The sequence below is a fragment of the Streptopelia decaocto genome (genome assembly GCF_964273445.1).
Source record: "Streptopelia decaocto genome assembly, chromosome: 14".
In the NCBI taxonomy this organism is placed as follows: Eukaryota; Metazoa; Chordata; class Aves; order Columbiformes; family Columbidae; genus Streptopelia; species Streptopelia decaocto.
In genome coordinates this window covers 11,028,320-11,169,887 of record NC_138669.1, presented here as the reverse complement: position 1 = coordinate 11,169,887, position 141,568 = coordinate 11,028,320, and the positions used below count along the sequence as shown (strand labels likewise).

At 41.4% G+C, this 141,568-nt stretch overlaps 7 protein-coding genes across 13 annotated transcripts; 5 read left to right on the top strand and 2 right to left on the bottom strand.

Moving 5' to 3' along the window:
- Positions 1-24,318: 24,318 nt before the first annotated feature.
- On the top strand, positions 24,319-25,396 carry MC3R (melanocortin 3 receptor; the record flags this gene model as incomplete). The annotated part of the gene is made up of 1 exon (XM_082065298.1): positions 24,319-25,396. The coding sequence occupies exon 1, from the start codon at positions 24,419-24,421 to the stop codon at positions 25,394-25,396; it is 978 nt and encodes a 325-aa protein (XP_081921424.1). The 5' UTR covers positions 24,319-24,418.
- Positions 25,397-60,004: 34,608 nt separating this feature from the next.
- FAM210B (family with sequence similarity 210 member B) lies at positions 60,005-67,386 on the top strand. Its single transcript, XM_082065463.1, has 3 exons — positions 60,005-60,159; positions 62,617-62,789; positions 64,194-67,386. Exons 1-3 carry the CDS (start codon positions 60,034-60,036, stop codon positions 64,408-64,410), a joined length of 516 nt encoding a protein of 171 aa, XP_081921589.1. The 5' UTR covers positions 60,005-60,033; the 3' UTR covers positions 64,411-67,386.
- A 489-nt stretch (positions 67,387-67,875) lies between these two features.
- AURKA (aurora kinase A) lies at positions 67,876-74,645 on the bottom strand. Of its 2 annotated transcripts, none has more exons than XM_082065461.1 (9): positions 74,597-74,645; positions 74,252-74,329; positions 72,870-73,152; positions 72,205-72,283; positions 71,316-71,507; positions 70,544-70,682; positions 70,015-70,163; positions 69,182-69,356; positions 67,876-68,571 (listed from the first exon to the last, which is right to left on the bottom strand). In XM_082065461.1, exons 2-9 carry the CDS (start codon positions 74,303-74,305, stop codon positions 68,386-68,388), a joined length of 1,257 nt encoding a protein of 418 aa, XP_081921587.1. In that variant the 5' UTR covers positions 74,306-74,329; positions 74,597-74,645; the 3' UTR covers positions 67,876-68,385. The 2 variants fall into 2 exon arrangements, with proteins under 2 accessions (XP_081921587.1, XP_081921588.1); XM_082065462.1 differs by lacking the exon at positions 74,597-74,645 and adding an exon at positions 74,492-74,515.
- Positions 74,646-74,892: 247 nt separating this feature from the next.
- On the top strand, positions 74,893-83,502 carry CSTF1 (cleavage stimulation factor subunit 1). Its single transcript, XM_082065192.1, has 7 exons — positions 74,893-75,924; positions 76,451-76,618; positions 77,220-77,415; positions 78,861-79,138; positions 79,939-80,136; positions 80,714-81,104; positions 82,311-83,502. Exons 1-7 carry the CDS (start codon positions 75,805-75,807, stop codon positions 82,568-82,570), a joined length of 1,611 nt encoding a protein of 536 aa, XP_081921318.1. The 5' UTR covers positions 74,893-75,804; the 3' UTR covers positions 82,571-83,502.
- A 1,805-nt stretch (positions 83,503-85,307) lies between these two features.
- CASS4 (Cas scaffold protein family member 4) lies at positions 85,308-105,349 on the top strand. Of its 3 annotated transcripts, XM_082065176.1 has the most exons (7): positions 85,308-85,363; positions 85,469-85,634; positions 95,973-96,392; positions 98,551-98,655; positions 99,322-99,471; positions 100,969-102,303; positions 103,672-105,349. In XM_082065176.1, exons 2-7 carry the CDS (start codon positions 85,599-85,601, stop codon positions 104,083-104,085), a joined length of 2,460 nt encoding a protein of 819 aa, XP_081921302.1. In that variant the 5' UTR covers positions 85,308-85,363; positions 85,469-85,598; the 3' UTR covers positions 104,086-105,349. The 3 variants fall into 3 exon arrangements, with proteins under 3 accessions (XP_081921302.1, XP_081921301.1, XP_081921303.1); XM_082065175.1 differs by having other exon boundaries at positions 85,327-85,634; XM_082065177.1 differs by lacking the exons at positions 85,308-85,363; positions 85,469-85,634 and adding an exon at positions 87,863-88,811.
- A 1,137-nt stretch (positions 105,350-106,486) lies between these two features.
- Positions 106,487-131,481, top strand: RTF2 (replication termination factor 2). Of its 2 annotated transcripts, none has more exons than XM_082065521.1 (9): positions 106,487-106,614; positions 107,691-107,785; positions 107,877-107,970; positions 108,166-108,305; positions 108,925-109,003; positions 126,133-126,246; positions 127,461-127,515; positions 127,600-127,683; positions 128,963-131,481. In XM_082065521.1, the coding sequence occupies exons 1-9, from the start codon at positions 106,546-106,548 to the stop codon at positions 129,142-129,144; spliced, it is 912 nt and encodes a 303-aa protein (XP_081921647.1). In that variant the 5' UTR covers positions 106,487-106,545; the 3' UTR covers positions 129,145-131,481. The 2 variants fall into 2 exon arrangements, with proteins under 2 accessions (XP_081921647.1, XP_081921646.1); XM_082065520.1 differs by having other exon boundaries at positions 128,960-131,481.
- On the bottom strand, positions 113,651-122,236 carry LOC309446124 (beta-1,3-galactosyl-O-glycosyl-glycoprotein beta-1,6-N-acetylglucosaminyltransferase 7-like). 3 transcript variants are annotated; one of them, XM_082065557.1, is made up of 5 exons: positions 121,806-122,236; positions 119,243-119,370; positions 117,035-118,062; positions 116,465-116,560; positions 113,651-115,729 (listed from the first exon to the last, which is right to left on the bottom strand). In XM_082065557.1, exons 3-5 carry the CDS (start codon positions 118,008-118,010, stop codon positions 115,503-115,505), a joined length of 1,299 nt encoding a protein of 432 aa, XP_081921683.1. In that variant the 5' UTR covers positions 118,011-118,062; positions 119,243-119,370; positions 121,806-122,236; the 3' UTR covers positions 113,651-115,502. The 3 variants fall into 3 exon arrangements, with proteins under 3 accessions (XP_081921683.1, XP_081921684.1, XP_081921685.1); XM_082065559.1 differs by having other exon boundaries at positions 115,498-115,769; XM_082065558.1 differs by lacking the exon at positions 119,243-119,370.
- Positions 131,482-141,568: the final 10,087 nt, after the last annotated feature.

Sequence of the window (141,568 nt, the reverse complement as noted above, 5' to 3'; positions counted from 1 at the left end):
TGACCTCCGCATTCTGTATTTGAATTTTAAATGGCCATATATTTACACCATACATACACCATATACGATTAGATCTTAACAAGATAATTCCTCACTGAACAGGCTCTGTGTAACAAAACAAGAATACAGATATATTTGAACTGAAAAATATAGTTTTCTTAAGGCTAAGCTCTGCTAGTTTTAAAGTGCGAGATCCTATTTATACAGGAGAGCAATTCCTGATAGAAGTTGGATAGTATTTTTACAACTGTTAGGCCCTTTTGTATGGAGAATAGTTCAAAGACTTTGCAGCAGGATGACAAAGATAACATCACAGCCTCATGTCGAAGGCAGAGTCTGATTAACATAAACCAGAGAAGTATTTATTTCCTTTGCTTCAGTACACAAATAATTCAATGAACAAGCGCAGTTCTCATTTGCATCTCACAATGTTGTCCAACTGCACAATATATCGTGCACATCTGCAGGGATTTTCCCAGGATAAAGGTGATTTGGGTCACCACCCCTGTTCTCGTACAAGCAGGCTCCACACTCTGCAGTGCCCCAAGCAGTGGCTATTTTAAGGTCTGTCTTTCTGGCCAAATATTCTACCTAGGACCAAGAAAACTTGCTACAACATCTCTGCCAAAAACAAGATATTTTCCTGTAATTCACTGTGTTACTCTATTTCATTGCTGAAAATTTTCAAAAGTTCTTATTTTTACCTTTTACAAAAATTGCAGAAGTGAATGCATTTTGACTCTATGAAGTATTCAGCTCTTCATTCTGCTTACCTTCACCAAAGTCTCCCTTAGACTGGAATGAAATTCTGCCCAAGACATGAAAGCAACAAGGAACATCTCTTAATTTGCTTAATAATGTATAGAGAAGTATATTTGAAAAAGAGAAGTGAATCATTTTGTGCATTGCAAACTCAGGAAGGTTAGTTACTAAGTTAGACTGCTGACAGTTAATACATTCCCCAGAGAGTCCAAAAAAGACAGTGCTTGGTACAGGTTATTTTTAACAGCACCCTGTTGTTTTAATGTCTTTGTTAAGTCTCTCTCTGTACATATGTAAAGCAGGAGGGAAACATTTCAAAAGAGAGGCAAAAAGGTGCTTTTCAGCTTATGAGAATTGTCAAAATTATTTGTCATAAGTGTGTCTGCCTCGCTTAGGTTTTTGACAGCCACACGTTAGCGTGGTATTTTTACTTGCAAACAAGACCTGAGTAACAGATCCTGACCTTTACCATTTTATATCTGTGAGGCTTTTCTCTCAGCATGTCACAATTTTTGTAATGCTTATTCTTGTGTTTGATTTGGTTACATGTTTTTCTTAAAAAGAAACCGTTTTTGTCATATTATCCACCAAAATGCCACTAAGTCAGATTGTGCTATATTACCTAATAGAAGGTGACTGGTGCAACCAAACAGAATGTTTTTATGCAAGCTTGGGTAGCAAAACTTATTAAAAAATTAAATGCCTCTATTATAAAGCATGCACATTAAGGAAATACATGAGATTGCCTGAATAATGCATTCATTTACCTGTCAGGTTAAAAAAAAAAAAAAAAACAGATTAAGTTTTCATCACCCACCCAAAACTCAATATAGTCATGTAAGTGATTTGAAAGAAAACTCAACACTCACAATTGAAGGAAGAGTGCAGGACTCCAGGCATCCTCCATACATCCCTTATTGTGCAGGGTGAGGTTTTTATATTTTTGGTCTAGATGTGGTAAAAAATGTGTTTAGTGGTGAGATTTGAGATTTCTAGCTTATTCGTGGGCAGCTGCCCATGCAGTGCTCTACATGACCCCTCCAGGGCTTTGTGCTGCTCTCCGTTTACCCAGCACAGTCTCACAGGGGCCCTAAGAGTTATGGAAGCTTTTGCATGTGGTCTCCACACTGTAGAAATATTACTTTCATTACTCCAAAAAGGCCCCCAGACCTTCAGAGCATCTCCCAAGAAAGAGGGGTTAAAGCCACTTCATCTGAGTCATTTACAGTTGATAGAGCAAAGCAGTGGAAGGCATGCAGAACACAGGTAATTGTTCAAGGATAAGACAGGTTAACGTCTTCCTATGTCTCTTCTTTCTGACTCTCATCTTCTAATACACACCAGGTCACGTTCCCCAATCAACCACTGGGTTGCCGTGACTCCTGTACAAGCAATGGAGACACCTGGACTTCTCTAGGTGACCATTCACCATGTGTAAGACCTATCTTATTATCTGACAATTCTTTCTCTCCATAACCTAGAGAGAAATTCAAGCTATGTAGCTTTTGCTCAGCTTATTCTTATTCTGTGGACCATCCTACCTGAATCATAATAATATGACAGCAATCTAATGCAAAAAGAATCCTGGAATGTGTGCACATACACCCATGGAGACGTAAAGCAAGAAATCTAGCTGTCAGTCAGCTATACATATGATTTCAATTATTACAAATGCTGGCACAATTCAGCGAGACATTATTTCAAGTTTACTTAGGTGAAGACCATAGCTAATATGCACTGAGCTCTATCATTTCCTGTGACAACAAAACCAAGTCGAGCAGAAATCCTGCTCCCCCTACAAATGAGCAGAAAATTTCATTCAGGTCTAGTCAAGCTTTTCACTGTTAAGCATTCCTTACACTTGTCCTTATTAAACATTAACAGTGTTAAACATTCTCATCTCCTTGCTGCAAGGTGTAAGTGACAAAGCAGCTCCTGGCTGCCAGGGGACCCAGAAGAGAAGGCTGGACCAAGAGGGCAGCTGCTTCCTTCTCTGTGCTCCACAGCAGCATCTCCCCCTCAGCACGATGGGATCGATGCTTCAGGGCCAAGAGGGCTCAAGCCAAGAGGGAAAAGCCAAATAGTGGCTGCAAATTGCTTTACAGATATCTCCTGACTTTCCAGGCATAAATCTGACTGAATGTTCTCATTGTCCACACAAAAATAAATATGCTGGTTTAACTTACATGCCTGGCATTTTTTACCCAGCACAGGGTCATATTGTCATTCATTTTGGAGTCCAGTTTTTTAGATTCAGTTTCTAAGCATAGAAGATTTTATTTTCTGTCCAGAACAGCAGGATAAAGCAACTTTGAGGTAAAGCCTTCTGGGGATTTTCTGTTGACTCAGTGCCTTCCAGCTACAGTGCACAACACATTCTGCAAAGCAAGAGCAGTGTAGAAGCTTAAAAATAAGTGCCAGGATATAATGCAGTGATTGACCTGTGATGGAAAAGGAAGTTGCTGCTTGAAATTTCAGTCTGTTCTTTTAAAGAAAACATGTTTTTCCTTTTTTTTTTTTTCTTTAAATCAAAGGCACTAGTATAGTTTACTATGGATATTTGTCTTCCTCACAATATTACGCAGAACTGCAATCTGCCTGCATGTTGAACATGTCACGTAAGTGACTTTAAATGTAGTCAACACAATCTGGGTTGCCTTAAGAGTTCCAGTCTGGTGTTGTCAACTTTCACCTCCTAATGTATTCCCTTTTACCAGGTATGAACTTGGCCCAAAGTGTACTGAGTGCTCCCATATATTTACAGGGGAGTGGCTGTCTTTATGATTGGGGTATCTGAAAAGCCTTCACTTCTAATTTACATGAAATAGCAATATAGATGACTGATGTGATATTTTTATGTGGCAATACCCTCTTTTGTAGCCAGTCATAGAGATAGACCAATATTATTTGTCAAATAGAGCTGCTATTCATCAAATAAATTATCCATCTGTAATAATGTTTTGCATTATTTGTTGAGATCTATATCTGGCTGAATAATATCTGTCAACATTTATTCAAAGAAGAAGGTATTCATCAAACAGTAGCTTGATTTCCTGGAAAACACTGGAAATTCTGCCACTTTCAATAGGAGCTGAAGGAGCCTGAAAATATCTTTTTTTTTTTTTTTTTTTTTTTTGGTATAAAGGTATACAGTGATTGAGTACAACAAAAAAGATCTCAAAGAGCGCAATAGTCTCAAAAATATTTCAGAATCTAAAATATAAACTGGTGCCTCATGAGATACATATAATACAGCATACAATACAAACTAGTCTACCTACTTCCAGGTTTGAAAACATCACCATACTGAGGAACCTCAATGCCTAAATATTTCTTAAAGTTCCCTTTGAAAAATGGATTATTTGTCTGTCTCACATGAAGCACAGGAATGGAGAGGCCCTCAGCTGTGCAGAGCCAAGCCTACGGTGCTTTGGTTCTTCAATACTGAAGGAGATCAAACATAATCAAGCACATTGATCAAGAAGCCTCCAAATAGTATTATTATGAGTTTTCCACTCAAATTTCCTTTATATCTCAGTCCAGTTGCTTATAAGTGAGAACTTTGGTTATCTAAAAGCATGATGTATTCACACTTAAGTGTGAATTTACCTAGTCATTTCTTCTTGTATTGAGGTATAACTTAAATGCTATCCTATAAAATGGACTGAAGTAGAATAAAGAATTTGGTTCATATAGAAGTATTTCAGTTTGTTACTAAAAAAATTAAATGTTCTATGCCTTTAGCTACAGTAATTAAAATAATCCACAGTAATAAGGACTATCGAGGATTATCATATTTGCTTATTAATGTGATAGTCCAATTCATCTTGCAAAGAAATAAAGATTACCAGACTATTTAACAGTGACATCTAATTATTCTGGAGAAAATCATGCATCTTTCTGTTCACAGGCTTACAATCTCATCTTGTGCCTTGTAGAGGAAAGATACATACCAGGCAAGAATTGGGTTGTTAAAATTATTAAATGCTGAACATGACTCATTTAATTATACTTGGGGTTTATTAGATCACATTAGTTAGCACCTGCTAAGCAAAAAGTATGAAGCACAATATAGAGAACGCAACACTGATTTCATGGATGTTTAACTGAGAATCCAGGGTCTCCATGAATTCTGCATTAATTTGCTGGAACATTTAATGAACAAACTCTTCATTATGTTCTAATCAAAACACAGTCTGAGAGCTTAAGGAAAAACCCCAGTGAGCATCCATCTGCTGATGTACCATTTCTGACCTGGCTTTTTTATCCTCCAGGATTCTGGTTTGTTAGTAAATCACCGTAGCAAAATATTTAGGTAAAAAGGAGCTGTTTCTCCTTGCCACTCTCCTCCTAAACTCTGACAGATTTAGCATAATATAATCCCTGTCTGTGTAAATGTTTTTGCTACATTCTTAATACTTCCCTACAAAACTACACTACATTTTCTAAACAGGGTCAGCTTCCTCAGGATCAGTTAGTTGGACATCTAACTAGTCTGGGTCTTTAAGTCCTTCCTTAAACTAGGGAAATCATTTCCCTTCAAAAAGAGGTTCGTCAATATTCATTGTACTCCCAGCTTCAGGAACTTGGACAGTATTGAGAATGAAACAAGACAGATGAGCTCCAAATGGCTCAGTAGCAGGAAATTCAACTGCAGGATTTCACCTTTGTCTGGATAATAAGGAAGAAATATCTCAGGTTGTACTTCATCCCTGTCCCACAGGTGTTTCTTTGTTTAATGGGCTACTGCCCACTAAGTAGCAAACATAAGAAAATCCAGTGCAGCCTCCCTGGGCTTTTCAATCTTTTACACAAAAAAACACATTCCCGAATTTTGAGGTTTTTTCAGATAGATTAAGGTGCATTCTGATTCCCACACAGACTGTTTCCATATTGATGCTATAGTCTGCCTACAGGTGATTTTGGCTTCAAGCGTAGGAGCAGACTTAAAGTAACATGCACGGATCCAACACATCTCACCCCACAGTTCTGCAGAACCCACAAACACCCAGGTGCAGAACACCAGGAGGACCGAGGAAGCTGAACCATCTCACAGGTCCCCTGCACTGGGTGATATTTAATGTTAACTGCAGCAGCAGATTGATCTGAATCCACATCCATGCTGGACTGACCACCCGATGTGTATAATCAAGTCATTAGAAGCAGAACATGAGATTTCCAATTTGTAGTCTGACAACAATAGCCCATCTTGGAGGCTACAAGAGCTGCTCCTTAGGCTGGGTACAGGTTCATGAATATACACATCAGAAGATATGGAATCATTTGGCCTTATTTAAATGGAATTGACCCCTTTAAGCTGCCTTGGAAAAGAACACAGGTAAAAACAAAAAAAATCACCTAAGAGAGGTAAAAATTAAAATGAGAAGCCTAATGAAAATTGTATGGGAAAGCCATGGGGATAAAGTACTTTAAAGTCATTGATTAAAGTAAAACAGGGTGGAAAATAAAGAGGGCCAACAACCATTCCACCTTGCACCATGATCTTATCAGCTCTCCGAAGACTTAGATGAAAAGCTTCGGGAAAACATACATGCAAGTTTTAAAAGGAGTTCACAAAAAGTTTAAAACACACTTTTCTGAGGTGTAATTTAGCTTTGCAAGTATTTTGGTGATCTTACAACACAAGCTTTGTGCATATGTTTTATTGCAGGCCTTGGGGAGTGAAAGAAAGGGAAAAGTGGCACCATCTGGTTACAGTTTCCTGTCTTCTGATTCTCATTCACTCAAGCCCTTCTTGGCAGCAAACATTTGGTTATTTCACATCTGTGCTGCCCCTGACCCTCCCAGCAGTACCTGAAGAAATAAGAGCAGTGATTCATAAGCTGCAACTCAGGCCTGTGCGTCAGTGCCAAGCAATAAACACATGAGCTGTAGACAGAAAAAGGGAAAACATTTCCAGACTGGATTTGTGCCTTTTCAACATCACCATCATCAACAACTTCTCCAAATAGACCCCAGCACCTCGGCATGTTGTTATACTGAATACTGCCAGATGGGACCTGCAGGGATTTTTTTATACTTCAGGTGATGCAAAAAGTATTTCTCAAGCTAAATGACTGTCTTTGCATCACCTGTTACACTGCCCTCCACAAAATCTTCAAAGGCCAAGCAGGCTGATGTTGTATGGAAGTAACCAAAGGCAGCGATTTGTCTAGTGCCCTTTTTCCTCTTTGGCAAAACAAAGAGCGACAAGAAGGTTTCACCCTGGTTTATGAAATCGCTCAGGGTTTGTCTAGAGCCTCGCCTAGAAAAGTCTTTACAACTAACATCTTGTACTTCTCAGTGAAAAAGGGGAATCAAGCAAATGGGGCTGGATTCTGCCCAAAACATGCAGCAATCACAAGCCGAGCCACCCCCGGTACCTGCCCAGGGCTCACTCGGACCACTCCACCCAGCCGACATGTAACACAACCGTTCCTTCTCCTCATTGCTCCTTAACTCCAGGTCACACACCAGGGGATCTCCACCAATACACACTATCAGCAACTCTAGTTAGAAGGGAGTTTTCCAGTGCTTAATTCTCCAGATAACAGACTTCCAAACATGCAAGTATTAAAACAAGCAGAGTGCTACAACTATATATCTGACAGGCACTCTCGGACAAATTCAATAGCACTGCAAGCTGATGTATATTCAATTCTAGCATATCAATCACTTCAAATTCCAGTATGTTTATCAAAAGACTGTATTTTCCTGTAATATGAACTACTTTTTTTTCCACTCCAATTACCTTATGGAAATTTTTAGCACAGATAATATATAATATTAATAAATCTTCTCTAACATGGCATTAGAAAGACTAATTTTTCTCTCTTTGTCCCTTTTTTGTATCAGAAAAACCTCATACATTTCAACGTTCTTAAGAATAAAGCACAGAAAATATTGTTTCATATACATCGTCTGCAAACACTTTCTGATATATTAGACCAGTCTGAGCTCATATCACATAAAAATCAATTACATTAAACAATCTACTGCAAATTCCTTGACAATAAAATACGAAGTCGTTTTCAGTTTCTGATACACCATCTCTTCAATTACACACAACAAATAGCATTTTCACACAAGCCATAACAGTTTCTGCCTTTACCTGTGAAAAAGTGTCTTGTGTTCTTGTATTATCCATGTTGGTGAAAATTCTATTTGTTTCATCAGTATCCCATAGGGTTGCAAACTAGAGTTTATTCATGAATCACACTTGCTTTTCCACAGCACAGTTCTCATTCTTTCTCTCTGCTTCTCTCTCTCTTATGAAATCTTGCAGCCAATGGCTTTTATTAAGTGTTACTTCCTTTTATGCTGAGAACTGAAAGAAACAATAATGATGCTTTGCTTCCTTACGGCAGCTCTGTGAAAAGACAAAAAAAATGTAGAAGTTGTTTTCTTGCTTTTCCTGAACTGATATTTATATTCTAGTGACTTCCTCCAATCACTGAGCCATGAATGTTGAAATTATCATTTATTACTGTGCATTGGATCTATCTGAACACCCAAGATGTTAGTTACCAAAACAAATTTCATATTAAACATAACAAAGTTTCCCTGAGGAATTGCAACTTCAATGCACAATTTTCTCAGCAATATTTTATGCGCAGCAGCAATCATTAACATACGTCTTCAAACTCCAGCATGAATAGGTGCGTATTGGAATGAAAGAACAAAAGCACCTGCAGGTCCATGTACAAGATTCCTATGAAGATAAACAGCATTTTAAACTCGGTCCTGTATTGGAGGAAAGAGACAAGTGATTAGAAGGAGGAATTAACAGTAAAGGCATTCCTGAAATCTAACCCTGACTGACAAAAGTTGTTCAGCAGCTAAATATACCTCAGTTTCTCCACCTTTATATGGAAACATCTCTTATGACACAAAAACATATCAAAATTAGTTTGGAGATCAAAAGTTTTAAATAGAAGTGACTGGAAGGTAGACTCTTCATATTTTGAAATTTCTTCTCCTCCAAATAGAGACAAAACAGAAGATCAAGAGATATTAAGCATCTCATGGAAAGCAATTTTTTTTTAAAGTGACAGGAATTGAAACATTTTGTTTTGATGACAGGTCTCCTTCCTCTACTAGAGTAGAAGCAATTTCTTTTAAGAGAAGCAAGGTATGGAGAGGAAGTTGAGATGTTCAATGCAGAAAAGGTGTCGATGGACCACTCTGGGCACAAGGACACAGCCCCAGGCCCAGCCCCACGTATCCATGTGCATAAAACCCACCTGCTCTTCAAGCTGTTGTAGTTAAGGAGCTTTTGCTGAGGAGCTCAGCTGATTTATCTGCCAGAGCTCAGCAAAAACACAGCACTGCAAAAGTAAGAGGCAAGTGCAGGCAGCCCCAATTCAGGCTGGACAGCAGAGAGAAGCTGCGGAGAGCAGCGCGATGCAGTTGCAGGTCTGCAACACACCCGGAACCAGTGCCTAAGAGCAGGTTCTGACAGCCACACAGGACCCACCAGCTACACAGCCAAGAGCCTTTAAGCTCACACTTGCAAAACATTGTAGATGGACACAAGAGAGACCATAACAGCAAATGTGTGAGAGGGAAAGGGCTAGGAATGGATTCTCCCAAGATTACTTAAGGCAATGCAAATTAAGAAGTTAAATATATGTTACTATAAACAGTTTTTAAATCATTTGAACTGATTAAAGAGTCCTATTCTCTGAAAGAACATTAGCTTAACAAAGGCAAATAATACAAAGAAATATTTAATAAAATATTGTCTTTCTTTCAATGCTCTCAATTCTGACTATTCTATATCCAGCATGACAAGATGGAAATTTCTTCACTGAAGTGGAAAAAAAAAAAAAAAAAATCATTAAAAACTTGTTTTCTTTGGCAGCCATATTAAGTCATTTGTTTAAAATAAAATAGCAACTAATTCACTCAGAATCAAATTTCTAGTATTGACCTGTTCTCCCCTTCAGAGTCCTCAGCCCTTGAGGAACTATGATTTTCTTTTTAAATTAAAGAATCCCAAGCAACTTCTTTTTATAATTTGATTCTAGCACCACAGAACACTTCAGAATGGGAAAATGACAGGTTTCTTTTAGAAAGGCTCTGCAGAGATGTTAGGCATTTTTTCCCCTTCAGTGCCTGCTGAACAGCACGTTCTGCAAGGTTACGAAGTCTGTGAGAAAGCAGTTAATCAGAATGGAGCTCAGTTGCTACTTATAGAGCAAACATTTTCAATTAATTTGAAGTCATTAATTACACCTTCCCTTAATAAAGTCTCTGGCATAATTTTCTCTTTTTCTTCTCGGTTAATCGATTCAAACATAGGCCAGAATCCTGTGCTGAAGCAAACACATGGGAAAAGTTGGCATCTAAATATACTCTTGAGTGAAGACTGAATGAATGGGGAAAAGGGGTTTGAACCAACATGGAAGAACAAGAACATTTCGTGTACTGTCTGACTGATGCACGAGGTGAATATGTTGTACCAGCAATGTGTATTTTACTTCAGAATAACATAAACCTTGTTCACCAGGACCCTCTCAGCCCTGGGAGTGACTTCATGTGCCAGGAATCAGAAATTTCCCTACCTGCTTTTTAAAATGCTAAATCCCACGGGGTTTTCCAACAGCATATCATGGATAACCCCGTGTGAACTCATTATCTTGTTTCTCTTTGTGGAAGTTAAAAAAATGCTATGGCAGTATGTTTTTAATCAACCTGAAATATTTGTTTAGTAGGCAAAAGTCCAAAATGTGTTTGTGTGTCCCTTTTTCATTGTATTAAAAAATTTCTTACACATCTTCATACCCAAAGACATCATGAAATAAGTCACTTCAGATTAAAAAATGAGAGTTTGAATGAAATTATACTTTTTTAAAAAAATAAATACATAAAAGTATTAACTTCCTAGAAACATTTTTGCCTCTCATTCAAGCACAAACGTTTCAGCAGAGATGGAATGCCCTCACAGAGTTGAAAAACAAAGCCTTTTACTGGAAACTTGTTTCACCTCAAAATTACTGCCCAAACCTGTTTTACAAATGAGTTCTTTCTTTTTTCTGTGGAACGGTGCTGGAGAAGAGAGGAAGCCAGAGCTCCTAATGACTCCATCTTGTAACGTGGGGTTTTGACCTAACACGACAGCAAGCACACCAAGGGTGTTCATCAGCAGAAAGTGGTGTGGGTAGACATGCTAAAAGTAGACCAAGAAAAAAGGATTGAGGAGAAAAAAAAAGATGAGTAGCTGAAGAGAGAACAGTTCATTTTTCTAATGGAAAGAGGAAGAAAAGAAGAAAAGGTTGAAAGGACCAGAAAGGGTAGAGTATCTACTCCAAAGGGAACACACTGCAATTTTAAGTGTCACTTCTTGGACTAGGTTAATGGGTACATCAAGGAACTAACAGAGATACTGGATAAAAAACATCCTGACATTAAGGGTTGGCACAATAAAGGGTTCACATGTGCTGCTCAGTGCCCACAGGAGAGACGGTGCCTTGAACTGCAAACATGAAAGAGAAAAATGGTGCCTTCAGCACAGCCTGGATCTCCATGGTGAGAGGAGAGAGGGCAGGTTGAGAGGCACTCCTGGGCACAGAGGAGACCAGCAGAAAAATAACCAACCTGTAGGATGCTGGGCTTGCGCTTTACATTAAATTGTTGTGGCTGAGCACTGGCATTCGGGCATCTGTCCGTCCGTCCTTCCTTCCTCCCATGCACTTGCTCACTCCTCCTGCCACAAAAATTTCATGGTTTGGGGGCTTTCAATAATGAGCTGCCCTGCCAGGGTGCTCCAGACCCTCAGCCAGATCCTCCTTTGAATCCAGTGACACCAAAAAGCAGAGCTGAGAATCACCAATGGGACAGGGGATGAGGGAGGAGTGGTTATCCAGGTCCTTCTCACACCTGAAAGTGATAATTGCCTTACATGCACCTTTATTTTTAAAGAGACAGAGGACATTTGGATTCTTTATATTTTCAGGATGAATAGAGCCTTTTCTTCCCCTCTCCCCTAAATAACTGCTGAGAACAGCAGGCCACTGGAAATATTTTGAGGTGTAAGGTTCTACAGATATCATACACCTTTATAGCTCAAAAAAGAAAGTAAAGAAGGGCTTCTTAACGCCTGGCATTTATGAACAACTTGTTCTTCCTCACTCCACTTTCAAGGTCTGGGTCTGCAGCAGGAGCTCTGGGGCTGTCCTGGCAGCCAGAGCAGTGACACAAACAGGGTTACAAACAGCAGCAGCGCTCAGTCGTGTAAGAGAACGTTGGACTGGATACAAGGAAATAAAGGTATTTAACAAAAGGCAAACAAGAACTTACAAGAAACAGAGGAAGTGCAGGGAGGAGATTTCTTTTTTCTGCCTCCACAGGTGATGCAGGTGAATGAAACAAGCTGAAGCTGCCATTTCCCTCAATGTTCTTTGAATTCATTTAAGAAAGAAGTCAAGAAGTATCAAAATAGAAACCCTTTGCAATTCAAAAGAGAACATTATTAAATTAATTCACACAAATGTCACCTCTACTTTTTAATATAAGCAAAAAAACCCAATATTTTGAAGCAAATGAGATCTTTGGGGCTGACATAGACACCCTCCACTTCATTTCACATGATGGATGGCACGACTGTCCCTACAAGTTCTGAACAAAACCAGAAAACTAACCAAACGTGTTAGAAGGAAACCCTGTTTCAGGGGTTTTGCCTTTTCTGTTTCCCCAGTGAATATCTAGCACAGAAACTGATGGTATTGCAAACTTTAGGTATTTCTATTTGACCTAATTTTGATCCTGGTTTTAAGCAAGAAAAATATTTATGCACAATAGGTTATGCTACACCAAACTGGAAGATCCCCTGTGCATTAAATGCAAGGAAAAAAATAAAAGGAGGGGGGTTTGAAGAGAAGATGAATTTAAAATTAAAACTTCTGTCAAGTGATTCAGTCTGTGAAACTAAATTCAGGTCAAGAGTGACATCTAGTGATGCTTGATACATGATTTCTGCACAGTTTTTTCAATATTCTTACCCAGAAATCCTTCCCAAGGCACACAGCTTTGTGCTGCTTAGCTTCTTTAATGTGTCTGTAAATTTCCTCTTAAACTGTAAGAAGAGAATATATTTCAATATGAAAAATGAACAGTTTATGTTCAACTATTCCTGCTGAAATCAGACTCTCATATCCAAAACCCAGTCCAGCCTTTCCTGGCAGGGTCAAGAGAAGGCACGCTTCAGATCAATTTCTTATTTTTATTGTTTAGCTCATAGCTGTGATTTTGAAATAAAGCCCAAGGGAGAAAGGAGAGAGCTGGGAGGGAGAAAGTGGCTGGGACAGGACTCCAGCATGGCTGGATGTCAAACCCAACAGGACACCCCGCTCCCCAGGGACCGTCACAGCGCAGTGGCAGCCCGTGCCAGCTACACTGGCTGAACACACGGCAAACTTAAATGTTTTCCTTGTGTTTCACCAGAAATACTGTAAAAGCCTTATTTTCCCGTGAAACGTGGGAGTTAATTTTTTTCAGGTAATTTGGCTCTAATTTTGTAATTAATTCAATGTGCACATTTTGAATGAATAGTGGAACAATCTAGAAAATTAAAACCAAAAAAACTTAGGAATTAGAAGATAGAGATAATATATCTATTCATTCAAATGAAGAGGCAGGTGCACGGTGCCTAATTGATGGAGGTGTCATTTTTTGGCTTCTTTTATAAAAGCAAATACTCTTATTCTTCTTCATGCAATACATTCTGCAATGTAGAGTGGCAGCTTGATACATAAATAAAGCAAATCAGTAATTAGCAACAGAGCTATTAGTTGTTCCTTTGTGAATTGGTAATGCACAAACTACTTAGTTGCTGAATTTGAACAACAGGATGTTTCCAGCAGTCTTCTGCCTTTTATAGTGGCTCATTGTCACCATCCAGAAAAGAAAAGAAACAACCTACATGTTTCTAAAAATAACGGTTCTTCATCTACTTGAACAATTTCCTTTGAGCTTTCCACTGTGTGCAACAGCCATTAATAAAGGCACCATCAGAGCAGTGCTGCCCATGCATCCCAGGTCATTCTGCAGGTTCTGCTCAGCAGGGACAAGGGACCTGACATCCCAGCTGGCTGCTCAATTCACATTTTAACTCATTTTTTCAAATGCCTACAATATATTTCATGCAAAATTCTAGACCTCTGAACGTCACCAACGATCTCGCCTTGTTGATGCTTATGCTGCACACAGTGATGCACCCTAAAGCTAAGTTGAAAAAAACACATTATTACAAGAAATGACAGCTCTATATATTTACTCCTCTGTGACACAAGATGGCATCAGACACTACCTTAATTTAAGGCTACCAGGAAAGTGGAACATCAAAGCACTTTAAAATTGAAGAACCATATATACAGCTTTAAATGGGATGAGTCAGGATACGATGGACTCTCAAGTGTGTCCAGGGTGTCCACCAGCTCATGGGAATGGCTGAGAAACAACAGGGGCAAGTGGTAAAAGCTGAAGGGTTTGAAAAAGCATCAAACTGACTGTGGGATCAGAGAACTAAAGCAATCCTGGCTCTTGAAAGCTTCCGAGGGCAACAATGGGATCAGTCTTTGAAAGGTGTGAAACACAGCTGCTCCCCCAACTTTAATGGGGTGCAGAGGGGGTAGAGAAGTCAGGGTGCTCTGTACTCTGGAATGGCCTTTTCATCCTGGAAAGAGATCTATGACAAGAGGATGCCTCTTCTCCTGCAACCTCCTTTTGAAACTCTGGACCTTTCATCAATTTAAAAAGATATTTTGTTTTTGACAAAGGCAAATATTTAAAAAATATATATATATAATAATAAAATAAAATGACTGGAGATTGCAGCTCCCTCCCTCCCATTTCATTCTGGCCACTGCTGCACCATGTACCAGGACATCTCTAATGCAGTCACCTCCCCTGTTTTTGGTCTTGGTCAACAAATGACAGGGTAAAAATAAAGCAAAATAAAGCAAATGGCTTCCACACACAACTTCTATGTCCAGCATAAGTTATATTGTTGGCTGAAGCTACACATGCAGCTCTCCAATCTGTGCTGTACACACAGTTAAACCCATTGCAGGCTTTAGACAGGAGTGCTACAAACCAGGCATTCACTAAAATCCTCACCCTTCTTTACATGCAAAGTGGTATAATTTTTATCTCAAGCAAGGCAGAAATTTTAACAAGTATATTTGCAAGCCCAGCTTTTCTGATGAGGGGGCTATTACATGTCACTAAACTCAGCCAGATTCCTAGATGCTGGCTTAAAAAAAAGTATTGACAAAATTGGTGTTCAAATTTGGAATGTTACTGAAATAAAACCCGCCTTTGGGCAGGCTCTTTCAGCACAGTCTCTGAAAGAGCATCCCAAGAAAACAGGCCGCAGGCAGGGTCTTGGGCAGCAGCAACAGAACACTGAAACAGGCTAAATCAAGCCCCTGCCCTGCCAATTTTCCCTCCAGGGAGTATTCATCATTATCCTCTATTTTACAATGCAGGGAGCATTCAGCTTCACTCTCTTCTGTACTTTTAGCCATAGTTGTTATTTAGAAACCTCAGCTACCGGTGTTTGCCAGTGGCAGGTTATTACTAAGAGCTTTTTGAAATTCCAGCCTTGATGTCACCGAGTTATTCATCATCAGGCTATTTGTTGGGCAATGGAAAGAGGAAAGGGAAGTCTGCAGAGCTTGGCCATATTCAGTTATTGTTTCTCACTTGATATGGAAAATGAAAAAAAAGATTTCAAGGAAAATACCTGCCCAGCTACAGAGGAGAAAACATGAAGCTCAGGGTCACAGACTGAATGAGCTCACTTCTCTGCTTTACTCAGTGAGAGGGAAAGGAGAACTACACCTAGGGAGAAAAAAATATTGTGGTTAAGCTGGCATTAAATCTCATATCTCCACCATGAAACAGTAAAAGCAGTATTTTATTCCCCTCCCTGATCTGACATATAATTAGCCAGTGCAGGAGCAATAACCCACCAGGCAGGGGGTGTATTTATAGCAGTGCCACATCTCTGGACACCCTGAGCACACGGTCACTCCAGGCAGTCCACACCAGCCTCTCAAGCTGGCATTGCCTGGAGGAGGAAGGGCAGCATTGGCTCGTACATAGAAAATTCTTCATAATATTATGCCTATATATTGTTAATATATTGTATTTAGACACATTTTAATGTGTATGTGTATATATATATGAACTAATTAACACCAGCCAGTCCAGAAGACAAAGGGAATAATAGAGCACAGACTCAAAGTTGGGGAAGCAGGAGGGTTTTGAAGGTTCGCTCTGTCCCTCTGCAAAAGTTTGTTGGGCAGTGACACAATAACCTTCAGATAACTATGAAAAGGGACCTCCTGAGCTCAGGCTTCGTTGGTTTAGGGTTCCTGCACCTGCACCCTCTGAGGCGCTGGCCTAGAAGATCAAGGTTACAAAACATTTTGAGAAGCTTCTAAGCAGTCAACAAAAGTGGTTCTGGTGAGTTCAGCTGAAATGTAATTATTTCTGTCATCAGAAGTTGTGTAAGATGAGCAATCCATGTAACCTTTTCATGACAACACCTTTTCTTGCCAAGACAATACTCCATACAAACAACAACATAAACATCAGCTTGTTTTCTCGTGTTAAATGGGAAAATGTGCTATTCAGAAACACTTAACCATGGATTATTATTAAATACAAAGAAAGATGCGTAAATAACCTTGTGCATTTGAACTGGAAAAAAAAAAAAAAAAAAAAACAAACCAAAAAGTAACAAGAAATCCTATGAAACTAGCTAGTTGTCACTTCTGTTTTCCTTTATAAACAGGTACAAGGTCTCATGAACAATATTGGCTTTCCAAATCAAGAAGATTCTGTTTCTAACAGAAAATATTCCACATTCATACTCTGTAGTTTGACATTACTCAAAAAACCCAAACCCGGCTCATATCACAAATTCCAGAACCCAGAAAAGTTAATCTCAACACTGAAGATCATTTAAGTCCCATTTTACTGCCAAAGGGCAACATCTCCAAGGGCAGCAGTTTGACTGCACATGTGCAGTTGGTTTAATATATAGACACAGACCTTTGCTATTCCCAGTTACCCCTAAACCATAAGAAACAAAAAAAGATTGCCTCGCTCTGTTCTAGAAGTCATTGGCAAAAAGCAACGCAGATTAAAGCACTGAAACCGGATTTTTTTGCAACCCTAGGACAGTATTTTCCAAACACAAAAAGAGTAGAACAGGAAATCTTTGGACCAAATTAACAAGGTAAAAATTAGATCTGACTGGTAATTAAAGACTAGGTTCTAATAGTTCTTATCACAATCTTAGTGAGAAAAGCTTACAGGATCCCTCTTCCAAAGCTGGAAAGGAAACCACCCATCCCATGGCCTTTCCCACTGATTTCAGGGAAGTCCCAAACTCTGAAATGTGAATGTACAACCAAGTAAACACCAGTGGGACTTTTCCCCTCCACCCTCCCTTTATTTTTCCTCCTTTTTTTTTTTTTTTAATTGATTGTTTTGTTTTGTTGTTGTTGCAATATGGCAAGGATGTTTCTTTTGGAGTCTTCACATGGGACCACACACAGGAGGTACACAAGCAGACATCATTTTAAACAGCTGCAACCAGTACTTCTGCAGGTCTAACACAGTCCATCTCTAGCATGTAAGGAGTGGTAGCATCAGGGGAAATAAAAAGCTTCAGCTTTTTGGTGGTAAGGGTATTTTTCTGTCCTTGTATATGTTGTCTGCAAGTAAACACTGGACTCCAAGCACAGCAACAAATTGAGGCGCCCTAAGCATCAGCAGAAAAATTTCTCCCAAAATCCACCCACCCACAGCATCTGACAGCTCCATCAAATCATCTTTAAAGCTTGCTGGCCTCCAAAGTCTCAGTCATCTATAACACCAGGAACAAGGTCAGTCAGCAGCATTAGGTTATTAGGCTTTAAAAGGCCAAATGCACCCACTACTCAGCACCACAGGGCAATGACATTCATGAAGAAAAGGGCTTCCAGGGAGATGAGGAAGATATTCCAGGGATTCTTGCCACTGATGAAGCTGAATAGCAGAATGCAGCTGGCTCAATCACGTCTGCTTGTCTTTCACTCTGTAAACAAGAGGACAAAACTGATACTGAGCATTATTAATCTAAAGCACTTAAAATCCCTTGAATATGGCAAAGCACCTGCAGGTGCTGGTAAGTGTTTTGCAATCAGGTCTGCTTTGTCTCCTTTTACCCTTGGATGAGAAGGAAAATTGCATATAATGTCCAAAAGCCAAGTCTGTTTAAATTAACCTGTTAACTGGCTGAAATTATAAAAACACTCACCTGAAAGCCATCTCACCACAATCACTATTACACATTTCCTTTCCTCACTAATCACATAGGCTGGCTGGCACCTCTTCATCTGCAATACTGGTGCTTTTTGCTCCAGCCAGGGTGGAAAGAAAAGTCAGTGTGTCTGATCCTAAATGATGCAAACCGCTAGTGCTCTGCTTCAACAGGGTTTCAGCTGGTTGTATCAGGTGAGGATCTACTCTTCTAATTTGAAAATCTCCTCTATTAGTCTGGTAGATACATATGCAACTTCTGCTGATCTCAGCTGATGCCAGATTCATTCTTGCCACAGATCACAGCAAGCCTCAAACTGTAAAATAACATTATTAGCTATGGACGTGACTGTGAAGTGTATGAACTACAAGTTCTTGGAAGAATGCAAATGAAATCTTTCCAATATTGCATCTGATAGCTAAGATTGCAAGTGGTTCTGCAATTTGTGCATCTGACAGGACTAAAAGTGCTCTTAGAAACCTAATACTAAGGCATTCATGAAAATCACAGCATTATAGTAGACAGAGCTTGATCATCTGAGTGTTCAAAGTGGTGTAATTGTACATCCTCTTTGCCAGATCCTTGTGAGGCTCCTACTTCCAGTTTTGTTGGAGTTTAATAACCTTCAAGTGAAAAACAGCCCAAACCACATTCCCACTATTCATTATAACTAGTGACACCTTCATAATTCCAATGAAAAATACCAAACAAGTTTTTTTTCTGCAACCAAGTCAATACTCAAGAGGTTAATGATCTACGAGTCATTTGGTGAATAAGATCTGAAGTTTAATTCAATGCATTTGTCAAGTATTCTATTATCAAAAACTAAAACTCTACCAAGGCAGCTCTTCAGGACAAATAACTCTGTATGTCAGTAGAACACTCAGTAGCCATCGAGTGCCCAGATGATGATTTCAAGCACATGTTTATGAATATTTGCAAATCAAAGCCTGTAAAGTAATGGGCACTCCAGAAACGTGTACAGAATTCAAAAACTGTGTCCTTTGCTTTTGCTTTGCTAAGATAAAATATTTTATCCGCTAAGTGCTTTCCTATCAAGGATAAAATTGAGGAGAGGTCTTCAAGAGTATTTCACTCACTATTTTGGCTACTTGGAACCACAGGAGAGTAGCAATTACCTGTTGCATGGGAGCAGCTGTCTGATATCCTCTAAATTCCTTTAAAATTTCCAATTTCAACTGACACAAACTATTGTTGAAAAAGAGTGAAAACAAAGCAAAATTATATGCATTTATCAGCCATTTTTAGCTTGAATCTCATGCCAAGTGTTAAACAAGGTTCTTTCATTCAACAACCTCACAAGGGAATTCTCTCTAGAAAACTCCATTATTCACACTTACTTTATCTTTCCCTGAAGACCAAGTAGATTATACCTAGTGAAGAAACAACTGAGTAATAACAACATATCAAAAAAAAAAAAAAAAAAAAAACAACAAAAAAAGAAACCTTACAATAGTAACTGCTTTGTAAAACATGACTGAGGTGTTTACCAGAGAAAAAGGTTTATTTCTGCTGGTAGTTAAAACAGCTAAAGCTTTTTCTTCAACTTTATCATAGCCAATATTTCATTAATCATGCTGTCTTTACCTTATTTACAGCTTTTTTTCTTGGAAAGGGAATAATTTTAGGGTCAAATGATGAGATGAAGACATGAATGAAAGCCCCTTCAGTAGCAGACATCCTGATAGACCTAAATTCCACATTTTACCCACTTCATCTTTGTGTGCTTTGAGTAGGTTGCCCTGACATTTTAGGCTACTCATGATCCTTCTAAGCATCCATCTGCTTGAAATGAAGCATACCTAATATTCATTATCAACACTACCGATTCATGGATTAGGTAATAATTTCAAGCTTGGAAGCTCCAGATACTGCAGGAAGGCCCTGACACTGGCAGATAAGATGATGGCAGATGGGTATTAGAGGATACCATTAAATAAATGGTTTGTTAGTTTGCAGAGCTCTATGCTGCCCTGGGAGTATAGAGCAAAGCCCTGACAAATCAAGGCTTATGCTGGTGATATGTGAAAACGTGAACCTAAAGATAAATCATCTCATCTTTTCAGGTAAAGGGATAGAAATTACATCTTGCAGATAGTGGACAGGAGCTCTAATCAGTAGCTCAGAAAACAAAACAGCAAAGATACATTTTCCTCTGAACCCCTTCTAACAGAAGGAGGTGGGCACTGCTAAATATAAATAAAATATAAAGAAATCTTGTCACAGGTAGAGACTACCCAGGGGTGTCCAATCTGCTGCTCACAGACCCTGGTCAGGCTTAGGCATGGGAGCTGCTCAGCCAAACCTGAGCCACACACAGGCTGAGACACAGAAATCTTTGGTGTCCAGAAACATTCAGGGTCAAAATGCTGGTGCTGAGTTCAAATAGCTCCAGAGTTAGGCAGAGATTTTCATAATGAAATTTAACATTCATTTTTACAATCTGGGCTTCAAGCTGCTAGAACTTCATTTGTATGTGGTTTTAAATTATTGTTTATAGAAGCACAGAAGGGTGTTTCCCTCCATAAAAACTGTCTTAGGTCACACTTGTTTAAAGAACTGGTTTGAACTGTAGCAGTCAACACAAGTGCTGGTATTTGTACACAGAATCAATATAAAATTTGAACTCTCGGTGCATTTTGCAAAATTTCTATTGCTCTGCTAAGTGACACCACCAGTAAATCACTTTGGAGGCTGAAAAGCAACATTGTTCAGAATCAGGGTATAGGAGGCTAAGTCCTCATAGTAAAACAAGCATAAAAATCACCCCTTGCCTCTATCAACTTATGTGCATGAAAATATATTAACAAAAAATCAGAAAAGGAGATGAGTAATTCTGGAGGCTAAAACCACAGAGATTTCTTACCACCTATTTGATCATTACAGATAGGATAGTCTAATTGAATCCAAGTCATGCCAAATTGATGAAACACAGGAATTCCTCTAAACCTACAAGAAACAATACAGTTCTGGGATTTGCAGCTGGAGTTTAAAATAAACTATGAGAAGGAGGTGATACAATTATCAATGATAACTGATACAGAAGGGGACTGAGCTTAATGCTGCAAGAGATGCTTTCCCTTCCTGTGCACCTATTGTCCTCTGACCTATGGCCCCAGCTGCTGACTTAAACACCGCATCATGAACTACACAGAGAGTAGGTGACAGTTGCATAGCAACTACAGGGACACAAACCAAGGATTTCTCTCCTTCAGCACACCAGGAGATTAAAAAAAAAAAAAAAAGTCCATAATTTCAACAGCAAGTTTTTTTTCAAGTCAGGGAATAAACAAGAACACAGCAGAAAGACACCACCATTCCCTGGGTGTGAAATAAATGTGCTCTCACAACACCTGGAGAAGGCTTTGTAATGTAACACTAATCATGGACTGCAGAGCCCAAGACGAGAGGTGAGAAGAGTATTTTACTCACTGATTTAAAATAGGAGATGTCACTTTCTGGACATTAACAGAGTCACAATGAAACATTCAGATGTGCCATGAGCTTACTGACTCACCATGACCCAGCAAAATCCAAACATTCAAAACCTTGACTGGTCCCACTCAACTTCCACCATGGATCTTCTCTGAAAGACAGCCCTGAGCCCATCTCAGGCACCAGTTTAAGGATTTACCTTGAGGCCTTGGGTATAAGAGGTAGAAACAGCTATACACACGGCAAAACTTATGGACTACACACAGATGTCTCATACTCCTAACTTTCCAATCTTCACCAGTTTTTGGTTGAGGAAGAATGTAAACCAATTATTGTTTCATTTTATATGCCCTGGGTTGCAACAATTGCCATGGCTCCGCTCCCCTACCCAAGACAAGTGGACTTCACTCTCTAGGAGATTGAGGATCTGAATGTCTGCCGTCATTTTAGTACACTTTAATAAGCTGCCATTCCTCAGATGTAACGGAGCAGTTGCCAGGACCCAAATCCACTGCACCACTGTCAGCTTTGCACTGCAATGGACATTATCACTGGCTGCTTCTCTGGACATGAAGCAGGAACTGACAGCTGAGGGGCAGCAACTTTTTAAAATATGTTATCACAAAATATATTGCAAAACTTCAGATCATGTAACTTTTCCAATGCTGAGCAAAGAAATCCCCTTACACCTTCTGAAAAAAGGCCTAACATCTCGCTGTCTTTTGCGCAAACAAAGCTTCTCCCCATTTTTGCAAAGGCCTTAGAGTCAGTTTGAGCTTGCAATCAGATACATACAGCTCTAGTCCACTATTTTTAGCACTTAATGGCAAAGCTAATAGTGCCATTAATCCACTTTGGTATATAACATTCAATTTCTACTTCAAATTGCACCTCAGTGCAAATGGTAGCATGACTCCTGCTGTCAGATACATCCAGAATCTCACAATGAAACATATTTAATGACTTGTTATTCTCAGATTCAGCTGAAAGGTGGGGAAATCTGTAGCGGTCTTTTGAAATAGTGTGGCAACAAGGGACGGAGCACTCTGGAGTTCATATTACAGGACTTCAGCAATAGATGCTGAAACTAATCAGATGAGGAAACAGGACTGGAAATTAAACAGCAATGCACTCCCATGAACTGATTTACATGTGAGTGCCTAAAACAGAAGTGCTGCTCCATCAGCAGGGAATCCGGAGCCAAGACCAGAAGGATGCTGCTCTTCCATGAATGAGCTCTCCCAAGAATGGGAGACAGACTGTCCTGTCTGCACCCTGGGAGCACACAACCTCCATTCACCACTTCACAAGACAGTACCCAAGGACAGAGCCGGCAGGAAGGGACATCTCTCCAGCCTTGTAAAGATGGGATCCTCCTCAGTTAGAAAGACAAGATTTGCAAGGCCAGTGATAGTCATGATGCCTTGAAATCACTATCTTGAGTGAACTTCATCATCTCAAGAAAGCTGACAAGAAGCAACAGGGGCTCACTGCACAAAAGTTTCATCAGGGGAGGTTTAGATTGGATTTTAGGAAAAGGTTCTTCATGGAAAGTGTTGTCAGGCATTGGATAAGGTTGCCCAGGGCAGTGGTGGAGTCACCATCCCACATGGTGTTTTAAAGGCATTTAGATGAGGTGCTCAGGGACCTGGTTTAGTGCTAGAGTGAGGTTAGGTTACGGTTGGACCATATGATCCTGAAGGTCTCTTCCAACTGAAACAATTCTATGATTCTACGAAAATAAAGATAGCTGCTGTAGGCATAAATCTATAAGTGCTTCACTTGAACGGAGGAATAGCTTTTCCCTGCCATGAGATTAGAGGTATGGGAGAGACAGCTTAAAACAAACAGTCTGCTTTGAAATACATCACCGTGAATTTTGGGAGAGACTTTGAGACACCAATTAAGATCTTTAAAACATTAACTGGATAATGTAGTAGGCAAGTCTCTGGCTATTTTTTCAGATTAAAATTACTGCATTGGATATTGTCCTTGTAAAGGTATAATCTGGAGTTTGAATTTGAGATTTCTTGCCTCTTGGTATTGAATTATGGGTGCGTGATGATAATTCTGTGGCCTCAAAATGAATCTGGAAAATATTTGTAACATTTTGAGCTAACAAACCTGTAATAGAAACCCCACATATCAGTGTATGTGACATTGTATTGCTTTGATTCTGAAGTTCTGCCCCTGGTCGCTCCCACGGGCAGACCCGGCTGACAAGACCAGTCAAAATTTTGCTGGGTGAAAAATCTCACTTTTCAGGTGAATGTTAAGGCAAATCGGTCCTAATCGCTGTCTGCAGAGGGCGGCATTGTTTCCATGTGCCGGGGAGCAGCGCGGATGCGGGGCTGTCAGTCACCGGGCTGCTCGCTCTCAGTGGCCGCGGCTCCGCTCGGGGGATGAAGTAGGAGTTGTTTGTTCTTTCATGCATGTATAAATCCCTCCGTTCTCTTTTCCTTTCTTGCCACTGAAATAGCAAGAGAGACTCCACCGAGCCTGCAACATACTGGCAGCAAACCTGCACTGGCCCCAGCTGACAAGAGCAGATGGGACAAGTCCCTGCTTTTCAGCATCAGGAGAGCTAGAAACAGCTGCTGATTTTTCCTTTCAGAGAAAACTGTTTGATACCTGCGAGGTTTGCAGCTCACTTTCTTATAAAGGAGAAGAGCAGCCCACGACTGACACAAAACTCACTGTAAATGCAAATTTTGCTTCTACTTGTAAAAGCAACTAAAGAAAAGTCCTGCTTGATTCCATCCCATGTGCACAGGAACAGCTTGGAAGGACTTCTTTTCCTTTTTCCTCCCTTTTTATTTTTTTTTTTTAACCTGTGCTCTATCAGGTCTGTAATCACTTGTGAATTTGAGTCTTTTGCTGACTATGAATACCACACACTTTGCATTTTCATTTCAGCCTGTGCTGCTCAATGTCACCGAAGACTTCAATGACTCAGTTCTGAGCAACAGGAGCAGCAATGGATTCTGTGAACAGGTCTTCATAAAAGCTGAGGTCTTCTTGACTTTAGGGATCATCAGCCTGCTGGAAAACATCCTTGTCATTCTTGCAGTGCTGAAGAATGGAAACCTACATTCTCCCATGTACTTCTTCCTTTGTAGCTTGGCTGTGGCAGATATGCTGGTGAGCATGTCAAATGCCTTGGAGACTGTCATGATTGCAATCCTGAGCAACGGCTACTTGATCATTGATGACCACTTTATTCAGCATATGGACAACGTTTTTGACTCAATGATTTGTATTTCTTTAGTAGCCTCAATTTGCAACCTCTTGATTATAGCCATTGACAGGTACATAACTATTTTCTATGCTCTTCGTTACCACAGCATCATGACTGTGAAGAAAGCTTTAACTCTGATTGTGGTCATTTGGATTGCTTGTATCATCTGTGGCATCATATTCATTGCCTACTCAGAAAGCAAAACTGTCATTGTCTGTCTCATCACCATGTTCTTTACCATGCTCTTTCTCATGGCCTCCCTTTATGTCCACATGTTCTTGTTTGCACGCCTGCACGTCAAGCGGATCGCAGCCCTGCCCGTGGACGGGGTGCCCTACCAGCGCACCTGCATGAAGGGAGCCGTCACCATCACTATTTTACTTGGTGTCTTCATTGTCTGCTGGGCACCTTTCTTCCTTCACCTCATTCTCATCATTTCTTGCCCGATGAATCCGTACTGTGTCTGCTACACCTCACACTTTAACACCTATCTGGTTTTGATAATGTGCAACTCAGTAATTGATCCACTCATTTATGCTTTCCGGAGCCTGGAGATGAGAAAGACCTTCAAAGAAATAGTGTGTTGCTGCTACGGCATAAATGTGGGACAGTGCATGCTGTAAACCTCAGCCTTTGTACTGAGAATAAAGAGGATACATATGACAGGTGTACAAATATACACATGTGTCTGGATACATAGGAACTCCTCTTTAAAAGCAGAGCTTGGAGGAATAGCACAGGAATGAAAAAGTAACCTTGTCCTTGATATCTTGGTTTATATTTTTCAAAATGAAAACCAGATTCAACTAAATAATATGAAGTTATTTAAATACTTGTCACAGAAGGAAATCCAGAGTGGCTTACAAAATAGCTTAAGAAATTTACTTGAAAAATGAATTATGAAGGTGAATGCTACCTTATAGAGACTGAAACAACATTGTTTCTACCATTCATTTGTACCTGTTGCTTTATCTCTGTGCCACTACCAACTAGTCAGTGTTTTCAAAAAGATTTCTTTAGTTACACCTATGGAAAGATAATCACTTGCAAAACAAATCAAACACCAACAGGTAACAGCGTTGCTCTACCCTTACTCTCATGCCTCCACCTTTTATTAAAAGAATAGATTAACATTTGTGCTCCTTGCTATAAAGCAACCCAATCTTTGAAGGGTGAAGGTAAACATTGCTCTTGCACTGAACTATTCTCTCAGTAGAAATCAGTTAAGTGAAAAGGAACAATTACTGTATCAGTAATAGTGTGTGTTAAACAGCTGTCTGATAGAACTGACTAATTTGAAGACATTTACATTCCCTATTGTGATATATGAGCATCACGTCCTCAAACTATTTTACGTTAAACTGAAATGCACTGATTTATGTAGTATTTAGTATGTTAACAAAACAAATCACAGAAATCTCCTTTTGATAAATTGTCACCAGTGAGATCCATCCCTAGAGAATTTTGAAGTCTACACTGAGCTGTACATAAGGAACAGCTAAAATGCAAAATGATTTGAATTTAGCTTTTTGTTAATGTTACTTGGAGTCTTTGGAGATATCCATTTGGCTAAGTTAGGCACCTGAAAGCAATAGGATGTATATGGCAGATATGACTTCTATGCATCGAGAATTTTATGTCACAAGTCGGTCTCTTTTTACTTAAAGAGCTTTACACTGAGTTCAGTGGGTGGACACACCTGCATTAGGAGCAAGAAAACAATGTGCTGTTTGCAATCATTTTCAAACTCTGTGTGCAAGTTCATGGCATGTAAACATGCAACTCCAGCTACAATAACTTAGTCTTTGTCTCTGCTTTTTATAGGAATAAACCATGTAAGTGGCCTTCAAATAGCATATTGTAACTGAGCAAAGGCTGATGTGATTTGTACGTAATACAGTGTACAGGCAGTATCACAGACAGTGCCAGGCTGAGAAAACTCTAAGCCATTCTAAAGTCTATTTAGCACCTTTCTGGTATCTCACTTTTAGTAAGAGCAGTAACCTGGAACTCTCAGGGCAGAGGGGGACCAAATACTGTCTAATGCCTTCAAATGTCTAGAAGATCTCATTTGACTTATGAGTTCTCTTTTCTTCCCACAATTTCATCCTCCCGCATCCCCAATATTCTCACTGTTTCACCACTTACCTAATCTCATAAACCTTAATTTAAAAAGCTAAACTAAAAAATCACCAAGGTCCTTTGGGCACCGTAGGGCATGTAGCAGAACAGACACAGATGAAACTTCTCCCACATTTCAGGTAGGGACCAGAGAAAAGCCCCAATAACCAGCAAGAAAGTTAAACTGAATGCTTTCAGCCTTCTCTGTGTCTCACGAATTACATTTCACCAGTACAAGGATCATACAGTTAGCTCAGCCTTACTTCTGCAGCATCTGATGTGCACATTAAGACCAATTAGCATAAGAAACCACACAACCAGCCTTTTGTGGTGTGGAAAGACTGTACCTACTTGTCGCAAAAAACTCTGCTTGTCGTCAGTGTTATGTACCTTTATACTCTGATGCACTGTTTGCCATGATATTCTGCCTCAGGTTATTGTGTATTTAGCTTTTCTTCTACCTGATGTCCTATTTACCTGATGTCTTTTAAAAAGTGTTTTTTTAGATGAGACTGATTCATACTGTGCTTTGCCTTTAAGCAAAAAATATGCCTGTTGAATAAAACAGTCTGAAGACTTCACTTTGAATCTTGTTTGCTTCTGTCAGAGCAGCACATCACATTAAACCACGGTCCTGGTGGTCTGGTTCAGAAAACTAGAAATAGAGTCTAACAACGGGAAAAAACCTTGTAAGTCTGCCTGCTGTCTACAGATCTACACAGACATGAGCAAAAAAGCCAGACTTCTCCAACCCACATGCAAACATGATGGAAAGAAAATCCACAAAATTCCTCAAATATCTCTCCCACTTTCTGGCACCAGCCAGGGAAGGGGCAGCTCCTGCCCACAGGTTGTCCATGGAGATGGGTGGTGGGTTTGTCAAGCCCCAGTTTCAGATTCCCAGCTCTCTAACTGATACTTTGGAAACCCACGGTGCAGCCTTCTGCATGGAGCCAGGATGAGAACCATCACAAATCTGTCTGTGATGGGAACAGAGAGAAACTGCCTCCGTGGGACTGAACCCCACAATAGGAGATAGTCAATGGGTACAAACAGCTCCAGGGGCAAAACAGAAGGGAAGAACAGGACTGCAGTCTAAGGAAACCTCACTGCAATCAGCTGCTGTGCACCAGACCTTGAGGTTTAGCCAAGACTGGAGGCCCAGAACTGGCATTCAGCCATTCCCAGCCCTCAGGAACAGAGCCCAGGCTCAGGTCAGGACCCATCTAAGTGACACACAAGGACTGGAACATCAGCAGCACCTCCTTCCCCACCCCAAACAGTATCATCTTCCAGCAGTGCACCCTATAGATGTATACATATGGCAGAACAAAGACATCACAGCAACACATGCTAGTACAGGGCAGCAGTCTTTAAATATGCTAATAACCAGAGCCACATTTCTATCCACTGAGAATCTGCCCCCATTTGTAATTGCAATGAAACGTGAACACTGCCCGAGTTGTAACTACTAAGCTCAAAGTATGGTCTGTTTGCAATGTTTCTTCCTTGGTAAGAGTGCTGGGCTGAACAAGATATATGCAGTTTCCCCCTAGATAGTATGAGAAATGTCAGACTGAGATAATATCTTTTTTGTCTAAAGATGCTGTTTATATGAATTTATTGATTTGTTTTTTCTGCAAGAAAAAGCAGGCAGTACATGAGCACTGTGGGATTACCGTTTGCTCAAAGACTTGTTAGAAAACCCACATCTATTCAGACAAATATTTGAATTTGCAGGAGCAGAAGTTATCCCAAGTCAAGCCAACACAGTATATTCTGCAAATTACAGCCAGATTTGCTTCTTCCATATAAAATTCAGGACTACACAATGCAGTTTTCCCATCAATGAGTGTCTAAATATTTTATAATTGAAAGCATTTGTCCTAATAGATACACAACAACACCAGGCACAGAATTCTGCAGTCCACCAAGGTCATCAGTAGGGCCATCAGTACAAATACCTTAATTACCTCTTCACCAAAATAAGATGCTCCTATTTGTTGATGCCTAGGTTGGGACCAGGGCTAGCTGTTTGGTTTGGTAGCTATACCTACACCATTGAAGTGATTTTGAAGCTCTTCCACAAAGGAATACTGCTTCACAACTTGCACTGGAAACACCTTTGCTGGGCAATCCAGTCCAATCTCAGTTCCACAGCTATAAGACAGTATGAGAGAAACCAGGTAACCTGGGCACTGAGACACTCATCACAGGTACAGCAGATGCAACAGTTCCAGAACAGCTTGTTCCTTCCCATCTCCACCATCCGAGAGCAAAGGACAGCTAAACTCAGAACAACTAATACAAGATGATCCCTTCTGAATAAGGCATAGAAATTTGGAGAGCGTTCAGTGAGTACAGGGCAGGAGTTCTCACATAGCTTGTATAACAATCCAAATGTCACTGTAAATGTTGTTACCAAGTCACAACAGGGCTCTCTGGTGTTCCCTCTGCAGAAGAGCTCTGGGAACAGGCATGGGTCTGGGTCTTTATCACAACAACATAGAGAGCGTTTTCAATAGGCTTTCAAGGTGGAAGGCAGAGGAAAGAAACAGCTTTTAAAGAACATCACAAAGAATAATAAAAATTTCTGCCTTCCCTCTAAAGAACATTCAGATGGTTCTGTTCTGCTCAGTTTTGAAGGTTAAAACTTAAAAGGTTAAAATACAGCCTTGTTTTCAAGTGGTTCAATTAATACAGTACATGAAGCAGACAGAGGCATTGAGGAAGGAAGAGAAAGCAGATTCTTGATGCCAGAGCTACAGGTGAAGCCCATTTGCACAGGGAAGCTCAGTGCCCTGGGAGCAGCACAGCTGCACATCTCATTGTGCTCTTTTCTGGGCTGCCACCTAATGGGGTCACAGCTCAGGTCAGGCTTGACAGGGAAGAATGAAAATAAGCTCTATCAGATTCATTCCAAAGAGAAAAAGATAGTTTCTGACACTTTAAATCTGCTAGGAAAACAAGCATTTTTTATTATTCTTGTTTCAAATTAATTTTTCCAGAAATAAGAAGCACAGGGAAGTTTGCTCCAAATCCACTTTTCATAACTATGGACCACCTTAACATCATCACAGATGTTATCTATTTCATAAGCATTTTTATTGTAGCACAGGACTACACTCATTCATCACTCTCATAATAGACACGTGTCAGCCTAAAATCACTGGATAAGGTTCCAACACAACCCTTTCTACTGACACCAATTCTGATTTGAGCAAAAGGTATATTCCCATCACACTCACTGATTCAGTGCTGTGCAAATTAACCCTAAATCTGACTGGTACAAGGAGGCTTGTATACCATAGGCAAGTTAGAGATGTCTCTGAAACACAACCTGGAACAACTGGAATACAACACATTTGTTTTTTGTGCAATGTTGTATTGGTCAATGCAGCAGAAGTCCAGAGGTATATACTTTATCAGGAAGACTTGAACCAACACTTCAACAGTTTTCATTTATTTGTTTATGAAAAAACATACAGGTTTTATTTGAGACTATTCCTCTCTTGCAATTACAAAGCACTGCTGAAGTGAGATTTATTTAGAAAATCCATAAACCTATGATTCTACCTCTCAAACTGTCTCCATTGGTAATAAACACAGTCAGTACCCACCTTCAAGCCTAACTGATGTGGATTTGGGTTGTTCTGTACCTATTACTCATTCAAGGTCAGAAATAAACATTCTAGAAAAAAATAAAAGACAACAGAGCAGTCCTCATTCACCGTAATGGGTATAATAGGCAGCAAGACACTTTCAACACATTACTGATATAATCACTGCATTTGTAAGGACGCACATTGGGGGTAAGCTGCAAAGGAGCTATAAAGCCAGACACCAAACATGATGGACTTGAGACTATTCTGCATTCACACACAAATATTATAACCAGGTATTAACTGATGTGGCAATTAACATAGTTTAAATTAACAGGATGAAATCTTGGGTTTTTTTGAAATAAACACCCATGCCCTGAATCAGAAACACTTCCAGCTATTCAAATCCACTAACTTAATATTTAAGCACAGGTAAACCTGCAGACAACCTGAGAAATAAACATTTTTCTAGACTTACATACTCACAGAGGTACAAGAAACTGTAGGTGAGGCAGAACAACTACAGACCTCCTGTCTGTGCACACCTGTTATTTCACACATTCCCATTTGAGTTTGCTCACTCAACACAGTCCCACTCTATACAAGCACTGGGTAGCAATTACAGCATCTCTTCACCTCCCAAAAGCTGCACTGCAGAAACAACCTGCCCCAAAGGGGCCATTATACCGAGTGAGCAGTATCAAAGCAGTGAAAAGGTGCAGCTGGGAGAATCACTCTAAACACTTATTTCCTGTGATGAGAAAAGGCAGTGAGGGCCTATTAGCACTCACTTCATTAGGTGTTCATATTACACCTTAACGGAGCTTTGCATGAGTGCTGGTGTGTGTGACTTAAAGCTGTTTGAGTGCACACTGAGAAAGGCATCCACGTGTGATTCAGAATAAATGCATTAAGAAACAGAGCGCTTGCTCTGCTCTTAGCACACAGCTGTGAGGGTCATCTCAGGACTTCTTCAGCCCTAAGTGTATTTAACTCTTTTTCTCTTTTTATAATACCTTGTTGAATGGTGGTGAGTTTTCCCAAAGGCTAACGTTGCAAGTAAGGAGGCTCCTGAAGGGAATGAGACTCTTATTCACTGTCTAGAAAAGTCAAATAAGCGACTGCTTCACCAGATCTGTGCCAGGAACACCTTTCTTCTTCAGCTACAGAGGGAGTTGATAGGGACTGCTAAAACTTAGCATGCTAAATGTTTTTATGTAATTGCTAGTTCTGTCAAGGTAAGTGGTCGCACAAAATTCTAAATTCAGGAAAAAACAGAGAAGGAGAGTGATTTTTTTGAAATAACTTGCTTGTGGAACTAAGGAGCCTTTTTGTCTCTACCTCAGTGAAAGATGGTGAATTTCTATCCGACCTTGCAGACCATGACCTTCCCAAATTCAAAATGAAACAGAGAACAATTTACAAAGTTGCATTTTTATGAAATGTGTGTACGATGGAAAGGGACAGGCAGAGGTATCACTATCGCTTCCAGTTATGCCATCACCTCCAAGATCACAGAGAAAATATGATTGTGAGATTGTCCAAATGCTGGGGGACCTGGAGCTATAGCACTGCCAGCAGGCAGGAGTCCCAACATGCAAGGAGCTAATTCCACGAGTCATCGCAATTCAGATCATCACCACCTCCAAGAAAATATCAGGCAAAAAAGGAGAGGCAAGAGACAGCTGGATGGGAAATTAAACTCTGAACAGCTGTGCAAACCAGCTACTAGAGGCACATAGTGACATTCGAGACATGGGAGAGGGAAGATGTGAGAGTGGATATCTTTGGTGCCCATCAGCAGATAATATCCATTAACTGTGAAATCAAGAGCCTGCAGCTAATTAGTGCAGATTTTGTGTGTATCATTGTTACTGTCTTATTTCACAAAGCCTACATGCTGCTCCTGTCCTCAGCCTTTAAGAACAAAGCGCCTTTTCACAAACACTTTTCTCTCAAAATAAAGCCAAAGTTATTCTTCATTTTGGCAAAACACCAGACCAATACTTGCAGCCTTTTATTGCCTGCCTCTTCATTGCACTCAACTACGTGATGCCTGTGAAGAGATTTGCCTTCAGTAATCTTTAAAAAGCACAGCATGTACTTGGAAATGTACTCTAAATCAAGGACTCGTAATTTAAAGTTCCTAAGTGGTATATGGACAGGAAATAAAGATAATCTTTTGTTTTCAGATTTCTCGGCATGAAAGCAATTTAGGTAGACTTGAGAATTCAAAACTTTGGGAAAAACAAATCAGGAGACAGGACCAAACATGAGGCATGCAGTAAACTTTTCTTCATACATAAGAAAGCAATTTATGGGTTTGCAGAGATAACTCGATGTACAAAAATTAAACCAAATATTGTACAACTGTCATAATAACATTTTTATGTTTATATAATAGGCAATGTATTTAATCAGAAAGGCACATTGTATAACACAAAGGTTGTTCTTTAACTTTAAAAGATGCTCCTACACTTAAAAGAAAAGGTTGTTATTTAAAATCTGTTACTATATTTCCAGGTTTGCAGGCAGGTATGAGGTGGGGGAACTTCTTGCCTTTGTGACTGTAGAGCTTTTCGTTTCCTTCTGAGTCAAGAATGTGTAATCAGTAGCTGTGATCACGAACTCCACAAAAGCCATCACAGGCACCATTAACCACCTTCACATCCCTTCTTTGAGAAACCAGCGATCACAACTCTAGTACAATTCCACTAATGAAAAGCATTTGCATAGAGTTATGAAAGTCTAATGTTAAAGAAGCTTGAAAGGGTATTAATCATCCACTTTTTTTCCTAAGAGATAACAAGTGAAGTAAATCAAAATATGATTTAATTTATGATGATGACCCACGTGAATTGCATAAAGTTGCGGAGGGTGCAAACAGGAAAAATTGGGTAGGTTTGGCAAAAGCTTTTGAATGTCCAAACAGATTTGGTATATGTAATAAACGAACCGGCCTGGGGAGATCTGCGTTTGGGTTTTTTTGGTGGTGGTTAGTTTTATTTTGATTCACAAGTGAAAACTGTTTAGCTAAGGAAAATACTGGGGTTTTAAGAAAAAGGTGTTCCCTGACCAGGTTGGTCCTGACATTTTTCATTCATAGAAAGTCTTGACACAGAAGGCAGAGGTCTTACCATCTTAAACGAATATCCATGAGCCCATCCTGTTTCTTCTGAAAGACACAAGTGTCTTTCTCAGTATCAAAATCGTGAAAGCAGGTGCTACTTAAAAGCACAAAACAAAGCAGAACGCCAGCTCCTGCATTGTGCGATGACCTGAACATTCAGTTCCGGGGGAGCAAATAGCAAAGCAGGGCAGAGCATCCATCGGCAGACACCAAAGCGGTCTTAAAACAGATTTTTTTTTTAAGCAGAATCAACTAAAATTCTTTAATATTGACTCTTCTCTCTCAGGTTTGTTTAAGATTATGGGGACACCACACTGCTCCGTGTGGCATCTATGGCAGCAGTCACAAACAACATCTGGCCACAAGATGCGCTTCTGTATGATAACACAAGTATGGTGAAAATCAATGCTTTCTCTGTTGATGAGACAGGGTAATCAAAATGGAACTAATTGTTCAGATATGCTGGATTTTAAATACCATTTTTTGACCTAGATGCAGCTCCTTACCAGAATCTAAAAGCAGTGAAAATATTGACAGTTCGAATGTACGAGAAATACTCAAAATGAGCTCAATTATTATCTGAAAAGGTGAAGAGGCATTGAATATTGTACTGGACACTTTTGATTTGCTTTGCTTAAGGAAAACTAGAGTATGAGGTCTGGCTTAATTGCTGCCCTGGGCAGGAACATCTTTTGTGCACTTCCCTACTGTTGCCTTCTCCTAAATGAACAAGATTTCTTATTTATCCACTAAAATATGCTGCTTATAAGTTTTCACTTTTGAAGGTTCTGTAAAGTTCAGGGAAGAGACTGGAAAAGACATAGTTGACCGCTTCTTAATTCACGTCAAATACTGAAGCCAGCAAATTTGGCATTTATTTCAGAGAAGGGTATTTTTCAGATTGTAACAGGCAATAGACAGCTCAGGGAACAGAATTTTCTGGGATAGATGGAGCTATGTGACAGTTTTGTGTTTTGTTTTCTTAAATGCTGTCCCTTTGGTAGTTCTCCTTAATTAAAGATTATTCTGATATACTGAGGTAATACTTTACTTCTAATGTGACAGTTACTCCCAATTTGTCGTATAATTGCTAATCAGGAAAGGAAATAGCTTCCCAGGCATATGCACAAATATTGCTATTTAGAAAATTAATTTACTGATACACTACCCACTTTTTTAGTTTTATTGGAAGCTGGTAAGAACAGAACATGCAACACAAGGTTTTAACATCACTTTTCCTGGAGAGAGAAGTACATTAAGACAGCTTTGTAAATGGTGAGTGAACGCTCTCCACGATCAAAACCAGCACATCAAAGAACTCTGAGCAATCAGATTTGCTGAATAAAGGAAAAGATGGAATTAACTAAGAATACAGTTCCCACATTGATACAGCAATGAATACAAGGTCATTAAGCCATCTGCATAAGGAGTGAGCATGTGTTAAAAGCAAAAGTAATTTCTGTAGGGGAGGAAAAGTCTAGAAACAAGCCACATCTTAATGAGAAATTGTCATTACAAAACATGAGGTTGTTTTAAAAATAATGTTTCGCATGGTCATGTTAATGTTGTAATAAATTAATTGTCAACAATATTTTTGCGTACATTGTGAATCCAATAGCACCTTGCCCATAGTGTCAGCACCTCTGTGATCAGACCCACACTGGCTGTATATTCATGGTGTCTCAGTAGCTCAAATGTGTAATTTCACATCCTATAATTAGTTGCCCACAGTAAAAAAATAGCAGTTTGTTAAGAACTTCCTCATCGTCATGAGTTATATATTTACATACACATCTGTGCATTTAAACATGTATATGCACAAGCCATATATTCACTTTCCTGATGAAGGCACATTTTGAATCAGTCACTGACAATTCATTGAAAATCTGGAATTAACCGTTTTTGCAAATGGCATTTGTTCTTCACATGTATGAAAGTGTTGTGTTCTTTTAGTAGGAATCCAAGCGTCCTCTGTTCTGCTGCCTGTCTTACATCCAGCTAGTTTGAATTCAAATGTGAAAAACAAATTAGATCTGCAGATTTACAGTGGTCATTTTAAGACAAATTGGCACAAAGCAACCTATAATTCACTTAAAAAGAATAACACTACCCATGTCTTGTGGGAAGCTAAAATCTCCAAATTCTCTTCTAGACCCACTGTCAACTCAATCTAACTGCTGCTTCGATTTTTAGCATCTTGTTTTGTGGAACTACATAATACAACTTTTCTAATGGAGAAATTAAAAATCAAAAGCAGTTTTATTTTTTGTTTTTAATTTTTCTCCCTTTTAGTTCCTCTGTGTATTTAAAGACACGCTGGGGCCAAATTTCTTCAGATGGCTGGGAACACTGAGTTCTGGAAGAGTACGGGATCTTGACCATAAGCACCACAAAATGTGAACTGCTGAGTGTCCGCTGTGCAAACCCAGCTGAAGTTTCATGGCAAATCTACCTCAGCAGCTCAGCATTTTTGAAGAGCTCAATATCGTGTTTTGCAATAACAACAAAAAGCCACAAAGCTTTGGAGCAGCTTGGTGCTGCTCCACAGCACAGCACAGCACAGCACAAACCTGCAGTTTAGCTCAGCGGGGCGACTTGTGCAAGTCAGGGAAGGATGATGTGGCTTGTGGTGCACGCTGCGTGTGCAGAAGGTTTGCACACCTTGTCCCCACGTTGTCACGAACCACGGACGGGTTGATGCCACGAGCATGGGCAGGACCAGCGGAATGCAGCAAAAGCGCGATCTTGCAGGAGTGCCCGAATTCAAATGGATCTGATCACCCATGCAGACAGGGCTGCCTTCTCCACCTGGCCAGAAGTGTTTATAGACAAAAAAAACCAGCATGCTAGTGTTTCCCTGGCATTTGTGATAATAAACTGTGGACGGAAATCAGCATTAGGAAGCAAACCAACATATAATTGCCATAGACAAGTACTGCAAAACAGCCAATTTGTCTGTGATTCAAATGAAAAATTACTATTACTGTGCCTTCATGGCCTTCTTCTGTATCAGAACCTGTTATTAATCATATTCCCAGTCCAGACTCCAGAAATAATACAGTTAAATGCCCAGCAGAAAGTGGGTATGTTGACACAATAACCAAAGTGTATGTATTTTGGTTGAATAATTACTTTATTTCAAGGGAGGAAGGTTATGAAATCCAGATTTGACAAAAAACTCAGTTTTAAACAGAGTTAGACATCACCATGGGAAGAGTAAATCAGGTGTAATGAGATAATTATTGGATGCAGTAATGTACATTAAATGACAATTACAGAAGTTTCTTATTAAAAAAAAAAAAAAAGACAAATTACATATCAATTACCTCTTACTGTCAAGCACATGCAAATTAAGGCTTTCTTGACACCATAGTGTGAGACACCAGCAGGGGTTTTTTTCTATTCTGTATAAGCAAATGCTTCAAGCCCTGACTCATTACACTGGCCAGATTCAGACATCCGAATAACCTTCAACAACAGTAGCAAAAATTCTTGAGAACGTCACCTAATCCCAGTAGGGTGAATTATTACTGAAGGGGAAAATCCTAATGATCAAAAATCCTCTGTGGGAAATTCCCGTGGTCAGTGCGCTTGTATCTCGCTGTCAGGAGCCTCTCCATCCCATTGCCAAAGAACATGGTTCAACAAGGTATTTCCAAAAATTCGATCTGTGGCTGCTCCTTTGCCGGAATTTGAGGCCGAACAGCAGGGCTGGGGAGCAGGGCAGGCAGCTGCCGGCCTTCTGACACAGCAAGTGCCATGAGGAAGGGAAACTGCCCCTACAAATTGGTTCAGCTCCCGTGGTGACATGGACTCACATCATTTAACCACCTACGACCATCAGACTCTGAGAGAGGAAAAGGCAGAAGCAAAAGCTTAGAGAGAGACACATAAAACTAAAGTGCCACAACTCAAACCTCTATTCTGCCCTGATGACACCACATCTGGAATATTGTGTCCTGTTGTGGCCCCTCAGTTCCAGCAGGACAGGGAACTGCTAGAGAGAGTCCAGCACAGCCATGAAGATGCTGAAGGGAGTGGAGCATCTCCCGTGTGAGGAAAGGCTGAGGGAGCTGGGGCTCTGGAGCTGGAGGAGACTGAGGGGTGACTCATTCATGGTTATAAATATACAAAGGGTGAGTGTCAGGAGGATGGAGCCAGGCTCTTCTCAGTGACAACCAATGATAGGACAAGGGGCAATGGGTGCAAACTGGAACACAAGAGGTTCCACTTAAATTTGAGAAGAAACTTATTCCCAGTAAGGGTGGCAGAGCCTGGCCCAGGCTGCCCAGGGGGGTTGTGGAGTCTCCTCTGCAGACATTCCAACCCGCCTGGACACCTTCCTGTGTAACCTCATCTGGGTGTTCCTGCTCCATGGGGGGATTGCACGGGATGAGCTTTCCAGGGCCCTTCCAATCCCTGACATCCTGTGATTCTGTGATTCTACAGTATCAGGAGTCTTGCCATTTAGAGTTTGCTGAGCCAGATTTTTCACAAGAGTTCAGCTCCTATCTAAGCATCTCAACAGCAAGTTCACTACAGAAAATGTCACCGCTCCCAAAAAACTGCCAGTGTGCTTTCCAGAGGGCTCGGTCTGCTGGCTGCTTCTGGAAGCCTCACTGGCAGAAGAGACCACCAGAAACACTGAGCAGCGGGAGAGGAACCAACTAGAAGGCACAACAGCAGAACAGGTGGCCCATTTCCTTGTGGACTCTTCTGAATTTGGCTGATAAAATCATAGTATCATAGTATCATTTTGGTTGGAAGAGACCCTTGAGATCGAGTCCAGCCATAACCTCACTCTGGCACTGAACCATGTCCCTAAGAACCTCGTCTATGCGCCTTTTAAACCCCTCCAGGGATGGTGACTCCGCCACTGCCCTGGGCAGCCTGTTTCAGTGCTTCACAACACTTTCCGTGAGGAATTTTTTCCTAATATCCAATGTAAGTATCTACAACTACTTTCTTAGAATAAAAGTAAACTGCCTGCAGTTAATTGCCAAGTTTGTTGAAGGAAGTGTCCACAAAGAATGAGAACAAAGAAACTTTCAGTGCATCAGTACTTCTTATACTCATCAGTAATTTGTTTTCAGGCAGCTTTTACTCTCTTGGTTGATACCAATTGTACCTTTCCTGTACTTTCTTCAGGAAGCAAAGATTTGTGAATCAGTTGTCTCCTGGCTGCTCTCATTTATAACGTGCTGTCATAATTCCAAATTCATGCTTCTAATTCTACCGTTCTTGTTAGAAAAGGTGTTACTTTTTGACAATAGATGATCATCTTCTCTCTGGGGTGTTCCTGCAAAGCAAAAAAACAGATGCTGTGAAGCTCGCAGTTTTGTTTCTGAACAACAGCAAGAGGTCATCCAAGCTTGGTCCAATTTATTCAGACTGTGCCAACCTGATAACACACTCATCTCAGCGATGCCATAATGTACTTGAAAGGGATTTTTTTTCTCCAGATAATTAAATGAAGAAAGAATGGAAAGACACTGCCATTTCTGTAGACAAAAGCAGACTAAGTACACCGTTTCCCAAAATGTATGACACTTTTTAAAATAAACAACACAAGAGGATTTTTTTGATCACTGCTACCAATCGGTAAGTCTGAGTCAGTGTAAAATGGGGAGACCAGCAGAATTGTGAAGTGGATGTGAAGGATCTGCCCTTCAGGATTCTGGTAATTTAAAAGAGGCAGGTGTGTATTATAAATAGTGAATATGTCATGCTGAATTCATTCTGAGAGACCTGTTTTCCTCAATATCTTGCTCTAACTTTGATTGCAGAACAAAGGCAAGAGCTACAATGCAACAGGGCCCTCAAGCCCCATCAGAAACTGAAGAATTAACCCTTTAACCACCCCTTCCCAAGGCTTTTGATTATCTTTGACATCATGAACTTCCACCCTGACAGCTGTGTTTCCAATGGGTTATGTCCTATTTGGAAAGCACGACTGTTCCCAGTCCACCACGGATGGCGCAGCTCATGTCTAAGTTCATGTCATGCCACGATGCAGCTCACATTAAGGACCAGCAGTTTCATATCAGGACCAGATACAGTTATAATACACGTAAGAACAGCTGGAGGCCACAGATCATGAGTGAGCATGAAAAGCACATACACTTTCCTGTAGCAGACTTCTTAATGCTTCCCTTTCTTCTCAATGTTTCCCTCTCCCAGGAGTTAAATTCATGTTTTATCAAGTTACTTCTGTGCTATGGGGATAAGGACATAGCTACAGAGTAGAAGAGTGAGAAGAGGCCAAAAATTCAAAGAACCATGAAGACTTGGTTTCCTTCTCTTCTGGGATTTACTGAAGCAAAATCCTGGCTTGTATGTTTGATTTTAACACCTCTACTATCAGTGGCAAAGTTCTTTCTCCCAGCAGTTTCAGCAGTGGGAGGTAATTGAAGGACATCATATACCACAGAGTTTTCAAGGAAAGCTTGTTTTCAGATACCTGCTGAGCACCATAAATACATTCATTCCAGTTATGCTGACACAGTCAGTCAAACACAGACCTCCAGCTGAGACTGCTCTGCTCACTGACAGGTGCTGATGAGTCTTCTGTCATCTTTGTGTATAACCCACTAGCAAACACTTCTGGTTTGCTGCAGTCCCAGAAGAACTTGGTTTGGAGTGTCCATCTGGTGCCAGATTACATAATTCATTACTATCTTGTAGGAAACACAAACAAACAAAGAAAAAAGCATTTGTGTAGATTGTTTTGCTTTATGGTTAAAACATGATTCTTCATGGCAGCTCCAAGTCAAGCGCTACCTCAATAATCATGGGAAAACTAAAGATGGGTAAATATTCGCAGCCATTTAGTTCTGTCGCAACACAAGTAATCAGTCTCCACAACAAGAAAATCAGGTGGGTACTCGCAATGTCAGGTGCAACTAAAATGTATTGAAGACAATCCAGCCTGAGCAAGTCTGGATGACCTCGTTCATCCTGCACCAGAACTTGGTTTTGGGGGAGCTTTGGAATGTGTCTGGACCTATTTTGCAGACTGCATTTAGGTAGTATGGGTGCCATTCTTTACCAAAGTAAAGGAGAGGTGTCTACATGTTTCCTATTGCTCTGGAAACCTTCCAGCTTATCTTGCATCAGCAGAGGCCTCAAGAAAAAAAAAGCTTTGTGATCTTGTCACTTTTGTGAGTCCCTTCTTCTGAGGTCCTAGGGAGGGAACAGGGAAGAGTCCTTGTCCTTGTTCTTTTCCAGTGACAAGCCCCCTCACCATACAGTGACACTGAAGCACATGACTTTACTGTATCAAGACATGGTACACAAAACATTAGCCACCAAAGCTGAGTGATTTCTGTTATTTTCCTCAGGGTTTTTACTCACTAATCTACAATCCTTAAGTACAGCCTACAGTCTTTCGGAATCATAAATACATTCTAAGAAAATCTCCCTCTAGAGCTGAAGAATTTTTCACGTAAAATTAAAGTGCTAGGCCTTCCCAATGTCTTTTAGATTAATGGAAACATTCCAGACAATAACACTTCTTGTTTCCTGTGCAGATGACGTAGATGTTATGGCAGACTGCAATCTCTGCCACTCGCAGTAACCATTTAGTGCTTTAATTTTTTCCATTATATGTAATTTGGGACTCCTAGGCAGGGAAATGGGGAGTGCATGGACAACCAACATAGCTAAAAGCTTTGCAATTAGCCCAGTACGTAGTTCATTGCCATTAACATTAGAATGAGTTTGGATTTATAGTTCTTTTAAGCCAGCTTCTGAAACAGCATGTACTACTTCACTTTTAAAATACTTTAAGCATACAGTAGTCTCAAAATTCCCATTGCAATGGGAAACTCTGAAGTAGGTTTCTTTCCAATAGCATCAGTGCAGTTATAGTTGCCCTGATGCTGCCACAGCAAGTGTGGGGAGAAGAATCTGAACCTTTGATTTCCTGTCTATTTGAAACCAAGGTCAAGTTATGAGGCCCTTTCTTCCTCTAAAAGCCTCAGGGAATCAGGAAGTTTCACAAGAGAAGTGAAGTAATAAAATGAAGACTTGTTAATCCTCTGACCTGCTACTTGGTGCCACACACGGAGACAAAAGTCTTAAGAAGAAAAGAGGTTAATAGGTGCCAAATGGAACCTATGTACACATCTTCTGGGCATTCCTACTTGAGGTTTCCTTCATGATGTCTCTGCATCCAGGATGCTTGGCCACTGCTGGCAAGATAAAAAAGCTCCTTGTACAACTGGTGGGAAAATTAGATCCCTAAACAGAACCGTAAATTCTTCTACAGGAGCCCTGCAGATTCTATGCTCACATAGAAACGATCAGACCATCCTTTTTCTCTTTCTGAGGCTAACCGGTCCTGCTAAAAGCAACAAAAGTTACCAGCAAAGACTCTAAAAGCAACACTAGACACTGTTTAAATATTTTGCATTATTAATAAGGAAAAAAACAATAACATTTCATCAAATGTCACAGCCCAGTTAGAAAAACGAAGCAATACACAAAGATAAAACACTCACACTGCCTGCTGCAATAGCTCATAAAAAAATGTGCTGTGTCCTGATTCTGAGCACAACATGGGATCCATGTGAGTTTGTATAAACTGCCATTTTGTTAACTTGTCACAGTATCCTTTATTATTTTTCAGTACAGTTGATCACTTAGCTGCAGCTGATGTTCTGTTTTCATGTGCTGTTCCCTGGCCACCGCAGCCTTCTCTTTTCCCTACAGAGCATCCTTAATTAAATTACTCTACTTTGTATCCAAACTGCAAAAGGATGGGGAGTTAGAGCTCATGCACAGATTGCACCCAAGCAAGGAGGAAGCCTGAAACAACAAACTGGCTTGTCTGGAGAATGGTGCAAGCCCTGTGCAGCTGCCATGGGTATTCCTGTTGGAGAAGACAGCCTACAGCCACAGAGCACCTGCCTACCCCGTTTCCCCAAAAACAAGACCTACCCCGAAAATAAGCCCTAGCATGATTTTTCAGGATTTTTGAGGATGCTCAAAGTGTAAGCCCTACACTAGAAATAAGCACTAGTTACAGTTTGTTTAAAAAAAGTCAATTTAAATAGTGTCCAGGCAGCTATACATGTAAAAAAGTAATAAGTTTTGGAGCAAAAATTAAAATCAGACCCTGTCTTATTTTTGGAGAAACAGGGTATAACTAGCCTGGGGGCAGGACTAGGCTCCAGATATCTAGCCAAAACCAAAAAACTCTTTGCTTACCTGATGTTTTTTTTTTTTTTTCATGTACAGGCAATGAAGTATTTAGTCCATTTCTTGGTTTATTTAACATGTTATTGTTGCTGGTAGTTAACCCTTAAGCTAGCAGTTCGCTGAGAATGAAGGAGTTAATTGCTAAACATAATTCCCTTCCTTTTTTCCTACTTCATGTGCAAAAGTCAGACATGGAGTGTGGAAGGAAAAGCCAGTGTAGCTGTGTCACTTTTCTGTGGTACGTTGGTAGTCAGTGCTCTGGATATCATGACCAGAAAGCAGAGAGCTCCAGCAAAGCTCAGCAATCAGTGTTTGAAGCACTTTGGGTGTGGAAATGAAGAGCTGAGTTAAATAAGACAAACACACTATGTGTTGGAGAGTCTTCTCACACTCAGCTTTGTTCTTTGCTCCCCACCAACCACATGGAGCCCTTATTAATGTGACGGGAAGAGGATAAGGACCAGCAGAAGTGCCTTGTCAACCTCGCGGCTTCTGCAGCAAGAGCCCACCACTCAGAGCTCTAGTCAGTCCTGAAAGAACTTGTGCAATCTTTCCCATTATTTAGGAAACAGCCTCATGAATATGTCACATGTCTCCTTCAGGAAAGGCAGCAGTTACCAACGAGCAGAACATCCGTCTCAGGAAATGGCACACATAATGGAAAATAAAAACCCTTGGAAAATAATCCTTCCAGACTTGGTAAGGACCTGCTGTAAAAACAAAAGAGGCAGCTAATCAGGCTGACTGTTAGCACAAAAAAGTTCAAGTTCGCTAGTTCAACCCATTTATTTGGCTTCTGCAGGCAAAGATGAACAGATTTGCATTGATTTGTATTAACATAAACTTCTCCAGTAATTCCCAAATTCAGTCAGGAAGTTCAGTCCTATGACTTAAAATATCCTTTCCCATTCTCTTCCTGCTCCCAGTTTCCAATGACTCTGCTTTCATGAAGAACAGCGCTGTATTGCTTGAAGTTCAGTGGGAGCCTCCTCAGAGTGGGACAGCTATGCAGATTTAAAAGGTTTCTGAATTAAATCAATCAGAATGAAGGAGATAAATGGAGATAAATGAGAATGAACTCATCAGCTTAATCAAAATAATAATTTAGCCACATTACAATTCAGACAGAAATAACGCCCAATATGTGAAGCACTATATAATTAGACCTACTTTCAAGTAATATTGATGTCTCTAACAGTCTGGTTAACCTAACTGCTTAGTCACTGATGTATGTAAATTTAATGGTTCTATTCTCATTAATGAATTTTGAGAGGAAACGACAAAATATGCTAAAATTCATTATATACAAGGTAAAATACATGGCATTGATTGCACTTTTACCAGCCTAAGTCAGAGCAGACACACAGATTCAAGCAACATCAGTCAGCTCTTGCACATCTCAGCAATAGGGTTTTAGGACTCTTGCCTAACCCAGGAATAAGGATGGGCTTTGGCCTCTTTTGCACTGAGTGGATTCCAAACTCCACTTAATGGCTGAAGATTCCTGCGGAATCCTGAATAGGGTCAGGATTTCACATCAAATACCCGTTGCTGGTTTGCAGGGAAGATAGGATTCGATCTACAGAATATGATGTTTACAAAGGGTCTTCTAAAAGCAATACAAGAAATCCTGCATGTTTTTAAAGAGCACGGGAGGACACAGGAGAAATAAATTAATCAGACTGGAGATTAATTTACCATACATGTAAAATAAATTTCACTATTTCAAAAAAGAGCCTCAAAAATAATTAAGCCAATGCACATATCGGCTTCTGAATCAAGCAATTTTGCTGGACTAAGCCTAGAATTGAAATTATCTTGTCTGTGTATGACTAAATGTTACTCATCTCACAATTCAAATGGAAAAATGTATTCATCAAAAACATATCTATTAGCTTCACAATAGTAAGCACTCTGTGAATCCAAAGAAGTTTCTTAGGAATAGGTAATATTGAAGGCTTACCCAGAAATGAGATAGCTGCCAATTTTCTGAAACAATTACTCAATTTGCTAGCAAACATTTCTTCCTTCATTGCTTTGGAAAGAGAGGCTTGGTTGTACTCACACACTATTATCTATGTTCGTGGCTCTGTATACTTAGGTATTTTTAATTTTCTGGTAATGTGTCTTGATATAATTTTAAAGATTCTATTAAATATTTTATATAGCATCCCATTTTAAGTCAATCTCCAACATAATGTAATATTATTTCCTATACATCTTTTTCTCTAGCTCAAAAGCATTTCAATAAAGCTCTAAAAGCACTGGCAATGATATTACACTGTGTTGTGCATCACCATGGTAATGCTTCAGAAAATAGCTTTGATTTGGGGTCAGACAGATCAAACATTATAATAGATTGAAAGTACAGAGTTCATCTTGATACAACCTAAAACTATCATGCTCTAACTATCATGTTCTCAGTTTTTGGGATTTGCACAGAAGGCAGCATTCAGAAGGAGTGCTGATAGATGCTAAAGGGATTCACACCTTCGGCAAAGAGGACACATTCACAAAGTCTGCCAGTAGGGTTTATGTCCAGCTTCCCAGAGCCGGGCTTTCAAATTTTAAGCCTACCTATATCAGAAGGCAGGATTATACTTCAAAAAAAGAACTTCTTATGGATCATCCGTTACTTCACCAGCTTCATGCGGTGTTTTAGCCCATAAGCCTTGGCCCTGGGCTAGGGTAGCTGGATTAGCCAGCATTCAGGTACCTTCATGTCCTTCCAGCTCAGAAGAGCCTGGTGCAAATCCTAGAATGATCCTGCAGCAGCAGCTGGAGAGTTAATATAACCAGAGAAACCTCATGTCCATCTGCTCCTGCCAACATTGATGTGTCTTCAGTCCAGCATCCAGAATCCCACACTTGGACATGCAGAATCGCTTTGGGACTGGATGTTCTGTAGGGCTGCCCTGCTCAACACCCCATCTCAAGAACAAAGCCAAGCCCTTCATTACCCCTTTACTTCGGTAAGCCTCCAGCCCCCACCTGGCCTACCACACAATGTGGTAAAGTTTTCAAAGGACGTTCTTTCCATGGGTACAAGCTCTGCCCCCAATTTAAATGGCAAATGCAAATAGTGTACTGTCACCTAATTAAGGGACAGTGTACTGTCACCTAATTAAAGAACAAATTTTGAGAAAGTGCTCATGATACATGTTTTCACTCACTGTAAATCCATGCAGGATTATGATTTATTTTGTCATTTTTTCTGTGCTGGCATTTCTGGTCTCATTAGCTGTAACTCAAAATTGGATGATTCACTGTCTTTACTACAAATCTACAGGGTATCTCAAGAAAGCTGCTTAGCCTTTATTTGCTTCTCCATCTATAAAAGAGGGTTAAAGATTTTACCCATCTTCAAAAAGTACTTTCAGAATTCTAGATGGGAAAGGCTATTAAGTGTTGGTACTAAGCGATGTTACTTTGGGAGATGGCTGTGAAACGGTGCTTGCTTTGGATGCGAAAGTCACCTTCCTCCCTTAGAAAATAACATGTTATATTTGGCATTCTTGTTGGTTAGTTCTTTTTTCTTGAAAAAAAAGATATATAGGCACATCTGGGTTCACATTAAAACAGAAGGTTTCTTGGTCAGGAACAGTCTTGTTTTGCAGTGTGCTGTGCTCTGTCACACTGGTGAGCTTCTTCCCCTGGTGGCACAGAAGACAGTGACAAGTACATCTGGCTGCACAGGACAGTTGGGCTTTTTATTTCTAACATCCGAGACTGGGCAGCGAACAATTACCCCATTATTATCTTAAGTTGATTATCCGGCCACCTTCCAGATTGATTGAGGGAAAAATAACATAAAAGACTACTGCGTCTTGCAGACCTTAACACTGAGGAATTGAGTCTTGCTGACAATTAGCTATGCAATTTAGTGTTAATACATCATATCATTAGAGGACTGCTGAGTTATTTGGATGACTGAAATGACATGATGCCCAATGTCCTGTGTGTTTCCTGACTGCAGCACTGAGTCATTTAGCAGCTGTTTTCTTTCTCTTCACCCACTTTAATCACCTCTGGGTTCAGAGGTGGTTTCTGGTCCCTTGGGTGCACCCTCCTGAGCAAATTCCCATCCAAATGCTTCTGTAATTCAGCGCTCCAAAATCCCAGCCTGACACAGATCTCCCTGAAGTTAAGCTCAGCCCTAGAAAGGCGTAACAGCAGAAAGTGCTTTAGTAGAGGGGGTTAGTTGAGAAGTTTTGTATGTTGTTTTGTCACAGGTTGTTTGCCTTTTTTTTCTTTTTAAAATCACAGATACTTTCTAAAAAAGGAAAGTTAAATAATTTTTTAAAAAGCCCTGTTGGAGGGGTTAGGGTGGGTGGGAAAATCCAGAGATTACTTCTTCATTCTTTCTTCTTCATCTCTTAAAATAACTTCACCCTTGATTCAAAGAAACATTCATCACTTCAGGTTTATCATGCTTTCTCCCTCCATGACCATGGACTGCTCTCTCGTCATGGGAAGGATCCTTCTTCTGATTCTTCTGTGTTGTGTCCAGAGCACCGAACCCCAGTGTCCCTCAGCATTGAGAGGCTGTTGTTCTGTGCAGATATCCTTGAAAATCCAGAAATCAAGGAGCTGCTGGCACAAGTTCCTCTCTAGTCAGTCACACAAGTGATTTTAAGTGCTTTTTCAGAACTGGCAACCTGCTGAGGTCAGTTTTGTCATCACAGGGTACAAAAATACAGGCAGCACGGCAAATGGAAGAAGGGTACAAAAAAATGGATGTGGAGGAGGAGGGAGTCATCATTCGACAGTTATATCCCACTTGTGTGTTCTTTTCTGGCTGCTTAAATTAAAAAACAGCAAAGGTGTGAAGTGAGAAGAATCTTCTGTTTATGTTACCTTGGTACTGGGGCAGCACCCTTAGAGAGCTAGTGCAACTTTTCATCTGTGCAAGATGAAAATCAAACACAACAGACACAGAAACAAATGATCTACAAGTGATACATGGGAGAATTCATCAGTGATATTTAACTTCAGATCAAGAGTGATTCAGATCTAGACCACATAAAAGTGAGATGTCAAGCTCCTGGAAAAAAAGCATTTCATTAAAATAATCACTGGTTCTTCCAAAAGCTTATAAAGTTTCTCATTAGTGTATTTCCTTATAAATACAAGAATAATTAAGATTATAAGAATTACCTTCTTCAGTATGTAAATATAGGAAGCAGAAGTAGTTTTAAGACCACTTTCCAGGCTACATTTTCATCCAGATACAGCGAGACATGAAACTTCTCATCCGTTATTGTCAGCTCTGTAAGATGAAGAGACGATTTATTTATTAATACATTGTAAAACTATGACTTCTCCATAGAAAACCTGAGACTTAATATGAGCTTTGCTTGAAGACAGTTGCAGCATCAGACACTCAATTTGTTTCCTCCCTCAAGATATTTTAGGTGCACAGAATATCAATACACGAACCACTTCTTCGTCTTACTTATTCCATTACAAATGAGAGGCTGTTCGTCTTATTTCTGACAGGATGGGAAAGCTGACAAATCAATTAAATGAAACACTTGTATGTAAAGCCAAAAGAGAATGAAAGAAAAACTTTATTAATGAGAAATCCTTGAAAATAAATGTCCAAAGCCACGTAAAGTCTAGTTATTTCCAATTAAAGCTGTTGCACTGGTCCACGGATTTTGCTAAATGCCCTCAGCACTCAGTTACTACCTCTCTCTCTGCTTCTTAGTTTATTGACTGTTAAAACCCAAGAGATTTCACAGAAATGAAGCCCTAACATCGAACATCACAAGACGGTCCACGTCATTTTAATCGGGATACAAGTGATGAAACAGAAACAAAACTTTAAATCAGTAGATGTCAAGCCATGTTAGGTGAGCAGCTGCTCATTTTAAACATGAAAACAAGTACAAGAAATTTCCATTCCATAATTATAATTTTTCAAGGGAAAAAACAAGCAAAAGATATGTTCAAACTAACAGCCAGGTACACCAGCCTCAACCTGCCACTTTGCACTGTTAAGAAAGAAGCTGGAAAGCCCATCTAAATGCAAGGTAAATCAGATTTCCTTCTGCTTTGTTTCCACTGAGCAGCCCAAAACAGCCAGATCTTTTTAAAGGCTGGAAGTGTTCCATTAACTCAAAATACATGGCCCATTCCTAGGCAGAGATCTCTCTGTTCTAGGAAATATTTTTTTGTCTTCAACTCACTGTATTTAAATGATTTCAGCTAAACAATCTGATAACGGATTAATCACCCCTAGGTCACTAGCAACTGTATCTCCTAAAGCTTGAACTGAACTCCAAGTGAATTTTAAAGGAAATAATGTTGTTGTTCTCCTTCACCTTCTGGGTCTGCTGGTAACAAGAGTGTACTAAGCCAGGACCTCAACTGATAGAACAGCGTGAAAGTGGCAGCTGCCTTCCATGGAGTCTTAAGCCAAAAGCCTGAAGGTGCAGCCAGGCTTCTGAGGATCAGCCATTACCAGATAATTCGTCTTTCATTAAAGTTCAGGCTCTGCATATTGAATTAATTCTCTGGAGCAACCGGCCAGCAAGAAACTGTCCCACATCCCCACATTAAAGCAGCAAGTTGAAAGCAGCTCAGCACTATAAACAGCCCAGAGTGCACGTTGTAAAGCAAACTTTTTTTTTTTTTTTTAAATAAGAATAAAATTTCATATGAATGAGGAAGCAACTAAGTTCAAAATATTTTATAACAGTGGAAAAGTATTTTTTTTTTTTTTTTCTTTTTTTTTTTACAGAACACACTGATATCATGTATGTGCTCACCCATATAATTGTTTTTAATCTCATGTGCTTTAAGAAACAGATATATAAAAGGTGAGTGTCAGGAGGATGGAGCCAGGCTCTTCTCGGTGACAACCAGTGACAGGACAAGGGGCAATGGGTACAAACTGGAACACAAAAGGTTCCACTTAAATTTGAGAAGAAACTTATTCCCAGTGAGGGTGGCAGAGCCTGGCCCAGGCTGCCCAGGGAGGTTGTGGAGTCTCCTTCTGTGCAGACATTCCAACCCGCCTGGACACCTTCCTGTGTAACCTCAGCTGGGTGTTCCTGCTCCATGGGGGGATTGCACTGGATGAGCTTTCCAGGGCCCTTCCAACCCCTGACATTCTGGGATTCTGTGAAATATGCAAAAAGCCACCAAATTCTTCCAAGGCGCAATGAAACATCAGCCTGAGAGCACACGGTAGTCTTAAAGTAGCCTTTAGGAAACAAAGTGAAGAAGGAATCTGCGTCCTTTTGAAATCAGAAGACGACAAACCTGTTAATCAGAGTTTTTCCCATATTCACACGTAAATAAAAACACCACCCAGTATTCATTACAGGCTACTCATTTAGCTTTGTTTTCTAGTTGCCAAGGATCTTAACCTCTGAGCATGGCAATGTGCATCCTTCAGGTCCTTTCGTAATAAGCAGCTATGCGGATGGTAACATCACAAATTCTGTAATATTTATTAAATGTATAATTATATGTTTAGAACAGAAAAATATTTGGCAGTGTTCCATGACCTTCAACAAATTTCCAGAAAGTTGAATATCTTCCCTGTTGGACCTTCTTGTGTGTTACTAATATCCAAATAATCCAACTGCAGAAGGAAAATACAAAGTTGGTGCCTGGTAGTTTACAGCAGGAAATTAGCTGGACAAGGGTTTTTTTTCATTATCATTAAGTATCTTCCCTAATAACAAAGTTTCCGTCCTTCATTTGGAGAATTTCTAACTACAAAAATAAAAGCATGCAATAAAGGTCCCAATTTGTGACCACATATGGTTGCTTCCTCAAAAATGCAATTCAGACCTTGATAACAAGTTAAACATAAAGCAGGTTCTGGAGGAAATCATTGCAATTTTTATCATCAGTTACATTTGGAAGATTTCAGGTAATGATTTTTAAGCTTTTTTTAACCTCTAGTGGCTTATGCAAGAGCTCCTATTGTTAATCTAGATGGAAACCATTTTTCTAGTTAGCATTTTACACCATTAAAAGAAAAAATCTACTGCCGAGCATGAATATACAGCTTAGAATTTCAATTTGACTGGCATTGTCCACCGAAATACATCCTGCGAACTGATTATCTCCTCATTCCTCTAAAGAAAGACCTGAAATGTCCCAAGGTTTTTTAAGCATCTCCTGCAGCACATGCTGAGTTTGCCACAAGGTCAGGCCCTAATTGCCCTGTTTGGTAACCTGTACCGAGGCGAATGTCAGCGTGTGCTTCAAGGGTCACATTTTCGTATCTGTTCCATATTTTCCAGCCCGATGGTGGTGCTGAGCGGTTCGAAGGAGCGGGCAGGAGGTGGCTGGGTGCCTGGGAGCTGGACACAGCCAGAGCTGCATCTCCACAGGGACAGTCCTGGACCTGCACCCTCGGGTGCCCCGGGAGAACATCCTATTCCAAGGGAAAGAGCTGTAAGAGAAGGGGGTGTCATAAACTCAGGACTATTTCTTTCCAATCTCACATGTGTAAATTTGCTTGTAGGTGGCTCAGAAAATGTATTAGGTAAGTTATTGATCTGGGGTCCATCAGCTCCTAGAAAGCAGTGTCTGCCGATGGCGTGTGAGAGGCTGTTCGGGTATCGCAGCTGGGTGATACTGTCGCTAACAGTAAACGACAGCTGACCTGGTTCATAATTAACATACCTGGTTTCTATTAGTTTTATCACATCCAGCACTGAAGATGATACTGTGCTGGAGCAACAGTGACCCATTTCAAAATGACACTGACAAGGCATTTTTCACACCTTGTTGAAATGATAATTTACATTTTCTGTTAGCCACTGTTCCCTGGCAGCTTGTAATGAGATTCTGCTTCTCGAATCAATTCTGTCCCCAGTTCCCATTCTCTTCTTTCCCGTCCTTGCACCCCGTGGTTACCCACTGTAAAAGCAGCGTTACCCAGGACCACACAGGCTGGTTTTCCCCCTTTTTGCTCACTGTCAGTTTACATGCTGGTTTGTTATTCTAGGGTGTTTGTGAGTGCTGAATGCCCCGGTTTGTTACTCCTGCGCCATCTTCTCAATTTCAAAAAAGGCCGACGAGTTTATATTTCTTTTCCTATTGAATTCCTGACTTTATTCTGGCAACAAAAAAGAAGGAAATAATCTGAACTAAGTCCGAGCTCTTTCCATTCACTGAGAATTAAATACTAATATTAAATATTGGCTTAGGAAAGACTGCAGCATTCATTGGTACAGTTTCTCTGCTTATAAAGTGAATTAAACAGAATAATAAATGTTCATATATCTTCTGTCTGCACAGTGTTCACCTGTCACAAGTACTTATAAATACTTCACCCATAACAAAAGCAGAATTAGGTAATCTGTGTGAACTGCTTCACTCTGGCTTTTAGCATCAATTATTTTGGCATAAAAATCTATGAAAGATGTGTTCATTTTTCTTTCATTCTCAAATAGCTTTTAATTCTATTCCCATGGAAACTGCTTACAACCACATGCCTAATGTTTGTGTGCTCAAGCATTACCCAGAAACAACTCCAAACCCCAAAGGCTGCATCCAAAAGGTGAATTCATGTGGACCGCTCCCAGCGATTGATAAACTCTGATGTCTATTTGCTTCATGAGTCAGTACAAAACACAACTGCTTAACTTAGTGATGCTTTGGGCAGGCAATGTACATTGTTTTCAATTTTTTAGCCCTCCTTTCTGATTTCCCATTTAAATTCATGTTGCTATATTTCCTTGTTTTTCTCTCCCATTTTACAAACTCTGGGTTTACAACAGTGTCATTAAGAATTTGCCCTTGTGAGCCCAAGTGAGAAGTAGACTATAATAAACAGATAAACTTGTTAAATCCATTCATAATAAGTGAATTCTCATGTACTATCCCCATAGGATAACAAATAATGAAGAATGTCTTGTTAATTATTAATAAGAAATAATGAATAATAGGAAGTAATACAATGGAGTGGTTTTCCTCCCTCTTTCCCTCGTGCTGAGGGTTCCTTCTGAGCCTTCCTTCCTCCAGACTTGTTACTGCAGCAGATTTTATACAGAAGATCTTGAAAGCATATTTTAGCAACTGGATGCACATCTGAAGAACAATTAAAGAACCTTCTGCAGCAGTAAAAAAACATGCAGCAATTTGTCCAATATCTGTCAGTATTCCCAGCAGTTATGCTCATATTTTGGTTTTATTAGAAGCCAGGTAACCACACTAGCACGGCATCGGGCCTGGGATCATACAGCTTTTTCTCAGCAGAGCTCATTAGCTCAGCACAGCACAGAAGTTACAGTATTTCTGGTTATCTCAGAGCACAAGCAATTTGAGCTCCTAGCAGTAAAATGTGCTGTAGGACTTCTCAATTAAACCAAAGCCAAAACCAACCAAACAAAAAAACCCACACACTGTGTTTTCTGTACCTACACAGGACAAGGCACAGGAAGGCTTTTCCTAATAAGAACTAGGGAGTGACGGGTGAGGACTGGCTGGAGACCCAGGTACATTTCTTTAATAGAGCAACTCAATGGCCCACAACATCTAGTCCCTCTGTGCTCCAGGGCAGCTGGCTGCATGACTACTGTTGACGTAACCGCTTTGCAATAGCAAGTTTTCAGACTCAGTTTAAACTGAACAATGAGTCAGCTCCCCAGACTAGCCCAGCTGTGAAAAGTCAGCAGTGCCATCCATTGACTGAACTTTGTAAGGCATGTGCTTGGCAGGGGAGAAACATCAGTGAACAAGCAACCTCCCTCCATTCTGCCTTCTCGCTTTGCAGATCATGTGCTAAAGAAAAGTCTTTATACATGGGATTCTGGTCCCAAACCAGTTCCTACAATGCCTGCTCTTAAGTAACAGCTGCTAGACTTGTTAAAAGACTTCACTCATGCAGGCAGAATACCTGCGTTCACACTTGTTGACAGGCGATGGATGGGTGCTTGTGTCAGCTAACCAGTGTCACAAGAACATGAAAAGTCACAAGGTGACCACATGTCCGAGCCAAAGAACAGGCTCTTTGTGGGAAAGCAAGATGTGGGAAACAAGACGTGTGGTTCCAGCCACGTGGATGATAAAGGAAGATCAATACTAACATGACCATCCGGACAGTCAAAGAAATTACAAGATAATTAGATCACAGCAATTAGTCAAAATATAAAGGGCCTGGGAGTGTGAATGAGTGGGCCGGAACGCTGCTCACAAGATATGCATGGGAACATGACTGAAAACAGTCACGAGTGTCGTGTGTTTGGGATAATATTTTTTTTTTAAAAACATCCTGTCTAACCTCTTGGTCCAGGTTTGTATCTGTAAACCTATAAATTGAGAACTGTTAATAAAAGCTCAGTTCTGCCTGGCTCTGCTCTCGCTGCTAACAAGAACTCCGTGCCTGTGCATCTCTGTCTGCGTCTGTATGAATTGTTCCTCATCGTCGCAGCTCTTTTCTCCTACTGAGAACGTATAACAAACACCACCATAATGCAAGATCAGGACCAGGTACAGTAACATGACACAGTAATACAGCCAGTAACAAGATTATCGCATGTCCAGAGTCCATGAAGAGGCTCCTTATCTTGTAAGATCTCAAAGCTGGCAACCCTACACAGAATTACTGTATTTATCGTGGTCCTACTTTACCAAATCACACTTGAAAATATGACCTAAACCTTTTATAAGTGATAGGCTAGATGCTTTAAAAGAATATTCCCCATCGTTAGGGATTATTAGAAAGAAAAGGCTGCTTATACCTGAGGTTTGTAATCTACAATGCTCCCTAGCTATAGGCCCATATTGTAAGCCACTCCCGTCTATTAAATGATTGTACTAATGCAAGTAATAATGTTATCATTTAAGGTTTGGTCATTCAAAGCAGTTACAATGTTGGGTGTATCTCAAATTCTGGCTGAAAACAAAGAGGCAGAGAAGACCCCAAATAAAGGCACGTTCTCCTCCTGCACCCGCTCCTCTTCTGGTCTCAGGAAACTTATTGGTGCAATTCTTCTGATGCAAGAACAGAGATCAGGCACAAGCACAGGGACCTGCAAAAGGCTCTTTTGTCACACTGCTCCTGCGGGCTGCCTCTGGAGCTAAGACCCATGCTTCTAAGGAACTTCACGGGAGGTTTCTTCCCTTATGGCCAGTAACAACAGAACCTCTTCAGCAAACTAAAGACGTATATTCAGAAGCTGCAATGTAAACTCACTTGCACGCATTGAGTCCAGCCTGGCTGCGCCACGTGTCCCAGCGCAGCAGCACAACCAGCTGAAAGATGCGGGAACAATTTCCAGTCACCTCATACAAACAGGGGCTAATGACTGTGTTTAGCAATTCACATCAGCCTTTTCCGAGTGCACTGCAGGTTGAATATTGCACTGCGCTGAGTTGTTTGGCCAGAATCTCATTACACCATTATGAGGTGAGAGGTGGAAAAGAGGGAATCTGGCCTTGACTGTTACTTGTTTTGTCTAAATAGGCTGACAATTTGCTTTATAGCAATGTTGGGATGGAGCAAAGGGCAGGAAAATCTGCACTTGAGAATCTGAGTCATGGGCTGCTACAACAGCCTGTTATCAACTATTCACATAGCTTTTAAGCCTGAAGGGGAAGAGGACAACTGCTTTTTTTATTTGTGAAAACAATTTGAAATTGCTGCACATTTAGAAAAACATACACAAAAACACATTTCTCGTCTAATTTTTCCTAAGTTCTCATGAAGCTAAATTATGACCAGTACTGCAGTGAGACAAATCAAAAAAATAAATCTGAAGGAGTCTGTGCAGATTTGAATGCCCATAGGAACCAGAAGAGGTGTTAAACAGCTTGAGAAGGCAAAGCAGGTTAAACATTCAGCTTCCAAACTTGGCCTCACAATTTTTCACTTCACAAAACACCACTTTACCCATTTTAATAGTGGCAGACACCAACTAAAAATCAGTAAACAGGATCATTTTGCATCCCTGTCTGTGTTACATTAATCGGCACAAGACACTGCACTTTTGATGGGCTAGCTGACTTCATCCAGTTTAAAAGTTGGATAGTCCTTTTGTTCTTTTTTCTCCAGAGGGACAGGTCTAAAGCCGGCTCCTCAGAGTGGGTTGCACTGAATGACAAATTAAATAGCCAGCTGAAATCTTATCCAAATGCCAAGCCTCAGGTACCTGAATGAAATGTTTGCACTTCACTGCAAAATAAATATCAGTCTAAGGGTAGAAGATGGTAACTTCTTCACAGACATGAGGAATGGAAACTTTGCTGGATACCAAAAAAGGTGACTTAAGTTAAATGTTAAAGCCTGTCTTTCAAACTGTGAATGGGTACATGATAACATGTCTCAAGGTACTAGTGATGGACTAGTTTATAAACTGCATATGGATTCCTCAAATAATAAACAGTCACTGTGTTATTCATTGCACATAGTTTTTAATTTCAAGGAAATAAACTTTCCTGATATTCTTTTCCTGATATTTTAATTCATGTTCGTCTTATCAACTACCCATATCTCACCTTCTTAATTTAAGCAGACTTGGAACATGATGTGAAAAAGCCAATGTACTAAATAACTGGGTCACTTAAAACTCTCGTTCACATGTCATGCCCTTAATTTACTATAATATAAAAAAATTACCTTAGCTGCTTTTGTGAATGAGGTTCATGATCAGTTCCCAGCTTCTCTCATTATATTTATGTACATGGCATTACTACATTTGTTATAATACTAAGTGATACAGCTTCCATCACGCATAGGCAATTGCCTCCCACTCTCACACAGGAACCAATTCCTACTTGTCCATTAGAAGTCATTATATTTTGGAACTATCACACTCACGATCCCCAAATTATTTGTAGATTAAATTATTTGAAAAACGTGTAGTGAATTTGCTCTCATGCAATTTTTAAAACTTAGAAGACTTCTAAGATTTCTTCATGATCAAAACATCATTGCAGTGTGACTAAGACATTATTAAAAGTAAACTGTTACTGCATTCCTAATCAGATTTATCCTTACAAATGAACTTAACTCTTGAACTAGCTCTTCGCAGGTTCCCACAAGCATCAAGGGCAATGTTGGTAAACCACAGATTGAACAATTCTGCAATATGAATTTCTAGTTACAAAAACTGCATTTTATAGCATACTATGATTCTGTCACTGTTCCTACAGCACTGCAAAACCAAGAAATATTTTTACTTTAAAGGGTCAAATTATGGAAGAGAAAGCGTTATGTAAGAAAAAATGTCAAAATTGTAGTGTGCTACAATTAGAGCATTGCCGTGTTAATGTCATCTGTCTACTCAGGTGGTGCTGGTGTATAAATAGTTACAGAAAACACACTAGTAAATCGCTTTGGAGCAGTAATAAACATAATAAATACACAAACATAATAAATACAGGAAACTGTGTTCTGAGAAACACTTCTTCTACAAAGCATTCAGAGAGAGGTAAGAACTAAAGGAAGTGTAAAACCCTAGAACTGGCAGCGCTGTTTGTTATGCCCAGAACAGACTCTGTTTTAATGAATGCAAAGCTCTCTCCCTCTTTTCCTCCAAGATGCTCCTTGAAACCCATCTGTTCTGTGGCACATGGCACTTCACAGGAGCCACCCAGCGTGCTGTCCCAGCACTGTACCAGCGTTGTCCTCTGCAGCTCCAGCTTGTGCTCCTCCACTGCAAGCTCTTCCGGAGGGAAAACCTCCTGTTGATCGGACACAGTTCTCCTATTGTCCTCAGCCCTGTCCATTTACATCACTGTAAAAACAACATGCCTGAAGAGGAAAAGGCTTAGCAACTAGGAAAAGATAAGTATTTTATTGCCAGAGCTTAGTGTTCAGATGCATTCTTTCAGTACATTGATACAGTTATGCAATATTTACCCTCCCTTTACAGGGAGCAGCCTTGTTGGCGATGGCAAGGAGCCACCAATTTGGAAAACTGCAGCGACCGCAGTTACGAAAAGCCTCGGCATTGTGCAGGGCAGCGATCAGCCTGCAGATATTAAACCGTGTTCAGCAGCATTAACGTTGAGCGGTTGAAATCACCACGGTTATGCATTGATCCTGAAAATTACCCGATGTGGACAGATCTTTCCCATCAACCAAAGCCTTACTGGTTGAAACGGAGCTGCCCAGGGCACTGGGATTCACCTGCCAGGAATACCCTTCCCAACATCCACAATTCTCCCACAGCAGTGTTATACTTTAATGGTATTTTTAATTCTTACTTTTCCTGTCACAGTTCTAATATAGAAACAAGGTTACAAATGCAAGACCTTTGCCGTGTTTGTTGGAAGGCTTCTTGTGGTCTCAGAGGTGCTTTAAACCCTTTGGGAACTGAAAAAGCTCTCTGTTGGCATTCTGCCGTGTACCATGAACTCTTGGCAAATTACCAGAGCTCTTCGAGATAAAGTCAGTAATTAAATAAAGTGCCAGCAGCGTGACCCCATGCAGAACTGCAGCAGTGCTCCACTTTGATGTGCATGGAGACCTGGGGAGTACCCTGAAAAACTATAGGCACTGCCTCCCCTCCACATTCACAAGCATAAATAAAGTCGAGGGCACTGAAAAGGCAGTTCTCCTCCTTAGGGAGCTACCTGGAAAGCCACACCAAAAAGCTGCTGGGGTCACGTTCCCACAGCTCCCCCTAGAAGGGCGCTGGATGGTTTTCTGTAATAATAACCATCCAGTTATTGCTGCTGGTCCAACTGCATCATGTGAGGAGAATCTTCAGAGATACAAACAAAGCTCTTTAGCAGCCAAGTGAAGAAACCTGTAATTTTACAATCAGGAAGCCACATTGATAGTGATCATCAAGTACATCAACACCCTGGCTCGTGTCAGCAATAGTGTGGCAAGCAGGACTCGGGCAGTGACCATCCCCCTGTACGTGGTTCTGGTGAGGTCACACCTCAAATCTTGGGGTCATTTTGGGCCGCTCATGACAAGAAAGACCTTGAGATGCTGGAGAGAGTTCAGAGAAGGGTGATGAGGCTGGTGAGGGAGCTGGAGCACAAGTGTGAAGGGAGCGGCTGAGGGATCTGGGGAGTTCAGCCTGGAGGAGGCTGAGGGGAGACCTTCTGATCTCTGCAACCACCTGAAAGGAGGCTGTAGCATGGAGGGTGTTGTTCTCTTCTCCCATGTAGCAAGCAACAGGATGAAAGGAAATGGCCTCAAAATGCGCCAGGGAAGGCTCAAAGGGGATATTAGGAAACATTTCTTCACAGAAAGGGTTGTGAAGCAGTGGAACAGGCTGCTCAGGGAAATGGTGGAGTCACCATCCCTGGAGGGGTTTAAAAGATGTAGAGACGAAGCTCTTAGGGACATGGTTCAGTGCCAGATGTAGGTTATGGCTGGACTCTATGATCTGAAGTGTCTCATCCAACCAAAATGATGATATGATTTTATCACTACTGCCATTACCTTTCAGACATGTTGAGATTCTAAGCCTTTAGTAAATACTCCAGCTTTTGCAACATCTTTTATAGCACTTAACGTTGTATGTCCCTGTTTCATAAACGGAGCAACTCAAAAGCATCCTGAGAGCAAAGTAAATCACAGAATCACAAAATGTCAGGGATTGGAAGGTCCCTGGAAAGCTCATCCAGGTCAATCCCCCCATGGAGCAGGAACACCCAGATGAGGTTACACAGGAAGGTGTCCAGGCAGGTTGGAATGTCTGCAGAGAAGGAGACTCCACAACCCCCCTGGGCAGCCTGGGCCAGGCTCTGCCACCCTCACTGGGAACAAGTTTCTTCTCAAATTTAAGTGGAACCTCCTGTGTTCCAGTTTGCACCCATTGCCCCTTGTCCTACCATTGGTTGTCACTGAGAAGTGCCTGGCTCCATCCTCCTGACACTCACCCTTTATATATTTATAACCATGAATGAGTCCCCCCTCAGTCTCCTCCAGCTCCAGAGCCCCAGCTCCCTCAGCCTTTCCTCACACGGGAGATGCTCCACTCCCTTCAGCATCTTGGTGGCTGCGCTGGACTCTCTCCAGCAGTTCCCTGTCCTGCTGGAACTGAGGGGCCACAACTGGACACAATATTCCAGATGTAAATAAATGTGAGATAGCTAACACATTTTTTTCAAAACGCAAGATAGATAAACACAGCTTTAAAGTTTTCACAGCAAGGAAGAGGCGTCTTGCCATAAACATAATTCAGAATTGACCCCGCCCGGCGGGGTGGGTGTTCGGCTCGTCAGGCCTGGCCGCCCGCCCCGCTCGGCGCGCAGCGCTGTTGCCGTTGCTATGTACGGGCTGGTGCGGCTGCGCCCGCCCGCGCTGCTCCGCGCCTGGGGCGGCGGTTCCCGCCTCGCCCTCCGCCCGCCGCTGCCCCCGGTAACGCTGCGATCCGCCGCCGGCAGCTCCGCCAAGGTAGGTGAGCGGGGGAGAGGGGGCCTGGGCGCCCCGCTCTGAGTGCTGCGCTGTGTGAGGGGAAGCGCGGCCGCAGGGCCCGGCTCTGCAGGGAGATCGCAGAGTCATTTCGGTTGGAAGAGACCCTCAGGGTAATAGAGCCCAGCCATAACTTAACTCTAGCACTGAACCATGTCCCTAAGAACCTCGTCTACGCGCCTTTTAAAATGCTTTCTCAACAAAATCTGCTCCTCGGGGCTGGGGGTAGGAGCAGACAAGCAGCTAAGGCAGTTGTGCAAATGGCAAAGAATTCATGGCACAAAGCAGCTCATTTGAATGCATTTGGAGCTCTGCTTTTCTCTTTTCGCTCTGGCAAATCCTATTTTGAAACACATATTTAGAATCATAGAATCACTTCAGTTGGAAGAGACCCTCAGGATCGAGTCCAACCATAACCTCATAACCATGTCCCTAAGAACCTGGTCTACACGCCTTTTAAACCCCTCCAGGGACGGTGACTCCTCCACTGCCCTGAGCATCCTGTTCCAGTGCGTGACAGCCCTTTCCATGAAGAATTTTTTCCTGATAATCTCTTATCCTGTCACTTGCTACTCAGGAGAAAAGCCCAACACCCTCCATGCTCCAACCTCCTTTCAGACAGCTGGGGAGCGGATTGTAGGTTAAAGCACAAGTTATCCTGGCCTGGGAGTGTTTTCCACCTTTTGGGGGTGTTTTCACACCCTGTGGTGTGTGTGTTTGGGGGGGGGGGGTTTCTCTATGGGCTGCGGGATTTAGCACTTCAGGTGAGTCAGGAATACAAAAAGGGGTTTTAGGGATTCACACAGACACAGACAGAGGATCCCGGGTGGGTATTGCAGGGAGCAGCGCCCGGCCCGGCTCTGGGCGAGATAAAATACCAACATGCCCCCGGTTAATTGTGTGTGTCCCTGTGCTTTCAACGTTCTGTTCATATTTTGGAGTTGGGAAGGAAAAATTTTTGTGAAGTATCATTCCTTGTTTTTTTGTTTTTAATTTGAATTGGCTCGGGAAAAAGCAAATGAAGGCTTTATACCCAACTGGTTTTTGCACTGCAGTACATGAGCAAATCATCCATGTGCTGGGTTTCTGCAGGAGACGGGGACCTGCTTTACACCCGTGTGTGCCGCGATGTTGAATGAGGGCTTTCCATACAAAGCCTCATTTGCAGTTTAATTTCTATAGCTTATTTTTCAGGTTAATTTCTTTAACCTCTTTACAGAGCACAACATGTTTCAGATTTGGTTTCATGCCTTAGTTCATCCAGAAGCTGAATCTTCACATAAATGATGTGAATAAAATTTGCTTTCTAGCAGAAATATTGTAGCAGAATTATATGGAAAATGAGTACTTTTCTTTGCCAAGTTGTATGTTATTCTGGATGTGATTGTACTGGGTAGTCTACATAATGTCTGCTGAAGTGGTACTTTGTTAACATCTTGCTTCTATACCATTCAGAAATTGCCTGACGTGTGCCTGAGAGTGTGAGTGAATGGAGTTGTGCTTGGAAAACGCAAACAAGGTGGTTTTCAGTCCTTATCTTGCAAGTGTGGCTGAAGAGCCAGAGTTCTTCTGAGGCTTATGTGTCCCTGTGGATCATCAGCTCCTGTTTTCCTGGCAGCCGTCTGAAGAAAATCGTCATGTTTGCTCCTTAAATAGACAATGATCATTTTTGTTTGGATGAAAAATTCACTATAAGCTTTAAATCTTAATGCACCTTTTTTACCTTCATTGCACTATCAGATTGCTCTGGAGTATATTTTAGTATGAAGTTCTGCACTTTGAATTTACCCAGATATAAAACCTGTCAGTAAATTTTACTGTGACAAATATTTTCAGCGAAGTTGGGCTATTTCCGCCAGCACTGGTGTATCTGTGTAGCTGCTGTCTACACCATGACAACAGCAGCAATTCCCCGGTTCTTCCTTTCTACAGGGGGTGATTTATAGGAACTGAAATGTTGGACCTATTCTGTGAGTAAGTTGTTAGTAAGCCAGCATCAGTCTGGTATCATGTAGGCTTCCAGTGCCATCAGCTGCTTAATCTTGAACAAAAAGCTGTTACAAGAATTCACTGTGTAAAGCTGAGCAGTGGGTGTTAGCAAAGATCTGTGTGGCATCTCAGTCTCATCTCTCAAGCAACGGTGTGGGTGTGCCTTGGCACACATTTGGATCAAATGGAAGACTGGGACTACGATACCTCTTTTGAATTATGAAACTTGCATTGTGTAAGAACTTGCACCGAGTTCATGGGAAAGGGGAGCTGGCATGGGCTCTGCCACAGGCATCTGATGTAAAAGAGCAAAAGCATGTTACTGTCTTTCCCAAAGCATTCAAAACAGCACTGTGTACAAGCCACTTCTTTGATTATTTCACGTTGGTTCAACTGACTAGAATATGATATGTGCTTAATGCTAATAAATACATTTATTTTCTCTTTTAGGATGCAGGTGTATCACCCAAAAAGGCAGCCACAGATCCCAATGGTGAAAACAAGAAACTCAACAAAACCCAGCAGCTGAAACAAGTTTTTAAAGAATATGGTGCTGTAGGGGTTTCATTCCATGTTGGAATTTCATTAGTATCTCTAGGAATCTTCTACCTGGTTGTGTCAAGGTGAGGTTTGTACAGTTGTCTGTAGCCTCTAGTTAATGGTTTAGCCAAGAAAAATATTTTACCATTATGCTTATTTCTGGAAGAATATGTACTCTATGCCTGCTTGATCTATACACAGTAATCTTTTGAATTTTTACTCTAGACAGATCCATAAATAGAACTAATCTCCTATCAGGCTTGAAAGTAGAGGTACACGATCTTTGTGCATAGGTTCACAGTCCATGGTGAGCAGGTGAAAACTGCAGAGGCTGCACAAGAGTAACAAGGCAGATGAGAGAATTTTTGTTCTGCAGAGATATCTTTTGTTCTCAAGCAGTAGCATGGTCTGTACAGATACAGCCATACAAAAGTGCTGGAGCGTAGAGATAAATTTATTTTTCTGGGTGTTGAACTCAGTTTCTGCAGCTGAAACTGCAGAAGGTGACAGCCACTAGAACAAGATTTTAAAAGAAATTGTATGTGTGGCTTCTGGTGGGAATGCAACAGTTCTGTCTGTAGAGAATGAGGTATCTCAGTTGAGGATACAGGGAAACACATTGTTTCTCAAAACATTCCCTGCTGCTCACTGTTGAACGCCAGTGGGAATAGGTGAATGCCCAGTTTCTCTTCTTTACTACATCGTGGCACAGGGTGAGAATGACATTTTTTTCTTTCAAGTACGGTTTGGTTCCCAGTCACAAGACACTATACTGGCCAGTGAAGGGGGAAGAGTTTCAGTAACAGCTTCTCTTGGAAAATTACTCCAAACATAGGAACTGTGAGGAAAACTGCTATGTTTATAGAGAATGAAAGTATTAATGAGTCTGGTGGATAACACTTATTTGAGTTTGCAGTACCTCCTTCACTTGCTAGGTTTTAGATAAGATACTCATCATTTTAACAGCTTGTACTCCTCTGTTAGAACATGCTAAGCCTAACAAAAGGTACCTTATTTGCTTTAGGTTGATCTATATCTATGTGATAAATTTCATCAAGACACAGAATAGACCTTATTGTAAATTTTGGGAAAATTAATTTCCAACACAAATTCAAAAACTTGTAAGGTTTTTTTTAAATTCAAAAGTAGAGAAATAAATTATTTTCTCCGAGAGTGTTGTCCCTGCACATGCTGCAGCCATACAGTTGTAAAACTAAGAACGTATTTGACTTTACAGGGAATTTGTCAGTTTAAGAAAAAAAAAGTGCATCTGAAAATATTGCCTGTGTTGTTGCTACAAAAGTAACTTGAGCTACTGCTACTGCTGAAATAAGTCATTGCTTTTAATATTTAACAATATCTAAACATAAATTCCAGAGTTGGAAGCATGCCATATTAAATTCTCTGAAAAAAATAGCACTTATAATTTATATTCTTTAGTGTGCAACCTTAAAATAAACTAAAAATCTTGTTTTCTTTTTCCCCAGTGGTGTGGATATGACTGCAGTTCTCTTCAAACTTGGGTTCAGTGAATCATCGTTGCAATCTAAAATGGCTGCTGGCACAAGCACGTTTGTGTTGGCGTACGCTATTCATAAATTGTTTGCTCCAGTCCGAATCAGCATTACTATAGTTTCTGTGCCATTTATTGTCCGATACTGCAGGAAGATTGGTTTCTTCAAACCTCCCACCCCAAATCCATGATGATTTCTTACTGGTTTTTAAGTGCTCTATACCCACGTAGCTTTTCAGATTGCTGAATTTCTTTAAAAGATTTATTTGGATTCATGGTAATGCTGACCTTCTCTTGCATTTCCGACTTGTTCTTTCAGGTAAAAGTGACACTGTGAAGTGTTGTCTTTATCTTCTTTCCCTTTTGCCACCTCTTCTTTAGAAGAACTTGTTAAAATGGTATCTGGTTTCCACTGCAAGTGGTAATATAAACGCTTGACAATGAGCAGTCTCTTTAGAACACACACTTCTGGGTCTTTATAATTTAGCAAATGGAGCAGCAGCATTAGTTTATTACAGTATAGTTGGGAAACAGTAAAATTATCTAATAGTCTGTAGAATAAACAATATCCTACTATATTAATAGTTCTTTTGATAAGTGTACATATTGGAATCTAAGGTGGTAGGTGGGTGTTTCTTTTGTTATAAAAGGCATATATTGTGACCCATCTTTGCAATACAACACACATGTTGAACTAACTTAAGTGGGAGTACCTGTGTGCTTAATTATTGCACAGCAATAATGGTTTTAGACAGAATAGGTGATGTACTGTTCTGAAACTACAGCTCCTTTGTGGTGCTTCCATGTTTGAAGATTTTATTGTTTGAAAATGTGTTTTATTTATAGGCTAGGAACAGGCCTTACTAAAGTATTTCTTTGCCTACACACTCAGAAGGAATCCTGAGTCTACTGAAATCAGTGTAACCAGAATTACCTCCTATGTGAACATATTCCAAAGATCACCAAGTCAGAGGCAAGGTATCTGTGGGGTTTTTAATGTACCAAGGTCTGGCTTTGTACTACAGACACATTTTTGTATGAAAACTAACCCTAGCAGCTTTCTGCTGCTGTGAATGTCACTCAAATTCACATCTGAAGTCCAGACATTACAATTCAGAGCTTCTCAAGAGCAATTCCCAGGCTTTTGTCTGGCAGACTGTTGACTGTACCAATTAGAAGTGCTTTTCATATCCCTATTTAGATACTGTTCCTGTTAGAATGTAGTTACACAGGTGTATATATATATATATTCACATACCACCTCCCAGTCAGCCTAAAGACTGGATCCCAAAACTAGGTACTCAGTGAAACATTCTGCGGTAAACCTGGCTGTCAGACTTTGGATTATGAATTAGCTTGAGCCAGACCTGCCAGGCTTTGGCCCTGTTCCTCCTTCCAGGTCTGCTCTTGTTACATTGTCTTTCTCTTTGTGCTTACACTTACCCCAAGATGAGACTGACTGATCTGCTCATACAGGAATCTGATTAAAGTCAAGTAGCAGGAAATTGCCCTGGTGATCAGGGTAATTTTATTTTTTTTGGCTGAAATTTTGTAAATTGAGAGGAAGAAATAATGTGGTTAGAATGCAAGTTGGCTGAGGGAGGGAAGGAGGAACAAGTGATTCCTTTTAGTTGTGAGCAACCTATTACCTCCACTCAACCATAACATTAAATTGCACCCCAACTCCTTTCACATTCAGAAAGTCCAACCCAGAGGCTGATTGGATGCTCTGAGGATCCTCAGGCTCACAAGTGAGCAGGTTGTGCTCTAGAAGATGACTCACAGCCACATCTATCCTTGTACCTCTGGATTATTGCTACTCCTTGGTTAATCAGAAGCTTTCTATAAGACATGGCAAACTCTGCCCTGTGGAAGCAGTGTAGAGACTGACACCTGGGAACAAAGAGCCACTTGACAACAGCTTGGGCTCAGTGGGACTGTGCTGTTAAGCCTAAGGGAGGGTTTAGTGTCCTAAGATGGAAACAGTTGTAACAGTGAGCAGGTACACATGCTAGAGGCTTGATGCACAAAACAAATGCATCCATGCATAGCATAAATGAAAGAATGCATTACATAGTTAAACACTGCTCAAAATACCAGCCTTAGGAGCAGGATGTACTGAGAATGAGCTTCATTGTGGTCTCGTGGCATGGGAGCTGTAAGCTGTGTCACTAACAGAGCTTATGTCACACACAGCTGCTCAGTTTGCTTGTGAAATGTAGAGCCAGTGCACAGGAGGAAGGGCTGGCAAGTTCATTTGGACTAGCTGCTTATTCAAAAAACACACCCAACAAAACACAAACTGGACTTTTCCTGTTTGATGCCATCTTTGCAGCATGGCTGCTGAAGCTGGCAGCTTGTCCAGGGTACCAGTTGCAGCTCGCTGCTACCTGATCCAGTTCTAATTAGAGCATAAGTTTCAGATCAGTTTGGCCCTCAAGGAAACTCTGCCTTTACCCTTGCCTAATCTGATTGTTATACCTGAGATGTGGGTGGAAGCTTATTGCTGAGTGTTTTGTAGGTAAAAACTGCAATATGTACACAGCAGTTGAAGGGCACAACAACAGTGCTTGTTCTTTCCTGTTACCTACTGCATTTTAGAACAGCTCAAATCTCTTAAATTTTAAGGGACAGTCAGCATTTCTCAAGAATAAGTTTTACTTGGGCCTGGTTTTTTTTTTTTCCTTTTCACAGAAGCCTTGCTGTGGTTTGTTTTTTATCCTTTTCCTTCCTACATGCCATCTCTGTATCAGTTTAAGACAAAGAATTCTAGAATAACCATGAGGCATCCTTGCTTTCTTCATTTAATCAGTCACTTCTGATAATGATGTTTTGTTTACAAAGCAGGAATCTTTTAAAAAGAAGTGCACCCAAAAGTTAGGTCACCAGCACTAACTAGAGATTTTCTTGCAGTAAAGAAACAGAGCTCCATTTAAGTGATGACCGGAATTCAGATTACCTGTTAAGATAAATATGGTTGTATAAACTACTGGCAATTAGTTTAGATTAAGTTTTCCGCAAAGTATGTGTTAAATTAATTTGAGAATATATTTTGAATTCTAGAATCCTTGCTTGTAAAAGGACCATTTTTAAAAATTATTTGTAAAATAGTGAAGATGATCTTAAAGTCTTATAATGAAAATACAATAAATTGATTTCTCTTAGTATGCTTGAAGTGTTTTACTGGAAAATAGTTGGTTTGTATGTTTTCTTGGTGAGTGGTCTGAGCTTTGCTGCATTTTACAGCACCAGATATTAAGATTAGTTCCTGTTATGTATCCCATTTGACAACAGTACTTTCCAGATCTTTCTCTTACAGGTGCTTTCAGACCCTGTTCTTTGAATAACAGCATCAAAAAAGCAGGCTTAGCTTTCAGTGGTTGTAAAAAAAAAAAAAAAATTCTATACAGTTAAGCAGCAACACCTTTGGTACTTACCTTTTAATCCTGTGTTGTGATTATAGATTCATAAGTGACTACATGGACTTTGTGGTACCATCACTTTGAGCAAGACCTTTATACCAGCTTCCTTTTTGACAGAGATGGGAACTAAACTTATTTTGTGATCAATAGATGAGTCAAGCTGTACTGATGACAAGGACAAGTGGTTAAGAGACAGCCAGTGGAAGCGATAAATGCCATAAGGAACCCTGATGGTGGCAGTATATAACAAATCTTTATTTTTAATGTTGAGTGCTTACATTTAAAACAGACAAAATAATGGACACATCATTTTTAGGACACTCAGAAATGCATTCACCTCAGTCAGTCACAGGTGACGCCACAGGTACGATACCCTTAGCAGCCCAGCGAGTTCGGAGGCAGATGTCTCCAGGACATTGCACTGTTCAACAAATGAGAGCCACAGCTTCCTCATCTTGTTGGAACACTGAACCATTACCAGGACAGACCATGTGATAAAAGCCTTAAACAGCTTAATACTTAGATCAGCAAACCTGGCCCACATGTAACTGGATTTCAAGTATTAAGTATTCCACAACCCCCAGCTAGAAGTCAAATAACTTTCCTTTGCAGTTAGAGTTTAAGATGACAGCCAACCCAAAGATTGCCATTAGATCCCAAGATGTGCTTTTCCTGTTGGAAGCATGACAGTAGTCAGAGTACAAGACTCCTCTTGTCAATCCCATGAGGTTACCCCTGCTAAGACTATGTTCTGGATGGAGCGACACCGTCACTCTTTCTGCTGACGGGCATCTTCGTAGAGTTCGCTGTAACCCAGGGATGGAGAAGTACTTCCTTCAGGGGCAGTCGATGGAATGGGTTATGCTTGAGAAGCTTAGAAATTAAATCTCTTGCACCTTGTGTTATAAATGGAGGAAACTTGTATTCCACCTAAGGAAAGGGAAGGACACCAAAGATGATGTAAAAGTTCTTTGGCAATTATCAAATTAGAGAGACAAAGGGCTCTACCCTCCAAGGTACATCCAGAAAGGAAAAGTATTTCAGTCTCACTGACTATGCACCTCATGCCAATTGAGATGAGATTAAGTAATTTCATCATAATCCTGAAGAAAACAAAAGTTCTCACTGCTTGTAGAAGTTTAATTAGTGTATTTTAGATTAGTTTGCTGGAACCTTTCTAGAGTACGCAAAGGGAAAAGTTAGGCTTATGTATTTTTGCTAAGACCTTGGATGTTAAATATTCATTTTATAAATTAGGAAAGGAAATACTTGGAGAACACTCACTGATTTATGAAAGAGAAGTTCAGATGCAGGCAGAAACAGAGTGGAACTAAGGAAGTCAGACAAGGTACCTTAAGGTCTCTTATTCTACTGAATGACTGAAAACAGTTTCAGGGATCTAGTTTTATGCCTGTCATTGTGTTCCTACAGTTCTAGTTATAATACATGTCGTTCTTCAAGGTGACCATTTGTTAAGCTTCAATAAAACAGAACTGAAAGGCAGCATAATTCAGCTTTCGAAGTAAGTGTTGGCACATACCCTAGAAATGGCTCTGTAGGTTTCCTGGTAGGTCGCTGCTTCAAAAGGCGGCTTCCCAACAAGAAATTCATAGCACAGAACTCCCAGGCTCCAAATGTCCACCTTTTCATCATGCGTTCTTCCCTCAATCATTTCAGGAGGCAAGTAGTCAAGTGTCCCACAGAGAGTTGTTCTCCTGAAGAAGAGTCCAAGTTAATCATCTACTGATTGTGGCAATTTAAAGATCCATTTCAAGAGCCAGATAAAAGCTAATCCTGGAAGTCAACTGCACCTCAGTCTACCCCGGAGAGACTCAGCACCACCAGAACACCTGGTAAAGAGGTTCCACCAGTAAATTTTTTACTTTTGCTTTAAAGCACCTTTAGTCACTGCAATCAGTCTTATCTTTCCTTTTTCATCTCATTTGCTAGATCAATAGTCTTCCTTTATCACGTTCCATTCAGACTAATTAAGGAAACATCATAAGTATATTGCTATAGTGTGAAGTTTGAACACAAGTGCTGCTCTGCCATATCTCAGGGACCATTACAGCAGTACCCCAACCTGCTTCACTTGGGGCAGGTTCAGCAAGTTTTGAACTATACAAGCTGAAAAAAAAAAAAAACCAAAAACAAAAAACAGGCTAACACCACTCCTCCCTCCTCTGCTACATCAGTTGACTATTAAGACCTTTTGCTGCAGTGGCCCTGTTGTTCAAGGATTTCCACGCCCCCACGCTGTTTTAGGAAGTTCACATTTACCTCCATTCCACAACTACAAGTGTGACAAGAAAGCTAACATTTTCACAACAGCAGTATTTCACTGCAGAAGATATATATATATTGCATTCTCACCTAGAGGATGGAGCATGCACAGACCATCCAAAGTCAGCAATTTTTAATTCTCCATTTGAGCCAAGCAGCAAGTTTTCTGGCTTGATGTCTCGGTGAATCACATTCTTTGAATGACAGTATGATAGGGCATCCGCTAGTTCTGTGACATACTGTATTTAGAAAGAGAACAAATCTTTAAAGACAACATTGGTCTAGCTTACCTGGCTACAGTATAGCCTTTTCTAGGCATAATTAATAGTTTAAGTGAGAGCAATTATTCCTTAAATCCTTGAAGTCTGGCAATACAGGCTTTGCCTGAAGTGACCAAGCACTTGCAATATTGAGCAATGCTGCATGTAGGTGTATTAGCACTGAACAATAATTTGTAATTAGGAATAAGTTGGGAAGGCAAGCACACAAGCAAACTAGCATTACAGGAATCTCAGTTTCACACTACAGAATAAAGAACTTTCTCTGAAGAGCTAGCTTTATGCTGCAGGTATTCCACATGTGAAGAGCAAGTAATGTATAAGAAGCTAGAACAACCTACAGTAGCAGTTCTTTGCTCATCAAACTTGGTAAGCTTCTGAAGTTCTTTGTAGACTTCTCCACGAGGTGCATACTCCAGAATAAGGTAGACTCTTGTAAAGTCATGGAAGTAGCCATATAATCTGAGAATGTTGGGGTGCCTGCAAAAAGATGTAAATATTCTTCTGAACAAAGTATTCATCCATATGACTTTAATTTCCCTTTCCTGCCTTCCCCCATTCAAAGCAAGCATAGGAACTTCAACATCTTGTGTTTCTCCAGCTCACAACACATCCATTGAGGGAGCTTCATAGCAGATAGATGGCATTCATTAAAGCAGCTAGCCATGAGCTTGGCTAATTCATGTCATCTTAAACATGCCTTTCTACAGCAGCTAGAAGAGCTGATTATCATTGAAGGTGCCAATTCCTATGGGGTTTAGAATTTAAACTTAAGCACTTCCTGTGAAAACTAATTTATTCAGCAAGTCAGGCATATTTTCCAGGAAACAAAACCAGAAACAAGCTCAGACTCTTAAGAAATTGCAGTTATCCATGTAAATCCAAGCAGTAGACAAGGAGGGGTTTTTGTAATAGGAAGATGTTACCAGAGGTTAGTTCATTGCATGGTAGACAAAGGTAAATATTGGTGCAGAAAGGCAAGAATCCTAACTAGCAATTTCAAGATGTCACATGTTTAAAAAGAAACTTCTATTTTCTTCAGAGTATCATAAACAAGGTTACTTTGTTTATTTGAACATGAAGCAAAGAGTGTAACAGGTCACTAAACTTTACCTAAGATGGGATTGTATTTCAACTTCTCTTCTTATCTGATGTTCTACACAGGCTTCCTCTACTTGTGTTTTAAAAAGGACTTTCAGTGCAAGAATAAATTTACTCCGCTTTTCACGTGCCAGGTACACATTTCCAAATTTTCCTTTCCCCAGAGGACGACCAACTTCAAAATCCTCAAGACACCATTGCCTTCTGCAAGAGAAAAAGAGAAAGTTACAAAAGCTGGGTACTTGGGTGGGCTTTGACTCCTAGGTTTACAATCTATAATGTTCCCATTCAATAGATACTTAGTGATCTGAACCAGATTTTAGTCTTTAAGAGAACACAAAGAGGATAAAACATGCACTGAGACTTTTCAAAAGAAAGTTCGGAAAGTTTCTCTCTTCCTTTCTAAAGCTTATGCACAGAGATACCAATGTCAACCACACTACAACAAAATCAAGTCTGTGTCTTGCAAGCCAGGCTTGTTTCAACACACTGAATACAGACATATTACTAGTGCATGTCAGAACTGTTCAGGGTAGTCATGCTACAAATTAACTTCAGCCTTAGACTCCAGTCTCTTACAGGTCTGAAGGAGGCTTTGTTTTCACATATACATCTTGTGATCAGAGCAATAGTTATCAGTGTTCTCTCCTAGGAAGAGTTGTTTTTCATTTAGCCAGAAGTTTTTAGATTACAGGAAGTCTCTGTTTCTGAGAATTATCAGGGCAGAGTAAACTTTCCCAGTTTCATATGTTGTCTCTGTGAAGTGTAGGGCCACTGATCTCCACAACCAAGGGGCTCAAGTAGCCTCAGCTTAACTACAACTTAGTTGCAGCATGAAATCCCAGAAGTTAAAACCAAACCTAATCCAACATGACTAGAGGGATTTAGGCAGGCAACTTACTTTTTAGTCTCTTCATTTTTCTTTTTAGCTGTTTCTTCATTTTGTTGTTTAGAGGTGCTTTCTCCTTCAGTACTTTTTGCTATGTATAGAGAAGTAGATCAACTTTATGTACCAGACCCATGAACACAACACAAAAATTCACACAGGAGCAAATCTAACTGTGCAGTATCTGCAACAGCTCTTAGAATATATTCAATGATGTTATAGCAACCTAGAATAGCTTACTATTGGCAAAGCAGCACAGCAGTTATCAGTGCTACCAAAATGTAATTTTAAAAGCTTTCTTGAAATAAAACATTAAGCTTCCCCGCCCCCCCCCCAAAAAAAATTGTGTATAAGAGATTAACATGAATACTGGAATAACTGTCACATATGAATGCCAATTACATTAATTCATAACTAACAAGCATCTGAAAATTTTTAAACACCCATGTTGGCTCTAAATGGGTAATTCTGGCAACAAGGATGGTGCAGTAGCATCTAAGCTGCAGCACATGCTGCTATTCTGTTTTGAGGCAAACCCAAGTATTAACACTTCTCTACAGGACTGTTCCCACATCACCAACATCAGCTTCAGGTTTTCTGCACTGCTATCTGCTTCATAGAACAGAAGTATCTCGAGTGTCACTGCTGCATAAATACATGTAAATAATCTTCAGAATTACCAGGTACTGGAGCCTGTTGAGGTTTTTCATTGTTCTTGCTTGGAGCTTGAGCCGTAGCAGTTGTTTGTGCCAGAAGTCTTGGTCGGGGCTGCTGGGTTGTCTGATTATGAGACAGTTTTTGGTTTGACAGTACAGGTTTTTGTGATTGCACAGGAACTCGCTGGGCAAAGTTTGAAGAACATGGAACACGTTGTGCTTGCGTGCCACTGTTGAGTACCCGGCTTTGTGCAGAACACTGAGATACAGGAACACGTTTCGGGCCATCCTCAATGGGATTAGCAACCTTCAAAAAGAAAAGATTATATATAAATTGTAGAACAGCATACCAGAGATCATATGGCTCCGTTCAGCACAGCAGAAAAAGAATCACGAAGCACATTAACAGATGTTTGAGTAGTGTGATCTTACGGCTTATCAATGAAAACATTTTTAAATGTCTACATTGACAAGAAAAAGTTAGCAGTTTTATTCAACAGCATACTTATTTATAGCTAGCAGAAGAACTTTTCCACACACTTCTGAAGAACATCAGCCAAAGGTGGCAAGAGAGCAGATCTTTACTATAGAAACATACACTGTTTGGAGTCACTGCTTCCTTCAGTGTTGTTTGTCTTACATATCCTGCACTGCCATGGGAGTCCAGCAGAACAAAACAAGTTTATTTAGTCAGGTTCAGCTATCTGCTTTTAATCTTTTGCTTCCAGTAAGGGAAAGTAGTTTAGGCTTATATTTAAGAAACTCTAAGTTGTTCTAGGACACTTTGCCTACAGAGAATGTCAAATGCTTCTCACTTTTTTGACCCTCTAATGTCACCTATGCAACGATTTGTACTTTTTATACCCCTGGATATTATTTAGTCTTCTAGTTCAGTTCACTAAAAATAATGTATTGACAGCTTAACTAAAAAGAGGCTTTGCTTATGCTATGCTGATATCTTCCCAGGATGTGCTTGATTTTAAGCTAAAATAGTGAGAAAGTGCCTATATTTGCATATAGAAAATAATATTTAACCAGGATAGTCTTGACATGCATAGGCATGTCAACAGTGACATTAACACAGTGCTTGCTTTTGCAAGCTATATCTAGAATAAGTTGGCTACATACATTTGCTCTCTCCTTATGCTATACCTTATATATACTTATGCTATACTTAAAATATGAGGAGGATTTCTCAGTTCAAGTATGGCATACTAATATTAACAATAATTTAAAAAATTAAGTTCACTCCTCAGCAATTATTTCCTGCACCCATAAAACTGTTTCAGAACATTTTTTCCTCATTTTGCAATTTAGTACAGTAAATAACTACAGCATACAGTCTGAAACCCATAGCTCCAGTGTGATCAGGAGAAAAACACCCACCAACCCAATAAGTCACTTACTTTGGCAGCGCGACCGGAGCATCGAGAATGGTTCTCTTTTGTATTCTTGTCCATAATGCCCGGGAGGAAGAGCTTCGCCTACAGGTAAGACGTAGCGAACAGGGATCAGTTGCACTGAACACACGGCCCCTTCCTCCGCAATTCCAACCCGGGAGGCCCCGCGGCAGGGCCCGGAGCGGCCTGGACTGGCCCATCCCGCCGCAGCACACCACTGCCCCGCAACCGCCAGCCTGCACTTACAGGTCTCCCCGGCCAGGCCCGGCCCCGCCAGCACCTCCGGCGAGCAGGCCCCCTCGTATCGCGGCCCTGCCCGCGTCCCCAGCGCGCAGCCCAGGCACCGCTCACCCTCAGCTCCGCTCCCTCCGACCGCTGCGGCTGTTTGAATTCAAACCGCCCTCCCTTAAATACCCTTTAAACTACCGCCTCTCGCCATTGGCCCCTCTCCCGCCAGCCGCGCCTGCTGATTGGTTCTTTTTCAACCGGCCCGCTCGCCGATTGGCTCTCTGCACGCTCCGCTCGTTGCGAGGCCGAGCCCCGCTGCCGTGAGCCTCTGGGGCGCATGCGCAACGGCAGCCTGCTGCGTATCCCGAGCCGGTCCCCCCGCCCGCCCCGAGGGCGGTGTTTGCGCTACTTGCGTACTTTACGTACCGTCTCTCCGCCGCTGGCTCCTTCCGTACTCCAAGTGCGTGGATCGGCGCCCGCTCACACACTTTTCTCCGCGAAGTCTCTGCCTGGCCGGGTCTTCCGTTACGCAAATCGCGTACGCCCAGACCACCCACCTGTGGCAACGCTACAACTATCGTCCCCTCCTCACAGCCACCGAGGCCTCGCAGCGCGTCGGCGGCGGCAAGGGCCTCAGGTTAGTCCCGCATCCTGCCAGGCACCGGCCTCTTCCCTCTGCTCCTCCACACACGCACCCGCCGGCCCGGGCCGAGGGAGAAGCGGTGCTGCCACCTCGCGTGGAGCCGAGCGCGAGTGGGGCCGGGGGCCATTGTGTCCAGCCAGCCGAGGTAGGTGCCCCGGGTGGCAGCTCGCAGCCCCGAGCGGTGGGCAGCAGGGCGGAGGGGTGCAGCAGGCCTCTGCCTCGCCTGCACCCGGACGTGCGGCCCAGGGCAGCGCTCCACGTGCCGCCAGCTCTTGAGGACAAGCGCCAAGGGGACAGCTGCCCCGGCACACCCAGCGCACCTGAGGCACCTGTGCCAGCCCCCCGCGTCCCGCCAGCGGTGACCTGCAGCCCGTGGCACCTTCCGCAACCGCGCAGGTTCTTGAGACGCAGCCGGACGACACGGTCAGTGAGTGCTGTTTGTGAGCAGCAGCGTCGAAGGAGCTGCTGTGCTGTCTGAGCTGCCGAGGGGTCCTGCTCACACCCGTGAGGGGACCTTGGCCGCCGAGTGACGGGCGGCTGCCGAAAACAGGTTCGGTACTTCGGGCCTTTGAAGAACCTCGATCGAAGGCAACTTTTAACTGTCCCTGCGGTGCTGAAAACAAGTGCGAAGGCAACCCTAAGTGTGTGTGTTGGTGTTTACAAGGGATTCAGGATAGGGAAAAAGAAGATGTCGGGTCGGCGTGTCGCTGCGGCGTGTGATAGACGTCAGCTGCCACGGGGCGTGGGTAGCATGGCATCCCCCCTGCTTGACCCACGGCCGCTTCGACTGCCGTTTCTTGAGGCTGACGTGAGTAGGACGCTGGGGGGGTGGCGGTGAGCGCTGGGGACGGGCGCTCCGCCCGCTCTGACACCTTGCGAGGCGCTTGCGGCTGCGCTGCCCGGGCGGCTGGGGTTGTCGGGGGGGCCCGCAGCGCTCATTGCCAGCAACTTGTTATTTCACAGCCCGTTCGCGTCCCCGTGTTTGGGATCCCGGTGGCTCAGCGGAAGGGGCGTTTCCGAGCTTTGCAGCTTGGGATACAAAAGAACCCTGGGCCCTCCCGCTTCCCATCAGCCACCCTCCCGTTGGGAGCTGCCCCACCCCCCCGTTCTTCGGGGGCCTGCCGCCCGCCGCCTGCCCTCCGGCCTCCCCGGACGGGGCGGGGGGACAGGGGACACTGGGACACCGGGGCGGGGGGACAGGGGACACCGGGGCGGGTCGCCGGCCCCGCCAGACTGCTCGGGGGCTCCCTCGGCGCGTCACCCGTCACGTGACCCAGTTGGGCCCCGCGCGCGTGGTGTCCCGGTCATGTGATGCTGCCGTTCTCTCCTTCAAGACTCGCCTCCAATCGATTTGCGGGCGCTCGATGCAGCAGCCTTCGCGGAGGAGTATCCTGCGGTCCCGGCCGCCGCCGCCGCCTCCCCTGCCGCCGCCGCCAATCGATGCGCTCCGGGCTCCGGTCGCCATTTTAGGGGGAGAGCGAGGGAGGCAGAAGGAAGGGCCGGTAGGTACCGGGATCGCGTCGGGTTCCGCTGCCCGGGCCGGGGCTCCCCCTCCGCGGCGCTGGGAGCCCGCTTCCCGTGAGCGCTGCGCTCCGCTCTGAGCGCTCCCCGCCCTCATTGAGCCGCGCTCCCACACGCCCCCTCCCCGCCCGGTCGCTGGTCCCGGTGCTGGGTCTCGCCGGGAGCGGGAGGAGCCGCGGGGGATGCGGGCCGGGCTGGGCCGTGCAGGGCTGGGCCGGGCTTGGCGCGGGGCGGTCGGTTCCCACACGGTTCGCGTTATTCGCCCGCCGGTGCCCGGGACTGGGCGGGAGGCACCGGCAGACCCGCTCTGCTCGCTAACGCGTTATCGCTGCGCTCTCCTCCATTCCTCAACACAGCCCGCGTTCTGTCCGCTGCCGAGATTTTAATTTCTGCTGCAAACAAGTGCAACAGGTTTTTCCTTTTTTTTTTTTTTCTGTCCTCCATTTCTACATCAGATTCCTACCTAAAACACGGCAGTATTTGGTGTCTGCGCTGAAATCCAGCAGGATGTGCCTTATTAAAAGGTTGCGATTGTTCCATGTGGCTCTCTTGTATGTGATTTTTCTTCTTTCTTTATTTCAGGCCCCTCCAAGGCAGTCCTTGCTCACAATGTATAGAACAAAAGTCAGTTTGAAAGACCGTCAGCAACTTTATAAACTGATAATTAGTCAGCTGCTATATGATGGATACATAAATATTGCCAATGGCTTGATAAATGAGATAAAACCACAATCAGTCTGTGCACCATCTGAACAACTGCTACACCTAATTAAGTTAGGTAAGCCAGAATAAGAAGCTAATGTAAAAGTTCGGTTTCTGAATCCCTATCTTACATTCTTATGAATTAACAGGTTAGTGTTGCTGAAAAGAGACATTTCATGCAAAGGTTCTGTGTAGTAATAGCATATTTTTGTATATTTAGAAGCAGCCTTTGCCTCCATGGCACTTTTTGAAGGGCATTCTAATTCTATGTTTGATTCTTTAGTATGCGTTAAAAGCAAAACAGGTCACCAAGTATTGTCAAATCTGTTTGTTCGAACCACTGTAACACGTAAGAATACCTGGCCAGGGTCCTGCGTGACTAGCGACCTTCTAAAAATACACTCCAGTAAATGGGATCGCTCAGCCCACAGACCTCATAGAAAGTTGACCCACACAGTTCTCTGCCAACTTTAGAAATATTTTCAATATGGTTCTTCCTGGCAGTGTTGGAAAGGGAGCAAACCCTTCCATTGGCAATCTTCACTGGCTTTTATATTATATGTCAGTCTCAAGAAAATAAGCTCTGCAGTTTAGGGTCTCAGCAAAGGTGTCGCCTGTTCTTTCTCTGTGTATCTTTCTCTTTGAAAGTGCATCTGCTGCGGTAGGTGGTGAAAACACCTGAGCTGCTGTTGAAACGAGCTGAGTAAGTCCCTGGAAGAGATCTTGCTGTAACTTTGTGTCTGTGCTGTAACTGAACTGGTTCTGCTGCCTGAACTAGTTGAGCTCCAAGGGTAAAAATATGTGAAGCCTTGTGGCTGTTTGAAATAGGAACACTAGACTTGCAATTTGTAGGTGATAGCAACAAAAACTTTTATTTCGCGTTTGATCACAGACACGTAGCTGAAAATTCTTGTATCTGCCCCGTTACCACTTGCAGTGCTGAATTGTCTTTGTTCTCTAGACGCATCCAGGAAATTTAAAAAGAAATAAAAATCTGTAGAGTGGGTGTGAAGAGGAGTAAAAATTTCCATTTGCAATGCTGAGATACTTGTTTGTGGAGTGTATGTTTGTGGTTTTTTTTTTTTTTCTTCAATGCAATAAAGCAGAAAAGAAAAAGTCTGCAAATGCTTCAGTTGTTTGCTTAATATCTCATTTAATAATGTCGGGGCTTGATTCTCACTCTGTGAAAAGCTGCCTAGAGGCCTGCTGATGTTTTCAGTAACTGATTGTCAGTGCATTTATCAGAACTTACCATCCTACAATATTTGCTGGTGGTGTTTCCACAGTTAATTTTAGGAGCTGTGTTCTGCTCTGACATAGACAACATACCTCATTTCTGAGGAGAAGCAGCGCTGTAGAACTAAATCTGCTCTGCCAGCTTAGCTTTGTTCAGCAGGGGCTGCCTCTCCTCAAGCCGGCCTTGTCACTGTCACAGGAATTTGTAGTGCAGATCTGGCCACAGCAGGTCTGTCTGAGGAGAACCTTAACCTGGTTTAAGTGCATCAACTTCTCTCTTTTCAGGAATGGAGAACGATGACAGTGCTGTTCAATATGCAATCGGACGGTCAGATACGGTAGCTCCAGGCACAGGAATTGACTTGGAATTTGATGCAGATGTACAGACCATGTCTCCTGAGGCTTCTGAATACGAGACTTGCTATGTCACATCTCATAAAGGACCATGTCGTGTAGCTACGTATAGCAGAGATGGACAGTTGATAGCTACGGGATCTGCTGATGCCTCAATAAAAATTCTTGATACAGAGAGAATGTTGGCCAAAAGCGCTATGCCTATTGAGGTAAAATATGTCTTGAATCATTACCGCTTTGTGAATTCTAGAGGTGCAGTCTGTTTCACGCCATGTCTGTGCCTTGTGGCTGGCTCAATGGGTTGGACTAAATATCTGGCTCACCGTATTTCCTACTCCAACAGTGGCTCATAAAGTACCCTTGAAGAAAAGGAAGAAGAAACGTGGCCAGTATGCATGTGTAGCTTCTGGCAGCAGTCTGCAGAGTTGAGCCAGAAGTTGCTTGTAATAGTTGCTGATAATTGCTGTATTGTATGAACACAGTTTGTTTTTGAAGCCACTTCTGGCTTCTACAGCCTCCAGTGGCTGTGTGTTTCAGAGCTGTTTCACAGAATACATATTTATTTGCTTCATTTTTTCTCCAATACATTTATCAGGTAGTAATTTAAAAATTGGAGGGGTTTTGTAGAGAATACGCCTGTATTCTCAGCAGTATCCTGCGTGAGTAAAAGTTGCAGTTTTCCAGGTTGATGCAGCTTCTCTTAATTCTTGCAGTAATACAGTATTTTGATTTGGGCTGTTTGTGAAGAAGGTGATATGTTTTCTTGCATCAGTTCCCTGCTACTGAAACTGATTTGTCCTTGAGCAAGTCAGTTGACCTTTGTAAAGATAGAGGGATCTTATAACACCATATAATGGGCCTTCGAATAATTAAGATAATAGCGATTGTCTGCCTACTTGTGTCAGAAAGGGAGCTGTTGTTTCCCACGTGAGCAAGTATAAAACCTACTTTTCCTGTCAAAAGCATGTTCTCCTTTCTAACGCTCTAACTTGTTGAATGTTCTTTGTAGGTCATGATGAATGAGACAGCACAGCAAAACATGGAAAATCACCCTGTTATTCGGACTCTGTACGATCATGTGGATGAAGTTACATGTTTAGCTTTTCATCCAACAGAACAGATCCTAGCGTCTGGTTCAAGGGACTACACGCTTAAATTGTTTGATTATTCAAAACCTTCTGCCAAAAGAGCCTTCAAATATATACAGGTTAGATCCAGTACCAGTTCAGAACAACCAAAGCTTGAATGTATAAGTACTGAGGGATCAGTGAGCTGGATTGTGCTGGAGTTTATAACTGGTTAGGTACGCAGGAGTACGCAGCTACAAAATGCGCAGACATTATAGCAGTTACACGTTAGGAGTTTGTGCATAATGGGTACCTATAGCGTTTAAATCTAGCGCCCGTCTGCTTTTTGTTAATCTAGACCTAATCTAATATGGGTAACTCTGAAGTCAATTATCTTTATTTTGGAGGAGAGTTTGGGATTACGTGGTGTTGGGCTTTGGGGTGCGTTGGGCTGACGAAGCCTCCTGTCGCTTTTGTGCCATATCGCAAAAACGAGTGGGGCGCTGCAGGCTTCTGTGGGACAAAAACTATGACACATTTAAAGGTAGCCTGTCACTTTAATCTTATAGGAAGCGCTTTCTATTTTGCAAAACCAGAACAAGTTGTGATGATAATTTAACTAGTTTGCTAGCACTTTAATGCCACCAGAATTGACACTTCCATTTCAGTTTTTTTCTTTTCCTTTCTTACACCAATTATGTATTTTTGATCAAACAGGAAGCAGAGATGTTGCGCTCAATTTCTTTTCACCCCTCGGGAGATTTCATACTTGTTGGTACCCAGCACCCTACTTTACGACTGTATGATATCAATACTTTCCAGTGTTTTGTGTCTTGCAACCCTCAAGATCAGCACACTGATGCCATATGTTCAGTAAATTACAACGCAAGTGCAAACATGTACGTGACGGGAAGTAAGGATGGATGCATCAAACTGTGGGATGGTGTTTCAAATCGCTGCATCACTACTTTTGAGAAGGCACATGATGGAGCTGAAGTCTGTTCTGCTATTTTTTCCAAAAATTCAAAGTATATCTTATCAAGTGGGAAAGACTCTGTAGCTAAACTATGGGAGATATCCACTGGTCGGACACTGGTCAAATACACAGGTATGTGGCAGCTGACCTTCCAGGTACCTTCTTTTTCAGATACTGACCCACAGCAGGGATGGTAATATTGTTAGAAAATAGTAATTCATAAAGGCAATGGGAGACTGCTGCTTTGAGGATAAATTGCCCCAAACTTCTGAAAATGCTTAATGCATGCTTATTCCAGAAGAGAAGCCGTGATTCTTGTGTGTTAGTCAGCTTAAATGTACTTAGTCTGAGTAGATTTTGGAGACTTTTCTGACATCATTACTCCGTTGATTTGGAGGGAAGTTATCACTGAATTATGGAAAAATAAAAAGGAACATTGCCTTAAGAACTAGGGCGTTTGTGCAGAGGGTTTTGTTTTGTGCACTAAAGTTTTTCTTTAGTACATTTTAGAAACAGTGATTATTAAAACAAAACTGCATCGGTGCTTTTCTTGCAGGTGATAATTTTGATTTTGTTTCTATTTATTGGTAAAGTAGGGGCACAGTTTAAACTGGAGAAGTCAACAGTAATAGCTGATTCTTCCTTTTGAGAGGGGGAAGCTTTTGGTTCGAGCAATAACCTGCTTAAGCAATAGCAGTCATAGCATGAAAGGGGAGAGGATGTTGAAAACTTTGTGTATCAGCTTTTGGGATGTGTCTGGTCCTTTATTTTGCTCCCAGCCAGCAGGGTGCAGCACCTTCTCAATAGACTTCTGCAAAACCTGAGGTAGGATGCAGGTGTGCGTGATGCAAAGTACATGCCCATATATGAAACACACGTTTTATTTCAAGGGCATGGAGGGAAGGAGTAGCCAAGGTAGGTCATACAGTGTGTCATGCTATATATATATGTATTAAAAACAAAAATTGTCATTGATATTGAGGATATCTGTGGTCTTTCCCCTTAGTTACAGCTGTGAGCCTTATAGGAGAAATGTAAGGCAAAAGTGCTCTTAACTTTAAGTAGCCACGCTCATCCTGAGTGGTTGGACTTGACTGACACACTGGGTGTAGTTAAGCTTTGTCTTCTAAGGAATTTTAGAATCTACTGTGTATATAACTACAAAGGAATATTCATTTTTGATTCACCTCTTGTACATGGAAGTTGTGGACTAATGGAGAAAATCATGCTCCTTTGTAGACTGCAGAAATTGATACTTATGAGACGTTTATTCTTAGGTCTTTAGAAACTTCCTAAAGCTGATCCTATTTGGGTTAATGTTTTGCTGCATATATTTAGGAGCTGGTTTGAGTGGACGACAAGTACACAGGACACAAGCTGTCTTCAACCACACAGAAGATTATGTGCTGCTTCCAGATGAAAGGACCATAAGTCTCTGCTGCTGGGATTCGAGAACTGCTGAACGGAGAAATCTTCTTTCTCTTGGGCACAACAGCATTGTCCGTTGCATTGTCCATTCTCCCACCAACCCTGGCTTCATGACCTGCAGTGATGACTACAGGGCAAGATTTTGGTACAGAAGGTCAACGACAGACTAAGGACAGCTTTATAAAACAGTGGTGATCCAGATTCATGATACCAACTTGTATTGATTGTACTGCCAACAGATGCCTAGATGAAAGCTGCACTGTGTCTGTTTCATAATTCTGTCAAATGTGGCAGAAAAATATCAAAGTACTGAGACTAAGTTTTGCCCCACACTAATTTTTTCTATTAGTGTGTCTGGCATTAGTTTTTGTAAGTCATCTGTAATTGTTCTCAAGGAGTGTGGGGGGGTGGAATGAAATGATCCTCACAGGAAGGATTAAGCCTGTTCTTCTGTCTTTCTAAATCCCGTGAAAGATAATGTGACTGTATCTTGCTCAAACTGGGCAGTAGGAGCCAGTTTTGCTCTGCATTGTATCTGTGCAATCCCACCCAAGTCTGTTTAAAGAATGGATTACACAAGTAACAGCAGAACTTGGCAAATATTTTAATGAAGCCTTAAACTGCCTTCAGTTCCGATTAATTCTTTGCAAAGCTCTGGTTTGTATCTTTTAGTCTGGGGCTTTTTTTAGTGGATTTTTTTTTTTATTGGCCAAGTGGACCTTCAATTCTGAGCCAGTCTTGTGCCATAAGAATTTGAAACAGGTTTTTAAGTTCTTTAGGTGAATTCAAGAAATGATGTTCTAGTTCTGGTATTAAAGCTCAGACTTGAAATCTTGCCTTCTTTTGAATTTGTCTTAACAAGTGGGATCTCAAATCATAGTATTTTCCAGGAACGTCCACATTGCAACTGTGAAATGTGACAGTGCTGCAACATGTGAAAAAGAATCATTTTGCCACAGAGACCTTCAGTATTGTCTCAAAGAAACTGTTGTGCATGTTAATTTTTGTATGTGTACCTCAGATGTGTCACTTTGCTTCATTTTATTGAGGAATTTTCATTGTCTGTTACACAGCACTTGAATTACAATTTCTTTTTCTATTATCCAAAAACCCAGACTTGCTGTTTCTTCTCCCTGTTACTCGAATAGTCCTGAGTTTCCCAGGCCTTATCCTGTCCAACATAATAACAGATCATTAAGAAACCATGTGCTTAAACCTGGAAGTTTGAAAATTCACTACTTATTTTTACAGATAGTTGCCTGTGCAAAGTTTTAAATGTGTTCATTGAGGCATGCGTGTGCAGTGCTCTGGGGCTTCTAGTCACAGGTACAGCACTTGCTTTCATGAGCATTTTTAAATGTAAGGTGGTTCTTTCTGCTGTGTTAACTCCCCATTACCACTGATGAAGTGTCTTGCCAAGGGCTGATGAGAGTGCAGGTTTTGTCTGTATTTAAATAAAGATTACTGTTTGAAAGTTGTTTAATATATAAAAAAGGAAATGCATTCATTTTCTACATAACAAATGAGAATTGAATATTGGAAGGTGATATATTTGGGGACGTGTTAGAGGTTAATGAATTAGTTTGTCATCTTGCATCTGAATCAGATATAACTATAGATTTACACTATAGACTGTGGGGTGGTTTTTTAAGAGAGGTAGAGAATGAAACTATTTCCATCTTATAACATACTATTTTGGTGTTTTATGTATTAAACCAATGCTGTGGTTGGTAAGTTAGCAGCGTGCTCACTTTCACCTCAACCTTCCTTCTGTGGTCTTTTAACTTGCAGTGTAGAAGCGCAAAACCCTTCTGAAATTGGCACCTTTCTTTCTTTTCCTGTCATGTATCGTTGTGCTTGAGGCCAGAAATTTGGGGGTTTTCTGTTTAAGAAATAAGGGCTGGAAGATACTTAACTCGTAGATAATGCAACTCTGGAGTGAACTAGTGCAGTGCCACAGCATCCCAGTTGTCCTCTGGTGGCTGACGGTGGTTGATCGGGATGAGAACTCGGGATTTACCTCCTCAAGAAGGTCTCTGGCCTGCCCAAAGGTCTGTTGTGTCCATCCGGCACATAACCTACTCTTGCCTCTCCAGGAACAAGCTGTTGTGAAAACGTGGCAAGGTGATGCCATGGGGAACAACAAGTCACACCGACCCGAAAGCAAAGCAACTTTGGAGACAAATAATGATGGTTGTGTATCTTCTGGCCTTCAGCGTTCCTTGACCTGTTGACTTAGAGGTCAGTGGCCACCACACAGCTCTAGGAAAGTCTCTCCTAAAAGGCCACTTCTGGAATTAGGCTTGTTTGCCACGCATTGAAACAGATTCAAACTTTCCATTTCAGAGGGTGGACTTGTCTGGGATACATATTTCTCAGTTCCTGGACACAGAGGCTCTTTGCACCAGAGCGACTGAATGCCAGGAAAAACTGAATTGCAATAGAGGAAAAATAGGGAAAATCATTATAGGTTAGGAAGTTCTCTGTGTGGCTGTAAGGGACTCTTCAAAGATGCTGCAGCAAAACTGCTCTACTTGCTGAGAAAATATTGCAGGACCGGAGCCAAAGCCCACACGTGTCCTTGTGTTCGTGCTTCAGCCTTGGTGCGACCAGGAGCCTCACGCCTCCTTCACCCTGGGTATGGATGGTGATACACAGCTATCTCATCCCCTTCAGAACAAAACATGGTGTCGGTGCTGTAAAAGTTAAGGCAACTTTGAAAGGCATGAAAGATGTCAGCTTCAAAATCCTGACCTGATATGTTTGTGGCAGTCTTGCCTGCTATCAGGCGTTGTGCAGCCCCTTGTGGTGCGTAGTATTCCGGTATTCTTTGCATTTCTGAAAGAGGAAATACACGACCATGTAGCAAAACAGAAGGGTGAGACTTCTGACTGCGGTTAGTTGCGACAAATTGGTGACAGAGAGATCAAGGAAAATTCCACTTGCAGACAGACTTCTCACTTGTAGGTGCTAATAGGGCTTTTTTAATCTTCTTTTTAATCCTATCTGTTGTCATGGAAAATCATCATTCATGAGAATCTTTTCTACAAATTCCTAAATGCTTTTAGGGGTAGAGCAGCCAGATGTGCTTTCTTGAGATGTAGTTCCTAATAGCCAGTGACTGTGCAAAGCCGAAGTCTCGTCATCCTCCTGTAATTATCTGTATCGCTCAAGCGAGGCTGCTGGTGAGTGACAACGATGGATAAAACCACAGGAATCAACAGAACTGCAAAGGTATGTCTGTTTTATTGAGTACAGCACATGAACAGTTAAGAAAATGGGTCCTAGAGAAGGGTTTGATGTTTGAATTCAGCATGGCACTTGGCCATGTTGGAAATGTTTGGTGTTCTATCCAAGGTGTGTACCTCATGTCTCCCTGCCCTTTTCGTTGCGCCAGAATTACGAACTGCAAGAAATGTCATGTTGGGAAAGACTGTGAATAAAGCAGGATTCCCAAATAGCAAATAGTTGTCAATATATAACTTCAAGGTTTTCACTGCTGTCCTGTAGTAACACCAGAGGCACAGTTATATTGTCAGAGACTTTCAGTGACAGTCCAGGTGACCTCTTGCATGACAGATAATTTCCTTATGTGACACACGAAACAGAAGAAATTTTGAAGTACTATATTTGTTTCTTTTGAAAGACTGGAACTTGTTTATAAGGGGGGGGTTTACATTTATTTGTGTATTCATATTGCATCTAGTATTATTTTACATATATATATATAGATAGATAAAATACCCTGGTGCAGCTGTAAGAGTTAGAAAATGTCTCAATTCAAAGTCAGTACCTTGATTGTCTTACTGTCTGCAAGTCTAACAAGCAGTGTAATGGAATTATTATTGTCATCCTGGATTATGATCTCAGTGTTTACTGTAAATAAACTGCCTCCTGGAAATTTGATACAACATATAGTAGAGGGGAAAAAAGCTTAGTACTAGTTCAATAAGTCATCTTTTTGCCCTCAAAATTTTCCATCAAGGCATGTAAAGATAAGAGGGCTATTTTTCATATTCAGTCATCAGAAATTGATGCAAAACATTTTCCATTTCTATACAGAGAAGAGAGTTGCTATTTCTAGGTGTGATATTTTCAGTTTTCTTAAATGGATTGCCAATGGTTAAATAAATGTAATGGTAGGAGGCTGATTTCCTGCTCTGCTGTGAGATCTTTAGATGCAGCCATAGCACACCCAGTCAAATTCAACTGAGTAACAACTGGAGAAGTCAAATTTATTTCTGCTATATAATTCATGAACTGTTTATAAGGTTCCTGGTACCTTAGCAGTAGTGTTTATTATAGTATTTGAATGGTATGTTTAATACAAAAATACTAAGGACGTGCTTTTTCTACTCTCTGGACTTCTTGACGCACCACGTGCCAATCATCAGTAGCTTTAATTGTGGTGGGTAACGCTTGCAATTCCCCCTGTGCCCCAACTATTCCACCTTCGCAAGGGAAACAGTTTCTGAAAATGAACTCGGTTGATGAGCGCAGCCAGAGAAATGCTGTCACTTCTTTCTAGTTGCGTAGGCACCTGCGCCACAGCCCGCACGGGAAACGCTGCAGCTCTTGCTGCAACACCCTGTGCTCAGGCAATCCTCGTGCTGTTCCACAGCACTGTGCTGCTGCCCAAGGGAAAATAAGAGCATTTTTTAAATGTGCACTGTTGATCTGAAGTTCATCTCTCCTTCCAAAACACCCAGTTGACATGTTCCCATCTTGTCCACAAGCAAGTGCATGAAGAACAACGCAAGGTTGTTTCTGGGAGCTTGAGCGTTCCTGCTGTCACCCGTCTGCAGCTCAGGCACCCGGGAGCGCTGAGAACAGGAGGGGAGACCTTATTGCTGTCTGCAACTCCCTGAAAGGAGGTTGGAGCATGGAAGGTGTTGGTCTCTCTCCCAAGCGGCAAGTGACAGGACAAGAGGAAATGGCCTCAAGTTGTGCCGGGGAGATTCAGATTGGATATCAGGAAAAAATTCTTCCTGGAGAGGATTGTCAGGCACTGGAACAGGCTGCCCAGGGCAGTGGAGGAGTCACCATCCCTGGAGCGGTTTAAAAGGCGTGTAGACCAGGTTCTTAGGGACATGGTTATGAGGTTATGGTTGGACTCGATCCTGAGGGTCTCTTCCAACTGAAGTGATTCTATGAATCTAAATATGTGTTTCAAAATAGGATTTGCGGAAGGGAAGGGAAGGGAAGGGAAGGGAAGGGAAGGGAAGGGAAGGGAAGGGAAGGGAAGGGAAGGGAAGGGAAGGGAAGGGAAGGGAAGGGAAGGGAAGGGAAGGGAAGGGAAGGGAAGGGAAGGGAAGGGAAGGGAAGGGAAGGGAAGGGAAGGGAAGGGAAGGGAAGTCCAAAGGCATTCAAAGGAGCTGCTTTGTGCCATGAATTCTTTGCCATTTGCACAACTGCCTTAGCTGCTTGTCTGCTCCTACTCCCAGCCCCGAGGAGCAGATTTTGTTGAGAAAGCATTTTCAATTCAGCATTTTCTCTCCAAGATGCACGGCTTTTCTTGTTACGTGATTGTGGGTTTGGGAGTCAGCGTCTAATTTCATGTTGAAGCTACCGTGGAAAGAGGAAGGAAAGGACTTTTGCCAGAGAAAAGGCAGCGTGTACCAACACAAAACCAGTAAGAGTTTGCAAAGCCCAAGATATTCACAAGTACAAAGCAGTAAAACCTGTGCATTTGCATAAGCATAACCTGAGCAGAGCTGTTGCTGAGCACACAGCAACTATGAATGATTATAAATAACGCTATTCTTTAATAATATTAAATTTTTTTTTTTAAATAATCAGATAAACAAAAACCCTTCAGCTGCAGTTAATATCAAGCTTTCCACCTCAGGTTTTCTGCCTCTGAAGGGTGAGATTATTTTGCAGGGATTTCTGTAACTACAAGGAAGATCTGTTCAGTTTTCTGAGAGCTAAACATGAAAATTTCAAAGCACATCAAACCACTTCTAAGAGAAAAAAAAAAAGAGAGAGACAGTAAAAGGTGCAAAACCACTTCACAAATCCAACCCTCAGTGTCTGGTCCATCCCCACTGGGATGTGGTTGCCCAGAACAGGCGTTTCCCGGGGGCTCTGCAGAGGGACATCTGGACATCTGTCAGTCCCGTCCCGGGCCCTCATTAGCATCAGCAGCTGTGGCCAATTGCACTCTGCAGATAATTTTGCTACGTAATTAGCTCCCTTCATTCCCAAGAGCTGCTGTGGGGCTCCCAGCAAAAGCAGCAGGAGGTGGAGTGGGGGATGTGGGGCATTTGTTCTCAGGCTTCCAGGCAGAGCCCCCAGAGCTCCTGCCTGATCCACGGGCTGAACCCGGAGAGGAAGGGCCGGGGAGACCCCGTCCTGCTCCCTGTGTGATGGAGTAACAGGGAAGCACGAGACAACAAAATGAAGGTCAATGTAAGTACCAGATTATTTTACTCCTGTTGCAATTCATTTTATGGCTTTGCTCATTTCATTAGTGCTGGCAGTGTGTACAGTGTAAAATCCGCATCTGTCAGGGCTGCGTTTAAAACATGCTGTTGATCTTATTTCCACATTACTAACAGAGCGCATGGTCTTATTTCTTCAAATACAATCCAAGTTAAGCTGAAAACACACTTTATCAAGAACAGCAGTGTGGTTAAGAAGGGTAAGGTTTGGTACCATGAATAGTAGGCAATAACATGCTTTATTAAAATCTTACCCGGCTGACCATAAGGATACCCCCTGTTTTCCATATTTTCATGGAAGTAATGAGCTTAAATGACTAACACTTGAGTTATACATTTTTTAAATTATTTTTTACTGATTACTAGAAATCGGGTAGTGGAAATGTTTTAATAACTTGAATCATTCCAATTTCGATATGAGTTCTGTGAGCCTGGGCAGCTCTGTGCACTCGAGGATAGTGATTGACCAAGTCCTGCAGCGCTCTCTGCAAAGAGAACTGAAGCTCAAAAGAGGAAAGGAGCAGCGACCAGGTTCATTTTTAGGAAATTCCGCTCTGGGAGGAGGGGGGAAGAAGTGGAGGGATCAAATCCATTTTACAGTCCTGTGGTTTTGTTTCTGCCCGCACTTCCAGCACAGCACATGCACACACACCAGCATTACCTTGCTTTGTGCTAATATATTTATCTGTGAAATGAACTGAATCCTTCAGCCCGACGCTGCAGCTGTGACTCAGGGCAGGGTCACCGTGTCCCCCATGACAGGGGATGGAAAACGGGCGGCTGCCCCCGGGGAGTGGTGACACACGCCAGCGGTGGGCGCGGGTGAGAAACCATCCGCTGCTCTTCCCAGAGAAATGTTAACATTGCAGATAAATGCAACTTTGTCCAAAATTGGTTTGGGGCAGATAAGTGCAGCGGGGGAGCTGCAGGAAGCGGCAGCTTGTGGGAGTTGTGGGGTTGCTGCTGATTCATGATGAATCAGAGAACACTCAGCGCTGAGCCTCTGTCTCTTGGGTGGCTGACCCTGCCATCCCCGCTGTCCCCACTGTCCCCGCTGTCCCTGCTGCCACGTCCAGCATCAGCAGAAACCCCACCGCAGGTCAGATGGATGCAGGAACAGAGAGAGGAATGAGAGCGAGGACCCTGCTCTACCGGCCACCGTGGAGCATCTATTGCTCAGGAGGCAGGAGAAATCTGCTGCTCATCAGAGCTCTCTGTATCTTTAAATCTGTGTTTGGAGAGACACGTTGTAGTAAAACGGAATATGCTAAAAGGTTTAGAAAAGTCAAAGAAGTAACTTGGTGCGTATGGGCAAAAACCTTTGAATAGTAGGAGGAACCAAACCCAGAAACACCTATATATTAATTTTTTAAATACCAGGAAATAGCAGTGTATTTTTCCTTGAATTTGGGCATAAGACCACAAATGCAAAAATAATATGAATGGGAATGAAATACTGATTGAACTGAAAATGGGGAGGTTTCTGTTGGTTTTAATACAGCTAGAGTTTGATTAACTACATCTGTGGAGAAAAGAGTGTTTGGGGAACATCATCAGAACTGGCTTGTAATTCCCCCCACTGACTAATGTGAAGCTGAACAATTTCTGTCTAAGTGGTTCTACCTGAAGTTTGAAAATTTGACCATTCAGAATTTAAAACCTAATGATTATCCCCCAGCTCCACCCTCCAAAAATCAATCAATCAACCCTTTGAATAGGCAACAAAAGCAAGACCTGCCATTCATTCCTTGCTGAAGCTCACAGAAAAAAGATCTGAAACTTTGTATAACAAGAACACGTTTTCCAAAATACACAAACAAAACAAAAAATAAAGTAGAAGCACCTTCTGCGAGTCACAGCAAATGTTGCACAGCAAGTGGGACGTGCAGAGCCCACGGCCAGGAGGGACATGCGGGTAGAGGAAGATCTGAGCACTTAAGGTAAATTCTTTTGCCTTATGTTGCCCATGTGAACTCTCTCTGTAATTAACTGAATTGGGCAAAATATAAATCGACTCAACTCGGTCCACCATTTAAAATAACTTCTCTGGGAAGCGTGTTCCCAGCCAACGGGGCAATGGAGGATGTTTATTTCTTCACCTTCGTTCAGAGGCGAAGAGATTAACTGGAAACGGTTCTGTAAACATGTCAGGGGGTGTCATTGATGCATGAACCAAACTGTTTAGCAAACAGCTCGCTGCTTTTAGTTGTATCTTTTCCTTCTCATCAAATATTTTAAGTTCCATTTTCCTGCAGTAAAAGTGCTTACAGATTTTATTTTTTAATGTGCAAAATGCAGCTGAAAAATATTTATCCTTATCTGTGAAAGAAACTCCTGTGATTAAAGCTATTTTTTTTTTAGGTTATTTCAACAGTTTTTTAAAAAAGGCAATTTTAAGACAATAGATGAAAACCATTTATTTTAAATTTGAAATGCTGTGCAGTACTGCAGTACCTGTGTATCATGTGCAGCAGTACATAGTAGTGAATTGGAGTTCCAGTGGGAAGGGGGGTACAGAAATTATTTTGGCAGAGTTGCAGGTAAAATGCTCAAATTATCATTTGATATTCATGAAGGATTTTTCTAGCAACATTTGAATGTATTTTATGAGGGTGGGGTTTTCCTGTTGCTGTACTGTAGGCTGTGGGTAGGGATTGGGATAGGAGAGGGATCAGGAGATCTTGGTAATAGTGGGGTCTTTTTGCCTTAGCACAGGTATTTATTGTGTATATAGAGCACAGATGTCAGTATATATATTTCCATACAGTCTATATACTTCCATTTTGAGACTATAGAATTTTATCTCATAGAATTATACAATTTTGTACAACTATCAGCTTGACTGACTCTCCATTAAAAATGTTCCCTCTCTTCATTAATAAACATGAGTGAACAGCTTTCATTCTGAGGACTCCCAAGGGCCATCAGGTTTTGTAGTGGGAGCATTGCTGGATAAAGATATACAACAAAGATGTAAAAATTCCTGTTTGTAGGGAGACTTATTATATCTTAACATCTAATCTACAATCCGGTAAAAGGAGACACACTTCCAGCTACACAAGAACTTTTCTTCGCACCTGAGTTAACTGAACCTGTGTTACCGGAGCTCTTATACTGTAAATCCATTCAGTGTGGTTGGCTTGATACGTGTGAGTAATTTGCATTACTCTAACGAGGTCATGGACTCTTTGTGGGGAGAACAAAGTCTCAGGAAGAGGTCGCAGAGGATGTTTTCTAGGTCTGTGCTCTGTCATCGTCTCATTAAAATCCGCTCGGTGAGAGAAGAGTAACAGCGCTGTGTGCCGAGGTGCTTTCTCATGGGTGATGAACCGGCGTTTAAGATGTTCTTTGTCTTGGGAGGTTTTTTACAGGGCTGCTGACAGGGAAGAAGCAACAAACGTCAAAGGAGGAAAAACACTTTGATCTCATCTGTGTTGCTTTAGTACTTAGTACATGCTGGTTATTGTAAGGACACATTAACGAGACCACATAAAATAACGAAGAAGTCCACACAGCTGGCCCTGGGTGGCACCGGGTGGATGATAGCGTTAGACAGCCAGTTTCCGCTCCTCTGGTAAGAAAGAAAAAATGCAGATCCCAGTGGCCCCAAAGCGCAGCTTTTTCCTAACGAAGCTTCCCGTAAGGTCTCTGCAATCCTGGGAATGTGGTACTTGTTTATAGTCAATGGCAGGTCAGAGATGCTTCTACTTACATGATAGAGAGGAGCTGCCAGAGCGATCCTTTACATATGTCCCAGACAGACGAAAGTGTAGGTGGGGCCAGATTTCTGACAAATAGCCCCACATTAGATGAGCTGGAGCCTGTATGATAGGTAATCTCACTCCATGCAACTGGAGATAGACTTGGTGGACCTCAGCTATTGGTGCTGTTGGATCAAGCTCTCACCTGCCATAAACCTCCTGTAACTTTTGTCTGTAAAATTGCACCTGCTGTTACTGGAAACTGGCTGTAGATCTGTAAATGGAAGAACATTTGCTTTTCTTTCTCCCCTTTCCAACTTCCCCCCTCTGATTTGAGAGCTCTGGCCTGTAAAGCTCTGACAATCTTCCAATTAATCCATGTTCTATAATCTGGAGGTTGGGGTCTGTCTCCATCACTTCTCTATTTAAGATCTTAAGTTTTTAATTTCCAGCCCTATGGATGGAATATGTGATGATCTATGGACAGATTTCTTGTTCTAGCTGGGTCAGGTTTCCCCAAAGTGTCCTATGATTTCTTTGAACCCTTTGCTTGGCTTGCAATTGAGATGATTTCGAAGGTTCCTGGGTATGCATGTTGCCTGCTGATGTGAGCCCTTGTGCCTTAATTTGAGCTCCATGAATCTGAGACCACCTTGCAAAATCTGAATCGCCGTGTTCTGCTTTGAACTGGGGTCTCGCTGCGCGCTGCTCGCCCTTGGATGTTTGGAAAGCTTTATCAGCAAACCCAAAGGAACGTGTGCTGCAAGTGAGGAGATTCCCCTGTTGAGGAACTTTGTGACTTTCATGGTGCCAGTTCAAAATTTAAGTTTTCAGTGTGGATGCCCCTGAATATATTCATCTCACTTTGCCAAATGAAAAGTTGCTTGGCTGAGTTTTGACAAGGTTTCTGTAGAACAGCTCGGCTGTTGAATGGAGCTTGGACCTCCCTGGTGCTTCCACTGACCTGGCTGTTCTCTGCTTCACTTGTTTTGCAGCAAAGCAGATCCAGCAGTTTCTAGGAAAAGAGATGAGAGAATAGCTGGAATAACTTATCCTGCTGATTCCTGCTGCAGTCACGTTTGAATGTTGCTGAACGGGAAGAATATCTCCTCACCCTGTATAACTTGGGTTGTTGTCTGCATTTACTGTTTGCAGAAATTCTCACTGATGTGTACAGGGCAAATTCTGAACTAGTGAAAACCAGCGTATTTATGCTAAAGCAAATGAGGCTTGAAAATGGACTTGTGCAATTTCATACATTGTTGGACTTAATCAACCCATGTGTTTAGCAAGCTATTTCCACAAGAAAGACTTAGCAGGGGAAATGTCGACATTTAGATGCCTTTTAAAGCCACAATGTGAACCCAACTTTCCCCTTGTTTGTGTTGGTGCAACTAGGAAGGACGGTCTCGTTCTCTGACGCACTAGACAGGGCTCAGCTCCCGAGTTCAGGCTTCCTGGCTCCGCCACCCGTTTCCTATGTGTGCCTGGATAAGGCTCCTCCAGTTCAACTGCATGTTTGCAAACGGGGGAGAGTTCCTCTGCCCATCCTCATCCTCTTTGGGTCTGAAGAAGAGGGTCTCTAGGGTGTCTGTACAGCATCCAACAAGGGATCAAATTTTAAGCCTGATCTAGAAGTGTTGCTGATGAATAACAGGATAAGTTGGCTGGTGGGTTTGTTTGGTTGGTTTGTTTGGGTTTGTGGTTTTTTGTTTTTGTTTTTTTTTAATGATTGTAGCAATATGTGAAGCCCAAGCACCCCCGGCTACACTCTGTGGTGGGATTCCTGGAGGCTCAACTTCAACACAGGTGGTTCAGAGCATTTGGCATTGTCCAAACAGAAAATGTGCTCCCATGTTCAAGGCAAGATGACTGTTTTAACCAGGCTGGGACAGAAGGTAAATGGGACTGTTGTCCATCTCTGGCAGCTGCTGATGGATCATAAAAAGGCCATTGTTCATGGCCACCCTGATGAAGGAACGCGTGCTGCTAACAACAGGCTACTTCCATCAGCTGAGAGGACAAATTGGTTTTCTTCTGCTGCAGCTTCAAGCCAGCTGTTGCTTTACAGCAAATGCTTTGGACAAAAATACAAGGCATCGTGTTTCCTGTTTGTGTACTATCTCTTTGGACGTTACTTGCACTTTCTGATTAGAAACTAATGCTGAAACACAGGCAGTGTCCCACTGGCTGGGAAGTGGTCAGTCTCATTTTAAAGCTGAAAGCAAATGGTCTATTGTACTGAAAAACACAATGTCCACAGCTCTACCCTTTGCACAAATGCCTCAGGTGAATAAAGCTGGCTGCTGCTGCTACTTTTCATTCTTTTAACTGTCATCTTGTAATGAGTAAGCAAAATGCTAAAAATAAAACATGGTGATCTACACACTCACGATTGCCAGAAATTTATGGGCTTCAGCTGAGACAGGAGAGCTGCCCTGTGATCAAGAAGCTGGGAAATAAGAATATTTACTATCTCACAGATTTTCTGTAATCTTAGAAAGGTCGCTTACTCTATTCTTCCTTGTTTTGCTGTTCAAAAAAAAAAATACAGTCAGAGCACTATGAAGATGCTACAACACATACTGTGTGATGGAGAGAAACACTGACCTGCTGTGAAGACTTAGCAGCCAGCAGAGCTTTGTTGGGTGTCACTGTGAGCATAATTAGATTTTTCCCTGAGCTAATGTGTCATGTAAATCATTAGCCTGGGATGCTCTGAATTGTGGGACCCAACTGTCCAGTTTGGGGTGGGCATGGACACAACAAGCTGGAATCTGGATCTTCCCAAGTACCAAGGCCCTTCAGCAGGATTTCTGGGACTGGTGTTACCGGTGGTAGCGTTGACATTGAGAGGTCTGTCTTCAGAAGGCTCTGAGAAAATAAAAGGTTTAAATGAAAATAAGTAAGGTTGGGCATGGTTGTGGTTTGGGGTTTTTCATTTGCGGTTTTGTTTGGTTGGTTTTAGGTAAAAAATAATTAACCATTTTCATGTGCAGTTGCAGTCCTTGGATAAACTGGGTAACAGGCAGAGCGACATAAGTTTTATTTTTGGATGGTTGATGTATTTTCTCCGTAGCTTCTTACAAAGAATTCACAGAATGCCAATGTGAAAAATGCCTGTTTTTTATGTAGGGATGTTCGTAAGTAATAAGTTGAAGTACTGAATGTTAGCAGTGCTCTTGCAGAGCCTCGGAGGACAAGGTGATGAAGAAGTATATTGCAGTATTATTATCTATTTCTTCACTGAACGTAGCAGACACAGGCTACAAACCTTTAACTCTCTGAAACCAGTGTTCTGAGAAATGTTATTTAGTGTGAAAACAGGTGGGCTTGAATAATTAAGGCAGAGATAAACACCAAGCCAGAAACCAATGAAGGCTTTAGTTGGTGCAACGGTGCAAAGACAGTGTTTCTTCTCTCTCCAGAACGCCTTGGCGAAGGCGCTGTACGACAACAAGGCCGAGTGCTCGGACGAGCTGGCCTTCCGCAAAGGCGACATCCTGACGGTTCTGGACCAAAACGTGATCGGCAGCGAGGGCTGGTGGAAATGCTCCCTGCACGGCCGGCAGGGCCTGGCCCCCGCCAACCGCCTCCAGCTCCTCGCCGCCTCCCCGGCCCTCCCGCCGCCTCCTTCCACCCGCAGCAGCTCTGCAGAGTCGCCGTCAGGCCAACAAAACATCTACCAGGTTCCCTCCGTCCCCAAACCCACCACATTGTCATCTACCTACGAGAAGATGGAGGGGTGGGTTAAATCTCCGGCGAGGGTCCCCGCCCAAGGAATGTGTCGGGTACCAGCCCTGGCTGCGCAGCTGCTCAGTGAAAGGACCCAAAGCTCAACAAGCCAGGTAAGAGTATAAACAAATGTTGTTGTTAAAACTGCCATTGGGAGTGGGAAAATAATAAAGGCCTGAGTGTTTCAGTGGAATTTGCAGCAAAGCCACTCAAATAAATGGTGTTTAGGAAACTCCCATCAATTTTACTAAAGCTTATAGCATCATGTGAGAAACACTGCTCTGGGCAACATAAGAAAGTCTCTATATTCTGTAGCCTCTTGCTTTTTTGACAGTTTAAAGCAGCTGCATAATAGAGCAAGAAGTAAAGAACACCATAACTGCCAGCTCAACCTGAGTAAAAGCTACAAAAAACCCTTTTGCACTTGCTGTGATCTGATTTTTCCACATTCTTAACCCTAAAGAAAGTATGTGCAAATTGAATGTGAGATTGATATAAATTTTCCATTTCCAAATCAAGCTGCAAACATCATCTAGTATTCTTTATCCGAATGGGTGGGCTGACTGAAGAGCTCTGTGGCCATTCCTGTCTCTGTCATTTTGTGAGTTTACGCACCTAAGCGTTGTTTACTCTAACAGAGAAAGAAAAAAGGGCGGAAAAATGTTTTCCTATCCTGCTTTTATGATTTAGAAGTCGATATTTGCTGCGTCCCGCACACGAGGCGGCAGCTGTCGCTGCACCAGCTGCCCCGCGGTGGCACCAGCCCCGCACAGGCGCTGGGGCTGAGCAGCCCCTGCCAGCGCAGAAGGAGCTGCAGCGCTCGGGCCGCTCCGAGTCCATCCCCTGGACAACTGGCAAAGTTCCTGGCGTGCTCAGCTGCCCCCCAAGCAGCTGGTAAAGCCGCTGCGAGCTTCAGAGGGAGCTGATAGAAGGCAATAAGCCACACCAAAATCCGTCAAAAACTGTGTGCTTTCACCCTGAAGGAAAGCCTTGTCGCTTCTTAATCAGTTGTCTGATACACACGCACCTTCTTGCACACGTACCTTCAGTGACTGAAAGTACTTTAAAATGTTCTTTTCTTAAAGTCATAGTAAATTATGATACTCAGTGAGCTTCCTTTTTTGCTATATACTAAGATCTGTCCATCTGAAAACAGACCTGGCTAAGGGTGGCTTTCTTGATACCATTTATCTTTTACCCTTTCTGCTCAGGAAAGTCTTTTTTGCAAGGAAGATGGCTCGTATCACACAGGACTGATTTGTGTCCACTCATCATTCGCTTTCTTCAGATGAGAGCTAAGAGCCTTCACAAAGACAAAGCAAGCAGTTGCAAAGCTGCAGTCTTGTTCCTCTTCCATATTTCTCCTAAATTTAGTAGCTACAACACTCACTCACATGATGGAGGACACTAGCTCCAATTTTAAATCATTTCTTCTAACACAGTAGTGTTTCTGTGGGTCAGTAGTTTTCAATGTTCCATCTATAAACCAGCTGCGGAGAGCCAGACTAAACCCACGCTGAATGAACAGAACTCCATGTTTTTGGGGTTGATTTAAATAAATAAATAAATAAAAGTCCTTTCCCAGCTTTCATATTTTGGCATCTTGACTTATTGTCCCACAGATCTAGTCATAGCTCTTAAAAATATGTTTTAAACAAACAGGAGAATTAGTTTGTAATTGACCTAAATAATGTAATTCCCATATTGGTCTTCTCTGCTCATGGAGCTGGACAGGACATCAAGGCCACTGTGTTGGTTCCTTCCAAACAAGTCAGTCTTTCTTAACTGTGGAATAACGCACTTCAGTTGTCCCTTTTTGCTGCTTCTACTCCCACTAAACATGGCTTGACCCGATGGCTCTGAGAGACTGGAGAAGTAGAAATTCCCCCGCTTGCTTTTTTTAGTGGTTCTGCTTTTGGGTAGTCTACAGATTTAAGTGATAACCAAAGCCGGGTTTTCTCCAAGTCTTTTCCCTCACTTGGTTAGTAAGGCAGATTGTCTTTCATTTGTACGTGTCAGTTCTAATCTTCTCCGAAATAAAGCAGAAATGCTAGAAAAGGAGAATTATGGGAAAAAATTCCCCTGCCTGCTTGTAAGTTGAGTTCCTGTCTATCACCATCGATGGAAAGCTGAAAGGCTTTTAATCACTTAAGAGTGATTACTTTAAGGGTGGCCTGTTCAACTAATTGAGTTGTCAAAGATGTCCTGAGCTTGCTGTTCACTGCAGCTTGCTTTATTTTTATTTTTATGTGTTTTTTCTCCCCATCCAAGCACCTGTTTACTCTCCCAAGAGCATGCCGGGCTTCAGTGCCAAATATCAGGAGTGAGGTGTATGATGTTCCATCCGCACAGCGCCAGGAGCCCTCGCTCACACAGGTCAGTCCTGCCATCGTCCCCCCCAGCAGACCTGAGAACATCAATAGCTTTTAAAGTAAATTATAGTGGTTTTCTGATTGCTTTTTATAAAATCTGGCAGAAAATAATTTGGTTTTAGGGTTGTTCAAAACATAAAGCAGTTCTCCTTTGAATCTGTCAGACGTTTAGAGAAATGTGTCTTAAATCTGGTATGTTTCTAATAAACACTTTTGGTTTCACCAAGTTCCAGGGCACAGATGAATTCTCAGTATCAGTGTCAGCCTCTGCTTTGGTTTATCCTTTAGGAAATGTGCTTTGTCTCTGTGTCATTTGATCAGGAAGATTTCAAGATGTTTACAGGAGAATCACTAGTGCACGTACAAAAAGAAACCAAATGTCACCCACACCACCGCCTCCTGGGCAACAAAATGCAAGGGATTAGGTCATGTAACCGTGACGTGTTCAGGGTAAGGGCAACACATCAGTTGCATCTACGGCTGAACTGTCCTGTTACATGATCTTGCTCCCCTGGGGAAAGCGAATGTCACCATGTTTCCTCTACATCTCACTGTAGCCCAAACCTGGAGCTACGCAGTGTATGGCCTGGGAGCCATTGAATCCACCCAAGTCTTCACTGAGGAATATAAAAGAATTGAAGCCAAGCTGTTTTTTTTCCCCTTTGCGCAGAGCGGTGCCACTCCGCCCAGCACACGAAAGCGCTCGGTGCTGGTCAGACCCACCGAGCGTTTTCAGGAGGAGCAGAAGCAGCTTTACAACATCCCACCCAGCCCAGAAAAGGCAGGAACTGTTATCCAGAAAGACTCGCCAGCGGGCAATGTAAGTAAGATTCGTTGGACACAAGAGAATAACCTCTCCTTGCTGTGATGTTGGGCACAGGTGTGCAACCTCCCTCAGGCTGTGTTCGCAGGTGAGGATTGCGGGGACAAGACCAGCATGTCCTCGGTGCAAACCTTTGTCCTTCATGTAGAATCACAGAATTGTTTTGGTTGGAAGAGGCCCTCAGAATCATCAAGTCCAACCATAACCTCAGTCTAGCACTAAACCATGTCCCTAAGAACCTCGTCTAAATGCCTTTTAAACACCACCAGGGATGGTGACTCCACCACTGCCCTGGGCAGCCTGTTCCAATGCCCGACAACCCTTTCCATGAAGAATTTTTTCCGAATATCCAATCTAAACCTCCCCGGCACAACCTGAGGCCATTTCCTCTTGTCCTATCACTTGCTACCCAGGAGAAGAAAGGGACAAGTAATACCTGGCCCCTGGAGAGGCAGGGCACCTATCAGGACAAGGGCTGGCACTCCGTTTGTGTTTGCTTATTAGACTGCAGGCAACAAGATCTCTTGCAGTTTCTCTTTATGACAGTGTGGAAAGCAAATTAAATACCCTACGCTCTTGACTGTCTGATCATTTGTAATATTTAAGCAGATAGAACATTTAAGCAGATAAAAACTGTTCCCATTCCATGCAGCACTCTCCTGTCACCTTTTTTGGGACTAGAGCACACCTGGCTTAGGGGGCAGCCTTGAGGGGGATCAGGCTTCCCTTCTCCTCCCTACTGTGTGTCACATACCATCCTTGAAGAAAGGGCTGATTTGAAATGTCACAACTAAGAAAATGCCTCAATGGAAACTCTTCATGAGTTGAGTGTCAAATATTTCAGGTTTCTTACCCAAGAACAGAGCATTTTCCAGCTTTGCGATTTCAGCTGTACACACACTTTTTTAAGGCATTGGGTGAGATCTGTATCCTGCTTAGCAAGTTTATATCAAATAAATATTTAAAGTTGCTGCAGTTGTTTGGGAATGGTCGGTTGTATCTGTTGGTGATTTATTGTTTTGTCAGGGTATACATATGACTGTGGGTGAGGATACTGGAAAATCAAGTGTTTTCTTACACAGAGGCGGATAGAATCTTACCTTCTTCATTCTGTACAACTCAGTGTTTGATGTTACCTATAAATAAACTGGCATTTCAGTTTTCTTGTAGCCATTCCAGAAAACTATGAAAGTTTCCCACCCCAAAACTATTAAAGTTTCCCACCCCAAAAGAGAGAGGGAAGAGCCCACAGATTTCACTGGCTGGGGACACTGCTGTGCAATTTCATCACCTGTGCTCAAAGTATTTTAACCTTCAGATGTGTAGCTTGTGCATTTTTTAGAAAGAAAATAAAAATTATGGGCTAGTCTTTCCATAGTGCAGTTCCATTGATGTTAGTAGCATTGCATACATTTACATGCTCTGAGAATTTGGTTTTGTTTCTTAGTCCTTGTTTAAAAACACTGTTTATAAATCTTGTGTGCTCTGTTGCAGTTGTATGATGTCCCTCCCAAAAGAGAAACTGATGTTTCGGAAAATGAATCTCAGAAAAAGCTCTGGGGCCATTGCAATACTCTGCCAAATCCTCGGAAGTCAGAATGGATTTATGATATTCCGGTATCACCTGAAAAAACAGGGTTGAAACAAAACCATTCTGGCCATTCCTCAGAGAAGCAAGTGCTGTACGATGTACCACCAGCCAGGTACAAGGCGCTAACAACAAACACTGAAGCCAAAGTAGTAAATCCACAACTATACGATATTCCACCAACACAACGGAAATTAACACTTCCAGATATCCGTCTCTATGATGTTCCACCCTCACGGGACATCCTCCTTTTGCCACAAAATAGCAGCTGTGAAATACCCTCGGGTCTCCTGGCTTCGAAAGCTGAGAATCTGATTTCTGAAGAGAACGTTTATGATATTCCAAAAGGTTTGCCCACCAATGTGCAGTCCAAAAAAGAGATGAAAAAAAACAGCGATAGTTCTGGAGACCCAGCGTACAGTGCCCCTTCACAGCTCTCAAGAGATGCCAAATTGGAAAAAGACGGATTATCCGTGTCTAGTGTGGACAGCAGGAGCAGCACGCTCTCTACATCATCAAACTCTTCTGCTGAGTCTTTTTCTACATCATCATCAGAAGAGCCTGTCAAAGAGATTAAACTGGACCTTGGGGTAGCCATAGAGACGCTGACTAGATTACAGCACAGTGTATCCAGCTCGGTCGCGAGTTTAATGATCTTTGTGAGCAGTAAATGGAGATTACAAGAGCACCTAGAGAAAAGCATTGAAGAAATTCATAGAGCAGTCGATCACGTAAAAGTTTCCCTGGGAGAATTCTTGGCCTTTGCTCAAGTCGTAAAGGTAAATGCCTATTACCTCACTGATAACAAACTTCAGACCAGAATTAAAAAACAGCTGGAAATCCTTATTAACTCATTCAAAATCTTAACAGAAACGAGAGAAGCTCTAAACAGCTGCAACTGGTCACTAGAGGCTTTGGTCCTCAGGAAACCTCAGAGCAACCCCGATGATCTCGATCGCTTTGTTATGGTGGCCCGCACGGTTCCAGATGACATCAAGAGGTTCGTATCCATCATCATCGCCAACGGAAGGCTCCTCTTCAGAAAGAATGAGAAGGAACAAGAAGTGAAGCAATCCAAAGTGAACCCAGAATACAAAGTGGCAAAACAAATCACGGTGCCGAGAAGAATAGAAATAGATTCACTTCAAAGAAATACTGCCGATAAACCCAACCAAAGTCAGGTCTCTTCTGAGAAACCGAAAGAAAACACCCCTGAGGACTGTGACTATGTTCAGTTACAGGTTTGTATCACTGGATTTTACTGTATATTCCTGATTGTTTGCAGGTACTGAGCTATTAGAACTATTTTTATCTCTGCATTGGTGTCAAATTCAGTTTGCGCTACTTCTTATTTTCCAGACTTCATGTGAATTCAGAGTGCAAGATGACACATGTAGAATAATCCATAATTATAAGTAACAAAGAGAACTGGCTTTTCATAATTTACCCAGCCAGCACTGAGAAAAAAAATTTAGCTTTCCTGTTTAAATCCATTTGAGACACAGGTTTTACCTGGGGGTTAGCCATTGGTTTCTTCTCCTTTGACTAAAGTTCTTCTCTTGCAAGTACATTTTCCTTGACTCTGAGTCCACTATTAAAGAATTGTTAATTTTCTAACTTCAGGTATATTGGAAAGCATGCTTTTGTAAAAACTTTTGGTTTATCAAATTAAACCCTGGCTGTGAATTATCAAATTTGCTTGTTAGAATAATTCTTCTTAGATCTACTCAAATGTCTACTACTCTCAGTTTCACAGAGAAATGCTGGCTTGTCCCTAGAATTTAGGAAATGTTATGCTTTGTTGATGTTGGTTTCAGTCTTAGATCTTGCAGGATAAGACACTAAATTGTTAGTAGAAAAAAAACCTACAGTGGCTTCTAATAAATGTACCATTGTTGCCCATAACAGGAAGGCTGTATGGCAAGTAGCTGTTTCCACCCAAATAAGAGAAATACGCGTTTATATTTAAATATTTTTGTGTAAACCATTTCAACTTTGCTTTAATTTTGATTTGTAATAGACACAGAAAATCATTTCAGGTACAGAAGTAGCAAAGAAGAGTAAACATTCAAAACCAAAGGTATTTCTGTTTTTAAAAACTTTTACTTATGAGGACTTTTGGTCCCTGATTTCTGTGTTTGCTAAAATTCAAAATAATTTGCATTTGGACACACATATCTATACATAGAGATCTACTTGTTTTCTCATAGTTCATCCTCTTGATACCGTACAGTTTTAATAATTCATAACCCCCATAAAGTCGGCACCTTTAAAGATCAAGCCTAAGTGTTTTGTACTATGTGAAAGCTCGAAGTGCAGCCCGTAGGAAGGATGGATGTTCAGCTATAGCACTTTGTCTGCTATCCATTCTTAAAATTGTGTTCAGCGACATTTGTTTATGGAAACAAGGCAATCATGAGAAAACACCACTTTGAAGTCCAGTACTTTATGAAAAAATAGATTATTGTAAAAGACCCCTGAGCTGGGGCAATTTGGAGACTATTAACTAACAAAACTCCCTGTAAGTGAAGAAACGTGAAGAATACTGGGTAGAGCAAATAAAGAAACATTCAAGCTGAGTCTCGTTTTTTTCTTTAACTCTTTTCCAGGTTTTGCCATCTGTAAAAAAGACTGTAATCCAAAGCAAGCAGGAGTCTGCAAAGAAAATTGCTCTCCCAGAGCAGTGTAAGCTGTGTTTCGGTGCCCTGCACAAGGCGATTGCCGTATTTACTAATAGTCTGAGCAACAACCAGCCACCCGAAGTCTTCATATCCCACAGCAAACTGATCATTATGGTGGGGCAGAAGTTAGTGGATTCTCTCTGCCAGGAAACTCAAGAAAGAGACGCTCGGAACGACATTCTCCATGGCAGCAGCCGGTTTTGCGGCCTCTTGAAGAACCTGGCGCTTGCCACCAAAAACGCTGCGATACAATATCCAAACGCAGGCGCCATGAGGGAACTGCAGGATCAAACTGAGGAGCTGTCGAAGTACACACAGCAGTTCAGAGCGATGATGGAGTGAAAGATGTTTGGCTGTTTTCACACGTTCTCCATTTTTGCTCCTTTGGCATATGGTAGCCAATTGGGGCAGATGCAGCTTGGTGACACCAATTTTCTGTCACCTCTAAGAGCTGCTGTGGGGCAGTTCCCGGGGTGCTGGTGCCCTTTTGGCAGGTGAAGATCCACACAACAGCAGGTGCAGAAGAGAGCTGTAGAATTACATCTGTACGTACTTTTCCATTGTTCAGATCCTGCCTGGAAATATTGTCTTGGTGGCTGGGAAGGAAAGTTTACTGTGTATCAGAGCAAAATTATTTTATTGTCTGGCTGATTTCTTATTTTTAAATATCTTTGTAGGTCAGATAAATATATTTTCTTTTTTCTTTTTTTCTTTTTTTTTCTATGCAGGTATATTTAGTCTCTCTTTAAATTTTGCTGCACAATGTTCTGTAACTTATGATATTCCCACCATCAATTTTTTCTTGAGGACATTACTAAAAATGTATAATAATTTTTTTTTTTTTTTTAAACAGCTGCAAAGCTAATGTTTGTTTTTAATGTAGAAACGCAATTAATGTATTACAGGACAAAATCTGGCAGGCACTGCCCATAGCCTAGAAGTTAATGGGAAATGTTCCAGAAGGAAAACTGACTTGGAGGAGTCCTGGCTCCTGATAAATCTCTGGGGAGGGCACCTCGCTGTCCTCTGTCGCAGCTCAAAGCTGTTTGGAGCACTGAAATGGAATTTACTTTAGCCACTAAATACATACGGGACTGGGACAAGCTCTTCCTACAGACTGGACAGGTGACATTGTTCCTTGCTGGGATCCTAGTGCACCGCCCGAGCTGCCCTGGGCTTCCCATCCTGGCCCCTCATCGACTTTATCCCCAGATGTGCCGGATCCAGAATCCAGCAACGATGAAGCCCTTATAACCACCCAGAGAGTTTTTCTGCACGCCTGTGTTGTTTGTATTTCTCCTAATTAATTTATTTTAATGCTTTTATCTAAAATTTCAAAGCTTGGCCTTTCTGGGTGACGTTGTACCTGTGTCTTTGCCCTCAAAAAATGCACAGTGAGGTGTGTGAGCACTGAGATTAATTCGTGCTGCGCCAGCGCACAGGCCAGGTGTCTGTAGAAAAACCCCCCTTATCTTCCTCAAGTTTATTTGTACTTGCAGCCACCATGCTTTATACTGTTTTTTAAACATTGTCATTAGTAAATATTACTGTTTGCACAGTGAAACGCAGTAACGTTGGCTTTGTACATTTTGTATTAAACTCTCTCCTGGAATGCCCGAGTCTTTGTCACCGATCACAGTGCCGGGGTCCGGGGGCTCAGGACATGAAGGGCAAGAGGCGCCTCCTCAGCGGGGGGCAGCCTGGAAACAGCTGGTTTGGCCTAAATCCCCCAAAGTCGGTGTCCTGGGGGTGGTTTCCTCACAAAAAAAAGTGTGAATCCTGCTCTGGGTCTGAGCAAGGGAAGGGGGGGACACACGGGCAAATGTGGAGTCTTGCATCTGGGGAGGAACAACCCCAGGTTCCAGTATAAGTTGGGGAATGACCTATTAGAGAGCAGTGTAGGGGAAAGAGACCTGGGGGTCCTGGTGACAGCAGGGTGACCATGAGCCAGCACTGGGCCCTTGTGGCCAGAAAGGCCAATGGCATCCTGGGGTGGATTAGAAAGGGGGTGGTTAGTAGGTCGAGAGAGGTTCTTCTTCCCCTCTACTCTGCCCTGGGGAGACCACACCTGGAATATTGTGTCCAGTTGTGGCCCCTCAGTTCCAGCAGGACAGGGAACTGCTGGAGAGAGTCCAGCGTAGGGCAACAAAGATGCTGAAGGGAGTGGAGCATCTCCCGTGTGAGGAAAGGCTGAGGGAGCTGGGGCTCTGGAGCTGGACAAGAGGAGACTGAGGGGGGACTCATTCCTGGGGATCAATATGGAAAGGGGGAGTGTCAGGAGGATGGAGCCAGGCTCTTCTGGGTGACAACCAGTGACAGGACAAGGGGCAATGGGTGCAAACTGGAACACAGGAGGTTCCACTTAAATTTGAGAAGAAACTTGTTCCCGGTGAGGGTGGCAGAGCCTGGCCCAGGCTGCCCAGGGGGTTGTGGAGTCTCCTTCTGTGCAGACATTCCAACCCGCCTGGACACCTTCCTGTGTAACCTCATCTGGGTGTTCCTGCTCCATGGGGGGATTGCACTGGATGATCTTTCCAGGTCCCTTCCAACCCCTGTCATTCTGTCATTCTGTCATTCTGTCATTCTGTCATTCTGTCATTCTGTCACTGTGCGGGTTGGGGCGCTGCGGCCCCTGCTGCGTGCGCTGGGACGCCCCGCCCCTCCCGCGGATGCAGTTGTAGCCCCGCCTCCAGGGTTGCTATGGAAACGGCGATGACGCTCTCAAATGACGCCGGAAGTTCCCTCTCCCGGAAGTGTGTGGGGGGAGGAAGCGGACCGGAAGTGCAGGGCCGTGGGGACAAGATGGGGTGCGACGGCGGCACCATCCCCAAGCGGCACGAGCTGGTCAAGGGGCCCCGCAAAGTCGAGAAGGTCGGACGGGGCGGCTGGAGGGGGCGGGGAGCGCGGCCGGGGCTGTGGGCGCGGCTCTGTGGGCCTGGGCCCTGCCCGGCGGGGAGGCCCCGCGGAGGCCTGGCCCGTCCCGCCCCGCCCGTCCCGCAGCGCTGCCAGCCGGGCCTGGCGCTCCGGGCACCGCTGTGGCTGTGGCGTTGGCAGCTACAGTGTCTTCTGGAGAGCTTTTTGGACACTGGTCATTGTATTGAATGTCTGGGGTTTAGGGGCCTCCTTCTGTTAGGGCAACAGTGGCTGCTGGTAACGCTTTTGGTACATTGTGTAATAGTGTGGCCGGACTGTTGGTGATGTCAAATGCGGCCATTCTATCTTCTTGCGTTCTGAATGTCGCTTGGGCTCACCTGTTAGGATGTTTTAGGTGAATCAATATACAGTGGCATCACCTGTGTGGGTGTGTGGATAAAGACAAGGGAAAATCTCCCAAGGAGTGGCAGGAAGCTTAGGCAAATTATACTTGCTGATGTAAAAAAAGTAAATGAAATCCATTTTCTACCCACACGCAACTGTCAGAGTAGCTGAGAACATCAGCCTTTCTTTTATGGCCTAATGTGTCATAAAATTCATGGTTTTATGCTGTAGCTTCACCTAGCGTCCCAACATCCCCAGGTTTGTTTTTCTTGTTATCTTGTTCTTTTCAGGAAATAGAACTGCTGGTTGAGCAAAACAGGAATGAGATGCATAACTAGAGAGAAGAGGGTAGTGGAGATCACGTGAAGGGCAAAGAACAGTAAAGAGGGAAGGGGACAGGTGGAAGTGACAAAAAAATAAGAAAACTGAATTAGAGTTAGGAAGATAAGTCCCAAGTCCTGGGATGCAGAAACATGTTCAATAGATAGAGGTAGATCCTCAAAGCTCGTCATGAATTTTGCTGAAAGGTTTTGCTGAAGTTACTTTACAGAATAACTTTGAATGCAGAAAGCAGATTTGGTAAGATAACTGGGGATGCGGTTAGTGCTTCAAGTACTACTTCATTTTATCTTTAAATAGTTGCAAGTATAAAAGCTGTTTTAAAATCAAGAGTATTTTTTTTTCTTCAGGTTGACAAAAATGCTGAGTTGGTGGCAAGATGGTACTACTGCGCTCTGAGCCAAGAGAAGTTGTGCCGGCCAATTGTAGCCTGTGAGCTGGGCAGGTATAGATGTTTACATATAGATTGCTATATTAAAGAGTATTAGTTTAAGTTACAACAATCAAATATGGCTACTAAAAATTTTATGTTACAGGTTGTATAATAAAGATGCCGTCATTGAATTTTTGTTGGACAAGTCACCTGATAAAACTCCTATGGAAGCTGCGTCACACATCAAGAGCATTAAGGTAAACAGGTTGTATCTGATGTTAAAGGATGCCAGAAAAGTTAAAACATGCTACAAAACCTCAATTTGCTCGTGTTCTCACTATATACAAAAAGGGCTAAAATTAATAAACCACAATGAAAAAAATCTTAAGAAATGTTATCATAGCTCAAAAATCATTCGTAAATAGCTTAAGGTTTGCATTTTTATTTTGCAGAATGTAACAGAATTAAACCTTGCAGATAATCCAGCTTGGAGTGGTGATAAAGAGAGTATAAAAGGTGACAAATACGATGATATCCAGTCTGCACGCTTCATATGCCCTGTGGTGGGATTGGAAATGAATGGAAGACACAGGTCAGTAAGTTTCTGGATTCAGTTTTTAGAAGTGCATACTGTGCTAACCTGAATATAGAGCAAGTAAAAGTGTTTGAATCGATAATGTTTCAACTTATGTACTCCCTGCAAGAATCTTCCGTGTGAAGAGGAGAGAGGTGGGAGCAGCTTGTGACAGCTTTGGGTCAGAGTCAGTGGAACAAAGAAACTTGGTGGAAAGTGGAACCATTCAGATAATTTAACTTCTTAGTTAAACAACCTGTGGTGATAGTTCCAAAGAAACGCGTCAACCTATAGCAGATGTACAAAAACATCTCAAGAGCATCCATTTTGCTACGATCGCCTTGAGAGATTGTCATAAACGTTTGCTGAATTATACCGAGAATGAAATAACAAAACATGTTGTGGTTTAATATACCAAATATATTTCATTTTATTCATTTCATTGTCTAAATGAATACGTAGCTACTTACAGGTGCTGATACTAAGATTAGCTGCAAGGGTTTGTAAAGAGAAGGTTGGCTGTGTCCTGCTCACCCATTGCAGTGTTGTTTCAGTGTTAAATCGGCACTGCACATATATCTTTTAGACACAGGATTTCTTAAAAAAAATTGTACACCTTGTCTTCTTTTCTTTGAAGGTTTTGCTTCTTGAGAAACTGTGGCTGTGTGTTCTCTGAACGTGCTCTCAAGGAAATTAAATCGGAAGTTTGTCACAAGGTGAGTTTTTCTTCAGCTTTAGTAGCAGTGGGGTCACATATGACCTCCACAAATATATATATATACATATGTGGGTATATATATATACAATTGCATTCATATCCACTGCTGTAAAATCTATTTTTTAATCTGAATATGCAAATTGAAATAGAACTTGTAAAAGTTCTGTAATGTTCTGAATGGCCTTTTTTAATTGAAATGTGTTGTTAAGTGGTGATAAAAACGAATGTTTTTGTTCTCCGTTTGATTTTTCAATAACTACTTCAGAAGCTTAATTTTTTCAAATGTTTGGTTGTATTTTCAGCTTAACAAAGGGCAATTGTTTTTGGTTTGGGGTATTGGTTATTTTGTTTTTTATTTGTTTTCCCTGAATGCATGTGGTTTGTGTTTGTCAGTGTCCACTTTATGTATTTAAACCGATTACATTTTCAGGTTATGCTTTGATCCCTGTGTTTTTGAAGGACATTTACTGTTGTCTTTGTGAGGGGGGGAGGGCAACTCTTTGTAGAATTTTCAGTAATTACATTAATTACTCTAGAAAATACTGACTGCACTTTATTTTACAGCACTGTGTTGATCTCATTATGTAGGTTCTTTCGTAGCTACGGGCAATGATAAAAGTTGCAAATACTCTCTTTTTTTTCCTGTCACTATTTTTATTATCAGTGAGATTTGTGGTAATAGTTGCTGTATTTAGGCAGAGTGGAATATCAACCAAGAAAGGTAAATTGTTGCCAGTGATGTGGAATATCATTAGGTTTAGCCTCATATTGCTGCATTCTGTGCTAGTTTTGTTCTGTGGAATGCCAGTTTAGTCCTGATGGGTTTGCTTCGCTGTTGGCAGATACTGATTTATTTTTAATGAGGGTTTTTTTTGTTTGTGTCTTTTTGTTGATAGATGGATGTAACTTGATCAGTAAATGCAAGAATTAGATATTTTGTCCATGGTTTGGCCAGTTTGATAATCTTATAAGAACTAAATGAATCCCATGTTTTCAGAAATTTTTAATAATCAGTATTTAGTGTAGCCTCATATTTCCATGCAACTGTTCTCAAATGCATGTGAATTCTTCACAATATTCAGAAGGCTGCTTCTAGAGCTAATGAAGTGGGTATAATGTAATCTGGTCTGTCATCTTTTCCTTATTTGCTTTTGGTGCACAAAGACAACGGTAACCAGCTGGGAGAATGTTTTAGTTCACATTTCCTTTGATTAGTGTCAAAGAGTGATTTGGTGGATTTTTGGATAGATACTAATGATGTTCTCGTTCTGAATCAAGAAGGTGAGCAGAACTTCTCTAAATTGGATCACAGGGACCTGGTTGCCCTGGGTTCTGGTAGCTAACAGCTTGTTTGTATCCAAAGCACTAATTAGCAGCATTCCCCCCACACTTTCTATCTTTGTGCACCAATGGAGCCTATAGTAAAATGAACTAGAACTAATGAAGAAGAAAAATAAATGAAGTGTTGTGTATAGTGCATGTGCTAGGATTACAAATTCTTTATTGATAAATAGAATCCTCTTCTGATACATGCTCTTTCAAAACAAAAAAACTTTTTGAAGTACAGAATGTTTGAATGTTGTGGGTTGGCATATGAATGTTTCTACTGGTGCTAATTGGTGTATTTTAAGAATTACAATACATTTTTTCAACCGAAATCCAATCTATGGGATCCACGTGGGTCACAGCATATTTTTTTTATTATTGCCCCCCCTTCTGTCTGCCAGTATGTGCCCAGGTGCTGATCCCTGTGTGTCCCTGACACATCTGTGTGTGTGAAGGGATTATGTGGCTTCAGAGAGTGACATGATGAGAGTAGTTCAAGAAGAATAATCCTGTACTTGCTTGTTTACGCTGTGTCTTGGGTGCCTCAGCCAGCAGAATCTGTGTTTTTGCTTCATCTCGGGGTGAGATTTTTTGGATACGTGGATGTAAACTAGACATACATCAGTCTAGGAGCTGTGTGGCAGTCCTTTACCTCACTACTGTGAAATTCAAGAAAGCTCTTTCAAAACAAGCTATTTTTGTGTATTAATGTCGCCTGTGAGCCTACAGAGCAGTCTTGACAGTCTGCTAAATTGTAAACAGCAACAGTTCCCCAAAGGACTTTATCAAACAGATGCTGTAATGACACAGTGAAAATATTCACCAGAGAATACAGATATCCAACAGCCCAAACAACAGTTCTGCAGTCCTCCCCTTTATGCTCATATACTTTAAACTAGATCATCTGAACTAGAGATTGAATGTGTATTTACGGACTACATGATGCATATCACAAAACGTGCTTCACGAAACTGTAGGAAATGACTTTCCTGTGCTCAGAGCAGAGGATTGTTTCTTTTCCAGACCGTCTGCCTTGGCTCCTGGGAGTGCGTACCACTTGGTGGGAAGTCCCACAGACTCTTGTCTCATTGCTCAATTTTCTTCTCAATTTTCTTTGAGGCAGCTCATACAAGACATAGAGCAATCTGTTTACCCAGTGATATGCAGCTCACGAAATAATTGTTAGGAAAACACTGAATGCAGATGCAGATTTTGTCTTAAGTCAAGGAAATGGAAAACCCCAAGATGAAGAATTTGTCTTTCCTTGGTTTATCTTGACAGTGTTTGCTGTAGCACTACATTTGAAAGGCTTTATGAAGTCTACAGGGGAAGATCAAGTGATCTTTCTATCAGAATTCCCTTTCCAAAAAACGTATTTTGCCTCAATATAAACTTGACATGAAGAGCTGACACATATTTATGTGCTTTTACTAGAATTGTTAAAAAGACTGGATTGGTGCTAGCAAAAGGCGCAAGAATGTGAGAGGAAACTCATGGATGGAGGACTTTTTAGTACGGCAAAAGTACTTAATGTGTGAGGACTTTTTCTGAGTGACTTACATCCCTTGCAAGTAAACTGTTCTTGTTTCACATCTGAAGTAGCAGTATACTGGATTCAAGTTAAAAAATAACATTAACATGTGAAAACTCTGAGGCAAACAGACACTGTAGCAGCGTTGGGAGAGATTGTCTCTTATTGCCTGAATAGTAAATGTGTTGAACTATATTGCTAAAAGATAAAACTCATCAGCCAAAGATTTTTTGGAAGAGCAATGAGAACTTTTTAGGGGTGGTTTATGTTGGAGAACAAGCTTGTTAGATGAAGTGCTAGGGACAGATTTTGAAGCTTCTAACTATTTAGACTGAAAAGGGTTCTGACTAGGATGTTCTCACCTATTGTGTTAATTCTCTGACGGACTACTAAAATGAAAAGAACAAGCAAAACTGTTTCAACTCACTCTTCTTGTATTCAATGGGATCTTGAAGACTGTAAGTCAGTACTAATCTGTCGTAGTCTGTAGATTGTGGAGGGGCCCAAAGTGATCAAATGATTTGGAACTTCTGTTCCAACTGGTTTCCTGATCCTTGCATGGGCAATCTTCTGTGCCTGCTTGTTTGGAAGTCTGCTATTTGAGAAAAAATATGCTTTTAGCAATAATGGGATAAGGAAATTACCTAGCATTGTATAGCATCTATTTAACCTCGCTTTTGGGGTTGAAAAAGGCACCGTTACCAATTTTTTATGTTGACTCTCCTGTCTAAGAAGTTACTATTGGTGTAATAGAATACTAGCTTGGGGACAGGATAGAGGTTAGTGGATCTGTGGTGGAAATCCTTCTCAGAGTTCTTGTAGTCACTCTGGAAGTTAAAGACAAGATTACATTTTAAAGTGTAATTTCTTATATCACTTTGAAATTCATTTTGGGCTAGTTTTCAGAGTTACCAACTCTAATACACACTTGAAATAGTACCCTAACTATTAAAGTCTGTGCCATATAAAACACTTCATCAAATGTTTAACTTGGGTATAGAGCTATTGAACATGTGCCTCAGGCTTTGGAAACAGAAATTGCACGTATGTCTTTCAGACACGGTTAATGCGTGTGCAGTGTGCTATAGGGCATAGTGTTTCCTACAGCAAGGTCACGTTGACACGATATGCTCTTAGGTCAACAGTAACCAAATTTAGTAAACGCTCGTTGCTGAGATCTAAGAGTTGTGATCTTATAACATGATAACACCTACAGAACTTAATGAATGCTTTTTATATATGTTTAAATGCTCAGCTTTCGCTGTTGCGTTACTTAAATTTTTTACTGTTGTTAGAAGTAAAACATCTTTCAAGAGTGTAATGTGGTTATGATCACTCAGAATATTGAGTAGAATATTGTTTCTTAACGACTGAGAATGCGGTGGTTTAATTATGATTTTTCTGGGGCTTTATGTATGTAAAACTTTGTTTAAAATACAAAATCATTTACAGATGGAGGATCATGCTTTATTGCTTTTCCTGGACTGGCATGGGTAAAGTTACACCTAAATTATATTTTAAGAGGGGGGTTTTGTGCAGATTTTTTTTTCCTCAGTTTGACTTGTTCAGTTTCTCCAAAACAAGCCCATGTTACATGGTGCCTTGCTATTGAATTTATCCTTTTAATTCAATTCAGAAGTGAGACACAAACATTGTTCTGGGTAATGGTGACAAAAGGTACAAGCCAGAAACTAGATTTGCTGCGATGATGGTAACAAGGAACATTCCATTCACGTTTTAAAAGACAACATGGAGTGGGTAAATGCTAGCAGTGCCCTGCAATGGATTTGGTTTGGTTTGGAGATAAATTATTTATATTGCTATGATTAATACATGCTAGAGACCCATTAGCTTCAGTAATGGTTTTCAAAGGGACTCTCAACAAGCTCAGAGTGAACACGCTGCACGGCTTGTTTTTTCCTTTATTTCTGTCCATAAGAAAAGCATCTCCAGCAATATTTAGCCACAAGTCTTGGATTATAAATGCAACTAAGTACAGGCCTTTGGGTTGAGTTTGTAAGTTTCTGTAAATAAATAGGGACCAGATGGTCTGTCTTTAGGTTAAAGTTCATTTGAAAGAAAATTATGTTTCCAAGAAACTGGTGTGGGAAAATGAGCAGCACAGTTCCAGGAACCTGGGAATAAGTTTGTAACAAGAAACTTTCACGTTCTATTGTTGGGTCATTTGTTGATTCATGTAATTTTGTGGGAAAAAACACTTAATGTACAAGCCAGTTTTCCTGTAAAAACTGAGTGATATTCTGGCTGCATAGTGAAGCTTATATCTAAATTGATCCTAGACATACATTTATAATTTGTAGTTTCTGATTGAGTTAGTAAGTAACAGGATGTACTTTATTCGTTCCCATCAGAGTTAAAGCACCATAGTTGGGACTTTATTTGGTTTTACTGGAACAAAACTTTAATCTGCATTCTTGCCAAAATACTTGTAAAAGGGGATGAACAGTTTGGAATGACTTGTCACAATTCAGGTTTCTCCTGGTCTCTTCCCAGCAGTAGCACCCAACTAAAGACTTTTGGAGATGGGGTGTAGAGGTTTAATTTCATGGGAGAGTTGTCATATCGTGGAAAAGACCACAACCTACATCCTCCTGCTTCCTCGTGTTCCCTCATCTTTTAAGTTGCAAAAGTGATTAATTTAAGACTCCTGAAGAGGAAAGAGCAACTCTTGCCTGGAAAAGGCTGGATCCTTGTGCTTTTGTTTTATCGCTGTTCCCTGGTTTTGCCTGCGGCGTGTGTTGAAAGTTCCTTCCTTACTGCAGAGCAGCGAGTGCTGCGTGTGCTCAGCAGAGCCTTTGGGAGCAGGATGCTCATCCTGCTTGCTGCCTGCTGTTCTTTCCAGTTGCTGCAGACTGTTGCCAGGTTCAGGGAAGTTTTGTTTCCCTCACCCAGGTACACCAGGATTGGAAAATAGCTTTTCAGTCAGTTTTCCTTTGTCCCCTGGCCTCAAATTTCCTGTGTCTCGTTGCCGTAAACTGCGGAGACTCAAAAAACAAGGTCTTAAAGGTAAACGTGCATTGCAGGACCCTGCTACTGTTACTGGCACATGTGTCCTTTTCATTAAGAGCAAAGCCTGAGTAGCAGGAGCGATGTTGCCATGCTACACAATGAAATTAGAGATGCAGCTGGACATGGGGAGGAAAAAAGTGAAATGGATGTGCCTGAAATTGGTTGTCACTTGCTCATCTACAAGCTCTGAAATTTTAGCATGAACTTTGTTGATCAAAATAATCGCTTTCATAAGACACACAGTAAACATGACTTTAAGTTGTGCTCTTCATATTTTCTTTGTTCAGTCATTGCTTCCATTTTATTTATTATTTTCATACCAGTTAGTCCTTTTTTTTGAGGAATATATATTTTTTCCAGTTAAATAAGTCGCTTGAAGGATTATGAACCTCCCCCTTCAGTTAGTTATAGATATAGACACATCATTTTCTTTGAGAATCAACTCATTAGCGTTTGTCGCTCTTTATCTTACTGTAATAAATAAAACCTGTTTATTTCACTGGCAGTACAGTGTCGTGCTTACCCTCCTAATGCACAGACTGAAGTCTGGCTAAAAACGTTAATGGTTTCTGTCAGTATTTTTGAACCCTTGTTTCGATGTTAGTTAAGCTCAAATATTCAGTTTCATGTTGAAGTAGTTTTCTTCCTGAAGACGCCAGTGATCTTCAATGGGGACTTGTGCCTGGTGCAACACTTTAAGCCGGTAGCGTCTCTCCAGACAGTCCATGACAAGGGGATACGTTGCAGGCTCAAATTTGTTGGCAAACAAATGAGGTGACTCGATAATCCACTGCAAATCCCCTAGTCCGTAGACACAAATGTCTCTGATGTAATGACCTGCAAAGGCAAATTGGAGGTATCTGAAAGCAGCAGAAAGCTGAACAGAATGATTTTAAAAAATAGTTTCACTCCATAGTGTTGCTAACAAAAAATACTTTTCACATAAAGCATCACTGAAATATATCTAGAGGGTAATGCTATATTTGAAACATAAAGGCAAGGGTATGGTTTTGCGTTTTACACAGATGGATATGTGTTACCTCCAGCTGCTTTGTGTTTTGTAGTTGGACGTGGTAAAGTTCTGATCTCCTGCTGCTATTTGGGTATGTGTTTAATTGTGCAGTGTTTTCTCTGTGCTGTTACGTATTTTAATTTCTTTTTGCATGCCTTCCATGTGGTCAGCACTATTCTCCTTTTCTTATTATTGTTCAAATGGAAGAGATTTAACCCAATGTTCATGTAAGTACCTGACAAACATACTTGTCAGGTAAGCCCCATAGTCTTCACTGAAAACTGATCATCACATTAATGCATTGGTAATTGGAGGTTCAAAGAGTGGTTGTCAGTATATGGATACCATGACCATCTTTGCAATAATATATCAGAAGCTATTTAGATTGGGTTCAGTGGAGTAATTTAGTGGGACAGCTGTTTTATTTTATACTTTAAAATATGATGATAAAATATGACCACTGTAGCACACTTAATAGCTAGTTGAAAGCATAACATGTAACTCGCAATGAATGTTAGTCAGTGAATCAAATTTGAGTTCGTGATCAAAATCCACGTTACCTTTGCAGCCTTTGTGTACAGTTCCTTCTTGGTCTTTCCATTTAATGGCTCGGATGTTTCCTTCCCAGTCTGCATTGGGAGTAGCTCCTGGAGCATCTTTAAAAACAGAAGGTTCTGATGAAATTTGGTTTTACTTATTACAGGGAATTTTTTGACTGCTGAAGATATTTTTAAATGTAGCCATGTTAAGTATGGATTTACGGATATTTACATCATAAGAATCAACATCTTTCTCGGTTTTATTGCTTTATTTTTGATTCCTTGAGAGCATGAGCTTTTACATAGCAAAAAACCCTTACTTTTTAATCAACATTTTTCTAGCCTTGTAGCTAATGGTGTGCACCATAAGTGGTACTTTTCTGGAATCCAGCTTTGCTTCTCAGCCATCAGGGGATGTGACTTTTTGCAAGGGCAGCATCAAGGCTGAAGAGATGACCATATTTATGCACTGCAACTCAGTGAAGTGGTGGCGTTAAACTCTGAATTGGAGCTCACTGGCTCTCTGTGCCAGAGGCTTTACGGTGCTGGTGGTCCAGGGGTTATTCATAGTAGAAATAACGTATGTCTTACCAGTTAAACGGTTCAGCGTGACCCAGTAGTGTTCATCCGGACTGTACGTGTCTCTTGACCATTCAAGCAAGTCTTTTGCACGCGCATCAGTCAATGTAAACTCTACAAATTCTTTAGTGAGTATGTAATAGGCAGTACCAAAATATAACGTCAAATTATAAGGAGGTTTAGCTTTTATATTCTTGGTTGGATACACGTATGACATTCCAGAATGTACATATTCTCTGTAACTAACCTGTGTCCTGTGTTTCATATGAAGTGGTTGGACCACTCCAGGAGTCATATTTTTACCATTCCATTTACTTTTGATGTATTGTATAATGTCTTTGTTTGTTTTAATGGGATAATCTTGACCACATAGATTAATAACATAGTTCCACTGAATTTTGGAACGAACGAGATCTCTCATGCAGTTAATATCAGCTTGTAATCTTGAAAATCCTGCATAAACAACACTTTCTCTTTTTGAGGAAATAAAAATATTTTCGAAGCAATTCACAATATTTTGTACAGCAGCTTTATAATCTTTTGGTGACTTTTCATCAATATGTATGCAGTAAATATTCTGAGGCATATAAATAGCTCTTAGTAGCTTTACAAACATTTCCAGCTCCTTGTGAATTGTGATAATGTATGCCAATGAGAAATTCCCTTCTTCGTCTGACAGCGGTCTTGTGATAAAATGCAGAGTCTTCAATACCATGGAGCAGTTGCACGAATTCTGAATGCAGCTGAGAGGTTGAGGTTGGTGGGTATTCTGACAAAAGCTTCCAATTTTAAAAGCAGCGGTTTTGCCCACAAAAAGAGCTGAACAAAGTTCATCCGGGTAAAAGCCACACTCTGCTATATTCACATTAAATTTTTGTTGGTTCGGCTCTTCAGAAAGCGTATCCTTTAGGTAGATAAAAGTGTAGATGAACACGCAGACAGCGATGCACATTAAAAATCCTGATTTTGTTGCATCGAGTGGGTTCATCTTTTATTTTCCAGGCGTCGTCTTCTCATCATAGTTTAAGTGTTCAGATTATCTGAAAGGAAAAGTGAGAGAGAGAGAGAGAACCTTTTTTCATTTGAATACATGACATGTTAGTAATACATTTATGAATGCTGAGATGACTCTTTTTCCAGGTAGGAGGAGGAGCTGTGTGCGATGCTGGTGCTGCAGGGCCGGGGTTGGTCAGGATGTGCCTTTGGTGCAGGGCAGGTGTGTGAGCGCTGCCTGCTCAGAGCTGCTGCTGCTGTTTCCTTAAGGCCTGCGGAGCCTTAAGTTCTGCTGGAGGACCAGAATTCCGTCAATTAAATCAGCAGAAAATGTATTAAATAAACAGAAGGAAGAGGCAAAAAGCATAATCCACAAAATACACTTTTTTATCCTTATAAAGTCAGCAAATGTTTGTAACTCTTTGAGAGGTTTTGTGGGGTTTTTTTCCCTCTGACATCTTTTCATTAGTGCTTTGGAAAACAGCATGCGACAACACTCAATTCTTATTTTGAGCCTATGTGCATATCCTGAGATAAGTACACTACTACCAGTATTAGCATTCAGAGCTAACTGTCTAATTTACATGAGCATTGGCATACAAGTTTTTCCATTGTTATTTTTTTTAAGTATGTCGTGTTGAAAAGTCAGAAGAATGAGAGTGGAGCAGTCCTGAATCCCAGAGCAATTACATGAAGTCTTTATCCTTGAAGCATTTGGTATAGAGCTTCCTAGAGAAAATTCCAGGGCTCAGGGAAGGCTCCATCTGCTGCCATTAATTTAACTATTAAGCTTAAGAAATATTTTTATTTTTTTAAAGAGACTTAACTTTCTCTCATTTAATTAATATTTTACGAAAATAGGTATTTAATCTGTAAATATTTCGTGGTTTACACCTGTCAACATCACAATGTGTTTGTTATTACATAGGAACAGATAACAAGCGTATTTATATAAAGGTAATTTCTTCATGGGAGTTATGGTGAGAAGGGTCTATGTTTTCATTCAAAAGAAGTGAAAAATACTTTCAAACTGAAAAGTCAGTATACATCTGTCCTAGAGGCTTGGAAATAAAGACAGCATTGTAGTTAAAGTAGAAATGAGGCATAGAATTTAAAAAGCATTAAAAATGCAGAATTTGAACCAAAGGAGTGGACACTCTACAATACCACAATTTAAAAATCTTATTAGGCCGTTGGGAAAGAATGTATTTATCTTACTGTCCTTACTGGTATGCACTGGATTCCATGCTGGAAGAATGCCTCTTTTCCACTGAGCATTCCAGAAAGAGGAGTTGGATGGTAGGTGGAGGGGTCATGCATTTTGCTTCCACGTCCCATCAGCAGCGCTCTCCGGTCTGCACGGGATGCACAGGCCAAAGAAAAACATCACAAAATCAGGTCCCAGAAGACTGTTTTTTTCTTCAGAGCTCCTAAGGGACACATTGACTGCATAAACAAGCGTGATGTGAGGCTCCCATCCCTTTGAATGAAAAGCTTGAGCAAATCAAATCCACACCAGCCTTTCAATATTGGGTGGAAAGGAGGAAAAAAGGAAAAGCAGTGGCAGGTGGGAGCCAGGATTTTACAGTAAACATGAAATTCTGCTGCCAGCTGACTCAGATTTGCAGAAGGGCCATTACGTACCCACCAGCAGAAGTTAGACAGGGAGTGTCAGGTAGGGAAGCACTAATTATTTTTCTGGACCTGAAGTCAGAAAAACTGTTTTATTCTGAGCAAATAATTATGGGAGCAGCACTGAGGATGCTCTGAATTAGCCAATGTGATGTGGTCTCTGTGGTACCTCACAGGGAAGGTTCATTCTGGGCATAAGAATAACACTGAAGACACTGGGAAGTTATAGAAATATTTGGGACTTTATACTTGCTTAGAATCTAGAACATCTGTAACAGAGCGAGCATGCTTTTCATTTTTTTTCATTAAATACATCTTGTTCCATAGGGAACCAAGCTATAAACTGTTTGTTTCATACACTCAAATTTTATTACCCTTCAAATAATAGCTTCTAGGGATCTTTCAGGTTATTAAGTGTTTACTATGGATTTTTCCTATTGAACTGCATAGGATCTGGAAGCTATATATTTTATGGCAGCACGAAAGTACACAGACACCCAAACAATTGCTTCTCTAGTGATAACGTGTTTCCGGGGAGTGACTAAATGCCTACGAGAACAGAATTTGACAGCTTTCAGCCGCAGGGTGTATTATAGAATGTCAGCATTGGCTTTCTGATAGTTTTACCAGATTTAGAGCTAGAATTGCAGCTGTTAGTCCCACTGTGTATGAAGTTTGTCACTTAGAAGAATCCTACAGTCCCTATGCTGTTGTCTGCTGTCAAGGGCTGTGCGACCATGTTTCCTCCTCCCCTCAAAGAGCAAGATATCGTAGTGTTGAGAAAATCCACTATCCAGGCACAACCCAGTCTTTGCCTATCTGGAGTTCTAGGTTTATTATGCAAGAGTGCTCTTATAGGTATTTATTGTTATCAGAATGTGCCTCTGAAACTCACCCTCTTCTGCAGTATGGATGGGTTGTCTAAATCTGGAGGATGAAGTTGGCATAATTTTTAGAAGCGCCGAGAGCAGTGTTTGACATTCTTTTCAACCTGTTTGTAGGGGCTTTCAAGTACCTTTGTGGCTGCTTTTACAGGTATTACTTAACAGAAGATTGTTGTAAGCCTAAGATCCTCCATCTCAATTAAAAAGGTGAACTCTCAGGAAAAGCGGAATTATGTTTATGCTTGAAAATAAGCCTGAAAATACCTCAGTTGAAAATACCTCAGTTCATCAAGACCCCATTAGTTATAAATACTTTGCTGTTCATTTCATTTCGTGGTAACAAATCATTATACAGTTCACTGTTTCTTCCTACCAGAGGTTTTAGGACTGCATCATTGCACATCTAAATGTTCTGTTTTGTCTGCACTCTATTTGCCTAATGTTAATGTTTAAATAAAATTCGGTTCGTATGACTTCATAATTCAGCGAAGCAAATGACAGGAACACTTAATCTTCTAATGAAACAGTTAAAAGAACCTTATTCACAATTTTTTTTTTGTCTGAAAGGTATTTGTGCAGCCATTACTGTAGAGATTTTTATAAGTAAGTGAATACTCAGTCCTCTAAAAACTGAATGTTAAAATCAGTGCTTTTGACTGCTTTTGACTTTGCTTTGCTTTTTCCTTAAGCCTGGGCAGTGTGCTGAGTCTGCTGCTGGGAGGTGACAGGCATCAAGTAAAGGAAAAAAATCGTTCCTCAAACCCAATTAATACTGCCTTAGAAATTTTAGGTCATTCTTACTTAAAAACATTGCATTGATATTTGCTGATAAAGATTGTACAGATTTGTAGATGTTTACCTGTTCCTCTGTGCTATTTTTTTCTGTTCTCCTGTTTCTTTCTTTTTTTTTTTCTTCAGCAGTGTATTTAACCTCATAAGATGTTAAAACAAATACTATGAAAGCTCTTAAAACCATTAACTTGTAGGGCTGTAAAACATTAAGTTGCTTGCAACAGAGCAGGATAAGTATTTGTAAGTGTTGTGATTTTAATGATAGAAACACCACCAGTAGTAGTGACCTCCACCCTCTTGTACATCTATGACAAAGTCAAGAAAAAATAAGATTACCCTTATTTCAGATTTGAGTATTTTTAAGTGAAATGGTCTTTCTGAAGTGAAGATATTTCTCACTTTACAAAAATTAAAACAAGTTCTGTTTTGATAAAGGAAAAGCAAAAACCTGAAGTCCTACAATCTAATGTATTCAGTCTTACCTTGTACAAAATTAGCCAGGAGACGGCAGCATAATTAAAACAAATCGCGAGTCCCATTGTCCTTCAGCAGAATTCAGCCGGCGTTCTCCATCCTGCCGCTTGTGTAGGGACCTTGCGTAAGTGAAAGGGGTTAAACATTAACGTGACTGTTTTCATTTATGGCTTCATCTGGCTTCCCGCAATGCTTCGCATGTTTATTCTGCAGTAACGCTGTTGAGCTTCAGAAGCGCCCTCTGCTTCGCAATAATGAGAGAAAACTTGAGCTTCTCCAAATTTCTGTTGCCGCTCTTCCGAGGCGACCTTTAGAGGACTGAAATCCAACTTTCACATGCGTAGAGAGCGTTGCTGATAATTATAGTGTCGCTTTACCTCGGAGGCTTTAACCTCTGCGCTGCTAAGGGAGTGTGCTGGATGATGAGAACTGGAAAGGAAACAGCCCTCTCCTCCTCCTCCCCCTGTTCTTAACTGTTTGCCTGCTGAAACTTTCCAATTTGCAGCAATTAAGTATAGCAAAGAATTGCTTCTGGTCATTTCTCGTAGCTGGAAGCTTAAAAGGTAGATGAAATATCTCCTTCCAAAACTTTGTGTTTACTGTGTTATTACTTTTTATAAAGGTTCTTGGGGGGGTTTTAGTAAGTGAAAAGTTAACAGCTTATATTTGCTGGAATTAGGAAGCTCTAGGGTTCTAGAAATGAGTAAGAAAGCTGGTGTATTTGGGACACATTCAGGTAAAAATAGCGTGTTGGTCAGAAATAAACAGAGAAAACCTCAAAGTAAATGAAGGCATGGCTGCAGGTATGCAGATACAAAATTATCATTGACTCAAGGGGAAGCTCTGTAAATAGAGGCTTCTGCTTGGATGGTGTTTTTCTAGCAGGGGGTGCACCTTCTGAGTGACAGTTCACGTTCTGTGAATTATTACAGTATGTAGGAGACTTTCCACTCTTCCCAAGTTACCATTTATTCTTTGCCTCATCGTATATCTGAGTAAAGTGGTAATGTCAAAAATTGCGTTCGTTAAATCTTACACTACTGAACTTCAAATGACTACATCTCTGGAAGAATATCTCTCTTAAAACATGTTTTTAGTTAACTGTTCCAAGAGACGGTAATCATTAATACGTGAGCCTGCGTGGCTGGGAAATGAACAGCGATGTTGTTCCTTGTTCCACCAGGATGTTTGTTCCATCCTCTTTGGAAACAGCCCCGTGCAGAGGGGCGGTCGGACTGTGGTCGGACAGTTTCTGTAATCCGGTGGGAACTCTTTGGAAAAGTGTTCATGTCTTTATGCACTGCCTAGTAATAGTCATATTCAGGACTGCAGGAGTGAATTTACTCTTTATAATTTGGGAAAGCGGTTTCAGACTCATAAGACAGTAAATTGTAACGTTGTTGTAAACATGTAGATATGAAAACGTATTTGCTTGTTTATTTGTGTTGTAATAAGGCTGGAGTAGTCATGGATGGAACTATACCTTAAATGCTGTACAAAAACCAAAAATCACTGTCCAAAATAGTTTACAGCAAGAAATAAGGTACAACGTTGTCTTATGTAGCTGAAACTTAAAAAGCTGTAAACTTTAGAGTTCAGGAAATCATCTTAAACTAAGATTTCGTTATTACTAAAATAACCTATTGTATTTTATTCTGTAAGTAAGATAAGAAACTATGTTACCATATTAAAATGACTTGAAATTTAGACGACCTTCATTATTTGAAAGAGTAATTTTGCTATTTTAAGTTTAAAAGATTAAATTTATACCTAAGCTAATATGTCTTTTATACCTCATAATACCTTTGTTCTTAAAATTTTAAGTCTTTGGGTCGGGAGGGGTTGGTTTTTAGTAAGTTGATTTTTGTATGCATGCATATGTATGTGTATACACATAGAATATGTAGGATGAGACTTTGACTTGTTGATCATACCCTTGATGAAAGCATGTTAAGCCATTTAGATATATCTAAATATATCTATCAGTTTTAAATGTGCTTTTAGACACGATTGGTGCTGCTTGCCCGCCATGTCCTTCCATGAACATCCCACTTTCTGCAATCCCAGACCGGCTCTCACAGTCAGACCTACAAGCCACTGTCCTAGCGCTTGTGTCCCTTTCAGAACAGTTCTCAGGTTCAGTGTGATTTGGGAGTATCTTCTGTTCAAAGTGCTGCAAAACCATCAAGGAACTACAGTACTTTTACATGTATTTAAAGTCCCAATATAAAAAAGGTACGGCAAAGGAGACCCTGTCATATTGTAAAACAAACATCTGCCCGGAAGACCTTTAGTCTGAAGGAAGAATCTTTCTGAATTTACAAAACGGAACTTTCTATCCGCCTTTCAACTCAGCATTTCAAAATGTTGACATAAAAATCCTTCCTTTTTTGCATGAAGAGATAGTGAGCTTTTTAAGAAATCAGAATAACACTTTGGCATCCAACCGTACTGACAATTAAAAAATGTTTTCATGGGTATGACGCAACAACACATTGTACAGGAGGTAGTAGAACCTGGGAAGGCGGAGTTGGTTCTGTGCCTGTAACTTGCTGTACTTAAAGGATATTTGGAAGGGCACGGTCTCTAATGTAATCTGGTTGTTGTCATGGCAAAAAATGACCTGTTTCAGTGAATGGAAAGTGGACACCGTCTTTATTTCCCTGTTCCTTGTAAATACTTTTCATTTTAGAACAGTTCCACCTGTGTCTTCCAGATGGAAACCTGGATTCGCTTGCTTTTTCCAAGTGCAACATTTATTGAAATTCAAGTCCTCTGATATAAACTGTTACTCGGAGGAAATGTCCACTTCTTTTTGTATGCTTAACAAAGAAAAAAAAATATTGCAGAAATGACCTTTTAAATCACTAAATCACAGAAGGTGCTGGTCCCTCACGCTGTATTCAGAAAACACCCTGCTAGAAATGAATGTGTTGGGCTTCTCAGAATCAACATAGCTGCCCATCCCTCCTGCCCCCGTAGGACACTGATTGTCTTGATCTTCTAGACTTCTCACTGGTATTTCCAGCACTAACTCATTGAGTAGCAATGGAAAAACTTGGGCTACTCACCCATTTGTGTGTGACTTATTATTCTGCTTGACTTACTTAATATGTGTCTTTATAACCATTGCTTCTCCTTCATCATCTCTCTGCCCACTTGTGTCCACGTTCATTTTTAAACTGTTCATCACTTGAGCAGACCAGTCAAAGTCCTGTCCATATGTCCTTTCGTTTGTTTAATTCCTACTGCAAATACACACATAACCTCTCACAACCTTTGCTTAGTAAACAGAAGAGTAATGACAGAGGCAGGATTATAAACTAATCTTGCATATTAACAGAAAGCTTCTGGATTTAACAAAATAAATACAAAATTAATAAGGATTGGGATCTTTGAAAAGAAAACATAGTCAATGTGCTTAGCCTCACCGAATGATTGGAAATGTGTGCGGTGCAACATCTGTGTCTTCAACCAGAACCCAAATGTGAAATTACATGAAGCACATTACATGTATTATCCAGTTTAATTTATAAATGTAATTTGAAACTTGGTAGTGTTTAATAAATCAGATGAAGGACAGTGAGATGGCAAGGCTGGGTTAATGAATAATGCTGCTTTTATGACTCCGTTTAATCCTCATAGTGATTTAAAAATAAATGGTGGAATGGCATAATGCTTAGACCTTAATCAAATGTATTCATAACCAAAAAAATAGCAGAAAGTACTTCAGTGTTTTCATTTTTAGCTATGGGATTCAGAAAATAGAGTAGATTCTAGTTAGGACTTCTTTGTTTAATCTGGTCACTGTGCATTTGATCTTAGTGAAACAAGGAACCCATGAGCAGAAAACACACAATGGGACCTTTTCTTTAAAGAAAAAAATAGCTAAAAGTGTTGTTTATAAAGGACTGATAGTGAAATCAAGATGTAATTTTCTTAGGCCTATTGCCTGGAATAGGGCTTTGAAGAAAAACAAAGTATTTTCATGTTTCTGAAATTCTTTTTGAATTTGCTGTGCAAATTGATACGTGAGCTGCTTTTAAATGTGGTTACCAAAAGTCCGCCATTCACTAATAAGATGAGTATTTATTCTCCTTTTTGTGAAGAGTGATGCTGTCAATCGCTATTATTTTGTTCTGTGGTAAAATCAACTTTGACATTTTAAGTGAAAAGATCTATTAGACTGTATTAAAAGAGAAAGAACTATTGGAAAAGATGCAGTGGCAAGGGGAAGGATTGGAGAGCTTAAACACAGACTTAATTCCAACAAAGGTTTACCAGCAGAAAGGTCTTGAAATAAATGCTAGTTTCGTCTTTTTTTTTTTCTTCAAGTGTGGCGTTCCCTTTCAAGAGGAGGATGTGATTGTCCTTAATGGTAATAAAGAAGATGTGGAAGTATTGAAGAAAAGGATGGAGGATAGAAGGCTTAAAAGTAAATTAGAAAAGGTAATATTTTAAAAACAAAATCGAAATAAGTCTTGTCTGTACTGCAAAGTGCTCTTAGATTGCGTAGCTTTGTCTGCTGGTCTTCATGCAGCTGCATTTACTCAATAAGCTGTGTTGTACTTCGCTGCTACTTCTCCAAGTAATGAGCTTGTGTGCATGTTTTGCTAACGGCATATTGAAGGTGGATGTACTGAAACTGTCCTTTGACCGGCAGGCAGTGCTTGCTGCTCTGAAAATCACAGAATTCAGTGCTATGGGGAAAAAGGACGATGGGCAGCTGTCCCTCAGGTTAGAGGGTTTTTTGCATGGACACTGGAGGGTTTGGGACCAGTGACCCTCTGCCACCACCTCCTGGCTGAGCTTTGCAGCAGCATCTGCTATGGCAGCTTTATTCCTGAAGCATTAATCGTGTGCTCGGCAGCATGGATTCTCCTAATTTTTATAACACATTTCAATATATTTATTTTCTTTGAGTTTGTGTAGCTTTCTGGAAATATCTACAGCATTCTGAGTGTATGCAGAGTCAGCTTTTGTGATAATAATGCCGACGACTGTTTTAATACATCTTTCTTTTTCAGCTTGGAATTTATATAATCAAAGCCTGTAATGGGATTCTTGTTGCTGTTGTTTGGGTTTTTTGGTGTTTTTTTTAGTCTGGACAAACATAAATTAACTTGGAAAATCTGTTGCACAGATGCTGTTAAGAAATTTAGATTGACTCTTTGTATCTTTTCTTCCCTAGCAATCCTGCAACAAAGGGCCCGGTTATTGAAAGTTACCCAGGGGGGACTAAATGGATATGAGATGCAGGATTATGCTGAAGTTTTTATTGAAAAATATCTATATTGATTACAGTTAACTGTGTCCTCTGTAATGTTGTGTAATTTACTGTCCTGCTGTGTGCGTTTGGAGTTATCAGATTATTTTAATGATAACACGCACTACCCCCCACAAAGTCTACAAACCAAAATACCATATCCAGACAGTTTAGTTTTGGCTTGCACAATTTTCTTTAAGGTAGCTTCAAGATTCCCAAGGTTATTATTTTTCCATGTAGAAATAATACCAAAAATGTGGAGCAATATTGAGGAAAGAAGAGTTCCATTGCGTAAGACATAAAAATGTGCTAAAAGGGATTGTGTGTCTATCAAATACAAGTTGGGAATTGTGTGTCCTTTAAGTACATGACCAGATTTCTGCTTGTGTTGTTTCAGAAGTCGAAGAAATGTAAGGCAGCCGAATCAGCTTCTCAGCAGGACAGCGCTGCAGGTAACGTCACAGCTACGAGACGTGGCACCTTCTGAGACCTGAAGCAGATTCATGATTTCATTTTTTCTTTCACGGATTGTCCAGGTCCATCAAAGGCGAAGAGTGGAAAGGATTGTATCAAATCCAGTTCTGGGGAAAAGAGGCAGATTATCTTCACCAAAAGTTCAGGTTGGTGAATCTGGGAATAGTTAAATGATGAACTGTTGATAAACTGTGTGAGAAGTGGGGAGAGTTTCCATCAGAAATGCCTTGCCTCCTCCCTACTGCCTGCATTTATAAAGAACAGACTTTTAAAGATATTTCAGTCCAGATGATTATAATTGCTCTTGGATGTTTAGGAACCTAGTAATTCTAATATAATGTTTGCTGTATTTTTCTTTTCCAAGAGTGTAAAGGAAAAAAAATGCCTTTTGAAATGTCAGGTCCTTGATTTATGTTTCTAGCAGCTTTTATATCAACCAGCAACAGAATAAGAGGAGAGGGAAAATAAAGAAAAGAAATCCATGGACTGAGGAATGCCAGTAGCACAGGAGTTAATTTGTGAACACGGCGCCCTGAGGTTTCTGGACTTGCAGCATACATATTCATTCTGTCAAATCCAGCCTTTGGTAATTCTTTCCAGGCAACTATTAGTGGCATTAAAAGCAGCATTCTCCAAATATAAAAAGGATCTGATCTATGCTGATTTAGGATTGCACATACAATTCTTATGACTCCATGCAGAAATCAATTAAGTGCTTTTGCAGACATGCTCCCTACAAGCTCTTTACATGCCGTTGTGCCCAAGTTAAACTAAATGTATAGAGTTTCTGCAGACTTCTGTGCGTTCATTTCTTTGCACAAGAGACTTGGCACATGCTTCATCTTTGGAGAAGATTAAATAGTTGCTCAGAAAGAGAAGCGAGGGTTGGAAACAGAGGGATGGGCACTTTCCTACCCAAATAGAAAATGGTGCAGACTATTGTTATTGGTCATAAATGACTTTGCAAAGAATAAAGGGAGGAGATAGATTCCCTAGGGACAATATGTCACAAGTTTAGCTTTTGTCATTTGATAGCTAATTTCCAAACAATACTTCAGGGTGGTGGAATACTTTCATGTTTCTTTCTTGAGACTGGAGTTCAGAGCCAGTTTTCACTCAGAGAAATAAATGTTGTCAATGCTGAATTACAGTGCAAGGCTTTACACAAATAGGAAAGAATTCCTCTCTCTCCAAGATTTCTAAATTAATTTTGAGCATAAATTCTAAAAGCTAAGGACGTGTTTGCTGTTAGGAACATGTTTGCTATTCAGTGCATTTATGGGATATATTTGTGATAGCCCTGAAAAAATACACTTAATTGCTGTACATGTTATTTTTAAATGCTTTTATCCATCCTTATTTAAATATTTTTATCAATTTTAAGCTGTTATTGCACGCTTCACTCTATTCCTTTTTCTCTAGCAGATAATGGAAATTCATCCGTACCAGGAAAAGTCAATAAGGCTTCTTCTACCACCAAGAGATCTATTGCGGACAGCGAGGAGAAATCTGAAGCATACAAATCTATTTTTACATCACACAGCTCCGCAAAACGTTCGAAGGAAGAGTGTTCCAATTGGGTTACTCACACAGCATACTGCTTCTGAAACAATGAGCCCGATCCTAACATTACTGCTTTCCTTCCCCGAGGCTTTCTCTGTACAACTCTGATACAGAACTTTGCTTGTAATCTGATATTATCTGTTATTATTCCGTTTGCAAGTTGTTTATAAACTTGTGAATAGCTAATGAACTTGTTAGTTGCAACTTCTGTTAAATAAGAAATAGAGTGTTAGAAGCCATGTTGTATCAACAAACCTCTTTCTAAAATGATGGATTATTTGCACAAAATCGTTTCTTTTCTCCTCCCGGTTGGATGCTGTCATTCTTCATCACACGAGTTGGTGTCCTCAGTAGTACGAGTGAGGGCAGCAGGATCTGCCTCCTGTCCTCTTCTGCTGAGCTGCGCCACAACTGTAATTATAGCGTTCAACATATTAGTAGAGAAATTTAAACCTTTTGAAGCTTTCTGACAGTCAAAAGAGCAATAACGCTTGTCATTTGGACCAGCTAACTGGGCCCTCAGTAGAACTAGTTTGTTTCTTAAAGGTTCTGTAAGTGTTTTCAAGTAATCTGCCTTTTGATAGACTATATGAAAGCATACTCTTGAAAGCATCTGTACAACATTCTTATTGTACTTATTGTTGTAGCCTGTTTTTAATAACAAGGTATTCACTTGTAAGTCATCTATAAAGACGAGCCTGTCATAGGCTATGTTTTTTTCCCCAGAAGGTTTTGGGGGGTTTCATAGTGGGTGTGGGTCTTAAAGTTAGAAGTATCAGGTCTGAGCTTGCTTTCTTTTGTCAGAGGATCAGAATACAGTGGGAGCAAAGTATGAGTTTCCTTTTCTGCTGAAACAATAAGATTCTGTGTACATCTCTGAGGAGCAATTTGCCGTTTTGAATTCGGCAGCTTACCACGAACATAGAAGCGTTTATACAGGGTGAGAGAAACCCGGGTGGTGACAGAAGAGGAGGAGGCAGATCTGCACTGGCTTTTTGGGGAGAAACGACGGGGCAGCAGCGTCAGGCGAGTCAAAGCCCTGGTGGCCGGTGGAGGGAACCCCCAGGGCTGAATGAGCTGCCGAGGACGTTTCTCTTTCGCATCTCAGGCTGCTGAAATGTGCTGCTTTCACAACATCTCTAGTACACATTGTTTTATTTTCTGACATAAAATTCTTAACAGCAAACAACTATTTGACTGTTAATTGCTTGTTACAGAAAGATGCTAAGCATAGCATGTCGCTCAGTTTTATCCCCGTGATGTTGATTTAGATAGAACTTGCTTTTGTCTTATGGCTATAACACTTCAATTGAATAGTTACACATGTGCTTAATTTGTCAGCATTAGAACAGAATAACCTTTTATGGGCTTTCCTTTGGCCCTTTTATTATTAGCTTTTTTCCAAGCACAGGAATCCTTTTAAAATGTTAATGTTCCATAGCAAGGATTTAGTGGCTGAATATTTGAATCCAATAATACCTACATGAAATAACTAGAGGGAGAGATGGAAGCTTTTCACCTTCCTTTCTTCATCTTTTAAAATTAAAATATGCTTTTATAATCCTGGCACAAACTAACCAGAATAGAAATGCAGAAAGTAGGAGGCTTTTAAAACCACTGCATGATGTTACATTGTTACTTTTGTGTGTGAAAATGATTAATTATCCTCATAATTTATTTTTAAAAGTGTCCCCGTTTATAATTGCCAATAGTTAACTGGAGATTCAAATGCTGTGTTTATATTTGCGTAGGTGGTCTCCGTGTTTCAAACATGTTGAATGAAACTACTAGGATTTTATTGCTATTTTGATAGGTATAATTAAAAATTGGCTTGTTGTGGAATTTATATAGTGGTAAGCATTTTTGTTTTCCACAGATGCGAATGCGTGTACACAGCACATCAAACAGGTTGAGGTTTACTTGAGCTTCCAGGAAGCGCTCAGCCACATTTTGTATGCACATCTAGTAATCACCTTTGTTCTCCCTGTTCTGTGTTCTTTTCATTATTAACCTTTATTATTTGTTAGTTACAGATAATGAAATTACTGCACTAAAAGATAGACTATAGTAGGCCCTTTATTTGCGGTCTAATTCTCTTTTGACAATAGACGTTAAAGCCCCATTAGTGTTTTATAGGAGTGCGCTGTTCTCTTTAAATCAGTTATAAATCCTAAGGAGAATTAATGCTTTTGATTTAGCTATTACTTTGCTAAAGAATATAAGAAAACATAATACGCAGTTTTTCTTCCCTTTTCTTGATAATATGTTGGGCCAAGTCCAGCCTGCTGACTTGGTAACAAGCGTTCTTGCTCATTAGGGCATAATAGTGACTTATTTTTTCAGTTTAACCTGCTCATTTATTAAAATAAGTTCATGATTACCGTGATTTGGTTAATGTACTGTTTCTTCGTACACACTTGGGTTTATTTTCTGGAATTGATAGTTTGCGCTATGGCACTTTGTTAGGATTTTGTTTGGTAGTTTACCATCCTCCCTCTGTGGAGAGAATTCTTGAAATGTTTATGGTTTATAGAAATGTTGTCAGTGACTGATGAGGTCTTTTCCTTCCCTTTACAGAAAACAGCTGTGAAGGAATGTGATATATTGTTGGCATGTGATTCAATTCATCGCCACAATTGACTTTTGTTAATGTAAAATAGAGGAGCAAAAAAGCGGCCGCTTGTGTTGTTGGCAGCCTGGGTTAGGCAGTTGGGACTGGAACGTTGACTTGGCAAGTTTTAATACATTCAAGCGAATAGTTTGCTGGAGGATGTTTGCTTTGTTGTGGTTTGCTTTTTGTGGGGGAGGGCAATTTAATTTTCTTTTAACATAGGTGAATTTGAATGTTGGTGAAAGTTGAAGGCTGCAAGAGTCTTAGAATCTGAAAGCTGCGTTTTTTTGAGATGCTGCATTAGTCTTGTATCCATGTGTCTCTGTTCTGGGGAGTTCACGCAGCAGTTAGTTCTGTTTCCATGATGTTCAAGCCCTGGCCTCTCTTCTGAAGAGCCTAAAAAGGACCCAGTTAGTGTCAGTTGTATAATAGCGGCACCTTTTTGTGCATATCTGGCCCGCAGGTTCCACATCACAAGTGGAAAGGGACTGGAAAGCTCTGTATCCTGATTTCCAGCCGAGCTGTCCGCCTGCCCGCACACTTGCGGAGCATTCTGTCCTTTCTGTGTCGATGCCTCTAACACTGAAAACCTGAGGCTGTTTGCACGGTCAGACTTGGCAGAGATGAGCCCGGTGTCAGTGTTTAGCTAAATTCCCTGGTCCCCCAAACTCAGATGTTGAATTTCATGCTGTGTCACAGGCCGTCCTGTGAACTGCCTTGTCCCCCACGATCCGTGACGCTGTGGAGCAGCTGCTGACCCAATGTGTGTCCGGCCTGTGCCACCTGCTCGTCCACAAAGAGAACTGGGGCTGCGGAAACCGGGGTTTTGTCTTTCCAGTGAACCTTCCGCACCTTGAACCTTGCACCGAGCATCCTGGAGCTCACAAAGGTGGTTTTGGGGTGGATTGCGCTTTCCTGGTTCCTGCACGCCCATCCCTCTGCAAGGACATCACTCTCGGAGCTCTTGTCTCTCCAGCCATCTTCTTCCACCAAACCTCTAAGAACAGTATGTCTTCAAGGCTTTTGTAGCTCTGTGAATCTTAGTTGAAATTAAACATTCAATTATAATGTTGCTGATAAAAGTTAAGAGTATAGCAGCACGGAATCTCCAGAAAGACTAAAATCCTTCAGAGATGCAGCAGCACCCCCAAGAGCCATTGGGGAAGCCGAGTTGAAGTGGAGGAACGGGTGGGATCTGTTCTGGAAAGACTGGAATTTAGTGACATCCCTGTTGGTGTTTAGTGACTAGTAAAGCTTGAAGGGACACGGTTCATCCTGTCGGGGTATTTTAAATATTATTTCCCTCAACTATTTTTTTTTTAAGTAATCGTAGAACTATCTTCTCTCTAATGGGAATACACTTTGAGAGGCGTGTGGTGGGAAAATACACGCGGTTTGCTAAGATGATTGGGAGGTTTTACTGGAATTTCAATACCTCGCTGCTTCATTCTCCAACCTCCTTGCCATGAGATCACCACATGCCTGTCAAATTGACAAAAAAAAGCGTAGAGTTCTCTTTAAAACATGATGCTTGTTAGATGAAAATATTTCTTATTAATGTCCTATTCTTAGCTAAACTGAACGAACACAATTGTCTTTAAGTGCCCTGTCTTGCTCACTTCGCAGCCCAGACGCCAGTTGCAGTTGGTGTATTCTGCTCAAGATTCAGAACTACGGTGACTCTGCCAAATAGTTTCTTAGCTTCATTTAAAAATAAAAGGGCTGTTTATACATTACAATCCACAGAGGGGCTGGAATCAGTGCGTCCTAAGATGAGTACAAATCATAGACAAAAAGTGTTTTGTTGGAAGGCTTCACAAATATGGAACCGATTACTGCTAGACAGCGCAGATTTCCTTCTGTAAAATAGAACTGAAATAATTCCTTCCTGACAGCTAGAAATTATAACTGAGTTGGGTTTTTTCTATGTTTTAAGTTTTACCAACCTTCAAAATGAGCAAGAGGGATGGAATCCCGATCCATCTGCAATTGATGGGAGTTCTGCCTGCAAGCCAGGGTTTTAATCTAAATATCCATCCAACTGCCCGGTTGCTGTGGAGGTGCTGCTAACAATTTCATAGCTGTGGTTTTGTCAAGCGTTTAACTTCATGTGGATTGAAATTTTTCCTACAGGTCAGTGGCAGCAGTTTGCAAATTGTCCACAGATCTTTTCTGGGGGAAGAACCAATTTCACTGTGACATGGAATAAAATGGAATTCTGAATTGTCACCCTACCAGCAGAATTCAACCTTTGTGTAGTATTCATGACATGTCTAAGAGGTTGTCTCAAAAGTTAAGGGTGTGAGTTGATAGGCAACAACCCCTTCCCCTAATAGAACTTCCTCCATCTTCCAGGCCACCTCCTGAATTCCACAGCATTTTGAGTCAGGATGGGCTCGTCACTGTACAGATTACTTGTTTTGCTCCCTACGTGGCAATTTTTTAAAAGCGGAGTTGTATCCTCAGTGGAGAACATCAAAATGTTCCATCACTTTCAATGTTACGGGTAGGAAGGTGTTGCCATGTTCATTCTCTGATCTTGGATGGATGTTTAGTCTTTCACTCCCTCCTAAGTTATTTCCCCACTGTACGAGGATGTCTTAGGACTTAATTATGTTTGGAGGACAGAAGATGGTCCTTATCAGGGTATAGTTGTAAACAGAAGATAAGGGATGCTTTTCTGTGGGCTGTCAAAGGCTGGCTTAGCTCTGGAAAGAAATATGTTGTTACACTGTCAAATTGTTTCTCTTTCAGGCCACGTTTTCCTAACAGTCATGAATGTCACATTTTTATGCTATGAGTTTCCTCTTTTTTTAATTAAAAGTCATTCTGAGGAACCACTTAATATCCAGTTGCAGTGATAAGTGGGGCTTGCCGAATTAGCATGGAAAGGGCTGCATTGACCGGGCTGGGTGGAGCTTTCTTCAACTTGCCTACAAAGCTAAAGAAATGCAAAGCAGCTTATTGCTCAATTGTGCTGACTTTAGCAACTGGGTAGGACAAATTAAAAAAAGAAAAAGCGAATATCTAGTCTCAACCTGGGTATTTAATGGGTCCCAAAATGTGCTGAACTCTCTAGTCTAAATGGGCTCTTTAGTGTGGCATCAAATAAGTAGAAAAGCAAGGGCACTTTACAAAGCTTCCTTCATTGTTTAAACTTGTTTAACTCATGTTAAGGCTAATGTACATTTATGCAGACTGACAAAGTGCTGAATTTACACAAAAGGGATAGTAATAATTAGGTCAGATACTTTTCAAATGGCAATGGGGGGTGGTAACACTTGACTCTTTTATGCTTCTGGATGGAATGATGCTGAGCGTTGGCAGGAACCGCAAACCTGCGTGTGCTCCTCTCATCCCACGACTGATCCCCGTCCACCTCCGTGCTGGGGCTGCCAGGACCAGCTCCCACCACTCAGCCTTTGCACCACGTGTGACTTGTGAGAACACGGTATTGCTAATGTGATTACTCGTATTTTCCGTAAGCCCGTATGCGTCCTTTGAGGCTGGCTCTCCTCTTCCCTGCTGGGGTCTGGCCGAGACTGAAAAAATGTCACCAACAAGATGAAAACTCAGTAATTGAAACTGCATTGTCTGATCAAGTTTGTGAAGTTGAACTCAAATCTTTCACGGTGGCCACCCAGTTCTTATGTATTTATTGCCAACGCTTCCCTTAACTACTGACATCCCCAAGTTTGGAGATGAGGTGTCTGTAACTTGCGCCTTGTCCTTGGAGATATTTGGTGCTGGTGACTCCTAGGACAGAATCCCAGATTAGTTAGTCTGTGGAGCTGATCCAGCACAGCAGGATTTGTTTCTCCAAGAAGGTTTTTTTCCTTGACTTTCCTAATATTTGAACAAGCACTCTTGTTTAATTCAGTGAAACAGAATCTGCTTGCATTTGAATTGTGGTCAGCAGTGGGCATGCTGGGCTGGTTGGATCTCTTAAGCTGTAGCCATTTATTTCCCCATTGAGATTTAAGCTACTCATAGCTCATTCGGTTTGCATGTTTCCATTCTTTAAGGAATCATTAAACAGTCTCAAACGTTCCAGTCGGACTGGCTGCAGCGGCTGCCGCCAGCTGCCGGTCAAGGGCGATGGGCAGAACCACCCCAGCGCTCCCGGGCTTAAAAACTCCAGGAAAGGGCCTGAATTTGACTGAATGGGTGAAGATTTACCCCCACACCCCCTAAGAATCTGTAAATATGTGTGAGGGTGCACTCCTGGTGAACACAGCCTCCAAAGCAGCGAGTGGGCGTAGGTGCATCTGGAGCATCCCCGGGTGGGAGATCTAGTGCTGTCAAATGCATCTTCTTCGGATGGAAGGACGAGTTGCTGAGCTGACACCGAGCTAAGCTGGGTCACTGACCTCCATCTACTCCTTTTTCCCTTTTCCCGATCCCCTTCTTTGGCTTTGCGCCAAAACGCGGCAGCGACTAAACACAAGCTGCACTTGGTCCTGTTCTCCATGCGGTGGCACCAGAAGAACAGCCCAGAGAAAAGCTGGGGTCGAATCCGGCAATGGCCAAGTTGCAGAGGGGGAGAGAAGCCTGTGAGCACAGAGCAGCCCCGCTGAGCCCAGCCCAACTGAGCCCAGCCCAGCCCCAGGGTGGCATCTTCACAAACCCAGAGCTGAACTTCTCCCCTCCCAAACGTTCTTGTTCGCTTGCTCTGCTGCCCAAAGTTTCTGAAACTCCCTGACTGTGCTGTAAGTCATCTCCGTTTTTCAGGCTTTATAAACGGCTGCAGATAACAACGGTATTGCTAAAGCTTTCCCTTCTGTCACCTACAGATTTCCTCTAACCCCGTGTAACAATAAGTAGATGTTATAGCTTTGCATAAGGGTCCGGAGTGCAGGGAGAGCTGCTGGGGATGGTCTGGATCGCACAGAAATTTGCTGTAGTGTCTGCCCTGAAGATTCTGTGATCGCAGGATAAATCTGTTTCTGTTGTCCTTTCGCTCTTTCTCAGTTGTTTTCAGATGTATGCAGTTTGTATGTACTTAATGTCAGAGAATGTATGGTAATTATGAGTGGAGAAATACTAATGCTAATGAAGAGAGGGACTGCAAAATGGGGGAAAACATCTCTAGAGGGAAAAGACAGCGGAGAGACAGTGCCCGTCTTTTAATAGGATGACTCTTAAGTGTAAAGAGCAGGATCTATTTGGCTGTTTAATATATTGATTTTTCAAAGAGACTTGGTCAGAAAATAGAGGTTTTGTTCCACAGAAAATTCCAGTGCTTCAGAGCTTGTTTCCATTGCAGATCGGAATGAGAAGAGCAAACTACTCCCCTAAGTAATGTTCTGTAAAATGTTGATTTGAGATAGTCGAGCTGGGCCCATTGCTTGGGTTGTTCCAGCTATGTTCAAGTATTTTCTCTCTTAAAAACAAGCTACCCACAGAATGAACTTTTAGTGTCTCTTAAATTTGAAATAAAATATTTGGTTCCATCAGTCCCTCAAAACACTGCAAATAGCTGCATGTTTGGGATTTAAATCCTATTTTCTGATATCTGGATCACACTGAAACATTTTTAGTTGCTTTCCTTGCAATGTTTAGTACTCCACATTTGAGTTGGAGACATCCCCAAGTTGAATTGCCTGTCGTTGGAATTTTAAAAAACAAAAAAAGGAAAAGAAAAACTTGTCTTCTATTTTAGGGTCTTGTAGTACTGGAAATGCAAACACTGCAGAGTGAATATTTAACTAGTGCATGAGAATCTAAAAAAGTGGAAAGCAAATGCAACGCGGCAGTCTATTTGCCTTGTTCAACTAGAGCAGCATTAAGACATTAAAAATAGATTTACAGATTTCATAATGTGATTGCAACATTCACACAGGTTGGGATTTTTAATTTAACTTTGAACTGGATAATGCAGATTGCATGGAGACCAGAATGGACTATATTCTAATGGGAGAATTTGCCTTACGCAGGATTAACATATCAAAGGCAGAGGAGGGTTTTTTTTGAGAAGATGGCACAATGATGGGGCTTGCTTGCCAGGCTGATATCCTACTCAAGCTGTTGGCATCAGCGTGCGGTTTCGGGCCGTTTCAGGCAGCAGCGCGTTAGGGAGGTACTTGCTCTGCTTTTATCGTGTTCCTTCGTGTTGACCACAGGTGATACAACCGCTCATGGTACAGTCTGGTTAATTTTGCCTCTGTCTTCCCTTGGCCTTAGAGCTCTGAGCAAACAGCCTCTGCCAAGGTGCAGCACAGGGCAGTCCTGGAAGGGCAGGAGCTCCAGCAGCCCGTAGAATTGGTAGGAGTTGAGTTTTCACCCAATGCAGGTGGCATTTTCGCTGGAACTGCCCATACCTCCCCCAGCCAGTGGTGATTGGTATCAGTTCCCAGTGTTGCAGGTTGTTTTGCGTTCACCCACACGATTGCATCTGGAAGCAACGCCTGATGTGAACCCGCTTGTATGTGAGTGCATCTTATCAGTATTTGGAAATGGGCTTTGGCTGCATGGATTTAGCAGGGGTGTGTGTATCTCTTGGAGGTGCAGAGCATTTGCAGTTCTCATAGAGACGCTGCACAATCAGAGCAGTTCCAGCTCAAACTTTGGGAAGTTGGCAGAATTTGCTGTTACCAGGGGAAGCCAGGTGGTGTCCGTGAGAGATTCCAGCACCCAGCACTGAGTTACTTTAAAAAATATTTTAAAACTAAGAAAACACAGTGTTTTAGCACTGTTTCCTGGGTGAGTAGATGTCAAGATGTCATCCTCTCATGTTTCTTTCCTAAGAGTTTCCATCGTGCTCTGACTCAGGTGTGCTGGCAATGTTGGCTTCAATGCCAGTCTAAATAATGTTGCTAGAGAAGGAGCCCAAGGCAGGCAGGTATTCAAAGAACTTGTGTCACTAACACGGGTAGAGAGTTGCAGTGCAGATTTTGGAAGTACAGTGGAAAAGAACAGCATAAAGGACGTAGGCAGGTCCTTGGGACCAACTGCCTGCGGTGATGGAGGAACAGCCCGTGTTGCTGGATCTTCTCTTGGGGATGCACTTGTCAGTGCAGCTGTGCCAGATGTTGACTCCTTCTCCATTGCCAAACAATCAGAACAATGAAATCCTTTGCTGTTTCACTCCAGAAGGGTCAGACAGCATACCAACACCTGCATTTGCAAAGGCAGAACACAACTCTGAGCCCCCTGCATGTGCAAATGTGAGATTTTGAAGGTGCTGTGTCTGTCACACTATTTTGCACCCCAACGCAAGGATGTCAGATGGGATCATACCACCTGCTACCTTCTAAGAAAGTATATTTTCTGGCCAGGCCCTACCACATAGTAGCCGTATGTTTTACTGTGAAAATCCCCCTCTGAGAGCGATCTCTTTGATAAAAGGTCCTTCTTGACAGCTGAACTCCAAGTATCCCACTAGTTGGCTTTTTTTTTTTTTCCAGTATAAATGGAAGCAGGGTATTTGCAACTCTCAGTAGCCCTATATCCATCTGCACAAAGACAATGTGACCCTCCGCTGCTGTGGTAAACTTCATGTGCTTTTCTAGGAAGGTGGCATTTTATGATCACAGGGATTATCCTTGTTCTTCAGGAATGTCAGAAAATGGTCCATATGAAAGCTAATAAGCGATGGGATGAACAAAATGAATTATGAAAACTATACAATTTCATCTGAGAACTCTGATGCCTTCTGGGAAGTATCATATAATACCCAGCATGAAATATCCCATCAAACACGAACAGCACAGCCATGGAGCAATGTTGAGCAAGAAGTTTGACCAGAGCACCGATTATTGATTTCAAAACATCCCAGTGCTATGTGGCCACAACAATCGGAGGCCAAATTGGAGTAGTCAGAGAGAATCAAAGTGGTGCAGACACGCTGCTCGCACAACGACTGTTGAAGATCAATTAGTGCAGATATGCAACAGCTGCAACAAGTTTCATGCGGAGACCTGCCTTTATATTTAATTTAGGTATAGGCATCGGCACTGGCAGGGGAAAGAATGCTGTCTGAAAGCAATAGTGAGCTTTCTGCATCTGGAACGAGAATTTGTATTGAATCCTATCAAAAGTGAAGCAGTGAGCAGGTTCATTGCAGCGACTTGGGCAGCAGCAGCAGAAGCTGAGGATGGACTATGAATTAGTTTAGCTCCTTACATCTTCAGAAATGAAAAATGAGGTTATTTGTGAGCTTGCGTTGCTGCTGGTGCTACGGTAGTTGTCCTGAGGATAAGGACGCTGCGATTTGCTGCAGCTCAAATCAAGTCATTCCTTTCACGCTTGGCTTTTTTTTAATCTACGCTGCTGCTTTCCAGCCAGCCACAGCAGCCTCTGTGGTTCATGGGCTTTTTCCAAGTGATCTGTGCATGATAACAAAGAAAAATACTTTTATTCACTATATGGTGACACCGAGCATCCGCTGGAGAGTGTCTGGAGACCACCAAAATTAACTATGCTGAGAACTGGCCTCCATGAGAAGTTAGTCAGATACACCAAAACAAGCAAAATTTGTATATTTTAGATGGAGCTTGAACAGTTGTTGCCTGAAGGGCACAGACAATTCTCTAGTGTGGTCACTTTTAACACCAAAACGTTGGATTTTGATGGCACAGGAAAACGGTCAAGAAACAGACTGTGTCACAGCATACATCTGAAATGCCACTTTGAAAGTTGCTGTGTTTTTATGTGATCTCTTTGCCTTCTTCCTTCTAGACTAGGACGCACCTGGCTCAGGTGTCTGGTCTGTCTCCCCATTATATTGAGCAGGGCTGAGCTCCACCGCTGTGCTGGGTAAGATTCAGGATAGTATTTACAACTAAAACTTGCTGATTTTATCTACTCCGCTTTTAAAGTTACACTGTATTGAATGACAGGTCTTATTTTCTGAAATCAATTTTCAAATTTATCTGAAACAAAGCAGCAAGTGCTTGAGAAAGAGGTTCATTCCTCTCTATTATCTCTGGTTTCAAGATGTGGAGATTATTGAAACTATCTTCACTAATTCAGCTTGGAGCTGAAATCCTGTAGGTTTCTTTAACCTTTCCTTTCATCAGCAGGTATTGCAATAGTCTGCAACGACTTTTTCTCCTTTTGGGCAAAAGTTAAATATGGATTTATGACATGATTGCATTAAGATTTCAGAACGGTGCTGCGAAAGCTAACCGACGGTGCTGTGATCATACTTGCCTTGAGATTACAGGCAAATAGTACCCCATTGATATAGTTAAATTTCACATAGCAGGCTTGGATGATACACTGATCTCCAGTGTATTTTTATTAAGCTTCTCTGAAATGATTTTCAAAGGATGAAAACCTAAGCTTAGCTAGCTCCAGAATTTAATGGAGCCAAACTGTTACCCATAGTCTTTAAAGAACATGCTGTAACCTTTTTGCTAAATCATCTGCCCTACTGTTACCAAGTTTTACCCAATATTCAAATGAAACTTATTCCTTTTCAACCTTTGCCAAGCTGAGGTTATTAAGAAACAGATACAAATTAAAAGGATTAAAAATGCAGCTCTAATTAAACACATATGAGTAGTTAAGAGTCGGCTCTGCCCTGGTTATCTGTGCACATAGAAATATCACACACAACTTAAAACAGCCATAGTCTCCATTAAGCGCTTGCTAAAGGCACCACCGAAAACTGTAATAACATGTTGTGCTTTTGTCTAGAGCCTTTCCTATGTAGGTCCTGAAATGTTTTAAAAAATGAGATGAGCCATTGCTATCCCACTTGCAAAGGAGAAGCAGCTGAGCCGAGAGCAAGGAGAGGAGTTTCTCTGCTCTCCCCTTGAAGTCCATGTCCTCCTCCATGGAGAAGAGCTCCTGGTTGTCCCCAAAAGCTGTGGCCCTGGCGTCAGACAGGATGGGGATGGCTGAGGTTTCCT

Coding starts and splice junctions, on each gene's coding strand:
- AURKA (XM_082065461.1), bottom strand. CDS start 74,305: ATGGACAAGAATACAAAAGAGAACCATTCTCGATGCTCCGGTCGCGCT. Junction 72,284..72,869: donor TCAACAGGCTCCAGTACCTG/GTAATTCTGAAG, acceptor CTCTATACATAG/CAAAAAGTACTGAAGGAGAA. Junction 71,508..72,204: donor AAAAATGAAGAGACTAAAAA/GTAAGTTGCCTG, acceptor TTTCTCTTGCAG/AAGGCAATGGTGTCTTGAGG.
- CSTF1 (XM_082065192.1), top strand. CDS start 75,805: ATGTCGGGTCGGCGTGTCGCTGCGGCGTGTGATAGACGTCAGCTGCCA. Junction 75,925..76,450: donor TGCCGTTTCTTGAGGCTGAC/GTGAGTAGGACG, acceptor CTCTCCTTCAAG/ACTCGCCTCCAATCGATTTG. Junction 77,416..78,860: donor GCTACACCTAATTAAGTTAG/GTAAGCCAGAAT, acceptor CTCTCTTTTCAG/GAATGGAGAACGATGACAGT.
- RTF2 (XM_082065520.1), top strand. CDS start 106,546: ATGGGGTGCGACGGCGGCACCATCCCCAAGCGGCACGAGCTGGTCAAG. Junction 107,786..107,876: donor GTAGCCTGTGAGCTGGGCAG/GTATAGATGTTT, acceptor TTTATGTTACAG/GTTGTATAATAAAGATGCCG. Junction 107,971..108,165: donor CACACATCAAGAGCATTAAG/GTAAACAGGTTG, acceptor TTTATTTTGCAG/AATGTAACAGAATTAAACCT.
- CASS4 (XM_082065176.1), top strand. CDS start 85,599: ATGGATAAAACCACAGGAATCAACAGAACTGCAAAG. Junction 96,393..98,550: donor CCCAAAGCTCAACAAGCCAG/GTAAGAGTATAA, acceptor TCCCCATCCAAG/CACCTGTTTACTCTCCCAAG. Junction 98,656..99,321: donor AGGAGCCCTCGCTCACACAG/GTCAGTCCTGCC, acceptor CCCTTTGCGCAG/AGCGGTGCCACTCCGCCCAG.
- FAM210B (XM_082065463.1), top strand. CDS start 60,034: ATGTACGGGCTGGTGCGGCTGCGCCCGCCCGCGCTGCTCCGCGCCTGG. Junction 60,160..62,616: donor CCGCCGGCAGCTCCGCCAAG/GTAGGTGAGCGG, acceptor TTTCTCTTTTAG/GATGCAGGTGTATCACCCAA. Junction 62,790..64,193: donor TTCTACCTGGTTGTGTCAAG/GTGAGGTTTGTA, acceptor CTTTTTCCCCAG/TGGTGTGGATATGACTGCAG.
- LOC309446124 (XM_082065557.1), bottom strand. CDS start 118,010: ATGAACCCACTCGATGCAACAAAATCAGGATTTTTAATGTGCATCGCT. Junction 116,561..117,034: donor CACGCTGAACCGTTTAACTG/GTAAGACATACG, acceptor CTGTTTTTAAAG/ATGCTCCAGGAGCTACTCCC. Junction 115,730..116,464: donor TGTACACAAAGGCTGCAAAG/GTAACGTGGATT, acceptor TTGCCTTTGCAG/GTCATTACATCAGAGACATT.